At 36.9% G+C, this 144,179-nt stretch overlaps 1 long non-coding RNA gene and 1 pseudogene across 2 annotated transcripts; one reads left to right on the top strand and one right to left on the bottom strand.

Annotated features, from left to right (window-relative positions):
* Positions 1-35,834: 35,834 nt before the first annotated feature.
* On the top strand, positions 35,835-119,530 carry LOC129470258 (uncharacterized). 2 transcript variants are annotated; one of them, XR_008653194.2, is made up of 3 exons: positions 35,835-35,935; positions 36,898-36,989; positions 119,412-119,530. It is a non-coding gene; the product is annotated as an uncharacterized lncRNA (long non-coding RNA). The 2 variants fall into 2 exon arrangements; XR_010116084.1 differs by lacking the exon at positions 35,835-35,935 and adding an exon at positions 36,066-36,197.
* Positions 119,531-137,559: 18,029 nt separating this feature from the next.
* On the bottom strand, positions 137,560-138,409 carry LOC129462136 (ras-related protein Rab-1A-like; annotated as a pseudogene).
* Positions 138,410-144,179: the final 5,770 nt, after the last annotated feature.

Below are 144,179 nucleotides of genomic sequence, written 5' to 3' on the forward strand. Positions count from 1 at the left end.
ATCATACTGAATGGGCAAAAGCTGGAAACTTTCCCTTTGAAAATTGGCACAAGACAACGATGCCCTCTCTCACCACTCTTATTCAACATGGTATTGGAAGTTCTGGCCAGGGCAATCAGGCAAGAGAACGAAAGGTATTAAAATAGGAAGAGAGGAAGTCAAATTTTCTCTGTTTGCAGATGACTTGATTGTATATTTAGAAAACCCCATCATCTCAGCCCCAAATCTCCTTAAGCTGATAAAAAACTTCAAAAAAGTCTCAGAATACAAAATCAATTTGCAAATATAGCAAACATTTCTATATACCAATAATAGAGAGCCAAATCATGAGTGCACTCTCATTCACAACTGCAAAAAAGGTAATAAAATACCTAGGAATACAACTTAACAATGGATGTAAAGGACCTCTTCAAGGAGAATTACAAACCACTGCTCAAGAAAATAAGAGAGGACACAATCAAATGGAAAAACAACAACAACAACAAAAAGAAAATTTCAGGTCAATATACCTGAGGAACATCAATGCAAAAATCCTCAATAAAATACTGCCAATCAAAACCTGACAAAAACAAGCAATGGGGGAAAGATTCCCTACTTATTCCATGCTCATGGATAGGAAGAATCAATATCGTGAAAATGGCCATACTGCCCAAAGTAATTTATAGATTCAATGCTATCCCCATCAAGCTACCACTGACTTTCTTTACAGAATTAGAGAAAACTACTTTAAACTTCATATGGAACCAAAAAAGAACCAGTCTAGCCAAGACAATCCTAAGCAAAAAGAACAAAGCTAGGGGCATCACACTACCTGACTTCAAACTATACTACAAGGCTACAGTCACCAAAGTAGCCTGGTACCAAAACAGATATATAGACCAATGGAAAAGAACAGAGGCCTCAGAAATAATGGCACACATCTGCAACCATCTGATCTTTGACAAACCTGACAAAAACAAGCAATGGGGAAAGGATTCCCTACTTAATAAATGGTATTGGGAAAACTGGCTAGTCATATGCAGAAAACTGAAACCGGATCCCTCCCTTACAACTTATACAAAAATAAATTTAAGATGGATTAAAAACATAAACGTAAAACCTAAAGCCACAAAAACCCTAGAAGAAAACCTAGGCTGTACAATTTAGGACATAGGCATGGGCAGACTTTATGACTAAAACACCAAAAGCAATGTCAACAAAAGCCAAAATTGACAAATGAGATATAATTAAACTAAAGAGCTTCTGCATGGCAAAAGCAACTATCATCAGAGTGAACAGGCAACCTACAGAATGGGAGAAAATTTTTACAATCTATCCATCTGACAAAGGGCTAATATCCAGAATCTACAAGAGACTTAAACAAATTTACAAGAAAAAAAAACCATCAAAAAGTGGGCAAAGGACATGAACAGACACTTCTCAGAAGAAGACATTTATGTGGCCAAGAAATATGAAAAAAAGCTCATCATCACTGGTCATTAGAGAAATGCAAATCAAAACCACAATGAGATACCCTCTCATGCCAGTTAGAATGATGACCATTAAAAAGTTAGGAACAACAGATGCTGGAGAGTATGTGGAGAAATAGGAACACTTTTACACTGTTGGTGGGAGTGTAAATTAGTTCAACCATTGTTGATGACAGTGTGGTGATTCCTTCAGGATCTAGAATCAGAAATACCACTTGACCCAGAAACACCATTACTGAGTATGTACCCGAAGGATTATAAATCATTCTACTATAAAGTCACATGCACACATATGTTTACTGCAGTAATGTTCACAATAGCAAAGATTTGGAACCAACCCTAATGTCCATCAGTGATAGACTTCATGAAGAAAATGTGGCACATATATACCATGGAATACTATGCAACCATAAAAACGGATGGATTCATGTCCTTTGCAGGGACATGGATGAAGCTGCGTGCCATCATTCTCAGCAAACTAACACAGGAGTAGAAAACCAAACACTGCATGTTCTCACTCATAAGTGGGAGTTGAACAATGAGAACACATGGACACAGGGAGAGGAATGTCACACACCAGGGCCTGTCAGTGTGTGTGTGTGGGAGGGGGGGGATAACATTAGGAGAAACACCTAATGTAGTTGATGGGTTGATGGATGCAGCAAACCACCGTGGCACATGTATACCTGGGTAACAAAGCTGCACGTTTGGCACTGTATCCCAGAACTTAAAGTATATTAAAAAAAAGTTGTTCATGAAAGGTAATTCTGCTTCCATAACCATATGGTATAATTTTGATTGATGTTTCACCTTTTTTTTTGTTTTTGAGACAGGGTCTTGCTCTGTCACATAGGCTGAAGTGCAGTAGCATGATCATAGCTCACCGTCACTGTGAACTCCTGGGCTCAAGCGACCTTCCTGCCACAGCCTCCCAAGTAGCTAGGACTACAGGTTTGTGCCACCATGCCTGACTAATTATTGTCAATGTTTAAATTTTTTTCTTTTTTTGTAGAGACAGGATCCCAGGCAGGTCTCAAATTCCTGGCCTTAAGCAATCTTCCTGAGTGCAGTAGCTCATGCCTGTAATCCCTGTGCCTTGGCCTCCAAGTGAGGCCATAGTGAGCCACTGCTCTCAGCCCACTCCTTATTGTCTCTGTTTGACAGGTTTCAGTGACAAAAATGGTAATAGGGAAGTTATGCAATTAAAACAAAAAACTACAGTTATTGCTTACTTGGAGTTTGGATTGCTGTTTCTTTGGAACACAGATTTAATCCCAGGAATAAACAAAAGACATCTTTATTGACAACCTATCATATAGTAAAAAAAATTATACATGGCTGGGTGTGGTGGCTCACACCTGTAATCTTAGCACTTTTGGAGGCCGAGGTGAGTGGATCACCTGAGGTCAGGTGTTCGAGACCAGCCTGGCCAACATGATGAGACCCTGTCTCTAGTAAAAATACAAGAATTAGCTGGGCATGGTGGCACACAGCTGTGGCCCCAGCTTCTCCGGAGGCTGAGGCAGGAGAACTGCTTGAACCTGGGAGGTGGAGGTTGCAGTGAGCTGAGATCACACCAGTGCACTCCAGACTGTGCAACAGAGCGAGACTCCATCTCAAAATAAATAAATAATACACACACACACACACACACACTTTGCTCATTTTAAGTTTTCAATAGGCCTTCTTATGGTTCTTTCAGAATTCTATTCACAGTAATAAAAATAATTGAAAATAGAAAGGACAGAGATACAGCAGTAGACGCTGTCAGGGCTGGCAGTGGAATCAGAGGAAGTATAAAAACTACTCAGCTGAAGGCAGATGACTCACCACTCCCTAGTAGCTTTTGAAGTACTTCTATATCATGTGCTGCACATGCACAATTTTTTGTGCATCTCTCCTGACAGTAACTGAGGATCATAGTAAGAGTGTTCAAATCATGAAGAAAAGATGAAGAGCAGTGTTTTCTGTTTAATAAGGTGGGTATCAATGAAGGTATTAAAAGATTTCTAATAAGAATGACTCAAATAGCATCTTGCCTAAAGGAGTAAGCTTCAGTTAGCTGGATACTGCTTTGGTGCAGTACCACTTTCCCCCAGGGTTTTGGATCAATGAGGCATTGCTGTTACATATATTAACTCAGGTAACAGTGTTACCTTGAGAAAAATTACAACTAACTTCCTTTTTCTCAAAAATGTATTATTTATGATATCTAAGTTTTTGTTTTTCTATAATTTAGAAATGGCCACTAGTCAGCATCTTTGGCTCTGTCTGAGAAATCCTTCAGATCTGATGAACTCTGGATCACTAGTTCTGAGAACTCTTTCCTAGCAATATTTAGATTTGCCAAGAAAAAGTTTTCAGATGTTCTTCCTTTTTAATATGGAGATGTTGAGCTCAAACTAATACTGAAATTATGTCATTTCCTTTGCTTTTTCTTGGGGGCTTTCATTAATCCTTGATACCACCGAGACACTAAATAAACTCTAAGCCTTTCATCTTATATTTGGATAAATTAGATAATTACTTTTAGAAGTCTAGTAATTCACATTCATGAGCAAAAGCCTTGGGATAGGTTGAAAATGAATAGAAGATTGAAAATTTAATGATGAGTTATAAAGATATTCAATAGGAAACGTGCTTCAGAAGCAGACATTTTTTTTTTTCAGAGAATATACAACACTCTGAAGCTTATCCTCAAATTGACTAAAAAATAAAGACAATCAAATTCAAAGGACAGGTTGTTTCTGTTGTGCAGGTTCAGGGTTCTCATGTGAAAAGAAAAAGAAAGGATTTAAAATTTCCCAACTTCTTCTTTCCAAAGGATTTAAAATTTCCCAAAAATTTCTTTCTAAAATCTCTAAGCCTTAAAAATAAGGAACAGAATCTGAGATCCACTATGATTTATGATTTTATAATTCTACAAAAGCCATTCACTGGAAATTTAGAGTGATATGACTTCACTTTATAATGATATGTAAAGATGTCTTAGTTGAAGAGGGATGAAAAATGTTTCAATACATGTACAGTTGCCTATGCTTCTTTGTGGGTGGTTTATCCATAAATATTATCTCTTCTATTACTTTGATTACTCCTTTTCTATTTGCTTTAACAATATTATCTTGCTGTTCCCCAAATGGAAATATTCCACAAGGTTTGGCTCTAAATCATCTACTCTTTTCTTTCCACGTTGTACAGTGAAAGTCTTATTCAAGACAGCTTGCTGCAACTCTCCCCTCTATATGGACAACAACCACTCCCCCACTCCACACACAGGAACATTCTTGCCTGCATATGCATGCATGCACACACACACCCCTCTCTGAATTCTTGGTCAGGCATCCTCTTTTTAGTTTTCAGCCTCCTGTGAGAACATAGCCTGCTACAAATGGAGGAGAAAGATTAAAGGGTTCTTAGGGGTCATCTACTTGAAACTTCCACAAATCAAATTCTATAGGTTCTGCTTGAATTCCTCCAGTAACAGAGAATTTTAGTGTCAAATTGATATATGTGAGAATCCAAGCTCATCACTTAGAAACTGTCACTTAGAATAAATTACATACCTTTTCCCAGCCTTAGTATCCTCATCTGAAATGAGAATAGTAACAGTATCTACCATATGGGTTCATGACAAGCAACCGGAATGACTCAATACATAATAACTATGCCAATTATGCCTTTCTTTTTTGCAGTTTTTATTATGTGCAACTGCTGTGTCCATTTTAATTTTTTGTGCATTACCCTTATCTCTCTCCTAGATCCTAAATTTATTAAAGGCAGCTACTGTGTATTATTCATCTCTTCATTCCACAAACTCACAAACCAGGTTTTCCTAAGAACAGATCCATAGATAAACACTGAACTGTGATAAAATTTGTTCTAGGCTTCAGCCAAGAACAAATAAAACCAAAATAAAACCATTGTCTTCCATAAACCTGAAGATGCAGAATTTAATGGATTGTAACTTATTCTGAGACAATTTTTAACATTTTTTTGTTGTCAAAGTATCTTTATTTTAAACACGAAATGATTTTGAGATTAGATGGTTGTTGCTTTCAAATGTTTTAATTTAGAAAAATGAAAAGGTGGAAATCTCTTGCCATTATCAATCATTTAAAGATTGCTAAATTTATCAAATTCAAAATGGCCTAAGATAGTGCCTCGTGTGTAGATGGCTCTCACAGTTGTCAGTTGATGTCTAATCTCCTTGATGCTTACTTAGTGGTCATTTTTCTTCTCTTGTCTCTACTAGAGATCTGAGAGAAAAATATGGAAAATGAAGTAAAAATAGACTATTGAAAATATTTAATAGCTCCAATTAAAGACTTGATTGGAAAATTGAAGAGTGAGAAAAACCAGTGGTTAAAAAACATATTTTGGAATTAATTATTTCAGTTTCATACTAACCATTGCTTATTATTTGCCACATTACTTGATTTGCAGCTAATTACAAACTTAAGCAGTGGATAAAAATATTAGTTACCACTTTTCTGTGTGAAGACAAAAATATGTTTAAGGTAAATGCCAATGTATTATAAGATGATTTTAACAATTTGATTAAATTCTAAAAATACTTTCATAATTAGTATGTAAATTTTAAATAAATTAAAAATAGATTACAGAAATTATATAGAAAAATAGATTAGCCAGGTGTGGTGGCTTATACCTGTAATTCTAGCACTTTGGGAGGCTGAGGCGGGAGGATCACTTGAGCCCAGGAGTTTGAGACCAGCCTGGACAACATAAGGAGAACTTATCTCTATAAAAAATAAAATTAGCTGGGTGTGGTGATGCATGCCTATGGTCCTAGCTACTTGGGAGGATGAGGTGGGAGGATGCTTAAGCCAGGAGGTTAGAATGCAGTAAGCTGAGATTGTGCCACTATACTCCAGCCTGGGCAACAGAGTGAGACCCCGTCTCATAAAATAAATTAAAAAAAAAGATATATCAGTGGAACAGAATACAGAACCCAGAAATAATATAACACACAGCCATCTGATCTTTGATGAAGCTGACAAAAATAAGCAATGGGGAAACGACTCTCTATTCAATAAATGGTGCTGGGATAGCTGGCTAGCCAGATGCAGAATATGCAGACAGGACCCCTACCTTTCACCATAAACAAAAATTAACTCAAATTGGATTAAAGGTTTAAATGTAAGACCACACACTATAAGAATCCTAGAAGAAAACCTAGAAAATACCATTCTGTATATCAACCCAGGAAAGAAATTATGACTAACTCCTCAAAAGCAATTGCAACAAAAATAAAAATTGACAAATGAGGCCTAATGAAACAAAATAGCTTCTGAACGGTGAAAAAAAAAAAAAAAAAAAGAAAAAAACACAATAAACAGAGTAAACAGACAACCTACAGAATGGAAGAAACTACTTGAAAACTATGCCACCAACAAAATTCTAATATCCACAGTCTATAAGCAACAATTGAACAAGCCAAAAAAAACCTAATTAAAAGTGGGCAAAAGACATGAACAGACACTTCTCAAAAGAAGACATGCAAGCAGCCAACAAGCGTATGAAAAAATGCTCAACATCACTAATCAGAGAAATGCAAATCAAAACCACAATGACATATCATATCACACTAGTTAGAATGGCTATTACTAAAAAGTCAAAAAACAACATGCTAGCAAGGCTGCAGAGAAAAGGTAATTCTTATACACTGTTGGTGAAAATGTAAATGAGCTTATTCACTGTGGAAAGCAGTTTGGAGATTTCTCAAAGAACATAAAGCTGAACTACCATTAAAGTCAGCAATACCATTATTGTGCATATACTCAAAGGAAAATGAATTGTTCTACCAAAAGACACATGTACTCTTATGTTCATTGCATCACTATACACAATAGCAAAGACAGGGAATCAACCTTGGTTCTCATCAGTGGTGGACTGGGTAAAGAAAATGTGGTACATGTACACCACGAAATACTACACAGCCATAAAAAGAATAAAATTATATCCTTTGCAGCAACATGGATGCAACAGAAGGCCATTATCTTAAGCAAATTAACATAGGAACAGAAAAGCAAATACCACATGTTTTCACTTATAAGTAAATGCTGAATATTGGGTACACACGTGGACATAAAGATGGCAAAAACAGAACTGGAGACTAGTAGAATGGGGAGAGAGGAAGGGGGAAAGGGCTGAAATTCTACATATTAGGTACTATGCTTAGTACCTGGCTAATGGGGTCATTCATAACCCAAACCTCAGTATCATGCAATATACCCACCTAACAAACAAGCACATGTACCCCTTGAATCTGAAATAAAACATGAAATCATAAAATTATATATTGGAAGAATTTAGTCTCCTTGAGAAATGCTGTGAAGTTTCTGAGGTCTCTGATTATAATTTTTAAATTAAATAGAACTAAAAACCTGATCTAATCATGTGGCACTAAAAATTAATTATGGCACTGCCTTTTTTGACCTTGATTTAAAAGAAAATGTTAATGAGGTTTGTTTTCACTGATGATAAATAGAATAAGAAAAAATTTAAATGTATCTTTAAAATTCTTTATTATCTGTCAAATGTTTCATTGAGGGATTAATATTATTAAATATATTTTTATACATTTCTTTAAAGTTAAGAAAATGCATTTTTTTAAGGGTTTATTTTACCAAAAGTCACTAGATGGTCACTGCTTTTATATGGTCGCTATCCCAGGGTAAGTCCCACACACAACTAATTTCCACAGATCAGAGTTTAAAAAGTGATTATATAAATACTAACATAGATAAAATATTGACTTTTCTTTTTTTTTTTTTTTTTTGAGACGGAGTGCCGCTGTTGCCCAGGCTGGAGTGCAGTGGCGAGATCTCGGCTCATTGCAGGCTCCGCCCCCCGGGGTTCACGCCATTCTCCTGCCTCAGCCTCCCTAGTAGCTGGGACTGCAGGCACCCGCCACCTCGCCCGGCTAATTTTTTTTGTATTGTTAGTAGAGACGGGGTTTCACCGTGTTAGCCAGGATGGTCTCGATCTCCTGACCTCGCGATCCGCCTGCCTCGGCCTCCCACAGTGCTGGGATTACAGGCGTGAGCCACCGCGCCTGGCCAAAATATTGACTTTTCAAAGTCCTCAGTCACTCAGTCAATCAAGAAGTATATTTAATGAGTGTTTCCTACGGATCAAGCACTGTTAAGCTACCTAGGCTTTAGTGGTTGTCAATTTTAGTTTAAAAAACAAGCAGAAATTTTGAGTTGCATAGAAATTGTCATTTGTTCCCCAAGACTATGTCTGTCTCCAGTTTTTTCTTTTTTTTTTTTTAACTTTTATTTTCGGTTTGGGCATACACGTGAAGGTTTGTTAGATAGGTAAACACGTGTCATAGGGGTTTGCTGTACATATTATTTCATCACCCAGGTGATAAGCTTACTATAAAATAGTTATTTTGTCTGCTCTTCTCCCTCCTTCCACCCCTGCCTCAAGTAGACCCCAGTGCCTGTAATTTTCTTCTTTGTTTTCATAAGTTCTTACCTTGGAATGATGACTGTACTTTTATGGCAGTAACTGCCATATTTAAAAATCTAATCCCAAAGTCAAGTTTTCCTTCAAGAACATGAAGCTCATGTTTGCTTTTTTCTCTTTCTCCTTCTCTCTTTCCGTTCCTTAATTTTCTCTTCTTCCTTCTCATTCATCTTTAGTTCTTTTATTTTTGTCATGACAATGTGTAAAGCCACTTATAGAATGATAATCTTATTTTTATTTATTGTTTGTCAAGGGATGGAATGAAACCTTGAAGTATATAAGTCATGTCAATAGAAATACTAACAGTTACAGGTTTCTTTAAATCAAACTCAATGATTTTTTTAATGTGTAAATGAAAATAAAAGTCTACCTTCAATCCAGTGAAAATTCCCAGGCCCACATCTTTATGGCCCACAGAAATAGCCAAGGATTATTACTACATAAACAAGTTGCTGATTTCACAGTTAGTGGTTGCTTTCCTTTTTAAATAAAATTTGAACAAAAAGGATTCAGAAAAGATACTATTTTAAATTATTGTTTTAAGCAAATAACATAATGGATTTAGTCAGATTTTACTTAGTATTTTGACAAATAACTCTTTATACTTAATTAAGCTATAATACATCTCATTTTCACAATGTTTGTAAAAATGTTTTTTCTTTTGGCTGATAATTTACCATCAAATACTGGTTGTATATATAACAAAGCATGTTATAAGCTCAGTTTTTCTTCACATGCTTATTTTGTGTGATTAACTTTCCCTGAGAATTATCATTTTTGTTTTGTTTTGTTTCTGTTTTTGTGTGTGTATGAAGATTCACCATTCTAGGGTTTGACTGTTTATGGTGTAAATACTATGTCAAGTCTTGACTCAAAATCTTTTTGGTGTTAGATACTTAATTTCTTCTTGAATTAACGCTGCTGCTTTTTTAGTTTTTTTCTGTTCTGATAAGGAAACAATTTTTTAAAATCTGTAATCAAAAGTACACTATTTTACTGCATTCAACCAATGTTGAATTTTTTTTTATAACATTTCCTGACAGTTATATATGTTAGTGATATTATTCTCTGCTAAAAATATTTTCTCTTAAAGATAATATAATATCAAAAGTAAAGCCTGCAAAAATGAGAAAATCTCTAGTACCATTTTGGTATGTCTCATTAAACTTGTTTACTGAAAATCACAAGTAACCACAAGTGAAATCAGGTACCATACTTACTGGTAGATATGCTGACTCCTTTTATATAAATTTCCTAAAACTTATAAAATGTGTTTTACATTTTACATAATTTTAGAAGTTATAAAAATCAGTCAAAGTAAATATATTTCTTATTAGGATTTGCTTTGAGGTGAAAGATTAACAACATATTCTTTATGTGAAAAAATGAGGAGGAAATATCAGTAAGTTATATTCTGTTTATTCTGCCAGTTGCTATTTTCTTTTTACTTCTCTTCAAATAAAAATTTAAAAGTGATAATCAAGTCTTTTTTTTTTTTTTTTTTTTTGAGATGGAGTCTTGCTCTGTCACCCAGGCTAGAGTGCAGTGGCAAGATCTTGGCTCACTGCAAGATCTGCCTCCCAGGTTCAAGGGATTCTCTTGCCTCAGCCTCCTGAAAAACTGAGATTACAGGCATGGGTCATCATGCCTGGCTAATTTTTGTATTTTTAGTAGAGATGGGGTTTCACCATGTTGGCCAGGCTAGTCTCGAACTCCTAGGCTCAAGTCATCCACCGGTCTTAGCCTACCAAAGTGTTGGATTACAGGCGTGAGCCACTGTGCCCAGCCTCAATTCTACTCTTATTCTTATGTTTCCTTCTAAAGTGATAAATTATGGTTTTCTCAAAATCCATAGTTATATAGATGTCAGTCTTCATACCAGAAAGTTAGAGAATAAAGTAAAGATAGTTTTGCATGTATTTATTGATTGTTACTCAGTTCATGATTCTCTTTCAGAAAGTTCTGGGAAAGTGAATCATTGTAAATGTCTAAAGGCTATCAACCTTTTCCTGACCCTTGAAACTTCTTCCTTTCTCAGTATCACTGAATGTAAAGTGGAATTCATTAATACAGTTGTCTCCATACCAACGTTTTCTTCACGTTCTTCATTAAAACCCTTTCTCAGGCTTTTGCCATGTATTGGTGATTTTAAAAAAACTGTAAAAGAGAATTTACATGTTTAGATCTAGAAACCATCTTTGTCTGTTTTTAGGATTAGGACAGAGGAAGATTATAATGGCACTGATTTTCAGAAACTTAAGTTAGCTCCAGAAGACATTAAGTTAACCACCAATATTAATTGTAATCAGAAGAGATCATCAGATGTTCTGGCTGCTTTTCTGTTCCTCAGAGGTGAGACTTCTGTTGCTCTAGATTTGGCTGGAGTCAGATTTGCTTTGGTGATAAATCAGTTGTAGAAATGACATGCCAAAGTTAGAAGAGTGATGTGATTTCAGTGTCCCAGACTCAGTACTGTTAATGAAAGATCAAGGTCCAATTCCTATTGAATTTTCAAAATTCTAAATTGGGTAATTGCAGTTAAATGATTTTGAACTTGTTTTTTTTCTTCTCTTACTTCACTTTTCATTCTTGTACCCAAATAAACATCAAGATGTTTTCTGATGTTAAAAAAATGTTTTGCTAATGGATAGTGGTTCTGAAAATGTGTGATTTGTACCACTTATCTCAATTTCAAATACTATTTTAACACAATGATTAGATCAAACTGTGTATTTGCCTCAGTGTTGGCAATTTAGAGTAATTGGTCTTAAATTACCCAATGGTGCACTTATCATCAATGTGTAGTCAATATAATAGATTCCAGAGCCCCTTCATACATAACAATATGATATGTTATAATATCTTTTTATGCTATTAAATATAATAAATAAAAGTAATAGATGCTTTCTGTAGGAAACATGAAATGTACTAAAGAGGGTAAGAAGAAATTAAAAACTACTAAAACTACCACACCCAGAATTGATGTCTGTTAACCATTAAGACATTTTTTTTTGGTCTTTTTTGTTTGATATGTATCTGAAGAGTTTAAAAATACATAGTTATTTTTAGTGTAGTTTTTCATCCTGTTCTTTCATTAACATTATATCTTGAGAATTTGCCTTAAATATTCTTCAAAATTATGATTTGAATGACCACATTATATTCCATTTTATAGAGGTTCATAATGTATTTAACTATTCTCATATTCAGTTTATTTTCAAGTTTTTTTACCTTTATATATCCTATTTTCCACATTAAATTTTATTCTTTGATTATTTGCATAAGGTTTCAAGAAGTGGGATAGTTGGTTGAAAGGGTATGAACAATTTAAAGACTGAATAATGAATCCACTCTATCCTTCAAACAAGTATCAATTTATACTCATAATAGCAGACTTTGAAATTTCATCTCTCACAGCACCAGTGTTTTACCCACAGTACCATTTATTTTTATTTGATAGATGAAAAATGTCTCTCTCCCTTCCCTCCTTTGAGACAGGGTCTTGCTATGTCGCCCAGGCTGGCTGGAGTGCAGTAGCATGATCACAACTCACTATAGCCTTGAACTTCTGAGGTCAACCAATCCTACCACTTCAGCCTTTCAAAGTGTTGGGATTATAGGTGAGAGTCACAATTCCTAGCTTTAATTTCAATTTGTTTGAACATTTTAGAATGTATTTTTTAACCATTTGTGTTTCTGTTGGATGTGTGACTTGTATGCTCATGTCTTTTGCCAATTTTCTGTTAATTTTTTAAAATTCATTTTAAGAGTTTTTAATGCATTAAGGATGTTAACTTTTGTACCTTAAATTTGTTCTTCATGAGCCACTTTACTTTTTTGTTATTTTTAATTAATATATCATAGTTGTACATATTACTGGACATGTGATATTTTGATACATGTATATAATGTGTAACTATCAAATCAGCGTAATTGGGATATCCATCAACTCAAATGCTTATCTTTTCTTTGTGTTGAGAACACTAAAATTCTAGTCTTCTAGCTACTTTGAAATATACAATAAATTATTGTTAACTATAATTTTCCTACTGTACTATCAAATATTAGAACATTTTTTCTATTTAACTGTATTTTTGTACTCATTAAGCAACATCTCTACGTCCCCCACCTCTTTCCTTTCCTGGTATCTGGTAAGCACCATTCTGCTCTATACCTCCATGAGTTCCACTTTTTTAGCACATACATGTGAGTGAGAACATGCACTATTTGTCTTTCTGTGCTAGCTTATTTCACTTAACATAATGATCTCCAGTTCCATCCATGTTACTGCAAACGACATAATTTTATTATTTTTTATGCCTGTATAGTGTTCAATTTTGTATATATACCACATTTATTTTATCCATTCATCTGTTGGTGAGCATTTAGGTTGATTCTATATCTTGGCTATTGTGAATAAAGCTGTAGTAAACATGAGAGTGCAGATTCCTCTTTGATAAATAGATTTTCTTTCTTTTAGATATATATCCAGCGGTGGACTTGCTTGATCATATGGTAGTTCTATTTTTAGTGTTTTGATGAATGCCATACTGATTTCCCATAGTGGCTTTACAACTTTACACTCCCATCAATAGTGTATGCTTTCTCTGCATCCTTACTAGCACTTGTAATTTTTTGTCTTTTAAATGATATTTATTCTAACTTGAGTGAGATGATGTCTCATTATGGTTTTGATTGGCATTTACCTGACGTTGAGCATTTTTTTCATGTAACTGGTTGTTATTTGTATATCTTCATCTAAGAAATATCTACTCATTGTTTTTGCCCACTTAAAAATTGGATTACTATTATTATCTTCATTTATTTGCCTTGAAGTTCCTCATATATTGTAGTTATTAATTCCTTGTCAGATGAATAGTTTGTAAATATTTTTACCCTATCTGTAAACTGTTTCTTCACTTTGTTAATTATTTTCTTTGCCATACAGAAGCTTCTTAGCTTGATATAATCTAATTTATCTATTTTTCTTTTGATGCCTGTGCTTTTGAGGTCTTATTTAAAAACTCTTTGCCCAGACCAATGTCCTGTAGTATTTTCCCAATGTTTTCTTCTAGTAGTTTCATAGGTTCAGGTCTTACTTTTAAGTCTTCAAGCCATTTTGAGTTGAATTTTGTATATGTTATAATGTGGAGATCTAGTGTTATTCTTCTGCGTATGTATATCCAGTTTACCCAGCACCATTTACTAATGAGATTGTCCTTTCCTCAATGTCTGTTTGTGACAACTTTGTTGAAAATGAGTTGGCTGTGTGTGGATTTATTTCTGACTCTCTATTCTGTTCTTATAGTCTATGTGTCTGTTTTTATGCCACTATCAGGCTGATTTGGTTATTATAGCTTTATAGTACAATTTGAAATCAGGTGGTATGATACCGCAGCTTCATCTTTTTTGGTCAGAATTGATTAAACTATTTGGGGTCTTTTGTGGTTCCATATGAAATTTAAAATTTGTTGGGGGGGTGGAACCAAGATGGCTGAATAGGAACAGCACCGGTCTCCAGCTCCCAGCCCCAGCGACACAGAAGATGGGTGATTTCTGCATTTCTGCTTGAGGTACCTGTTTCATCTCACTAGGGAGTGCCTAACAGTGGGTTGAGGAAAGTCGGTGAAGCGCACTGTGCGCGAGCCAAAGAAGGGCGAGGCATTGCCTCACTCGGGAAGCGCAAGGGGTCAGGGAGTTCCCTTTCCTAGTCAAAGAAAGGGGAAACAGACGGCACCTGGAATATCGGGTCAGTCCCGTCCTAATTCTGCGCTTTTCCAACGGGCCTGGAAAACGGCACACTAGGAGATTGTGTCCCGCACCTGGCTCGGAGGGTCCTATGCCCACAGAGTCTTGCTGATTGCTAGCACAGCAGTCTGAGATCACGCTGCAAGGCAGCAACGAGGCTGGGGGAGGGGCGCCCGCCATTGCCCAGGCTTGCTTAGGTAAACAAAGCAGCCAGGAAGCTCGAACTGGGTGGAGCCCACCACAGCTCAAGGAGGCCTGCCTGCCTCTGTAGGCTCCACCTCTGGGGGCAGGGCACAGACAACCAAAAACTCAGCCAGAACCTCCACAGCCTTAAATGTCCCTGTCTGACTGACAGCTTTGAAGAGAGTAGTGGTTCTCCCAGCACGCAGCTGGAGATCTGAGAACGGACAGACTGCCTCCTAAAGTGGGTCCCTCACCCCTGAGCAGCCTAACTGGGAGGCACCCCCCCAGTAGGGCAGACTGACACCTCATTCAACCGGGTACTCCTCTGAGACAAAACTTTCAGAGGAACTATCAGACAGCTGAATTTGTGGTCTCACGAAAATCCGCTCTTCTGCAGCCACCGGTGCTGACACCCAGCCAAACAGGGTCTGGAGTGGACCTCTAGTAAACTCCAACAGACCTGCAGCTGAGGGTCTTGTCTGGTAGAAGGAAAATTAACCAACAGAAAGGACATCCACACCAAAAACCCATCTGTACATCACCATCATCGAAGACAAAAAGTAGACAAAACCACAAAGATGGGGAAAAAACAGACCAAAAAAACTGGAAACTCTAAAAAACAGAGCACCTCTCCTCCTCCAAAGGAACGCAGTTCCTCACCAGCAACGGAACAAAGCTGGATGGAGGATGACTTTGATGAGTTGAGAGAAGAAGGCTTCAGACGATCAAACTACTCTGAGCCACGAGAGGAAATTCAAAACAATAGCGAAGAAGTTAAAAACTTTGAAAAAAAATTAAAAGAATGGATAACTAGAATAACCAATGGAGAGAAGGGCTTAAAGGAGATGATGGAGCTGAAAGCCAAGTTTCGAGAACTACGCGAAGAATGCAGAAGCCTCAGTAGCAGATGCGATCAACTGGAAGAAAGGGTATCGCTGATAGAAGATGAAATGAATGAAATGAAGAGAGAAGGGAAGTTTAGAGAAAAAAGAATAAAAAGAAATGAACAAAGCCTCCAAGAAATTTGGGACTATGTGAAAAGACCAAACCTACGTCTGATTGGTGTACCTGAAAATGATGGGGAGAATGGAACCAAGTTGGAAAACACTCTGCAAGATATTATCCAGGAGAACTTCCCCAATCTAGCAAGGCAGGCCAGCATTCAGATTCAGGAAATACAGAGAACGCCACAAAGATACTCCTCGAGAAGGGCAACTCCAAGACACATAATTGTCAGATTCACCAAAGTTGAAATGAAGGAAAAAATGTTAAGGGCAGCCAGAGAGAAAGGTCGGGTTACCCACAGAGGGAAGCCCATCAGACTAACAGCTGATCTTTCAGCAGAAACTCTACAAGCCAGAAGAGAGTGGGGACCGATATTCAACATTCTTAAAGAAAAGAATTTTCAACCCAGAATTTCCTATCCCGCCAAACTAAGCTTCATAAGTGAAGGAGAAATAAAATACTTTACAGAAAAGCAAACTCTGAGTGATTTTGTCACCACCAGGCCTGCCCTAAAAGAGCTCCTGATGGAAGCACTAAACATGGAAAGGAACAACCGGTACCAGCCCCTGCAAAAATATGCCAAATTGTAAAGACCATCGAGGCTAGGAAGAAACTATAGCAACTAACGAGCAAAATAACCAACTAACATCATAATGACAGGATCAGATTCACACATAACAATATTCACGTTAAATGTAAATGGGCTAAATGCTCCAATCAAAAGACACAGACTGGCAAACTGGATAAGGAGTCAGGACCCATCAGTGTGCTGTATTCAGGAAACCCATCTCACGTGCAGAGACACACATAGACTCAAAATAAAGGGATGGAGGAAGATCTATCAAGCAACTGGGAAACAAAAAAAGGCAGGGGTTGCAATCCTAGTCTCTGATAAAATAGACTTTAAACCAACAAAGATCAAAAGAGACAAAGAAGGCCATTACATAATGGTAAAGGGATCAATTCAACAAGAAGAGCTAACTATCCTAAATATATATTCACCCAACACAGGAGCACCCAGATTCATAAAGCAAGTCCTCAGTGACCTACAAAGGGACTTAAACTCCCACACAATAATAATGGGAGATTTTAACACCCCACTGTCAGCATTAGACAGATCAACGAGACAGAAAGTTAACAAGGATATCCAGGAATTGAACTCAGCTCTACATAAAGTGGACCTAATAGACATCTACAGAACTCTCCACCCCAAATCAACAGAATATACATTTTTTTCAGCACCACACCACACCTATTCCAAAATTGACCACATAGTTGGAAGTAAAGCTCTTCTCAGCAAATGCAAAAGAACAGAGATTATAACAAACTGTCTCTCAGACCACAGTGCAATCAAACTAGAACTCAGGATTAAGAAATTCACGCAAAACCGCTCAACTACATGGAAACTGAACAACCTGCTCCTGAATGACTATTGGGTACATAATGAAATGAAGGCAGAAATAAAGATGTTCTTTGAAACCAACGAGAACAAAGACACAACATACCAGAATCTCTGTGACACGTTCAAAGCAGTGTGTAGAGGAAAATTTATAGCACTAAATGCCCACAAGAGAAAGCAGGAAAGATCCAAAATTGACACCCTAACATCACAATTAAAAGAACTAGCAAAGCAAGAGCAAACACGTTCAAAAGCTAGCAGAAGGCTAGAAATAACTAAAATCAGAGCAGAACTGAAGGAAATAGAGAAACAAAAAACCCTTCAAAAAATTAATGAATCCAGGAGCTGGTTTTTTGAAAAGATCAACAAAATTGATGGACCGCTAGCAAGACTAATAAAGAAGAAAAGAGAGAAGAATCAAATAGATGCAATAAAAAACGAAAAAGGGGATATCACCACCGATCCCACAGAAATACAATCTACCATCAGAGAATACTACAAACACCTCTATGCAAATAAACTAGAAAATCTAGAAGAAATGGATAAATTCCTCGACAAATACACCCTCCCAAGACTAAACCAGGAAGAAGTTGAATCTCTGAATAGACCAATAACAGGTTCTGAAATTGTGGCAATAATCAATAGCTTACCAACCAAAAAGAGTCCAGGACCTGATGGATTCACAGCCGAATTCTACCAGAGGTACAAGGAGGAACCGGTACCATTCCTTCTGAAACTATTCCAATCGATAGAAAAAGAGGGAATCCTCCCTAACACATTTTACGAAGCCAGCATCGTCCTGATACCAAAACCTGGCAGAGACATAACCAAAAAAGAGAATTTCAGACCAATATCCTTGATGAACATTGATGAAAAAATCCTCAATAAAATACTGGGAAACCGAATCCAGCAGCACATCAAAAAGCTTATCCACCATGATCAAGTGGGCTTCATCCCTGGGATGCAAGGCTGGTTCAACATACGCAAATCAATAAATGTAATCCAGCATATAAACAGAACCAAAGACAAAAACCAGATGATTGTCTCAATAGATGCAGAAAAGGCCTTTGACAAAATTCAACAACCTTCATGCTAAAAACTCTCAATAAATTAGGTATTGATGGGACGTATCTCAAAATAATAAGAGCTATCTACAACAAACCCACAGCCAATATCATACTGAATGGGCAAAAACTGGAAGCATTCCCTCTGAAAACTGGCACAAGACAGGGATGCCCTCTCTCACCGCTCCTATTCAACATAGTGTTGGAAGTTCTGGCCAGAGCAATCAGGCAGGAGAAGGAAATAAAGGGTATTCAATTAGGAAAAGAGGAAGTCAAATTGTCCCTGTTTGCAGATGACATGATTGTATATCTAGAAAACCCCATTGTCTCAGCTCAAAATCTCCTTAAGCTGATTAGCAACTTCAGCAAAGTCTCAGGATACAAAATTAATGTACAAAAATCACAAGCATTCTTGTACACCAATAACAGACAAACAGAGAGCCAAATCATGAGTGAACTCCCATTCACAATTGCTTCAAAGAGAATAAAATACCTAGGAATCCAACTTACAAGGAATGTGAAGGACCTCTTCAAGGAGAACTACAAACCACTGCTCAATGAAATAAAAGAGGATACAAACAAATGGAAGAACATTCCATGCTCATGGGTTGGAAAAATCAATATCGTGAAAATGGCCATACTGCCCTAGGTAATTTATAGATTCAATGCCATCCCCATGAAGCTACCAATGACTTTCTTCACAGAATTGGAAAAAAGTACTTTAAAGTTCATATGGAACCAAAAAAGAGCCCGCATCGCCAAGTCAATCCTAAGCCAAAAGAACAAAGCTGGAGGCATCACGCTACCTGACTTTAAACTATACTACAAGGCTACAGTAACCAAAACAGCATGGTACTGGTACCACAACAGAGACATAGATCAATGGAACAGAACAGAGCCCTCAGAAATGATGCCACATAGCTACAACTATCCGATCTTTGACAAACCTGACAAAAACAAGAAATGGGGAAAGGATTCCCTATTTAATAAATGGTGCTGGGAAAACTGGCTAGCCATATGTAGAAAGCTGCAACTGGATCCCTTCCTTACACCTTATACAAAAATTAATTCAAGATGGATTAAAGACTTATATGTTAGACCTAAAACCATTAAAATCCTACAAGAAAACCTAGGCAATACCATTCAGGACATAGGCGTGGGCAAGGACTTCATGTCTAAAACACCAAAAGCAATGGCAACAAAAGCCAAAATCGACAAATGGGATCTCATTAAACTAAAGAGCTTCTGCACAGCAAAAGAAACTATCATCAGAGTGAACAGGCAACCTACACAATGGGAGAAAATTTTTGCAACCTACTCATCTGACAAAGGGCTAATATCCAGAATCTACAATGAACTCAAACAAATTTACAAGAAAAAAACAAACAACCCCATCAAAAAGTGGGCAGAGGACATGAACAGACACTTCTCAAAAGAAGACATTTATGCAGCCAAAAAACACATGAAGAAATGCTCCTCATCACTGGCCATCAGAGAAATGCAAATCAAAACCACAGTGAGATACCATCTCACACCAGTTAGAATGGCCATCATTAAAAAATCAGGAAACAACAGGTGCTGGAGAGGATGTGGAGAAATAGGAACACTTTTACACTGTTGGTGGGACTGTAAACTAGTTCAACCATTGTGGAAGTCAGTGTGGCGATTCCTCAGGGATCTAGAACTAGAAATAGCATTTGACCCAGCCATCCCATTACTGGGTATATACCCAAAGGACTATAAATCATGCTGCTATAAAGACACATGCACACGTATGTTTATTGCGGCACTATTCACAATAGCAAAGAGTTGGAACCAACCCAAAGGTCCAACAACGATAGACTGGATTAAGAAAATGTGGCACATATACACCATGGAATACTATGCAGCCATAAAAAATGATGAGTTCGTGTCCTTTGTAGGGACATGGATGAAACTGGAAAACATCATTCTCAGTAAACTATCGCAAGGACAAAAAACCAAACACCGCATGTTCTCACTCATAGGTGGGAATTGAACAATGAGAACTCATGGACACAGGAAGGCGAACATCTCGCCCCGGGGACTGTTGTGGGGTGAGGGGAGGGGGGAGGGACAGCATTAGGAGATACACCTAATGCTAAATGACGAATTAATGGGTGCAGGAAATCAACATGGCACATGGATACATATGTAACAAACCTGCACATTGTGCACATGTACCCTAAAACCCTAAAGTATAATAAAAAAAAAAAAAAAAAAAATTACCTAGGGAAAAAAAAAAAAAATCCTAGTGGGTACTTTTTTTTTTTTTTAACTATTGTAAATAGTATGCGTTTAAATTTTTCTCTAGCTGTTGCTGCTATATGAAAATGCTACTGACTTTTAGTTATTAATCTTATAACTGGTAACTTTGCCAGAAACTTGACAAATTTATTGCATTACTTCCCCAAATGATGAATTATAATAATTTGGGCAGAATTCCTTCAGGTTTCCTATTTTGTAGAAAACCATGTTATTTCTGAATAATAATAATTTACTTTCCAATCCTTATAGCATTTCTTTTTTTTCTTATTGCACTATGATATTTAATCCAATATTGAATAGCAATAGTTATATTGTGAATGATTATAATGATTCACCGTTGATTATAATGTTTGCTATAAAATTTCCATGCATAACTCTTTCAGGTTAAAGAAATTCATTTTTAAAAAAAAAAAAAAAAAAAAGAAATTTAAAATTTGTTTTTCTATTTATGTGAAGAATGTCATTGGTGTTTTCATAGAGATTGCATTGAATCTGCCGAGCACTTGCAGTAGAGACATTTTCAAAATGTTGATTCTTCCAATCCATGAGCATATCTTTCCATTTTTTGGTTTCCTCTTCAATTCCTTTCATCAGTATGTTACAGTTTTTCTAATAGTGATCTTTCACTTTGGTTCAATTAAATCCTAGGTATTTTATTATTTTGTAGATTGAATTGATTTCTTTTTGTCTGTATAAATTTAGGTGGTAAAAATGCACTTTTGTTCTATGGATATACTGAGTAATGGTGAACTCTGGGCTTTTAGTGTATCCATCACCAGAATAGTGTACATTGTACCCATTAAGTGATTGCTTATTCTTCAACCCCCTCCCATCCTTCCACCCTCTGAGTCTCCAATGACTATTATTCCATACTCTAAGCCCATATGTACACTTTATTTAACTCCCGCTTTTAAGTGAGAACTTATGGTATTTGACTTTCTGATTCTGAGTTATTTCACTTAAAATAATGGCCTCCAGTTCCATCCATGTTGCTGAAAAAGACATGATTGCTTTCTTTTTATGGTTGAATAGTATTCTAGTGTGTGTGTGTGTGTGTGTATTGAATACTATTATATTTATTACAATTTCTTTTTTTAAATTTTCTTTTTAATTCTCAGCAACGCAAGTTACTTCTATAGAGAAGGGTGTGCCCTTACAGATGGAACAATGGCAAGTGCACATTTGGACAAGGGAGGGGAAGGAGTTCTTATCCCTGACACACGTGGCCCCTGCTGCTGTGTCGTTCCCCTATTGCCTAGGGTTAGACGGCACAGGCTAAACTAATTCCGATTAGCTAATTTAAAGAGAATGATGGGGTGAGTGCTTTGGCAAGAGTCAGGGCAGAGCAGGTAGCAGGTAATCAGAATGAGTTAGGGTGGAGCAGGTGATCAGAATGAGTTAGGGTGGAGTAGGTAATCGAAAAAGGTTGCTTTACGAGGAAGTTATGTTTAAAAGTAGAAGGCAAAGAATTGAATTACAATTTCTTTATCAGTCATCCACTGATGGATACTTAGGTTGTTTTCATATTTTTGCTAATGTGAATAGTGCTGCTATAAACACATGAGTGCAGATATCTTTATAATGTAATGATATAATGATTTTTTTCTCTTCGGGTGTATATTCAGTAGTGGGATTGCTGGATTGAATGGTAGTTCTAGTTTTAGTCCTTTGAAAAATCTTCATACTGTTTTTCATGGAAGTTGTACTAAGTTACATTTCTATCAACAGTGTATAAGCATTCTCCTTTCTCCACATCCTCACCAGCATGTATTATTTTTTCTGTTTAATAATAGCCATTATCACTGGGGTAAAATGATATCTCATTGCAGTTTTGATTGTATTTTTGTAATAATTACTGATATTGATAATTTTTATATATACTTGTTGGCCGTTTGTGTGACTTCCTTGAAAAATACCTATTAAAGTCCTTTGCCTACTTTTTAATTGGATTATTTAGGAGGTATTTTCTTGTTGACTTGTTTGAGTTTCCTGTATATTTGGAATATTACTCTGCTGTCAGAGGAATAGCTTGCAAATATTTTCTTTTATCCTGCAGGTTGTCTGTTAAATCTGTCAATTATTTCTTTTGCTGTGCAGAAGCTCTATAGTTTAATTAAATCCTATTTGTCTATTTTTGTTTTCGTTGCTTATGCTTAGTCATGGCTTCTTTATCGAGATCAATGTCCAGGAGAGTTTTCCTAGGTTTTCTGCTAGTATTGTTACAGTATCGGGTCTTACGGTTAAGCCTATAATTCATCTTGAGTTGATTTTGGCATATGGTAAGAGACAGGGATCCAATTTTTGTCTTTTGCAAATGGCAATCCAATTTTCCCAAGGCCACTTTATGTAAAGGGTGTTCTTTCACATTGTATATTTTTGTTGACAGCCAAAGACCAGTTGTCTGTAGATATGTAACTTTATTTCTGAATTTTTTGTTCCATTCCATTGATCTGTGTGTCTATTTTTATACTAGTACCATGCTATTTTGGTTACTGTAGCCTTGTAGTAACACTTGAAGTCAGGTAATATGATGCCTCCAGCTTTGGTCTTTTTACTTAGGATTGCTTTGCCATTCAAGTACATTTTTGGTTTCATATGATTTTTAGGATTTTTTTTTCTAATTTTTTGAAAAATGGCATTGGAATTTTGAAAGGGATTGCTTTGACTCTGTAGTTTGCTTTGGGCAATATGGTCATTTCAACCATACTAATTCTGATCCATGAACATGGAATGTTTCTCCATTCATTTGTGTCATCTATGATTTCTTCCGTCAGTGTTTTGTAGTTGTCCTTGTAGAGATCTTTCACCTACTTCTTTAAACATATTCCTAAATGGAATACTATGTAGCTATAAAAAGGATGAGTTCATGTACTTTGCAGCGACATGGGTGAAGCTGGAAACCATCATTCTCAGCAAACTAACACAGGAAAAGAAAACCAAACACTGCATTTTCTCACTCATAAGTAGGAGTTGAACAATGAGAACACATGGACACTGGGACAAGAACATCACACAGCAGGGCCTGTAGGGAGATGGGGGGCTAGGCAAGGAATAGAATTAAGAGAAATACCTAATGTAGATGACAGGTTTATGGGTGCAGCAAACCACCATGGCATGTGTATACTCATGTAACAAACCTTCATGTTCTGCACATGTATCCCAGAACATAAAGTATATATATATAAACAAAACAACAGCAAAAAAAGCATATTCCTAGGTGGGATTTTTGTAGCTATTGTAAATGAAATTGACTTCTTGATTTGGTTCTCAGCTTGATGTTGGTATTGAAATGCCTCTAAATTTTGCACATTGACTTTAGATCTTAAAACTTTATGAATTTGTTTATCAAATAGGAGTTTTTTGGAGTATTGTTAAGGATTTTCTACACACAAGATCATATCATCAGCAAGGAGAGATAATTTATCTTTCTCTTTTTCAAATTAAATGACTTTTATATATTTTCTCTTGTCTGATTGCTCTGGCTAGACCTTCCAGTATTATGTTTGAATAGGAGTGGTGAAAGTGGATGTTTTTATCTTGTTCCAGTTCATAGGGGAATTACTGTTGACTTTTTTCTGCTCAGTATTATGTTGGCTGTGGGTTTGTTATATACAGCTATTATTATTTTGAGATATGTTTCTTCTATGCCTATTTTTTGAGATTTTTTTTTTTTTTTTTGAGACGGAGTCTCACTCTGTCTCCCAGGCTGGAGTGCAGTGGCGCGATCTTGGCTCACTGAAAGCTCTGCCTCCCAGGTTCATGCCATTCTCCTGCCTCAGCCTCCCAAGTAGCTGGGACTACGGGTGCCCACCACCACGCCTGGCTAATTTTTTTGTATTTTTAGTAGAGACGGGGTTTCACTGTGTTAGCCAGGATGGTCTTGATCTCCTGACCTCGTGATCTACCCGCCTTGGCTTCCCAAAGTGTTGGGATTACAGGCGTGAGCCACTGCGCGTGGCCGAGATTTTTTATCCCGAAGAGATGCTGATATTTATTGAATGCTTGCTTATTCTGCCTCTATTGAACTTATCATATGGTTTTTGTCTTTAGTTCTGTTTACATGATGAATCACATCTATTGATTTGTGTATGTTGAATCATCCTTGCACTCCTGGAATAAAACACACTTGATCATGTTGTATTATCTTTTTCATGTGCTGTTGTATTTACTAGTATTTTCTTGAGTATTTACACATCAGGGATATTGGTGTAAAGTTTTATTATTTTATTTGTTGTGTTTCTGTCTAGCTTTGGTATCAGGGTTACACTGGCTTCACAGGCTGAATTAGGGAGAAATTTCTGTTCCTCAATTTTTCAGAAAAGTTTTGGGAGGATTTGTACCATTTCTTTTTTGTATGTCATGTGAATCCATCCAGTCCTGTGCTTTTCTTGTTGTTGTGAGGTGTTTCATTACTGATTCAATCTTATACTTTATCATTGATCTGTTTAGAATTTTTATTTCTTCCTTTTTCATTCTTGAGAGATTATATGTTTCTAGGAATTTATCAATTTTCTGTCAGTTTTCTAATTTGTGAGTATATAGTTCTTCCTAGTAGTCTCTGATCTTTTATATTTCTTTGTGATTATTTGCAATGTCTTCTTTTCATTTATGATTCAGATTACTTGGATCTTTTATCCTCTTTTCTTATTCTTTTTAACAGTCTATCAATTTTATTTATCTTTTCAAATAACCAAGTTTTTGTTACACTGATATTTTGTATTTCTTGGGGTCTCAATTTTATTTATTTATACTCTAATCTTCATTGTTTATTTTCTTCTGCTAGCTTTGTGTATGGTTTGTTCTTGTTTTTCTAGTTCCTTGAGGTGAGATGTTCGGTTGTTAATTTGTGATCTTTCTATTTTTTGATGTAGCTATTTAATACTATAAACTCGAATTTTAGCACTGCTTTTACTGTTTCCCAGAGGTTTCGGTATTTCCAATTTCACTTATTTCAAAAAATTTCTTTTAAAAGAAATTGATTCATCACTGACCCCAAAATTGTTGAGGAGTATGTTGTTTAGTTATTGCATATTTGCGTAGTTTTAAGAGGTTCTCTTGGAGTTGATTTCTAGTTTTGTTCTGTTGTGATCCAAGAAGCAACTTGGTATGATTTTAATTTGTAAAAATTTATTGAGTCTTGTTTTGTGGCCTAACAAATGTTTTAAATTAGAGAATGTTCTAATTCCTCTAATGAGAGGAATATATATTCTGTGGTTATTGAGTAAAGTGTTCTGTAAATGTCTGTTAGGTATTTGGTCTAAAGTCCAATTTATGTACAGTGTTTTTTGTTGATTTCTGTCTCAATAATCTATCTAGTGCTGTCAGTAAGGTGTTGGAGTCCTCCACCTTTTTTTTTTCAATATCTGTTCTAAGCTGTTTGGCTTATTTTGGAAGATGGGAATTGGCCACTTTTATTTTCCAGTGTCTGTTTAGAAGCTGGGTCATAAGAGGTTAACTTGTTAAAAAAATGAAAAACAAGTTGCCTTTTCCAGAAAAAAAAAAAAAAAAAATGTGACTTTCAGTGAGAATAAAGCAATGTTCCAGTAATACTGAGTAGTTCTTTAGCAATTCTTTAGTGATAAATCTTTTATCAGGAATGTAATTTGGTGGTTCTCCAATTTAAATATAATTTGAAATATCGGTATAAGTCAAAAATTGATTTTATAAGAATATGGAATTATTTGACTAAAAATTATAAAATGATTGAAGCAGAAATTATTTTAATAGAGATATGTGTGCAATTTTCAATGACTAATTGCATGAAGTATGTTAATTTCTTAAATTTTTTTAAATTAATTTTTAAAAATGTACTTTAAGTTCTGGGATACATGTGCAGAACATGCAGGTTTCTTACATAGGTATACATGTGCCATAGTGGTTTACTGCACCCATCAACCTATCATCTACCTTAGGTATTTCTCCTAATGCTATACCTCCCCTAGCCCACCACCCCATGACATGCTCTGGGGTGTGATGTTTCCCTCCCTGTGTCCATGTGTTCTCATTGTATAACTCTCACTTATGAGTAAGAACGTATGGTGTTTGGTTTTCTGTTACTGCGTTAGTTTGCTTAGAATTATGGTTTCCAGCTTCATCCATGTTCCTGTAAAGTACATGAACTCATCTGTTTTATGGCTGCATAGTATTCCATAGTATATATGTGCCACATTTTCTTTATCTACTCTATCATTGATGGGCATTTGGGTTGGTTCCAAGTCTTTGCTATTGTGAATAGTGTTGCAATAAATATATGTGTGCATGAGTCTTTATAGTAGAATGATTTATAATCCTTTGGGTATATACCCAGTAATGGGATGGCTGGGTCTAATGGTATTTCTGGTTCTAGATCCTTGAAAAATCACCACACTGTCTTCCACAATGGTTTAACTAATTTACACTCCCACCAACAGTGTAAAAGTGTTACTATTTCTCCACAGCCTCTCCAGCATCTGTTGTTTCCTGACTTTTAATGATCACCATTCTAACCGGCATGAGATGGTATCTCACTATGGTTTTTGATTTCCATTTCTCTAGTGACCAGTGATGATGAGCTTTTTTTCAAAAGCTTGTTGGTTGCATAAATGTCTTCCTTTGAGAAGTGTCTGTTCATATCATTTGCTCACTTTTTGATGGGGTTGTTTAATTTTTCTTGTAAATTTGTTTAAGTCCCTTGTAGATTCTGGATATACTAGCCATTTGTCAGATGGGCAGATTGCAAAAATTTTCTCCCAATTTGTAGGCTGCCTGTTCACTCTGATGATAGTTTCTTTTGCTCTGCAGAAGCTCTTTAGTTTAATTAGATTCAATTTGTCAATTTTGGCTTTTGTTGCCATTGCTTTTGTTGTTTTTGTCATAAAGTCTTTGCCCATACCTATGTCCTGAATGGTATTGCCTAATTTTTCTTCTGGGGTTTTTATGGTTTTAGGACTTACATTTAAGTCTTTACTTCATCTTGAGTTAATTTTTGCATAAGATCTAAAGAAGGGGTCCAGTTTCAGTTTTCTGCATATGGCTAGCCAGTTTTCCCATCATTTATTAAATAGGAAATCCTTTCCCGATTGCTTGTTTTTGTCAGGTTTGTCAAAGATCAGATGGTTGCAGATGTGTGACATTATTTCTGAGGCCTCTGTTCTGTTCCATTGGTCTATATATCTGTTTTGGTACCAGTAACATGCTGTTTTAATGACTGTAGCCTTCTAGTATAGTTTGAAGTCAGTTAGCATGATGCCTCCAGCTTTGTTCTTTTTGCTTAGGATTGTCTTGGCAATGCAGGCTCTTTTTTGGTTCCATATGAACTTTAGTTTCTTCCAATTCTGTGAAGAAAGTCATTGGTAGCTTGATGGGGATGGCATTGAATCTATAAATTACCTTGGGCAGTATGGCCATTTTCATGATATTCATTCTTCCTATCCATGAGCATGGAATGTTTTTCCATTTGATTGTGTAGTCTCTTATTTCCTGACCAGTGGTTTGTAGTTCTTCTTGAAGAGGTCCTTCACATCCTTTGTAAGTTGTATCCCTTGGTATTTTATTATCTTTGTTGCAGTTGTGAATGATAGTTCACTCATGATTTGGCTGTTTGTCTATTATTGGTGTGTAGGAATGCTTGTGATTTTTGCCCATTAATTTTGCACCCTGAGACTTTTCTGAAGTTGCTTATCACCTTAAGGAGATTTTGTGCTGAGATGATGGAATTTTCTAAATATACAATCATGTCATCTGCAAACAGCGACAATTTGACTTCCTCTCATTCTATTTGAATACACTTTATTTCTTTCTCTTGCCTGATTGACCTGGCCAGAAATTCCAATACTATGTTGAATGGGAGTGGTGAGAGAGGGTATCCTCATCTTGAGCCGATTTTCAAAGGGAATGCTTCCAGCTTTTGCCCATTCAGTATGAAATTGGCTGTGGGTTTGTCAAAAATATCTCTTATTATTTTGAGGTAGTTCCATAACTACCTAGCTTATTGAAGAGTTTTTAGCATGAAGGGGTGTTGAATTTTACCAAAGGCCTTTTCTGTATCTACTGAGATAATCATGTGGTTTTTTTGTCACTGGTTCTGTCTATGTGATGGATTATGTTTATTGATTTGCATATGTTGAACCAGCCTCGCATCCCAGGGATGAAGCCAGCTCGATCATGGTGGATAAGCTTTTTGATGTGCTGCTGGATTCGGTTTGCCAGTATTTTATTGAGGATTTTTGCTTCGATGTTCATCAGGGATATTGGCCAGAAATTTTCTTTTTTTGTTGTGTCCCTCCCAGGTTTTGGTATCAGGATGATGCTGGCCTCATAAAATGAGTTAGGGAGGAGTCCCTCTTTTTCTTTTGTTTCAAATAGTTTCAGAAGGAATGATATGAGCTCCTCTTTGTACCTGTGGTAGAATTCTGCTGTGAATCTGTCTGGTCCATGGTTTTTTTTGGTTGGCAGACTATTAAATACTGTTTCAATTTCATAACTTGTTATTGGTCTATTCAGAAATTCTACTTCTTCCTAGTTTAGCCTTGAGAGGGTGTATGTGTCCAGGAATTTATCCATTTCTTCTAGATTTTCTAGTTTATTTGCATAGAGGTGTTTATAGCAATCTCTGATGGTAGTTTTTATTTCTGTGGGATTGGTGGTGATATCCTCTATCATTTTTTATTGTGTCTATTTGATTCTTCTCTTTTTTCTTCTTTATTATTCTGGCTAGCGATCTATGTATTTTGTTAATCTTTTCAAAAAACCAGCTCCTGGATTCATTGATTTTTTGAAGGGTTTTTCGAGTCTCTATCTCCTTCACTTCTTCTCTGAGCTTAGTTATTTCTTGTCTTCTTCTAGTGTTTGAATTTGTTTGCTCTTGCTTCTCTAGTTCCTTTAATTGTGATGTTAGGGTGTCAATTTTAGATGTTTGCTGCTTTCTCCTGTGGGCATTTTGTGCTGTAAATTTCCCTCTAAACACTGCTTTAAATGTGTCCCAGAGATTCTGGTATGTTGTGCCCTTATTCTCAATGCTTTCAAAGAACTTACTTATTTCTGCCTTAATTTTGTTATTTACCCAGTAGTCATTCAGGAGCAGGTTGTTCAGTTTGCAGGTGGTTTTGCTGTTTTGAGTGAGTTTCTTAATCCTGAGGTCTAATTTGATTGTACTGTGGTCTGAGAGACTGTTTGTTATGATTTTTGTTCTTTTGCATTTGCTGAGGAGTGTTTTACTTCCAATTATGTGGTCAATTTTAGAATAATTGCAATGTGGTGCTGAGAAGAATGTATATTCTGTTGATTTGGGGTGGAGAGTTCTGTAGATGTCTATCAGGTCTGCTTGGTCCAGAGCTGAGTTCAAGTTCTGAATATCCCTGTTAATTTCCAGTCATGTTAGTCTGTCTTATATTGACAGTAGGGTGTTAAAGTCTCCTACTATTATTGTGTGAGAGTCTAAGTCTCTTTTTAGGTCTCTAAGAACTTGCTTTATGAATCTGGTTGCTCCTGTATTGGGTGCATTTATATTTAGCATAGTTAGCTCTTCTTGTTGCATTGATCCCTTTACCATTATGTAATGCCCCTTCTTTTTCTCTTTTGATCTTTGTTGGTTTAAAGTCTGTTTTATCAGAGACTAGGATTGCAACCCCAGCTTTTTTTTTCTTCACTTTTGCTTGGTAAATATTACTCCATCCCTTTATTTTGAATCTATGTATGTCTTTGCACAGGAGATGGGTCTCCTGAATACAGCACACTGATGGATCTAGACTATCTAGTTTGCCAGTCTGTGTCTTTTAACTGAGGCATTTAGCTCTTTTACATTTTAGTTTAATATTGGTATTTGGGAATTTGATCCTGTCATTATGATGCTATCTGGTTACTGGTTATTTTGCCCATTAGTTGATGCAGTTTCCTTATAGTGTTGATGGTCTTTACAATTTGGTATGTTTTTGTAGTGGCTGGTACCGTTGTTTTCCTTTCTATATTTACTGCTTCCTTCAGGAGCTTTTGTAAGGCAGGCCTGGTGGTTACAAAATCTCTCAGCATTTGCTTTCTGTAATGGATTTTATTTTTCCATCACTTGTGAAGCTTAGTGTGGCTGGATATTAAATTCTGGGCTGAAAATTCTTTTTGTTGAATGTTGGTCCCCACTCTCTTCTTGTAGGGTTTCTGCAGAGAGATCTGCTTTTAGTTTGATGGGCCTCCATTTGTGGATAACCTGACCTTTCTCTCTGGCTGTCCTTAATATTTTTTCCTTCATTTCAACCTTGGTGAATCTGACGATTATGTGTCTTGGAGTTGCTCTTCTCGAGGATTGTCTTTGTAGTGTTTTCTGTATTTCTTGAATTTCAATGTTGGCCTGTTTTGCTAGGCTAGGAAAGTTCTGGTGTGTAATATTTTGAAGAGTGTTTTCTAACTTGATTCCATTCTCCCCGTCATTTTCTGGTACAACAATCAAATGTAGGTTTGTTCTTTTCACATAGTACCATATTTCTTTGGGGCTTTGTTTGTTCGTTTTCATTCTTTTTTCTCTAATCTTGTCTTCACGCTTTATTTTGTTAAGTTGATCTTCAGTCTGTGATGTCCTTTCTTCTACTTGATCAATTCAGCTATTGATACTTGGGTATGCTTCACAAAGTTCTCATGCTGTGTTTTTCAGCTCCATTAGTTCATTTATGTTCTTCTCTAAAGTGGTTATTCTAGTTAGCAATTCTTCTAAACTTTGTTCAAGGTTCGTAGCTTCCTTGCATTCGGTTAGAACACGCTTCTTTATCTTGGAGGAGTTTGTTATTACCCACCTTCTGAAGGCTACTTTTTTCACTTTGTCAAACTCATTCTCCATCCAGTTTTATTCCCTTGCTGGCTAGGAGCTGTGATCCTTTGGAAGAGAAGAGGTGTTTTGGCTTTTGGAATTTTTATCCTTTTTGTGGTTTTTCCTCATCGTGGATTTATCTTCCTTTGGTCTTTGATATTGGTGACCTTTGGATGAGGTTTCTGTGTGGATGTCCTTTTTGTTGATGTTGATGCTCTTCTTTTCTGTTTATTAGTTTTCCTTCTAAAAGGCCCCTCTGCTGCAGGTCTGCTGGAGTTTGCTGGAGGTCTGCTCCAGACCCTGTTTTCCTGGGTATCACCAGTGGAGGCTGCAGAACAAAGATGGCTGCCTGTTCCTTCCTCTGGAAGCTTTGTCCCTGAGGGCACCCACCAGATGGCAGCCGGAGCTCTCCTGTATGAGGTGCCTGTCAATCTCTTCAGGGAGCTGTCTCCCAGTTAGTAGGCACAGGGGTCAGGGACCCACCTGAGGATGCAGTCTGTCCCTTAGCAGAGCTTGAGTGCTGTGCTGGGAGATCCACTGCTCTTTTCAGATCTGGTAGACAGGAACATTTAAGTCTGCTGAAGCTGCACCCACAGCCCCCATTTCCCCAGGTCCTCTGTCCCAGGGAGATGGGAGTTTTATCTATAAGTCTCTGATTGGGGTTTCTGCCTTATTTTTGGGATGCCCTGACCAGACAGGAGGAATCCAGAGAGGCAGTCTGGCTACAGTGGCTTTGCTGAGCTGAGTTGGGTTCTGCCCAGTTTGAAATTTCCAGAGGCTTTCTTTACACTGTGAGGGGAAAACCACCTACTCAAGCCTCAGCAATGATGGATGCCCCTGCCCCCCACCAAGCTCAACTGTCCCAGGTCAACTTCAGACTGCTCTGCTGGCAGCGAGAATTTCAAGCCTGTGGATCTTAGCTTGCTGGGCTCTGACAGGGTGGGATCTGCTTAGCTAGACCATTTGGTTCCCTGGCTTCAGCCCCCTTTCCAGGGGAGTGAACAGTTCTGTCTTGCTTGCGTTCCAGGTGCCACTGGTGTATGAAAAATAAATTCCTGCAGCTAGCTCGGTGTCTGCCCAAATGGTCACCAGGTTTTGTGCTTGAAACCCAGGGCCCTGGTGGTGTAAGCACCCGAGGGAATCTCCTGGTCTGTGGTTTGCAAAGACCATGGGAAAAGCATAGTATCTGAGCTGGAATGCACTGTTTCTCCTGGTAAAGTCCCTCATGGCTTCCCTTGGCTAGGGGAGGGAGTTCCCCAACCACTCGTGCTTCCTAGGTGAGGTGATGCCATACCCTGCTTCGGCTCACCCTCCCTGGCCTGCACCTACTGTATAACCAGTCCCAGTGAGATGAGCCCACTACCTCAGTTAGAAATGCAGAAATCACCCACCTTCTGCATTGATCTTGCTGGGAACTGCAGACCGGAGCTGTTTCTATTGGGCCATCTTGCCAGCCACCCCTTCTCCTCCACTATTATTGTATTGCTATCTTTTATTTTTTTAAAGTTCTGTTGATACTTGTTTTATAAATTGGGGTTCTTCAATGTTAGACACATATGTATTTAGGATTATTATATCTTATTAAAATTTTCAAAATCAGTTTTTAAAAAATTTATCTGTTTGTTATTATATAAAGACCTCTGTCTTTTATGATTGTTGGTTTAAAGTCTGTTTGCTTTTCATTCCTGTTTGCATATAATGTTTTTTCATTTCTTTACCTTTAGTCTATAAATGTCCATACCAATAAGATAAGTTTATTTTAAGCAATATGTAGTTGGTTCATGGTTTTTAAAATCCATTTTACTAATCTATATTTTTTAAGCAGAGAATTTAATGTATTTACATTCAAGGTTGATTGAGACGTGAAATTTTATTCTGGTCATAATATTAATTGTTATCTTGTTGCTTTGTAGATTCTTTTATGTTTTGTCTAAAGTCGGTTTGTAATTTTGGTTTGGTAGAGTTCTGTCATGTTGCCATTTGATTTCTCTCTTCCTCATTTGTGTAACTGTCTTACAAGTCTTGTGAGTTTTTCACTTTTATGTGTTTTAATGATGGCAAGTATTGACCTTTTGTTTCCATGTTTTTAACTCTGAGCATTTCTTGTAGTGTTGGTTTAGTGGTGATGAATTGCCTTAGCATTTGCACTTCTGGAAAGCTTTATTTATGAAGCTTATTCCAACAGAATATAAAATTCATGGTTGGCAGATTTTTTTCTTCAAACACTGTTAAAATAGAATCCCAATATATAATGGCATGTAACAGTGGACTGAGAAGTCTGCTGTTAGTCTGATGGCATTTCTTTTATACGTGACTAGACACTCTTCTCTTGCTGATTTTAGGATATTTTTTTCTCCAGGTTGACTTTAGATAGTCTGTTGACTACATGTCTTGGCAAAATTTGTCTTACAATGTATTTTTCTGGTGTTCACTTCACTTCTTGTCTCTGAATGTTTAAATCTCTTGCAATACTAGGGAAGTCTTGATTATTTTCTTAAATAGGTTTTCAAATCATTTGGTCTTTTTCTGTCCCTTGGTAAGAAGAATGATTCATAAAGTTGAACAGTTTGTCCCATACTTCTGAAAAGCTTCACTATTTTTTTTTTTTTTGAGACAGGTCTTGCTTTGCTGTCCAACCTGGAGTGCAGTAGTACCATCATAGCTCACTACAGCCTCAAACTTCTGGGCTCAAACAATCTTCTTGCCTTAGCCTCTCAAGCAGCTGGGAAAACAGGAACATGCCACTCCACTATGCCTAGCTAATTTTTTAAACTTTTAATTTTTTTGCAGAGATTGGGTCTCACTATATTTCTTAAGCTGCTCCCAAACTCTTGACCTCAAGTGATCCCCCCTGAAATTACAGGCATGAACCAATGTGCCAGGTATGTTTATTCTTTTTAAATATTTTTCTTTATTTTTGTTTAACCAAATTAATGAAAAAGACCTATATTCAAGTTCTGAGATTCCATCTTCTGCTTGGTCTGTTGTTGAAAATTTCAACTGTATTTTTAAGTTCCTTCAATACATTTTTTTATTTCTTTTTTTTTTAAATTAAGATATATATATCTACTTGGTCAATTTCTTGTTTATATCCCAAATTGATTTTCTGATTTCTTTGTGTTAATTTTCAGGTTTCTTTTGAATCTCCATTAGCTTCTTTAAAATCAATAGTTTGAATTCTGTTTCTGGAACATCAAAATTTTTATTTTGGTTAGGATCCAATGTTAGAAAGTTAGTGCAATCTTTTGAGGGTGCTGTAACACCCTGCTTTTTCATACTTTCATAATTGTTGCCTGGGAAATATTTTATTTCTCCCTCATTTCTGAAAGATAGCTTGGCTGTGTATAATGTTCATGGATCACAATTTTCTTCTTTCAATATTTTGAATATATCTTCATTTTCTCCCCTCCTATAAGGTTTCTGCTGCAAAAACTGTATTTATTTTATGGAAATTCCCTTATTGTAACTTGGGGCTATTCTCCTGTTGTTTTTAGAATTCACTCTTTGTCTTTCACTTATGACATTTTGACTATAAAATGCCTCGGGGAGGACTTTTAGGGTTGAATTTATTTGGGGACTTTTAATCTCCCAAGATTTGGATGTCTATATCTTTCCCTACATTTGGTAAGTTTTCAGCTATTATTTCAGCAAATTATTTTTTTCAAACTTTTTCCATTTCTTCTTTTGGAATTCTCATGATACAATTTACAGGCTTATGGTGTCCGGTAAGTTTTGTAAACTTTCTTTACTCTTTTTTGTTCTTATATCTTTTTTTCAAACTGGTTAATTTCAAATGCCTGTCTTCAAGTTTAGTGATTCTTTCTTCTGCTCAATCAAGTCTCCTGTTGCAGCTCTCTATTGTATTTTTTATTTCATTATTGAATTCTTCGGCTGCAACATTTCTTCTTTTTGTTGAATTTCCTGTTCATATATTAATTTGTTTTTCTTATTTTGTTGATTTATCTATCTGTATTTTTGTTTCTAATTGAGTTTCCTTTTCATTATTTTGAATTCCTTTTCCAGCAATTTGTTGATATCCCTTTCATTCATGTCAGTTACTAGAGTTATTAATGTCTTTTGGTGGTGTCATATTTCCTTGCTTTTTCATATTTTTTTGTGTGTCCCTGCGTTGATGTCTGTGTATCTGGTGGAACAATCACTTCTTTCAACATTTGGGTGGATTTCATAGAAAAAGATTTTTGCCTGCAGTGAGATCTTAGTGTGCTGGTTAGAAAGGGTATGGTTATTCTGTTTCTGCATAACTGCAGTGATATAGTCTACATGCAGCTTCTTCAGTTGTTTCCATTATCATCAATAACTGGAGGTCGTCAGTGTCCTAGGCTCTGGAATTTTGTAGTAGTCATGGTGGCAGTGTAGTCTATTAATATTCTCTGTCATGTGAGCTCCTGAGATCTTTCTATTCTCACTTTCCTCACAATGGAGAGACTTAATTGAAGAGATCCCTCTTCTCATTATGTCTTACAGTTTCCAAACAGCAGGATTCCAGCAGATACAGGTGCTTGGACAATGTGGAGCTGACGGTCCTAGGCTCAGAGTCTGACAAACCTATTGTGGCACTTGGGCCTTGGAATGCAGGTTCACCCTCTATTGCAGGGTTGGTTGGTTGCTCACAGCAACAGGATCTGTGGCTCTGAGAGACCCCCTGGCAGCTTGGGTCCAGGGGGTTCAGTTGTACTGTGATTCCACCCCCAATGGGGAGGGCACAGCCCTGGCCTGACTCTAGGGAGGAAGGGGTACTCTGAAGGTTCAATCCCAGGGTACAGGGTATAACTATAATTTAGAAACCTGAGCCACTAAGGCTCAGTGTCAACTTGGGTCCTTGGGGATGAGGCACCATGTAGAACCTAGACTCTAGACCCCAGGATGGTGGGTCTTGGCAATAATGCAGACTCTGTGAGGCCAGGTACAGCAGCAGCAAGAAGCAAGAATCCCAGAATGACTGAGCACGACTGTTGTTTGGGCCCTTGGAGGAATGGAGCAGTACGGTGATGACTCAGCTCCCTGGGGAGAGGGGTCTTTTGGTATGTCAGACTCTGGGAGGCTAGTCCAGTTCGAGGGAAGAAGGGTACTAGAGTTGTTTGTCCTGTATGGTGGCTCAGCTACTGCTCTTTTATATCTTAGCACATTTACCATTGGATAGAAAAAACACTGATTTATCTGAGCTTCCACTTATTTCCTTTAAGAGATCCAAGTTATCCTCCTAACCCTGAGTATATTTTCTTCTTAAGACTTTCTCAATATTTCACATCTAGGATCAGAGTTGACTGTAGATTTCCTATGACAATGGCTATTATCACTGATTCCAGTTTGCTCAAATATTAACCTATACCATTCTTATCAATTCTGAGCTGTCCTTAAAGATGAGGAAGGATTTATTTTGAACCAGAATATGTTATTATTTATTAAGCTTCTCAAATATACTTGGATATTTCAATGTTTATATGCTTTTCCTTGAAGAACTCAATTTGTGGGCAGATGGATAACTCAGCAGGAAACTCGTAACACTTTTCCTGGCCAACTATGAACAAGTGGTCCAAGATAAGGCCCAGGTAACTTGACTTTCTCCTAACTCATGGAAACTTATCAGTTACCCTCTTCCTTGAGAAATTGGGAAACACCATTTATCTTCTCTTTTTGTGTGTATTAACCTTGGTATCCTATAGCTGATTCTCAGTCTCAAAGTCTTTATTCTTCCTCTAAGGAGACCTGACATATTTCAGTATAAATAGTAGGCCTAGATGCTTGCAATAATGTCTTGGTGGTCCCAAATTGTCACCCCTATTAGATTACCCATCACTGTCTAAGCTAACTCTCTTCCACTTGCCAAATGACCTCTCACTCTATAAAGATGACAAGTCACTTAAGGATTAGAAAATATCTAACAGAGAGTATTTTTGCCACTTTCACTGGGGAGTAGAACAGTTAAGAAAAATACTGTGTGAACATTTATTCCAAACTTCTATTATGTTAGGGCATTTATTCTGTAAACTTTTCTTTTAATTCTTTTTCTTGAAGATTTCTCTTAGGAGCAAAATAGATTCTATCAGGTTTTGCTGATTACTGAAAAGTTAATTTTTTAATCCAGTGGCCACATTAAAAAAACCCAGCCCACATTATTTCTCATCAATTGATAAGTACTGTGGTAACGCAAACTATGGACAAAAAGTAAACAAGTAGTAATAGAAATCTGTTATCCTTGTAAAATTATAAGATGTATTTTACTATCAAACAGAAGTTCTTTTTATGTGATTCTCTTTACCTGTTTATTAGATTATTTAGACTAGTCTACACCAAATAAAATGAGCAATAAATTTCTTAAAATTCTCTTTGTGAGAAACTTTTTGGATGTCAAGAGAAAGAAAAGCCTAAGCAGTTCTGCCAGGATAATTCACTGAATGTTGACATAACTATGTCTCACTGGAAGAGAAGTAAAGTTTGTGTTTAGGGTAGAATATTGATTATGGATTATTCACTGAGACCTACCTGTAAAAACAAATTAATTTTAACTTATTATGTTTTGAATCCTGAAATAAAATAAAGAAATTGAGTCAGTTATAATCCTTATGTCTCTGACTAGTTCTTAGCCAGAAATAAGCCAAGAAGAGATTCTACCTTTTTTTCTGATAAAATAACCTGAATGTAGGGCTCTTCCCACAATGAATAGAAGAGGAGGGGCATTATAAAAGGGAGGCATTATAAAAAGAGGGGGTTATAAAAGGGATAATGACAGTCATAATGTAGACTTTTGTGGTATATAGTTTATTTATTTAACTGGGGTCTTGAGACTGATTTCTCATAGAAGAATGAGTCAAACAATAATGGCACCCAGTGGAGCCACTTCATGGTCCCAAGAAGGTGAGTTGTTATTATTGTTATCACATTTATCATCAGCTTCAATTATACTAGCAGAAAATACCTAAGAAATGAAAGCATCCTGTTTGCAATGAAGTAATAGAAAGGAAAACAAGGAAATAGATGTCCATTGCCATTTATTTTCTTTTGTAGTCCAATTCTAGATAAACCACACTGATCAGATAGAAAATATTTACATCAACTATTTCCTGATTCCTCAAACTTGTTCAGGAGCCATTCTGTAAATTATCTTTTTCTAGGCTTTTATGTTCAGTCTTCCTATAAGAACCACTAAGTACCACTGAATACAGACAATTCTTGATGAACTCTTCTAAATCTTAATTTGCTCTCCTACATAAGCTGAGTAAATGGACAATTGAATTACAGTGGTTTTATTTTAAGTGAAGTGAAATTCAAATTTGTAAAAAACTTAAAAATCGATGGAAAAACAAAAACATTAAAATGAAGCAAAGATATTTATATTAATGCAGTTTTATATAATAAATACAATAACAATAAATCAATATGTAGTTTGAAAGCTACAGTAATTAAATTGTAAGCAATTATAGCTATTTAACAGGATGGAGATACAATGTAAACAAAGTACATAAAGGAAAAAGCAGACAAAAAACCAACATCAACAAACCACAAAACATCCACTTATTATTATAGATAATCCATCTATACTAAACAAATAGATGTAATGTAGTTTTGGGGTTACTATTGATCTTATTTTTTTTAAAATTGGTAGATACTCATAAAGTTCTTTTTGTGATAGATTTTCCTTGGAGTTGGGATGAAATAGAGAAACCAGGTTTCGGCTTATGTTTGAGAACTTTTCTTTACAGACAATTTCCCAATTGTTCAAAAGCAAAAACAAGGTCATGCTAAAGTTAGGAGTTTAGAGTTTAAGTAAGCTCAAGTATCAAACTTTGTTCTGTTCCATAAGGCCCAAGAGGAAAACGTTCTGAATTATTAAAGTTGTTTTCCTTTATAGTTAGGGCAATAGTAAACAGAACTCCCATTTTTCTCTGCCTTATTTTACAAAGCAAATCAATGAGAATGACTCCTCTCTTCTCTTATCAGCATTCTCCATCATTTTCTTTAGGATCTTTTGAGTTTGAGGGTATGGCAAAAGCCAGTTCAGTTTTGATGAACAAAAGTTAGGAGGTCTACCCTAAAAGTTAGGAATCTTGACACAGACGGGGGCTGCTGTTGTAGTCACTATATACAACCTAATGGAACTATGTTCTGATACCCAGCCACACTTTTTAAATTCTTTCCAGGATGAGAAAAATGGAGAATTGTGCCATTTATCCTCGGCCCAGGAAGAAATATTAATATCATGTTCCAAGTGGAAACAAACCCACACCTGTGACATTTTTCCGCTAGAGGTGGAAAGAGTAGGATGGGGTGAGAACTATCTTTTTTTCCCCTTTGGCTCTGTACCCAATTAATGTGTTTTTCATATTTTTTAATGCCTGGGATTAAGAAGTGATTAGTTCAGTCAAGTCAAGTGAAAATGCTTATAGAATTGGAAAAAAAGCTATCAATTATTGGCATTACCCTATAGAAGTCATTTTACAAGAGTCATTGTCAGTATATTACTGTATACATACTCTTTGCAAAGGAAACCAAGTGGTAAATTAAAAAATCTACTGGGCTTAGAGTCATGGAAAATGACTAGTTTCCATAAATTTCCTGTGTGGTAGTAGTCAAATCACTTAGCCTTTTTAGTTATTTGACCAAAAGTGAGGAAGTAAAAACTAATCCAGGTTGCTGTATTTGTTAAGCCTGTAAATTTAATAGCTTTGGCAGAGGCTGGTAGTTGCAAACATACCTCCTGTTCCATATAAAATTTAGATGAACTACTGAAAATTATGGTCAAACACAGCTTAATCTCTGAGGTTAATCAGAGTCCAAAGGGAGTAAGTTCAATTTCTATGACAAAACTGAACAAGATCTCAGCAGTTCCCTACCGCCATTGCTCCTCAAGGAGGAGCCCTGTACAATCTGGCAGACATACCTATACTGCTATTATGATGCTGGGCTCATCAGTTCTCTACCTAGGCAGCAGTTCATCTTCATGGGAGATTGAACTGACCTCAAAATACAAGCTCAACTAGCGGAGAACAACATAGAATTCCACCATTGTCCCATCTTAGTGGTCAGTTTTTACTTCAAATACAAGTGACCATAAGAATACTGGATTAAAAGTAATGCTATCATTTCCTGCTTCACATATCCAACATATTAACAAGGCTGAGTATAGCAGTTGGTACTTTGCCATGGGGAAAGGTATTTTCTTTATAAAAAAGCCCCTTTACAAGACCTCTGAAATTTACTATTTCTTAACCGTAATAGCAATCTCAGACAATGAATTTAAAAATCTAGGTAAAATGGACAAATTCCTAGAAAATAAAAATTATTTAAAATGGCTCAAGAAGAAATAAAACATCTTAATGGTTCTATAGCTATTAACCTACAATCAATAGTTTAAAATCTTTCCCCAAATAAAACACCATGGCTGGATTATTTCACAGGCAATTGCTATAAAAACTGAAGGAACAGATAATTTTAACCTTACAAATTTCAGAGAATACTAAAAAATGAAGAAGCACTTTATATATTGGTTAAAATATAACTTTATCTGTATTCAACAGGAACCAAGACAACAATGACTTAAAATATGTAGAGTTTTATTTTCTGTCTCGTTTGATAGCCTGGAGACAGCTGGCCAGCACAGGTATAGCAGACTGCTTTTTAAGGTCATCTGTGGGAAATGTAGTGCTCTACAGGTTCAGCATCTCAGGTTTCTTTTGCTGTGTTTCCCCATCATACGTAAAGTGGTGCCTTTGAACACATAATCCAAGAAGGCTCACAACCGCATTCTCATTTCAGTGAATAACTGAGAGGATGGCTTGAAGAAGGGGACCTCTTTTTTTTGATACGTTATTGGGGAATTGGTGATGTTTGGTTACATGAGTAAATTCTTTTATTATTATTATTATTATTATTATTATTATTATTATACTTTAAGTTTTAGGGTACATGTGCACAATGTGCAGGTTTGTTACATATGTATCCATGTGCCATGTTGGTGTGCTGTACCCATTAACTCGTCATTTAGCATTAGGTATATCTCCTAATGCTATCCCTCCCCCCTCCCCCCACCCCACAACAGTCCCTGGAGTGTGATGTTCCCCTTCCTGTGTCCATGTGTTCTCACTGTTCAATTCCCACCTATGAGTGAGAACATGCGGTGTTTGTTTTTTTGTCCTTGCGATAGTTTACTGAGAATGATGGTTTCCAGTTTCATCCATGTCCCCATGAGCAAATTCTTTATTGGTGATTTGTGAGATTTTGGTGCACTCATCACCAAAGCAGTGTATACTGTACCCAATTTGTATTCTTTTATCCCTCCCCCTCTTCCCACCCTTTCCCCCTGAGTGCCCAAAGTCCACTGTGTCATTATTATGCTTTGGGTCCTCATAGCTTAGCTCCCAAATATCAGTGAGAACATACAATGTTTAGTTTTCCATTCCTGAGTTACTTCACTTAGGATAATAGTTTCCAGTCTCATCCAGGTCACTGCAAATGCCTTTAATTCATTCCTTTTTATGGCTGAGTAGTATTCCATCTATATGATGAGTCTGAGTTTGTTGTGTGTGTATATATATACACATTGCAGTTTCTTTATTCAGTCATTGATGGGTATTTTGGTTGGTTTCACATTTTTACAATTGTGAATTGTGCTGCTGTAAACATGTGTGCAAGTATGTTTTTCATATGACTTCTTTTTCTCTGGGTAGATACTCAGTAGTGGGATTGCTGGATCTAATGGTAGTTCTACTTTTAGCTGTTTAAGGAATCTCCACTGTTTTCCATGGTGGTTGTACTAGTTTACATTGCCACCAGCAGTGTGGAAGTGTTCCCTGTTAACCGCATCCATGCCAAATCTGTTATTCTTTGATTTTTTGATTATGGCCATTATTGAGGGACTAAGGTGGTGTCGCATTGTGGTTTTGATTTGCATTTCCCTGCTCATTAGTGATGTTGAGCATTTTTTCATGTTTGTTGGTCATTGTATATCTTCTTTTGAGAATTGTCTATTGATGTTTGTTTTTCTTGCTAATTTGTTTGAGTTTGTTGTAGATTCTGGATACTAGTCCTTTGATAGATGTATAGATTGTGAAGATATTCTCCCAATCTGTGGGTGGTTTGTTTACTCTGCTGACTCTTCCTTTTGTCATGTAAAATCTCTTTAGTTTAATTAAGTTCCATCTATTTATCTTTATTTTTATTACATTTACTTTTGGGTTCTTGGTCATGAATCCTTGCTGAAGCCAACGTCAGGAAGGGATTTTCCAATGTTATTTTCTGGAATTTTTATAGTTTCAGGTCTTAGATTTAAGTTCTTGATCCATCTTGAGTTGATTTTGGTATAAGGTGAAAGATGACAATCCAGTTTCATTCTCCTCCATGTGGCTTGCCCATTATGCCAGCATCATTTGTTGATGTCCTTTCCCCACTTTATGCTTTTGTTTGCTTTGTCAAAGATCAGTTGGGTGTAAGTATTTGGGCTTATTTCTGCATTTTCTATTCTATTCCATTTGTCTTTGTGCCTATTTTTATACCAATATCATGTTGTTTTGGTGAATATGGCCTTATAGTGTAGTTTGAAATCAGATGATGTGATGCCTCCAGGTTTGTTCTTTTTGCTTAGTCTTGCTTTGGTTATGTGGGCTATTTTGGTTCCATATGAATTTTAGGATTGTTTCTTCTAGTTCTGTAAAGAATGGTGGTGGTATTTTGAATGGGAATTGCATTGAATTTGTAGATTGCTTTTGGCAGTATGATCATTTTCACAATATTGATTCTACCCATTCATGAGCATGGGATGTGTTTCCATTTGTTTGTGTTGTCTATGATTTCTTTCAGCAGTGTTTTGTAGTTTTCTTTGGAAGAGGTATTTCACCTCCTTGGCTAGGTATATATTCCCAGGCTTTTTTTTTTTTTTTTTTTTTTTCAGCTATTGTAAAAGGGGTTGAGTTCTTGATTTGATTCTCTGCTTGGTCGCTGTTTGTTTATAGATGAGGTACTAATTTGTGTACACTAATTTTGTATCCAGAAACTGCTGAATTCTTTTATCAGTTCTAGGAGCTTTCTGGAGGATTCTTTAGGGTTTTCTAGGTAAACAATCATATCATCAGCAAACATTGACAGTTTAACTTCCTCTTTACCAATTTGGATGCCCTTTATTTGTTTATCTTGCCTGATTGCTGTGGCTAGGACTTGCAGTACTATGTTGAAGAGGAGTGGTGAGATTGGGCATCCTTGTCTTGTTCCAGTTCTCAGATGAAATGCTTTCAACTTTTTCACATTCAGTATTATATTGGCTGTGGGTTGTTCATAGATTGACTTTATTACATTGAGGTATGTCTCTTGTATGCTGATTTTGCTGAGAGTTTTACTCATAAAGGGATGCTGGATTTTGTTGAATGCTTTTTCCGCATCTACTGAGATGATAATGTGATTTTCATTTTTAATTATATTTATGTGGTGTGTCAAATTTATTGACTTGTGTATGTTAAATAATCCCTGCACCTCTGGTATAAAACCCACTTGGTCACGGTGGATTATCTTTTTGATATGTTTTTGGGTTCAGTTAACTAGTATTTTGTTGAGGTTTTTTTCCATCTATGTTCATCAGGGATATTGGTCTGCAGTTTTTTGTTATTGTTGCTATGTCCTTTTCCTAGTTTTGGTATTAGGGTGATATTGGCTTCATAGAATAATTTAGCAAAGATTTCCTCTTTCTCTGTCTTGGGGGAATAGTGTCAATGTAATTGGTACCAATTCTTCTTTCAGTGTCTGGTAGAATTCTGCTGTGAATCCATCTGGTCCTGGACTTCTTTTATTGGTAAAAATTTTTTTATTGCCATTTCAATCTCGCTGCTATTTAATGGTCTGTTCAAGGTATCTAATTCTTCCTGATTTAAGCTAGGAGGGCTGTATCTTCCCAGGAATTTATCCATCTCCTCTAGGTTTTCTAGCTTATGAGCATACAGGTGTTCATGGTAGCCTTGAAAGATCTTTTGTATTTCTGTGGTATTTCATTTCTAATTGAGTTTATTTAAATTTTTTTCTCTTTGTTTCTTCGTTAATCCGCTAATGGTCTATCAATTTTATTTATCTTTTCAAAAAACCAGCTTTTTGTTTAATTTATCTTTTGTATTTTTTTTCAATTTTGTTTATTTCTACTTTGATTTTTATTATTTCCTTTCTTCTGCTGGATTTGGGTTTGCTTTGTTCTTGCTTCTCTAGTTCCTTGAGGTGTGACTTTAGATTGTCTGTCTGTGCTCTTTCAGACTTTTTGATGTAAGTCTTTAGGGCTATGAACTTTCCTCTTAGCAGTGCCTTTGCTGTATCCAAGAGGTTTTGGTAGGTTGTGTCACCATTGTTGTTCAGTTTGAAGAATTTTTTAATTTCCACCTTAATTTCATTTGTGTCCTGATGATCATTCAGGGGCAAGTTATTTAATTTTCATGTATTTGTAGGGTTTTGAAGGTTTCTTTTGGAGTTGATTTCCAGTTTTATTCCACTGTGGTTTGAGAGAGTGCTTGATATAATTTCAATTTTCTTAAATTTATTGTGGCTTGTTTTGTGGCCTATCATGTGGTCTATCTGGTAGAAAGTTCCATGGACTGATGAATAGAATGTATATTCTGTGGTTGTTTGGTAGAATGTTCTTTAAATATCTGTTAAGTCCATTTTTTTTTCCAGAGTATAGTTTCAATTCATTGTTTTTTCATTGACTTTCTGTCTTGATGACCTGTGTAGTGGTGTCAGTGGAGTATTGAAGCCCCCCATTATTGTGTTGCTGTCTATCTCATTTCTTAGGTCTGTTAGTAATTGTTTTATACATTTGGAAGCTCCAGTGTTAGGTGCATATATATTTAGGATTGTGATTTTGTTGTTGTTGTTGGACAAGGCCTTTTATTATTATATAATGACCCTCTTTGTCTTTTTAAACTGCTATTGTTTTAAAGTTATTTTTTATCTGATATAAGAATAGCTACTCCTGCTTGTTTTTGGTGTCCATTTGCATGAGATGCCTTTTTTCACCCCTTTACCTTGAGTTTATATGAGTCCTTATGTGTTAGGTGAGTCCCTTGAAGACAGCAGATAGTTGGTTGATGAATTCTTGTTTATTCTGCAATTCTGTATCTTTAAGTAGAGCATTTAGACCATTTACATTCAATGTTAGTATTGAGATATGAAGTATGATTCTATTTATTGTGCTATTTGTTGCCTGTATTCCTTTGGGTTTTTTAAATTATATTTTTATTATATATGTCCTATGAGAGTTATGCTTTAAAGAGGTTCTGTTTTGATGCATTTCCAGTATTTGTTTTAAAATTTAGAGTTCCTTTTAGCAGTTCTTGTAGTGCTGGCTTGGTAGTCGCAAATTCTTTCAGCATTTGTTTGTCTGAGAAAGACTATATCTTTCCTTAACTTCTGAAGCTTAGTTTCACTGGATACAAAATTCTTGGCTGATAATTGCTTTGTTTGAGGAGGTTGAAGATAGGGCCCAAATCCCTTCTAGCTTGTTAGGGTTTCTGCTGAGAAATCTGCTGTTTATCTGATAGAGTTTTTTTTTTTTTTTTTAATATATATGTTACCTGGTGCTTTTGCCTCACAGCAATTAAGATTCTTTCCTTTGTCTTAACTTTAGATAACCTGATGACAATGTGCCCAGGTGATCTTTTTGTGATGAATTTCCCGGGTGTTCTTTGTGCTTCTTGTGTTTGGGTATTTGGATGTCTAGGTCTCTAGCAAACCCAGGAAAGTTTTCCTTAATTATTCCCCCAAATATATTTTCCAAACTTTCAGATTTCTCTTCTTCCTCAGGAATACCAATTATTCTTAGGTTTGGTCATTTAACATAATCTCAGACTTCCTGGAGGCTTTGTTTATATTTTATGCTTTTCTTTGTCCTTGTTAGATTGGGTTAATTCAAAAACCTTGTCTTTGAGCTCTGTAGTTCTTTCTTCTGCTTGTTTGATTCTATTGCTGAGACTTTCCAGAGAATTTTGCATTTCTATAAGTCTGCCCATTGTTTCCTGAAGTTTTGATTGTTTTTTATTTATGCTATCTATTTCATTGAAAATTTATCCTCCCATTTCTTGTATCTTTTTTGTACTTTCTTAAATTGAGCTTCACCTTTCTCTGGTGCCTCCCTGATTAGCATAATAACTAACCTTCTGAATTCTTTTTTAGGTAAATCAGGGATTTCTTCTTGTTTTGGATCCATTGGTGGTGAGCTAGTGTGATTTTAGGGGTGTGTTAAAAAACCTTGTTTTGTCATATTACCAGAGTTGGTTTTCTGGTTCCTTCTCATCTGGGTAGGCTATGTCAGAGGGAAGGTATAGGGCTCAAGGTTGCTTTTCATATTCTTTTGTCCCAGGGGTGTTTCTATGATGTAGTACTCTCCCGCTTTTCCTAGGGATATGGCTTCCTGAGAGCTGAGCTGTAGTGATTGTTATCTCTCTTCTGGATCTCGCCACCCAGCAAGCCTTCCAGGCTCTGGGCTTGTACTGGGAGTTGTCTGTACAACATTTTGTGATGTGAAACATCTGTGGATCTCTCAGCAGTGGATATCAGCACCTGCTCCAGTGGAAGTGGCAGGGGGGTGAAATGGACTCTGTAAGGTTCCTTAGCTTTGGTTGTTTAATGCAATATTTTTGTGCTGGTTGTCCTCCTGTTGGGAGGTGGTTCTTTCAAGAGAACATCAGTTGTGGTAGCATGGGGAGGAACAGGTGGTGGGCAGAGCCCTAGAACTCCCAAGATTATATACCCTTTGTCTTCAGCTACCAAGGTGGGTAGGGAATGACCATTAGGTGGGTTCAGGGCTAGGCATGTCTGAGCTTAGACTCATCCTTGGGGGATGGGGGTGTGGTTCCCAGGTCAATGGAGTTATTTTCCTAAGAGGATTATGGCTGTCTCTACTGTGTCATGCAGGTTGTCAGGAAAGTGGGGGAAAGCCAGCCATCATAGACGTCACCCAGTTCCCATGCAACCCAAAGGTCTGGTGTCACTCTCACCATGCCCCATCCAATGGCACTGAGTCTGTTTGAGGCAGTGGGTGAGTAGGGCTGAGAACTTGCCCCAGGATACCCGTCTCCCAACTGTGAAAGCAAGTAAGGCTTTCTTGCTCCCCCCGCTACCCACCCCCATGAAGTCGGCACACCAGATTCATACCCTTCCCCAAGTTCTGGCCAGTAAACATCTCGATCACTTCCAATTGTTACGAAGTTCAGCTAGAGGATTTTTCTTCCTGTGGCCTTTTTCTAGTGCCTCTGGCAGACCTCCCCAAGGACCCCTGTGAGGCAAGGGAGAAATAGCTTGCTAGGATACCCAGCAAGCCCACAGGACTTTTTCCATTGCTTTCTCCACCCATGTATTTTGTTCAGCTCTCTAAATTGACTCAACCCCAGGTAAGGTCAGACTCTTCTCCTGTGATCTAAACCTTTAGTTTCCCCAGTGAGGGTGTGTATTTGTGGGTGGACAATCCCCCTTTCTCACTTCTACAGTTTGCGCACTCACAGTATTGGGTTGTCTACTGAGTCCTGTAGAAGCAATCTGCTTCCTTCAGAGGGTCTCAGGGGACCTCTTTCTAAAAAACCACATCCCTAAAGTTACCTTATATCCCATAAATCAAAGCTTAGTTACATGGTCACACAAATTTGCAAGGGAGGCTGAAAAATACAGTCTTATTTTGGACATCCAGGTGTCTGGAGGCTTTATTATTCAGATGTCTAGGGATTTCTGTTACCTTAGAAGAGAGAGAGAACAAAAACTGTGCCACATGCTCCAACTCATTTTATATAGCTAATATTACCTTGATACCAAATCAAGGTAAAGACACTGAGAAATAAATATGTGTCAAAAATTATTAAAAATTTTACTAAATTAAATCAAGCCATGTATAAACGTAATCTATCCTCCTTTTCTCATCTCATATATATATATATAGGCAGTGCCTCTTCTTTCATGTATCTATACATATATATATAGGCAATGCCTCTTCTTTCATATATATACACATATATATGAAATAAAAATACTTGTCTCATATATATAAAATAAAAAAAGGAAGATCATTTTTTTACCCTGATAAAGGGTATCTACAAATGCCAAAATCAAACATGACACTTAACAGTTCAATATTAGAAGTATAATAGAATATTACAATTGAAGTTTTGATCAAGGCATTGTAACACAATAAGTGCTGCATAACAACTGAAGGTAATGGGCAAAAATGAAGAACATAGTTATGTGACTACAGTTAAATTCCTGAAGTACATCATACAATTTATTTGATTTGGTTAAATGCTTGGAGAGAAGGAATACCTTCTATTTCATCTAACTGCTCTGTGCAAAAGCATGAGCTTAGTAACACTTCTGTCAACCTGAGATAATCTGAAAAGAATTCCTTTCACAGTAGACCATAGCACTTAGTTTGAGCAATTATTTTATGTCTTTTCCAGGAATGATTTGTTTATGCTCTTCTTTTACCTTCCAACTTTTATTTGGGGTTCAGGGGTAAACATGCAGGTGCGTGACATGGGTAAATATGTGTTGTGGGGGTACACAGTGCAAGTGATTTTGTCACCTAGGTAGTGAGCATAATATACTATAGGTAGATTTTCAGTCCTCATCCTCCTCCCACTTTCCACCCTCAAGTAAGCTCTGGTGTTTATTTCTCTTTGTGTCCATGTGTACTCAATGTTTGGCCTCCACTTATAGATGACAGCATGAAATATTGGGTTTTTATTCCTACATTAATTTGCTTAGGATAGTGGCTTCCAGCTCTATCCATGTTGCTGCAAAGAACATGATTTCGTTCTTTTTTATGGTTGTGCAGTATTCCATGGTGTATATGTACCACAATTTCAATATCCAGTCCATAGTTGATGGGCACTGAGGTTGATTTTACGTCTTTGCTGTTGTGAATAGTGCTGTGATGAACATATACATGCAAATATATTTGTGGTAGAGCAATTAATATTCCTTTGGGTATATACTCAGCTCTGGGATTGCTGGGTTGAATGGTACTGGTTTTAAATTCTTTGAGAAATCACCAAAGTGCTTTTCACATGCATGAACAAATTTACATTCCTAGAAGCAGTGTATAAGCTTTCACTTGTGTCCATAGCCTCAGCAGCATCTGTAGATTTTTTGACTTTTTAATAATAACCATTCTGACTGGTGTGACATGGTATCTCATTGTGATTTTGATTTGCATTTCTTTAATGATCAGTGATGTTGATGATTTTCCCATATGATTGTTGGCTGCTGGTATGTCTTCTTTTGAGAAGTGTCTATTTGTGTTCTTTACATATTTAACATTTTTAAAAAACATCTTTTTTTTTCTCACCATCCACAGTAGATAGGTTGTTTTTTGCTTGTTGATATATGTTTCTTGTAGATTCTTAATATTAGACCTTTGTCAGATGCATAGTTTGCACACTTTCTCCCATTCTTTAGATTGTTTACTGATAGTTTATTTTGCTGTGCATAAGTTCTTTAATCAGGTTTTACTTGTTAATTTTTGTTTTTGTCACAATTGCTTTTGGAGTCTTTGTCATGAAATATTTGGCAAGGCTTATGTCCAGAATGGTATTTCCTAGGTTTTCTTCTAGGGGTTTTATAGTTTTAGGTTTCATGTTTAACTCTTTAATCTGTCTTGAGTTGATTTTTATATATGGTGAAAGGAAGTGGTCCAGTTTTAGTCTTCTGCATATGGCTAGCTAGTTATCCCAGCACCATTTATTTAATAGGAATTTCTTTCCCATTGCTTGTTATCGTTGATATTGTCAAAGATCAGATGGTTGTAGGTGTGTTGCTTTATTTTTGGGTTCTCTAACCTGTCCCATTGGTCTATGAGTCTGTTTTTGTATAAGCACCATGCTTTTTTTGTTACTTCCAGATTTTGCACATTCAGTATGATGTTGCCTGTGGGTTTGTCATAGAAGGCTCTTTTTAATTTAAATTATGTACCTTCAATGCCTAGTTTGTTGAAGGTTTTTAGCATGAAGAGATGTTCGATTTTATCAAAAGGCTTTTCTGCATTTATTGAGATGATCATGTGCTTTTTGGGTTTATTTCTGCTTATGTGATTCCTGGTTAACTATTTCTAGATATTTTATTCTTTTTGTGGCTATTGTGAATAGGATTGTGCTATTGATTTAGCTCTTAGCTTGGACATCTTGTTGTATATAAATGCCACTGATTTTTGTACATGTATTTTGTATACTGAAACTTTTCTAAAGCTATCATATGTAGAGTCACATTTATTGATTTGTGTATATTGAACCAAACTTGCATCATCGGCATAAATCCTACTTGATCATATTGGATTAGCTTTTTTATTTGCTGCTGCATTTGATTTGATAGTATTCTGTTCAAGATTTGTGTATCTAAGTTCATCAGGGATATTGGCGTGAAGTTTTCTTTTCCTGTATCTCTACCAGGTTTTGTATCAGAATGATGCTGCCTCATAGAATGAGGTAGGGAGGAGTCCTTTCTCCTTAATTCTTTGGAATAGTTTCAGTAGGATTAGAACAAACTCTTCATAACATATGTGGCAGAATTTAGCTGTGAATCTTTGTGGTCCAGGGTTTTTTCTGGTTGGTAGACTTTTTATTAGTGATTCAATTTTGGAATTCATTATTGGTCTGTTCAAGTATTCATTTTCTTCATATTCCAGTGCTGGAAAGTTGTCTGATTCTAGAAATTTATCAATTTCATCTAGCTTTTCTAGTTTGTGTGCATAGAGGTGTTGATAATAGTCTTTGAAGGATTTTTGTAGCTCTGTGGAACCAGTGGTAATGTCTCCTTTGTCATTTTAAATTATTTTTATTAGAATCTATTTAAATTTTTTCTTTATTAGTCTAGCTAGCAGTCTATCAATCCTATTTGTTCTTTCAAATAACCAACTTTTGGTTAGTTTATCTTTTGTATGGATTTTCGTGTCTCAATTTCACTCATTTCAACTTTGATTTTGGTTATTTCTTTCTTTCTGTTAGCTTTGAAATTTGTATCCTTTTGTTTTTCTAGTTCTTCTGGGCATGATGTTAGGTTTTTAACTTGAGATTCTCTTTTTTTCTTTTTTTTATTATTATTATACTTTAGGTTTTAGGGTACATGTGCACAATGTGCAGGTTTGTTACATATGTATCCATGTGCCATGTTGATTTCCTGCACCCATTAACTCGTCATTTAGCATTAGATATATCTCCTAATGCTGTCCCTCCCCCAAACCCACAACAGTCCCCAGAGTGTGATGTTCCCCTTCCTGTATCCATGAGTTCTCGTTGTTCAATTCCCACCTGTGAGTGAGAACATGCGGTGTTTGGTTTTTTGTCCTTGCGATAGTTTACTGAGAATGATGGTTCCCAGTTTCATCCATGTCCCTACAAAGGACACGAACTCATCCTTTTTTATGGCTGCATAGTATTCCATGGTGTAAATGTGCCACATTTTCTTAATCCAGTCTATCGTTGTTGGACATTTGGGTTGGTTCCAAGTCTTTGCTATTGTGAATAGTGCCGCAATAAACATACGTGTTCATGTGTCTTTATAGCAGCGTGATTTATAGTTCTTTGGGTATATACCCAGTAATGGGATGGCTGGGTCAAGTGGTATTTCTAGTTCTAGATCCCTGAAGAATCGCCACACTGACTTCCACAATGGTTGAACTAGTTTACCGTCCCACCAACAGTGTTAAAGTGTTCCTATTTCTCCACATCCTCTCCAGCACCTGTTGTTTCCTGATTTTTTAATGATGGCCATTCTAACTGGTGTGAGATGGTATCTCACTGTGGTTTTGATTTGCATTTCTCTGATGGCCAGTGATGAGGAGCATTTCTTCATGTGTTTTTTGGCTGCATAAATGTCTTCTTTTGAGAAGTATCTGTTCATGTCCTTTGCCCACTTTTTGATGGGGTTGTTTGTTTTTTTCTTGTAAATTTGTTTGAGTTCATTGTAGATTCTGGATATTAGCCCTTTGTCAGATGAGTAGGTTCCAAAAATTTTCTCCCATTCTGTAGGTTGCCTATTCACTCTGACGGTAGTTTCTTTTGCTGTGCAGAAGCTCTTTAGTTTAATTAGATCCCATTCGTCAATTTTGGCTCTTGTTGCCATTGCTTTTGGTGTTTTAGACATGAAGTCCTTGCCCACGCCTATGTCCTGAATGGTATTGCCTAGGTTTTCTTGTAGGATTTTAATGGTTTTAGGTCTAACATTTAAGACTTTAATCCGTCTTGAATTAATTTTTGTATAAGGTGTAAGGAAGGGATCCAGTTTCAGCTTTCTACATGTGGCTAGCCAGTTTTCCCAGCACCATTTATTAAATAGGGAATCCTTTCCCCATTTCTTGTTTTTGTCAGGTTTGTCAAAGATCAGATAGTTGTAGATATGCGGCATCACTTCTGAAGGCTCTGTTCTGTGCCATTGATCTATGTCTCTGTTTTGGTACCAGTACCATACTGTTTTGGTTACTGTAGCCTTGTAGTGTAGTTTGAAGTCAGGTAGCATGATGCCTCCAGCTTTGTTCTTTTGGCTTAGGATTGACTTGGTGATGCGGGCTCTTTCTTGGTTCCATATGAACTTTAAAATAGTTTTTTCCAATTCTGTGAAGAAAGTCATTGGTAGCTTGATGGGGATGGCATTGAATATATAAATTACCTAGGGCAGTATGGCCATTTTCACAATATTGATTCTTCCAACCCATGAGCATGTTATGTTCTTCCATTTGTTTGTAACCTCTTTTATTTCATTGAGCAGTGGCTTGTAGTTCTCCTTGAAGAGGTCCTTCACATCCCTTGTAAGTTGGATTCCTAGGTATTTTATTCTCTTCGAAGCAATTGTGAATGGGAGTTCACTCATGATTTGGCTCTCTGTTTGTCTGTGATTGGTGTACAAGAATGCTTGTGATTTTTGTACATTGATTTTGTATCTTGAGACTTTGCTGAAGTTGCTAATCAGCTTAAGGAGATTTTGGGCTGAGACAATGGGGTTTTCTAGATATACATTCATGTCATCTGCAAACAGGGACAATTTGACTTCCTCTTTTCCTAATTGAATACCCTTTATTTCCTTCTCCTGCCTGATTGCTCTGGCCAGAACTTCCAGCACTATGTTGAATAGGAGCGGTGAGAGAGGGCATCCCTGTCATGTGTCAGTTTTCAAAGGGAATGCTTCCAGTTTTTGCCCATTCAGTATGATATTGGCTGTGGGTTTGTCGTAGATAGCTCTTATTATTTTGAGATACATCACATCAATACCTAATTTATTGAGAGTTTTTATCATGAAGGGTTGTTGAATTTTGTCAAAGGCCTTTTCTGTATATATTGAGATAATCATGTGGTTTTTGTCTTTGGTTCTGTTTATATGCTGGATTACATTTATTGATTTGCGTATGTTGAACCAGCCATGCATCCCAGGGATGAAGCCCACTTGATTATGGTGGATAAGCTTTTTGATGTGCTGCTGGATTCAGTTTGCCAGTATTTTATTGAGGATTTTTGCGTCAATGTTCATCAAGGATATTGGTCTGAAATTCTCTTTTTTGGTTATGTCTCTGCCAGGCTTTGGTATCAGGACGATGCTGGCTTCATAAAATGTGTTAGGGAGGATTCCCTCTTTTTCTATCGATTGGAATAGTTTCAGAAGGAATGGTACCGGTTCCTCCTTGTACCTCTGGTGGAATTCGGCTGTGAATCCATCAGGTCCTGGACTCTTTTTGGTTGGTAAGCTATTGATTATTGCCACAATTTCAGAACCTGTTATTGGTCTATTCAGAGTTTCAACTTCTTCCTGGTTTAGTCTTGGGAGGGTGTATTTGTCGAGGAATTTATCCATTTCTTCTAGATTTTCTAGTTTATTTGCCTAGAGGTGTTTGTAGTATTCTCTGATGGAAAGCCACAAAGATACTCCTCGAGAAGAGCAACTCCAAGACACATAATTGTCAGATTCACCAAAGTTGAAATGAAGGAAAAAATATTAAGGGCAGCCAGAGAGAAAGGTCGGGTTACCCACAAAGGGAAGCCCATCAGACTAACAGCTGATCTCTCGGCAGAAACTTTACAAGCCAGAAGAGAGTGGGGGCTGATATTCAACATTCTTAAAGAAAAGAATTCTCAACCCAGAATTTCGTGTCCAGCCAAACTAAGCTTCATAAGTGAAGGAGAAATAAAATACTTTACAGACAAGCAAACGCTGAGTGATTTTGTCACCACCAGGCGTGCCCTAAAAGAGCTCCTGAAGGAAGCACTAAACATGGAAAGGAACAACCGGTACCAGCCACTGCAAAAACATGCCAAATTGTAAAGACCATCGAAGCTATGAAGAAACTGCAACAACTAACGAGCAAAATAACCAACTAACATCATAATGACAGGATAAGATTCACACATAACAATATTAACTTTAAATGTAAATGGGCTAAATTCTCCAATTAAAAGACATAGACCGGCCAACTGGATAAGGAGTCAGGACCCATCAGTGTGCTGTATTCAGGAAACCGATCTCACATGCAGAGACACACATAGACTCAAAATAAAGGGGTGGAGGAAGTTCTATCAAGGAAATGGAAAACAAAAAAAGGCAGGGGTTGCAATCCTAGTCTCTGATAAAATAGGCTTTAAACCAACGAAGATCAAAAGAGACAAAGAAGGCCATTACATAATGGTAAAGGGATCAATTCAACAAGAAGAGCTAACTATCCTAAATATATATGCACCCAACACAGGAGCACCCAGATTCATAAAGCAAGTCCTGAGTGACCTGCAAAGGGACTTAAACTCCCACACAATAATAATGGGAGACTTTAACACCCCACTGTCAACATTAGACAGATCAACGAGACAGAATGTTAACAAGGATATCCAGGAGTTGAACTCAGCTCTGCACAAAGTGGACCTAATAGACATCTACAGAACTCTCCACCCAAAATCAACGGAATATACATTGTTTTCAGCACCACACCACACGTATTCCAAAATTGACCACATAGTTGGAAGTAAAGCTCTCCTCAGCAAATGTAAAAGAACAGAAATTAAAACAAACTGTCCCTCAGACCACAGTGCAATCAAACTAGAACTCAGGATTAAGAAACTCACTCAAAACTGCTCAACTACATGGAAACTGAACAACCTGCTCCTGAATGACTACTGGGTACATAATGAAATGAAGGCAGAAATAAAGATGTTCTTTGAAACCAACGAGAACAAAGACACAACATACCAGAATCTCTGGGACACATTCAAAGCAGTGTGTAGAGGGAAATTTATAGCACTAAATGCCCACAAGAGAAAGCAGGAAAGATCCAAAATTGACACCCTAACATCACAATTAAAAGAACTAGAAAAGCAAGAGCAAACACATTCAAAAGCTAGCAGAAGGCTAGAAATAACTAAAATCCGAGCAGAACTGAAGGAAATAGAGACACAAAAAACCCTTCAAAAAATTAATGAATCCAGGAGCTGGTTTTGTGAAAAGATCAACAAAATTGATAGACCGCTAGCAAGACTATTAAAGGAGAAAAGAGAGAAGAATCAAATAGATGCAATAAAAAATTTGTTAAGGGTTTTAATCATAAAGGGTTACTGGATTTTGTCAAATGTTTTTCCTGTGTCTATTGAAATGATCATGTAATTTTAGTTTTTTATTATACTTTAAGTTTTAGGGTACATATGCGCAATGTGCAGGTTTGTTACATATGTATACATGTGCCATGTTGGTGTGCTGCACCCATTAACTCATCATTTAACATTAGGTATATCTCCTAATGCTATCCCTCCCCTCTTCCCCCACCCCACAACAGGCCCCGGTGTGTGATGATCCCCTTCCTGTGTCCACATGTTCTCATTGTTCAATTCCCACCTATGAGTGAGAACATGCGGTGTTTGTTTTTTTGTCTTTGCGATAGTTTACTGAGAATGATGGTTTCCAGCTTCATCCATGTCCTACAAAGGACATGAACTAATCCTTTTTTATGGCTGCATAGTATTGCATGGTGTATATGTGCCACATTTTCTTAATCCAGTCTATTATCGTTGGACATTTGGGTTGGTTCCAAGTCTTCGCTATTGTGAATAGTGCCTCAATAAACATATGTCTGCATGTTTCTTTATAGCAGTGTGATTTCTAATCCTTTTGGTATATACCCAGTAATGGGATGGCTGTGTCAAATGGTATTTCTAGTTCTAAATCCCTGAGGAATTGCCTCACTGACTTCTACAATCGTTGAACTAGTTTACAGTCCCACCAACAATGTAAAAGTGTTCCTATTTCTCTACATCCTCTCCAGCACGTGTTGTTTCCTGACTTTTTAATGATTGCCATTCTAACTGGTGTGAGATGGTATCTCATTGTGGTTTTGATTTGCATTTCTCTTAGTTTTTAATTCTGCTTATGTGATGTATCCTATTTGTTAACTTGCATATATTAAACCATCCCTGCATTCCTGGTATAAAACCCACTTGATCGTGGTGGATTATCGTTTTGATATGCTACTGGATTCAGTTACCTAGTATTTTGTTGAGGATTTTTGCATCTATATTCATCATAGATATTGATCTGCAGGTTTTTGTTGTTGTTATTGTTGTTGTTATGCCCTTTCCTGGTTTTGGTATAGGAATAATACTGACTTCATAGAATGATTTAGGGAGAATTCCCTCTCTTTCTCTATCTTTTGGAATAGTGTTAATAGGATTAGTACCACTTCTTTGAATGCTTAATAGAATTCAGCTGTGAATTCATCTGGTCTTGGACTTTTTTTATTGGCAATTCTTTTATTACCATTTTAATCTTCCTGCTAGTTCTTGGTCTATTCAGAGTTCATGTTTCTTCCTGGTTAATATAGGAGGGTTGTATATTTTCAGGAATTTGTCCAGCTTTTCTAGGTTTTCTAATTTGTGTGCATACAGGTTTTCGTAGTAGCCTTGAAGGATCTTTTGTATTTCTGTGGTATTGGTTGTAATATCTCCCATTTCATTTCTAATTGATCTTATTTGGATCTTCTATCTTCTTTTCTTGGATCATCTTGCTAATGGTCTATCAATTTTGTTTATCTTTTCAAATAACTAGCTTTTTGTTTCATTTATCTTTTGTATTTTTTTTTTGTTTCGATTTCATTTGGTTCTGCCTGATCTTTATTACTTCTTTTCTTCTGTTGCGTTTGGGGTTGGTTTGTTCTTGTTTCTCTAGTTCCTTCAGGTGTGACATTAGATTGTTTATTAGTGCTTTTTTAGACTTTTTGATCTAACCGTTTAATGCTATCAACTTTCCTTTTAGCCCTGCTTTTGACATATCCCAGAGGTTTTGATAGGCTGTCTCACTATTATTATTCAGTTCAAGGAAATCTTGATTTCATTTTTGACCCAATGATTATTTAGGAGCAGGTTATTTAATTTTAATGTACTTGCAGGTTTTTAAGGATTCCCTTTTGTAGTTGATTTCCAATTTTATTCCACTCTGGTCTGACAGAGTACTTGATATATTTTGATTTTCTTAAATTTGTTGAGACTTGTTTTGTGGCCTGTCATATGGTCTGTCTTGGAGAATGTTCCCCGTGCTGATGAATAGAATGCATATTCTGCAGTTGTTGGGTAGAATGTTCTGTAAATATCTGTTAAGTCCATTTGTTCTCTGGTATAGTTTAAGTCCATTGTTTCTTTGTTGAGTTTCTGTCCTGAAAACCTCTCTAGTGCTGTCAGTGGAGTATTGAAGTCTCTCACCATTATTGTGTTGCCCTCTATCTCATTTCTTATGTCTAATAGTAATTGTTTCATAAATTTGGGATCTCCAGTGTTGGGTGCATATATATTTAGGTTTGTGATATTTTCCTGTTGGACAAGCCCTTTTTTTTTTTTTTTTTTTTTTTTTTGAGACAGAGTCTCGCTCTGTCGTCCAGGCTGGAGTGCAGTGGCGCAATCTCGGCTCACTGCAAGCTCCGCCTCCCAGGTTCACGCCATTCTCCTGCCTCAGCCTCCTGAGTAGCTGGGACTACAGGCGCCCGCCACTGCGCCCGGCTAATTTTTTGTATTTTTAGTACAGACGGGGTTTCACCGTGGTCTCGATCTGCTGACCTCGTGATCCGCCCGCCTCGGCCTCCCAAAGTGCTTGGATTACAGGCTTGAGCCACCGCGCCCGGCCGGACAAGCCCTTTTATAATTATATAATGTTTTATTTTGTTTTTTTTGTTTTTTTTTTTTTAACTGCTGTTACTTTAAAGTCTGTTTCGTCTGAGACAAGAATAGCTACTCTGGCTCAATTTTGGTGCCTATTTATATGAAATATCTTTTTTCACCCCTTTATTTTAAGCTTATGTGAGTCCTTATGTGTTAGATGAGTTTCTTAAAAACAGCAGATACTTGGTTGGTGAATTTTTATTCATTCTTCCATTCTGTACCTTTTAAGTGGTGCATTTAGGCCATTTACATTAAATATTAATATTGAGATGTGAGGTACTATTCTGTTCAACATGCTAGTTGTTGCCTGAATACCTTTCTTTTTTTTCCATTGTGTTACTATTTTATAACCCTTGTGGGATTTATGCTTTTTGGAGGTTCTATTTTATTGTACTTCAAGGTTTTGTTTTAAGATTTAGAACTCCTTTTAGCAGTTCTTATAGTGCCAGCTTGGTGGTAGTAAATAATCTCACGATTTGTTTGTCTGAAAAAGACTGTATCTTTCCTTCATCTATAAAGCTCAGTTTCATGGGATACGAGATTCTTGGCTGACAATTGTTTAAGAAGGCTAAATATAGGGCCCCACTCCCTTCTAGCTTGTAGGGTTTCTGCTGAGAGATCTGCTGTTAATCTGATAGGTTTTTTATATATATATATATATATAGGTTATCTGATGTTTTTTCCTCACAGCTCTTCAGATTCTTTCCTTCATCTTGACTTTAGATAACCTGATGACTAGGTGTCTAGGTGATGATCTTTTTGAAGTGAATTCCCAGGTATTCTTTAAGTCTTTGCTATTTGGATGTCTAGATCTGTAGCAAAATCAGAGAAGTTTTACTTGATTATTCTCTCAAATAAGTTTTCCAAATATTTAGATTTCTCATCTTCCTTAGGAACACCAAACATTCTTAAGTTTCATTATTTAATATATCTCAAACTTCTTGTAAAAATTTATTTGTTTTTTCTTAGTTGAATTGGGTTCATTTCAAATAATTTTTCCAAATATTTAGATTTATCATCTTCCTTAGGAACACCAAATATTCTTAAGTTTCATTATTTAATATATCTCAAACTTCTTGTAGAACTTTATTTGTTTTTTCTTTTTCTTAGTTGAATTGGGTTCATTTGAAAGCCTTGTCTTTGGGGGGCATGGCCAAGATGGCTGACTAGAAACTGGCAGTTGGAGGCTCCCATCAAAAAGAACCATAATTACCATGTGAATACTTCACTGGCAACCAACGTATCCAGGTTCTTTCATCAGAACTAACTAGGTGGCTGGCATAATCCATGGAGAGGAAGGAAGAGCAGTGTGGTGTGGTGGCCCACCTGAGAGCCACACAGGGCATGAGAGCTCCCAACCCCCAGCCAAGGGAGGCAGAACTTCAACTCCAGCCAGAGGCTCAGGGACAGAATCTGGATTTTCCTGGGCCTAAGCCCCTGGGGGAGGGTTGGTCAGAGTCTCTGTGGACCAGCAAACTTAGCCTTTCATCCTGGTAGTTCTGAGGAATCTGTGCAGCCCAGATGAGTGGGTTACCCCCCAGCAAAGCACACCCCCTCCAACAAGGGAAAAAGTGCTTCATTAAATGGGTCCTGTTCCCCATGCCAGCCAACTGGGTGAGACCCTCCAACAAGGGTTGTCAGACACCTGATACAGGAGCAATCCTACTGGAATCAGGTTGGTGCCCCTCGAGTTTACAGATCCTAGAAGAAGGAGCAGGCAACCAGCTTTGCTGTTCTACAGCCTCCCTGAGTGACGTCTGTACGTATGGGTGTGAACCAGATGAATAGGACCTGAAGTGAACCCCCAGCAAACTGCAGCACCCCTACAGAAGAGAGACCTAACCATTGAAAGAAAAGCAAACAAACGGAAAGCAACAACAACAGCCTCAAAAACAACAAAAAAGTTCCCACAAAAACCCCATCCAAGGGTCAGCAGCCTCAAAGATAGAAATTAGACAAGCTCACAAAGATGAGAAAGAATCAATGAAAAAAAACGCTGAAAACCCAAAAGGCCGAAGTGCCTCTTCTCCTCCAAATGATTGCAATGCCTCTCCAGCAAAGGCACAAAACTGGACACAGGATTAGGTGGACAAATTGACAGAAGTGGGCTTCAGAAGATGGGTAATAAAAAATTACGCTGAGCTCAAGGAGCATGTTCTAACCCAATGCAAAGAAGTTAAGAACTTTGATAAAAGATTAGAGCTGCTAACTAGAATAACCAGCTTAGAGAAGAACATAAATGACTTGATGGAGCTGAAAAACACAGCATGAGAACTTCATGAAGCATACACATGTATTAATAGCCAAATCGACTAAGCAGAAGAAAGGATATCAGAGTTTGAAGACCACCCTGCTGAAATCAGGCATGCAGGCAAGATTAGAAAAAAGGATGAAAAGGAATGAACAAAGCCTCCAAGAAACAAGAGACTTTGTAAAATGATTGAACCTCCAATTGATTGGTGTACCTGAAGGAGATAGGGAGAATGGAAACAAGCTCACCCTCAAAGGGAACTCCATCAGACTAACAGTGGATCTCTCAGCAGAAACCCTACAAGACAGAAGAGATTGGGGGCCAATATTTAACATTATTAAAGAAAATAATTTTCAAACCAGAATTTCATATTCAACCAAACTAAGCTTCATAAGCCAAGGAGGAATAAAATCCTTTCCAGACAAGCAAATGCTGAGGCATTTTTGTCACCACCAGGCCTGCCTTACAGGAGCTCCTTAAAGAAGCACTAAATATAGAAAGGAAAAACTGGTACCAGCCACACAAAAACACAACAAAAGTTAAAGACCAATGAAGCTATGAAGAAACTGCATCAACTAGTGTACAAAATAACCAGATAGCATCATGATGACAGGATCAAATTTACACATAGCAATACAACCTTAAATATAAATGGGCTAAATGCCTCATTTAAAAAAGACAGACTACAAATTGGATAAAGAGTTAAGACCCTTCAGTGTCCTGTATTCAGGAGACCCATCTCATGTGCAAAGACACACATAGGCTAAAAGTAAAGGGATGGATGAAATTTACCAAGCTCCTAGTCTCTGAAAAAACATACTTTAATGAAGATCAAAAAAGACAAGGGCATTACATAAATGGTAAAATAAAAAAGCTCAATATTCTAAATATATATCTACCCAATACAGTAGCACCCAGATTCATAAAACAAATTCTTAGAGACTTACAAAGAGTCTTAGACTCCCGTACAATAATAGAGGGAGACTTTAACACCCCAATGTCACTATTAGATCAATGAGAGAGAAAATTAACAAGGATATTCAGGACTTGAACTTAGCTCTGGTTCAAGTGGACCTAAGAGACATCTACAGAACTCTCCACCCCAAATCAACAGAGTGTACATTCTTCTCAGTGCCATATGGCACTTAATCTAAAATCAACCACATAATTGAAAGTAAAACACTCCTCACAAATGAAAAAGGACTGAAATCATAACAATCATTCTCTCAGACCACAGTCGAATTAAATTAGAACTCAGGACTAAGAAACTCACTCAAAACCACACAATTATGTGGACATTGAACAGCTGCTCCTGAATGACTCTTGGCTAAATAATGAAATTAAGGCAGAAATAAATAAGTTCTTTGAAACCAATGAGAACAAAGAGACAACATACCAAAATCTCTGGGACATAGCTAAAGTAGTGTTAAGGCAGAAATTTATAGCACCAAATGCCCACATCAGAAAGCTAGAAAGATCTCAAATTGACCCCCTAACATAACAATTAAAAGAGCTAGAGAGGCAAGAGCAAACTAATCCAAAAGCTAGCAGAAGGCAAGAAATAACTAAGATCAGAGCAGAATAGAAGGAGATGGAGACACGAAAAATCCTCTAAAAAATCAATGAATCCAGGAGCTGTTTTTTTTTTTGAGAAAAATAACAAAATAGACAACTAGCTAGAGTAATAAAGAAAAAAGAATCAAGTAGACACAATTAAAAATGATAAAGGGGATATGACCACAGACTCCACAGAAATACAAACTACCATCACGGAATACCATAAACACCTCTACACAAATAACCTAGAAAATCTAGAAGAAATGGATAGATTCCTGGACACATACAGCCTCCTGAGACTAAAGGAGGAATAATTTGAATCCCTGAATAGACCAATAACAAGTTCCGAAGTTGAGGCAGCAATTAGTAGCCTATCAACCAAAAACTAAAATAAAAGCCCAGGACCAGACAGATTCACTGCTGAATTCTACCAGAGTACAAAGGAGCTGGTAAGATTCCTTCTGAAACTATTCCAAACAATTGAGAAGGAGGTAATCCTCCCTAACTCATTTTATGAAGCCAGCATCATCTTGATACCCAAACTGGGCAAAGACACAACCATAAAAGAAAACTTCAGGCCAATATCTCTGATGAACATTGATGGGAAAATCTTCAATAAAATACTGGCAAACAAAATCCAGCAGCACGTCAAAAAACTTATCCACCACAATCAAGTTGGCTGCAACTTGGGATGCAAGGCTGGCTCAACATATGCAAATCAATAAATGTAATCCATCGCATAAATAGCACCAAAGACAAAAACCACATGGTCATCACAATAGATGCAAAAAAGGCCTTTGATATAATTTAACATCCCTTCGTATTAAAAGCTCTCAATAAACTAGGAATTGACGGACCATATCTGAAAGTAATAAGAGCTATTTATGACAAACCCGTAGCTAATATCATACTGAATGGGCAAAAGCTGGAAGCATTCCCTTTGAAAACAGGCACAAGACAAGGATGCCCTCTCTCACCACTCCTATTCAACATAGTATTGGAAGTTCTGGCCAGGTCAATCAGGCAAGAGAAAGAAGTAAAGCATATTCAAATAGGAAGAGAGGAAGTCAAATTGTTTCTCTTTGCAGATGACATGATTTTGTATTTAGAAAACACCATCATCTCAGCCCAAAAACTCCTTTTTCAGCAAAGTCTCAGGATACAAAACCACTGTGCAAAAATCACAAGCATTCCTTTACACCAACAATAGATAAGCAAAGAACCAAATCATGATTGAAGTTCCATTCACACTCTGGGAATCACAGTTTTTCAGCTTTCTTGTGGAGTTTGCAGCAGCAGGCTACTTCTTTCAAAGGTCTGTGAATTCTTTCTTTCTTTTTTTTTTTTTTCTGGTATGTTCCTTTGGTGGTTCTTGGAGCAAAAGTTCACAAAGTGAGCCTCCACACAGTCTGTCCATCCAAGTGGGAACTGCTCATTAGTACTGTCTCCTATCTACCATTTTCTTCAAGTTATCTCCATTTTAAGTTTTTTAAACATGCATTTAAGCTATGCAAATTATAGTATTAGACACTGCTATAACACACTATATTGTGAGATATAGTTATTTCTTTTCTTAAAAATATATGGGTTCACATGCAGTTGCGTACCATGGATATATTACATAATGGCAAAGTCTGGACTTTTAGTGTATTGATCACTTGAACAGTGTACATTGTACCCAATAGGTAATATTTTGTTCTACACCCCTTTCCACATTTTCACCTATTGTAGTCTCTAATGCCTATTATTCCAGTCTGTATGTCCATGGGTGGCAGTTATTTAGCTTCCACTTATAAGTGGGAACATGTGGCTTTTGACTTTCCATTCCTGAGTCATTTCAGTTAGAATAGCCTCTAGTTCCAGTCATGTTGCTGCAAAAGCATTGAATTCTTTCTTTTTTTTTTTTACGGCGGAGTAGTTTTCCATGGTGTGTGTGTGTGTGTGTATCACATTTTTTATTCAGTCATCTGTTGATGAACACTTAGGTTGATTCCATGACTTTGCTAATGTGAATAGTGTTCTGATAAATATATGAGTGCAGGTGTATTTTTTATATAATAATTTCTTTTCCTTTGGGTAGACAAACAGTAGCAGGATTGCTGGATTAAATAGTAGTTTTATTTTTAGTTCCTTGAGATATCTTTATACAGTTTTTCATAGAGGTTGCACTGATTTACATTCCCACCAACAGTGTATATGTGTTCCCTTTTTTCCACATCCTCACCAACATCTGTTATTTTTAGACATTTTAATAACAGTAATTATGATTGGTATAAGATAGTATCTCACTGTGGTTTTATTTTGCATTTCTGTGATAATTCATGGTGTTGTGCATTCTTTTCATATGTTTTTTGGGTGCTTTTGTCTTCTTTTGAAAAATGTTTGTTCATGTACTTTACCCGCTTTTTGATGAGGTTGTTTGTATTTTTCTTATTGAGTTCCTTGTGGATTCTACATATTGGTTTTTTGTCAGATGCATTGTTTGCGGATATTTTTCCCATTCGAGGTTGTCTTTGCTCTGTTGATTATTTCTTTCACTGTTCAGAAGCTTTTTAGTTTAGCTACATCCCATTTGTGAATTTTTGTTTTTGTTTCATTTCCTTTTGAAGGGTTAAACACGATTTTCTTTTTTTTGCCTTGGCCAAAGTCCAGAAACATTTTTTCAAGGTTTTCTTCTAGGATGTTATAGTTTGAGGTCTTACATTTGAATCGTTAATTCATCTTGCATTAGTTTTTGCATATAGTGAGAGATAGAGGTCTAGTTTCATTCTTCTTCATATGACAATCCAATTTTCCCAGCACCATTTATTGAATAGGCTGTCGTTTTCCCAGTTTATATTTTTGTCAACCTTGTCACAGATAAATTGGTTGTAAATACATGGCTTTATTTCTGGGTCATTTATTCTGTCCCATTGGTTTTTATGCACATTTTTACACCAGTGCCATGCTGCTTTGGTTATTACAGCCATGTAATATAATTTGAATTCAGATAAGTGATGGCTCCAGTTTTGATTTTTTGCTTAGAATTACTTTGGTTATTCACATACACACTTGGTTTTATATAAATTCTAGCACTGTTTTCTTCTAATTCTGTGAAAAAACACATTGGTAATTTGATAATTGCATTGAATTTATAGATTGGTTTGTGTAGTACACTTATTTTAAAAATATTGGTTCTTTCGATCTATTGCATGGGACTCTTTTTTCCATGTGTTTGTGACATCTATGATTTCTTTCACCAGTATTTTGTAGTACTTCTTGTGGAGATCTTTCACCACTTTGGTTACGTGTATTCCTAGATATTTTGTAGCCATTAGAAGAGAGATTGAGTTGCTGATTTAGTTATCACTTTGATTGTTATTGCTGTATGAAAATACTACTTCTGATTTTCTCATGTTGATTTTGTTTCTTGAAATTTCACCAAAATTATTTATCAAATCTAGGAGACTTTTGGAAGAATCACTAGAGTTTTCTAGGTATATGATTATATAATCTATGAATAGAGAAAACTTAACTTTCTCTTTTCCAATTTGAATGCCTTTTATTTATTTCTATTGCGTGATTGCTTTAGCTAGCACTTTTAATGCTATGTTGAATAGAAGTGGTGAGACTGAGCATCCTTGTTTTGTTTCAGTTCCTAGGGGAATGGTTTCTATTTTTCCCTGTTTAGTATGATATTGGCTATGAGTTTATCATATATGGCTATTATTATTTTTAGAAATGTTCCTTCTATGTCTAGTTTGTTGCATGTTTTAATCATAAAGGAATAATGAACTTTATCAAAACACTTTTCTGCATTTATTGAAATGATCATATCATTTTTAAAAATTATGAGGTGTGTTACATTTATGAATTTTCATATGGTGAACCATCCCTGCATTCCTTGGATAAAATCCACTTGATTGTGGTATATTATCTTTTTGATATGCTGTTTATTTATTTTTTTTGGCAAGTATTTTGTTGAGGCTTCTTGCATTTATATTCCTCAGGGATATTGGCCTGTAGTATTCTTTTTTTATTGTTTCCTTGCTAGTCTTTGGTATCAGGGTGATGCTGGCTTCATAGAATGAGTTACGAAGAATTAGATTCCTTTATTTTTGGAACAGTCTCAATAGGATTCGTATCAGTCCTTCCTTGTACATCTGGTAGAATTTCACTGTCAATCTGCCTGAATTTTAACTTTTGTTGGGGATAGACTTTTTTATTACTGATTCAATCTTACTAGTCATCATTGATCTGTTCAAGATTTTTATTTCTTTCTTGTTCTGTCTTGGGAGATGTATATTTACAGGAATTTATTTTCTCTAGGTTTTCTAGTTTATGTGCATAGAGTTGCTGATAGGACTTGCTGGTGATCTTTTGTGTTTCTGTGATATCAGTTATAATGTCACCCTTATTATTTCTCATCATGCTTATTTGAATCTTTTCTCTTTTCTAGCTAGTGGTCTATCAGTTTTGTTTATCTTTTCAGAAACCAACTTTTTACTTCATTGATCCTTTTATTGTTTCTTTGGTCTCAATTTCTTTTATTTCTGCTCTGATCCTTGCTATTTCTTTTCTTCTGCTGGCCTTGGATGTGGTTTGTTGTTTTTCTGGTTCCTTGAGGAGCAACATAAGGTTGTTAATTTGTAATCTTTGTATATTTTTGATGTACACTTTTAATGCTGTAAAATTCCCTTTAGCATTGCTTCTGTGGTATCCCAGAAGTTTTGGTATTTAGTGTCTCTATTTTCATTTGTTTCCAAAATTTTTTAAATTTAAGCTTTAATTTCATTATTGACCCAATGGTCATTCAGGAGCAGGTTGTTTAATTTCCATTTATTTGTATAGGTTTAAGGGTTCCTCTAGATATTGATGTCTAGTTATATTCCACTGTGGTCTGAGAAGATACTTGATATGATTTTGATTTTTAAAAATTTATTGAGATTTGCTTTGTGGCCTAGCATATGGTCTCTTTTTGAGAATGCCCTATGTATACAAGAGAAGAGAATGTATGCTCTGCCACTGTTGAATAAATGTTCTGTTAATGTCTGTTGGGACCATTTGGTTTAGAGTTCAATTTAAATCCAGAATTTTTTTGTTGATTTCCTGCTTTGTCAGTGTAGTGTATTGTTTTGTTGTCTAACTTTTTTCTTAGGTCTAATCATATTTGTTTTATGAAGCTGGGTGCTCCGGTAATGGGTACATATATATTTCGAATTTTTTTTAACATGGTTGACTTAAAGTCTGTTTCATCTGATGTACATATAACTATTCCCACTTGATTGTGATTTTCATTTGAATCGAAAAATCCTATTCCACCTTTTAACTTAGAGCCTCTATATGTTTTTACCACTTGGGCAGGTTTCTTGTATAAATCACATAATTGGATTTTTTTTTAATCCATTCCTTCAGTCTATATCTTTTAAGTGGGCAGATAGTTCATTTTATGTTCAAGGTTAGTATTGATATGTTGGCTTTTTCCTGTCATAATGCTAATTATTACCTAGCTGCTTTACATTCTTGATTATGTAATTGCTTTATAAGATTTGCAAGTTTTATACTTCCATGTATTTTTATGATGATGAATATCGCCCTTTTATTTCATGTTTAGATCTCTGTTGAGCAGTTTTTGTAGAACTAGTCTAGTGGTGACATATTCCCTTTTTGTTTCCTTCTCTGTGAAAGACATAATTTTCTCTTCATTTATGAAGCTTAGTTTAGCAGGATACAACATTCTTGGCTGGTATTTTTTTTTTTTTAATTTAAGAAAACTGAAAACAGGACCTCAATCTCTTCCGGCTTATAAGTTTTTTTCTGAGAAGTCTGCTGTTAGTCTGATAACATTTCCTTTTCAGATTATGAGATGCTTCTCTCTCTGCTTTTAGAATTTTTCCTTCATGTTGACTTTGAATAGTCTGATAATTATATGCCATGGTGAGGTTTCTTGCAATGTGTCTTTCAGGAGTTCTCTGAGTTTCTTGTATTTAAATGTTTAAATCTCTAGCAAGACTAGGGAAGTTTTTCTGAATTATTCTCTCAAATAGGTTTTCCACACTTTTTCCTTTTTCTTTTTCTCTCTCTGGAATATGTACAACTTGTACGTTTGGATGCTTTATGTAATACCACATTTCTCAAAGGCTTTGTTTATTTCTAAAAATTCTTTTTCCTTTTTTTCTGACTCAGATAATTTGAAGGACCTTTCAGTTCTCAAATTCTTTCTTCTGCTTAGTCCAGCATATTGTGAAAGTTCTCAGTTGTATTTTGTAATTAAATAATTTTTTTTTATTTTCAGAAGTTGTTTAGTTTTGCTGTTTTCAAATAATAGCCATCTCTTTGTTCATTTTCTAATAGTTTTTCTGATATATTGTATTTTCAACTTTCTCTTGGATATCATTGAACTTCTTTAAAATTAATATTTTGAATTCTTTATCTGATATTTCAAAGATTTCATTTTGATTAGAATCCATTTCTAGAGAGTTAGTATTATCCTTTGGGTGTGTTGTAATACTCTGTTTTTCCAGAATTGTTTCTGTGATTTCTTCTCACCTGGGTATGCTATCTTTTCTTCTTCTTTTTAAAATGACTGTTGCTTAGATGGAATTTCCTTTCTCTCCTTGGGGAGGGAAAAGTGTATGTTGTACAGGGTCCTTTGGCTCTAGTTCTAGGTGTTTTCAGTGGCAAAGATTTTTTATAAATTCCTTGGTTATATATACCCTCTGTATTTTATCTTTCTCAAATGCTAGTTGTGATAGTGATGCACTGGAAATGTAAGCAGGCTTACTGGCTCTTGTGAGGATGGGTAAACATTTGAAATCTCAGGAAGCTTATATCATTTCCCCAATGCTGTTCACTTGTGTCAGCACATTTTCTATGGGCTTTTGCAGATCAATCCTCAGGCAAGTAGGTGATGTTTACAGATAAGTCTGCTTCAGCAGACTCAGATGGGTATACGCTTGATCTTTATTTACCAGGAGCAGCTCTCTGTTGCCTCAAGCAATGGGGTGATGTTTGGAATCCACTATCAGCTCTCTGCTCATCTCAGGATGTGGGGAACAAGCTGGGAGGGCCAGGTGGAATAGGCCTGCCCACAGGTTCCTTAATGGAAAGTGCAAGCATCAGCTCCAGTGGAAGTTTTAGTGGTAAGACACCAAGTACCCAGTGATGTGTCTGTGCATGGAGTGGAGAAACTTCTACTTCCACAATTCTCTGCACAGGAAGGGAGGGGCAGCCTATCCTCCTAATCTAGACCCATGGGTGTTCCAAATCCCTAAAAATATTTCTGGATATGAGTGGAGAGTGCATCACTGCACCAAGTTATCTATGTGAAAAGGAAGGAGTAGCTCAGGCTTCTAATCCAGGTGAGCAGGTGCGTTGAATGACTGGAAATGTGTCTAGGCATGGAACAAAAGAAGCACCACTGAACCAAGTTCTTTGCAAGGGAAGGAAGGTGTGGCCCAAAGTCCCAATCCAGGTGAGCAAGAGTGATATCTGTCACCCTATTGCTCCTCAGAGCCAGTTCATCTCACTCCCCTGACTTACCAAAGTAGCATGTGGGGCCACTCAACAATGACACATGTAAACTGGTCCCAGGTTGCCAAGCTAGACCTGGCTGCAAATCTCACCACCCAAGAGAAACCATGGCTCCAGCAGCTCTCTTCCCACTCCAGTCCTGTGATGAGAGAGGACCCAATTCCAGCCCAATCCCAGCATGTTCCATACTCTCCACTCAATTCTGGCTGAGAGAGTCTCTTTTCTAGAGCAACTTCTCCAACTCTGGCCCAAGACTAAAATGCCTAAGGTGGCCACCACTTCCAGGTTCCCAAACAGTGACTTACTTTGTATGAGCCTGGATGGAAAGTGTCATTCTCTTTTTCATCCCTGACCTGTGAAAATGCCTGTATCATATATAACAAACCTGCATGTTGTGCACATGTACTCTAGAACTTAAAGTATATATATATATATAAAATGCCTGTATCTTTTCCCAGTGTGTTTCACTCTCACTATATTTCTGCCCCTCCCTAAGGTAGTTCTAAGGCTTTGGAGAAGCAAGGTGCTCTCCTATGGCTTGGGTTGTATAAATCCATAGTGGAAAGGTGAATCAGAGAGGGAGACTCTCTGCCTCTCTCATATCCTGGGGTCTCACTCACTTCCCTTTGCAAATTAATAAATTATTTTTGGTTAGTTGAGATTATCCTGGATTCTTACCCTCAGTATCCAATGGCTCAGCAAGGCATTTCTTCTGAACACATAAGGTCTTATCCTAAGAGGAATTATGATGAGTCCATGTTTCTGTCTTGTTACACAGTGGTGTCCTCTTCTCTCTTTTCATCTTTGCTTTTCCAGATTATTGTGGACCTTACTTTTATTTTATTTTACTGTCATTCTTATATATATCAATGGTCCATAACTTTTTCTAAACAACAAGGCAGTTTTCGCTCTTTACAAGAGGTTTGTAAATATATATTCTTGGTGCTTTGTTTTTTGTGAGTCAGTAGATTGATTTTGGTGAATTATCACAGAGCCATAGATTAATCGAAGGTCCCTATTAACCCTAGGTCATGCTATTATATGACCTAACAATGTGAAATAGAAATAAGTAGACTTTATTTCATTCTTGTCCATGTAGCTATTAAATACCAGGCCACAAAATAGTATGTTCTTCAATGACTATTGTTGACACCAGAGAGCAACTCTACGATCTTATCTTTCTTCTTCTTTTTAGTTTGTTCTGGTCTATGGTCATTTCAATGGATACTAATTATTCCATCTTTACCTGTAATAAAAAGACAGACTGAATGGAACTGTACATCCAGTGCAATGATAAAAACTCTTTGCTTTGGCTACTAATGCCTAGTACTATAGAGACAATAGTAGTAATGAGGTATATGAGAGCAAGGGTTGTACTCCCCAGGACTTATGTTAATTGTCCCTATATTTTCTCACAGTTAGTCAAGGTATTTATTAATCACCATAAAGTTAGTGTTCTGTCTACTCTGGTAAAAAAAAAATAAATGCACAATGTGGCCTCTAGTTGCTTTGTTTTCCTTTCCTTATATTTTTAGAAAGGAGTAGCTCATTCAGGCAACTGAAGTTCTCTTGATCTTTATATAGTGACTAGATGCAGTAAAGGGTAATGCAAGGATGCAGAATTCATTTTGTTATTTCTAGACCTATTTGGGCTTCAAAAACAGTATAAAAAACTGCTTTAAATTACTGTGCATATTGAAGATTAAGACCATTTACACGTTGATCACCTAAGACATAAATGGAGGTTTTTTGGTCATCTAATAGCTAAGCTAACAGTTATTGTATGATTACCATATACTGGTGCACAACATACATTTTAAATCTCAGTTAACCTTTATAATAATCTTTGAAGTAAGTCATTTTATTATCCTTAATTTATAGGTGAGAAATAGGCTGAGTGATTACATAAAGAGTTCAAAGTGAAATGTCTCATAAGTAGCAAGAAGAGCTGGAATTCAAGTCCAGGCAGCTCTACTCCAGAGCCTACATAGTAGAATAGAATGGACAAATCAGTTTAGCTTCTGCACTGAACCTAGTGGCAGATTGAATAAATGGGTATGATTAGTTGGTTTCTAGGTGCCTACTTTTTATTTATTATAATTATACTTTAAGTTCTGCAGTACATGTGCAGAACATGCAGGTTTGTTACATAGGTATACACGTGCCATGGTGGTTTGCTGCACCCATCAACCCATCATCTACATTAGGTATTTCTCCTAATGCTATACCTTCCCTAACCCCCCCCTCCCACCCCACCCACTGACAGGCCCTGGTGTGTGATATTCCCCTTCCTGTGTTCATGTGTTCTCATTGTTCAACTCCCACTTATGAGTGAGAACATGTGCTGTTTGGTTTTCTGTTCATGTTAGTTTGTTGAGAATGATGGTTACTTCTAACCAAAGGCAGTAGCATCTAGGACTTTCTGGGCCTGTATCCAATAAATGCTTTTTCCATATCCAGAAGTCTTCACTGTCTCAGATTGCTTTCAAAGTTTATCTAGACTGCTCTCTACTTTCTTTCTAGTGCTATGCTTCTTGAAATAGACATCTCATGTTCGGGAGTATTTTATCAGTTGCCATGGGTCCTTTCTCCCCAATATGTGAAGCATTTGAGGCATTGGGGGAAATGAATAATGTATTAGATATTAGATATAGAAGCAGGGTTTTTTTTTTTGTTTTGTTTTTGTTTTTGTTTTTGACAGACTCTCACTCACCCAGGCTGGAGTGCAATGGCACGGTCTTGGCTCACTGCAACCTCTGCCTCCCGGGTTCAAGCAATTCTCCTGCCTCAGCCTCCCAAGTAGCTGGGATTACAAGTCTGAGCCATGATGCACAGCTAATTTTTGTATTTTTGTAGAGATGGGGTTTCACCATGTTGGCTAGGCTGGTCTCGAACTCCTGACCTCAGGTGATCCACCCTCATCAGCCTACCAAAATGTTGGGATTACAGGTGTGAGCCACCACACGCGGCCTAGAAGCAGGTTTTAATGAAAAGTAGCTGCGTTTTATAAACCTCAGGAAGAGTCTGAAAGAAAACTGTGGGGTAAGCAGTCAGCAGCCCCCTGGAACCAGAGCCCTGTACTTAGAAAGACCTGTGATTTCCCAATGGCTAGAAATATTTTAATTGGAGGGCTTATTCAGTGCAGATGGCTTACAGCACCCAGCTGTGCCTGAATAGCTTTGATAGACACTTGAGTTGTCAGTTAATGCACTGCTTTATGTGCAAATAATTAGCTTTACTCACTATTCCTTTTGATGGCTTACATTGCCAGAAATTGTCATGTTCTATTGGATTATTTTGTTTTTAATCATATTTTGATTTAGCTTGGTTATGAAAGCCAAAAATGTGCCATTATGCTATTCTTGATTCAAATTTAATACATCCATATTATTTGGTGGCCCTTGTTATGTTTTTGTCTGTAGACTGCAGGTTAGAGTCCTTGGATATTAACTTTCCTACTGAAATTCAAGACTTTTTTAAATCTGGAAAACATAAAAATGAGTTGAGGAAATAATTAGAAATGTCTTTTTTTTTTGGTCATAAGAGAAATCAACAGCAATTGATGTTTTTACCGTGATGTTAATGCAGGATTAATTGTTACTCCATCAGGAATACAGATGTACCTCTAAACAAATGATTACTTTAATTCAATCCATTTTGCTGTTTCTCTTAAATGAGAGCAGAAGGAGTGGTGCTGGATGTGCAAATCACTGTGATTTTGATCTGCACCAGGTAGAAAGTGGGAGAACAGAGTGGTTAGGCACACTCATGCCTAGCCATGCTGCCTCTGTTTGAATAGCAGCTCTGATATACACTAACAGTAAGCCCAGTGCAAATTATTTAACTGCTGTTTTCAGTTTCCTATTCTGTAAAATGAGGGTGGTAAAATGAATACCCAAATAAGGTGGTTATAATAATTACATTAGATAATACACAAGTAATTTTCTTTGAAGAGTGCCCAGCATATTGTAGGCATGCAATAGCTTTTAAGCATATAATAGTAGTACAGCAACTGTATACAGGAACTGAATTCTTGTATGTACCTTACAAGTGCAATTCTATACCATACCAGTACCATTGCGCCATAACAGTACACCATACCAGTGCAATTCTAGGTGGATGGGTGCGGAAGAAAATAGGGATAATAATTGTTAAATTTTTATTTTTATTTTTAGTTTTTGTGGGTACATAGTAGGTATATATATTTATGGGTTACATGAGATATTTTGATACAGGCATGCAATGTGTAATAATCAGATTATGTAAAATCAGATATTCATCACCTCAAGCATTTATCCTTTGTGTTATAAGCAATCCAATTGTACTCTCTTATTTATTCTAAAATGCATAATTAAATTATTTTTGACTATAGTCACCCTGTTGTGCTAGCAAATACTAGGTCTCATTCTTTCTCACTATTTTCTTTGTACCCATTAATCCTTCCCACGGCTCCCACCCCCTCTTACCTGTTACATTTCCTAGCCTCTGGTTACAATCCTACTCGTTATCTCCAGGAGTTCAATTGTTTTAATATTTAGCTCCCACAAATACGTGAGAACATGAGATGATTGTCTTTCTGTGCCTGGCTTATTTCACTTAAAATAATGACCTCCAATTCCATCCATGTTGTTGCAAATGATAAGATCTCATTCTTTTTTTGTGGTTGAATAGTACTCCCTTGTGTATATGTAGCACATTTTTAAAATTCATTCATCTGTTGATAATGCACATGTAGATTGTTTTCAAATCTTGGCTATTGTGAATAGTGCTGCAATAAATACAGGTGTGCAGATAATTTCTTTGATGTACTGATTTCCTTTCTTTGGGGTATGTACCTGGTAGTGGGATTGCTGGATCATATGGTAGCTCTATTTTTTGCTTTTGAGGAACGTCCAAACTGTTCTTTATAGTGGTTGCACTAATTTATATTCCCCAAAACAGTATACAGGGGTTCCCTTTTTTCTGCATCCTCACCAGCATTTATTATTGCCTGACTTTTTGATAACAGCCATTTTAACTGGAGTGAGATGATATCTCATTGTAGTTTTGATTTGCATTTCTTTGATGATCAATGATGTTGAGCTCCTTTTCCTATACCTATTTGCCATTTGTACATCTTCTGTTGAGATATGTCTATTCAGATGTTTTGCCCATTTTAAAATCAAACTGTTAGATTTTTTCCTATTGAGTTGTTTGTGTCCCTTATAAATTCTGCTTATTAATCCCTTGTCAGATGCATAGTTTGCAAACATTTTCTCCCATTTTGTGGCTTCTCCCTACTTTGTTGTTTCTTTTGCTGTGCTGAAGCTTTTTAATTTGATGTGATTTTATTTGTCCATTTTTGCTTTGGTTACTTTTGCTTTTGGGGCATTACTCAAGAAGTCTTTGCCCACGCCAATGTCCTGGAGATTTTCACCAATATTTTCTTTGAGAAGTTTCATAACTTGAGGCCTTATATTTAAGTCTTTAATACATTTTGATTTGACTTTGTATATAGTGAGAGGTAGGAGTCTAGTTTCATTCTTCTGCGTATGGATATCCAGTTTTCCCAGCACTGTTTATTGAAGAAATTGTCCTTTCCCCAATATGTGTTCTTGGAATCGTTGTCAAAAATAAGTTCACCATAGATGTATGGATTTATCTCTGGGTTATCTATTCTATTCCACTGATCTATATGTCTGTTTTTATGCCAGTACCATGCTGTTTTGGTTACTATAGCTCTGTAGTATAATTTGGAGTCAGCGAATGTGATTCTTCCATTTTTGTTGTTTTTGCATAGGATAGCTTTAGCTATTCTGGGTCTTTTGTGGTTCCACATAAATTTTAGAGTTTTCTATTTTTGTGAAGAATGTAATTGGTATTTTTATAGGGATTACATTACATCTGCAGATTGCTTTAGGTTGTATGGACATTTTTTTAAAATTATACTTTAAGTTTTAGGGTACATGTGCACAACATGCAGGTTAGTTACATATGTATCCATGTGCCATGTTGCTGTCCTGCACCCAGTAACTCATCATTTAACATTAGGTATATCTCCAAATGCTATCCCTCCCCCCTCCCCCCACCCCACAACAGGCCCCGGTGTGTGATGTTCCCCTTCCTGTGTCCATGTGTTCTCATTGTTCAATTCCCACCTATGAGTGAGGACATGTGGTGTTTGGGTTTTTGTCCTTGCGATAGTTTGCTGAGAATGATGGTTTCCAGCGATATTGATTTTTCTATTTGATGAACATGGACTACTTTTCTATCTTTATCTGTCTTCTTCAATTTCTTATATCAATGTTTTACAGTTTTCATTGTGGAGAATTTTCACTTCTTTGTTAATTTTCAGGTATTTAAATATTTTATAGCTATTGTAAATAGCATTATTTTCTTCATTTCTCTTTCAGATGGTTGACTGTTGGCATATAAAAATGCTCCTGAGTTTTGTATGTTTACTTTGTATCCTGCAACTTTACTGAATTTTTAAATATTTTAACAGGTTTTTTTTTTTCTTGGCAAATCCTTTAGGTTTCACCAAATATAGTATCATATCATGTGCAAACAAGGATAATTTGACATCCTCCTTTCCAATTTGGATAACTTTTATTTCTTTCTCTTCTCTGATAGCCCTAGCTAGGACTTCCAGTACTATGTTAAATAACAGTGGTGGAAGTGGGCATCCTTGTTGTTTCTGATCTTACAGGAAAGGCTTTCAAGTTTTTTCCATTCAGTATGATATTAATTTTGTGTCTGTCATATAAGTCTTTTATTACATTGTGGTATGTTCCATCTATATTTAGGGTTTTTTTGAGGACTTTTATTATGAAAGAATGTTGAATTTTATCAAATACATTGTTACTATCAATTGAAATTATCACATGGCTTTGCTCTTCATTCTGTTGATATAATGTATAATGTTAATTGATTTGTGTATGTCAAACCATCCTTTCATCCCTGGAATAAATCTTACTTGGTTATGATGAATTATCTTTTTAATGTGTTGTTGAATTCAGTTTGCTAGTGTTTTGTTGAGAATTTTTGCATCAATATTTATTGGCCTGTAGATATTGTGGGGTTTTTTGATGTGTATTTGTCTGGTTTTATCATCAGGATGGTGCTGGATTTGTGAAATGAGTTTGGAAGCATTTCCTCCTATTCTATTTTTTGGAATAGTTTGAGTAGTATTGGTATTAATTCCTTAAATGTTTGGTAGAATTCAGCAGTGAAGCCATTGGGTTCCAAGCTTTTCTTTACTGGGAGACTTCTTATTATGGCTTCAATTTCATTACTTGTTACTGGTCTATTCAGATTTTCTAGTTTTTCATGGTTCAATCCTGGTAGGTTTTATATTTCTGGGAATGTATCTATTTCTATTCAATTTTCCAATTTATTGGCATATGGTTGCTCATAGTAGCCACTAATGATCCTTTGAATTTCTGCAGGGTATCAATTATAAGGTCTTCTTTTTAATATCTGATTTTATTTATTAGTCTTCTCTCTTCTTTTCTTAGCCTAGCTAAATGTTTGTCATTTTACCTTTTCAGAAAGCCAAATTTTGTTTCATTGATCTTTTGTATTGCTTTCTTCACTTCAAATTTATTTATTTCTGCTCCGAATTATTATTACTTATTTTCTTCTACTAATTTTGGGTTTGATTTGCTCTTGCTTTACTAGGTCTTTAAAATACATTCTCAGGTTGTTATTTTAATTATTTTTCAATGTAGGCACTTGCAGCTATAAATTTTCTTCTTAGTACTGCTTTTGCTGTATCCCATTGATTTTGGCATGTTGTATTTTCATTATAATTTGCTTCAAGAAAATTTTCAATTTTCTTTTTAATTTCTTCATTGACCTACTTGTCATTCAGGAACATATTAACTTCCATGTGTTTGCATAGTTTCCAAAATTTCTCTTGTTAGTTATTTCTAATTTTATTCCATTGTGGTCAGAGAAGATACTTGATATTATTTCAATGCTTTAAATTTTTAAAGATTTGCTTTGTGTCCTAATATATGATCTATCCTTGAGAATGATCCATGTGCTGAGGAAAGGAATGTGTATTCTGCAGTCACTGGATAAAATCTTCTGTAAATATCTATTAGGTCCATTTGGCCTGTAATGAAGATTACATTGAATGTTTCCTTTTTGATTTTCTCTCTGGAATATCTGTCCAATGCTGAAACTGGGATGCTGAAATTTTTTTTTTTTTTTTTTTTTTTTTTTTTGAGATGGAGTCTTGCTGTGTCACCCAGGCTGGAGTGCAGTGGTGTGATCTTGGCTCACTGCAAGCTCCACCTCCCGGATTCATGCCATTCTCCTGCCTCAGCCTCCCGAGTAGCTGGGACTACAGGCACCCGCCACCACACCCATCTAATTTTTTGTATTTTTAGTACAGATGGGGTTTCACCGTGTTTACCAGGATGGTCTCAATCTCCTGACCTCGTGATCCACCAGCATCAGCCTCCCAAAGTGCTGGGATTACAGGTGTGAGCTACCCTGCCCGGCCTCTAACTTTTTAAAATATCTCTTTAGCTTTAATACTATTTTCTTTATATATACATATATATATATATATATATATATATATATATATATATATATATGGGTGCTACAGTGTTGAGTTCATATATATTTAAAATTGTTAGAGCCTCTAGTTGAATTGGCCCCTTTATCATTATATACTGACCTGCTTTTTCTCTGCTTATAGTTTTTGTCTTGAAATCTATTTTTTCTGATAGAGGTATAGCTACTCCTGCTTTTTTTTGGTTTCCATTGATATGGATTACCTTTTTCTATCTCTTTATTTTCAGTCTGTGTATGTCTTTATAGGTGAAGTATACTTCTTGTAGGCAACAGGTCATTGAGTCTTGTTTTTGTATTCATATAGCCACTCTGTCTTTTGATTGAATAGTATTGTTCAATTTAATTCAATGTTCCTATTGATAAGTAAGAATTTACTTCTGTCATTTGTTATTTGTTTTCTGGTTGTTTTGTGGTCTTCTCTTCCTTCTTGCCTTTGTTCTTGTATTCCTTTGAGTGAAGGTGATTTTCTCTGGTGATATGCTTTAATTTATTGCTTTTTAAAAATATCTGTTGTACTTTTTTGATTTGAGGTTACCAGGAGGTTTGCAAATACTATCTTACATCACATTAGTTTAAGCTGATTACAGCTTAACACTGTTTGTGTAAACAAACAAGCAAAAAGAAAGCTAATAAAAGTGTACACGTTAACTTTGTTCTCTCACTTTTAAAATTTTTGCTGTTTCTATTTATATATGATTGTACATGTCTTGAAAAGTTGTGGTTATTATTTTTGATTTGTTTGGTGCTAAGTGATTGTAATTAAGATAAGAGTAGTTTACACACCATAGTTATGGTATTATACTATTTGGTGTTTTTCTATGTACTATTACCAATTACCAGTGAGTTTTGTACTTTTTGGTAATATTTTATTGCACATAATATTCAGTTCTTTCTGATTGAATTACTCCCTTTAGCATTTCTTGCAGGACAGGTCTGATGTTGATGAAATCCCTAAGCTTTTGTTTGCCTGTGAAGGTCTTTATTCCTCCTTTGTTTGAAGGGTATTTTTGCTGGATATACTATTCTAGGGTAAATGTGTTTTTTGTTCAGCACCTTAAATATGTCATACCACTCTCTCCTGGCCTGTAATGTTTCCACTGAAAAGTCTGCTGCCAGATGTATAGGAACTCCATTGTACGTTATTCATTTCTTTTTTCTTGCTGCTTCTAGCTTCCTTTGTTTAACCTTGACCTTTGAGAGTTTCATTATTAAATGCCTTGAGATAGTCTTCTTTGAGTTAAATATGCTTGGTGTTCTATAACTTTATTGTATTGGAAATTGATATCCTTCTCTAGGTTGTGGAAGTTTTCTGTTGTTATCCCTTTGAATAAACTTTCTACTCCTTTCTCCTCTCTACCTCTGCTTTAAGGCAAATAACTCTTAGATTTTCCCTTTGTGGCTATTTTCTAGATCCTGTAGGGATGCTTAATTATTTTTTATTCCTTTTTCTTTTGCCTCCTCTGGCTATATATTTTCAAATAGCCTTTCTTCAAGCTCACTATTTCTTTTTTCTGCTTGATCAATTCTGCTATAAAGACTCGAATGCATTCTCAGTATGTTAGTTGCATTTTTTCAGCTCCAGAATTTCTGCTTGATCTTTTTAAATTATCTCAATATATTTGTTAAATTCATCTGTAGAATTATGAATTCCTTCTCTGTGTTATCTCGAATTTCTTTGACTTTTCTCAAAACAGCTATTTTGAATTCTATGTCTGAAAGGTCACACATACCTGTTTCTCCAGGATTGGTCCATGGTGACTTACTTATTTGGTGAGGTCATGTTTTCCTGGATGGGTCAGATGCTTGTGGATGTTTGTCTGTGTCTGAGCATGAAGACTTCATTATTTATTGTAGTGTTGGCAGTCTAGGCTTGTTTGTACCCCTCCTCCTCGGGAAGGCTCTCCAGGTATTTGAAAGGACTTAAGTGTTCTGATATGTGTCTTATCTGCATTATAGGGCACTCCAAGCCCAGTAATGATGTGGTTATTGCAGATTTGTAGAGATACTGCCTTGATGGTCTTGGACAAGATCTGGGAGAATTCTCTGGATTACCAGAAAAAGACCGTTCATTTCCCTTCTTTCACCCAAGCAAATGAAGTCTCAGTGTTCTGAGTCACCTGGAGCTGGGAGTGGGGTGATACTAGCACCCCTGTGGCTACCACCACTGGGAGTGTGCTGGGTCAGACCTGAAGCTAACACAGCACTGAGTCTTACCCAAGGCCCACTGTAACCACTGCCTGTCTACTGCCTATGTTCTCTCAAGGTCCTGGTGCTCTACCATCAGCAGACAGCAAAGCCAGCCAGGCTTGTGTCCTTCCCTTCAGAAAGATGAGTTCCCTCAGGCCCTGGGCAGATTCAGAGGTGCCATCCAGGAGCCAGAGACTACAGTCAAATACCTTAGAAATTTACCTGGTATTCTCTTATACTTCAGCTGAACTGTCACTCAAACTATGAGATGCAATACTTCCCACTCTTTCCTCCCCTTTCCACAGGCAGAGGAGCCTCTCCCCATGGCCCCCACTAGCAGAGTCTCATGTGGAATACTGTTAGGCTACCACTGATGTTCCTTTAAAGCACAAAGACTCTTCAGTCATTCTGTGGCAAATGATGCCTGGCCTGGAGCTCACCCTTCAGGGCAGTGTGCTCCCCTCTGGACCAGAACAGGTCCAGAAATGCTGTTCAAGAGCCAAGGCCTGGAATCAGGGACCCCAAGAGCTCACTTGGTGCTCTACCCTCCTGTAGCTGAGCTAGTACCTAAGATGCAAGACAAATTCCCCTTTTCTTTTCTCTCTGCTTTTCTCAAGCAGAAGGAATCTCTCCCTATAGCTACCGTAGCTGGGAATGTGCTGAGGCTCACCTAAAGTCAGCAAGTCTCAGCGTTTCACTGAAGAGCCACAGTATACTACCTGGGTATTATACATAAGTGCTCTTTAGTCAGCAGGTGATGGGTCCTGCCAGGACTGGGTTCTTCCTTTTAAGAAATTGGGTTCCCTTCAATGCAAGGTGTATCTGGAAATATCATCTGGGAACTAGGGCTTGGAAAGGCAGTCTCATTACTCTGACTGTTGCCCTATCCTGTTGTGGTGGAGCTGGTATCCAAGGTGCAAGAAAAAATCCTCCTTATGTTTCCCTCTCCTCTCAAGTGAAAGGAAGAGGTCTCTTATGGATCCATGAGCTGTGCAGTCTGTGGTTGGGGGAGGGGTGGTGCAAGCAGTCCCTTGGACACCCAGCCAGCAACTCGGCAGGCTGAATGCCCCCGAAGTCTACTGGCTCTTAGCCCAGTTTGGCAGTAGGACTCACCTAGGAGTTACAGTCCTTTTGGCCTAGACTGCCGTTCAAGTTTATTTAGGGCCCCAGGGCACCTTGGCCCATGGTGGTGAGGCTTGCCAAAACTCAAGTTCTGACCACTGGGATGGGCAATTCTCTACTGGTTAGGGCTGGTTTAAATACTTCTTCTGTAGGCAGACATCGGCTGAGTTCATCCTGGTTCTGCTTTCTGCTGTGATAGGCCAGCACTAAGTTCTCACAATCCTGGTGCTGTTCCTTTCCCCAAGCACACAGATTCTCTCTGTACGACATGGTCACTGCCAGTGGATGATGGAGAGGTGATGTCCATGATTCAAGACTGTCTTTCCTACCCTCTTCCATTGTATCTTTCAGCAATATGAAGTTAAAACCAGGTACTGTGAGTGCTCACCTGATTTTTTATTCTTTTGAACTGCTTTGTGTGTGTGTGTGTGTGTGTCTGTAGAAAGTTGTTAAGTTGACATTTATGTAGGGAAGATGATTGGTGGAGCCTTCTATTTGGCCATCTTGCTCTGCCTCTCTCTCTCAAGGCTAATACATTTGGCACACTCCCTTTATTGTGATAATGTGTGTTCTAACAAATAAATATTTAGCAAACTTCCTGAAGAAAGTCCAGCTAATAGGATTATCCTCAGCAGTACTCGATTAACACGTGATGCAATTCTTGTTCATTTTTTCCCTAGATCACTGCTAAAGACAATCATATAAATGTAGTTTAAAAAAAAAAAACTTCTCTTGAAAATAATCATGTACTTATTTGTTCTGAACCCTGGCTGCCCATTGGAATTACATGGACAACTTTCAAATCTAGTCTCAGTGTGGTTTCATTGTAATGGGAGTGATTTTAAATTGTGTCTGGTGTTGCAAATCAGTAATGTGATATATCACAAAGCCAAACCTATGTAAGTCTGGATTATCTCCAGCTTCTGTACCTCGGTGAAAACAGCTGAGGGCTTTATCATAAGAGTTTCTCTTAGGCTGTCACTTTGGAAAGTTTTCTTGAAGTTGGTACAGACATCATTATTAGTACATGGAAAAGATGTTTTGATTTTCATAATTTTGTTTATTTATGTATTTGTTTATTTTGGTTTGTGTTAGAAAAACTACCACCAGCTTTTCAAGAATGTTATTTAATGGATAGTATTGCCTAGGAATTGATTTAAAAGTGAGTTGGTTTAAAGAAAGTATTAAGTGACAAATACTAGGTTGGTACAAAAGTAATTGAGGTTTTTGCCATTACTTTTAATTAAATTACTGTTAATGGCAAAAAACACAATTACTTTTGCACCAACCTAATAATATAAATGGTTGTATTGGATAATTTCCTTCCCCCAAATTCATGTCCTCCCCAAAATTTCAGGATGTGACCCTATTTAGAAACAACCCATATGTAATTGGCTAAGATGAGATCTTACTGGACGAGGGTGAGCCTTTAATCCAACAAAGACTTAAAATTCAGTATGTTCTTATGAGAAGAGGAGAAGAAACACAGAGACAGAGACACAAGGGGAATGCCACGTGATTGATAAAAAGCAGAGACTGGAGTGACGCCTCTAAAAATGTAGGAAAGCCATTTCCAGCAGCCAATAGAATCTAAGAAGAGGCAAGGAAGTATCCTCCTGGCTAACACTTTTATTTTAGATTTCTAGCCTCTGGAGGTAAGAAAGAATAAAGGTTTGTTGTTTCAAGCCATCCAGTTATGGTACTTTGTTAAGGCAATTTGAGGAAACTAATGTAGGGACAAGGCCACATGATAAATTGGGAATGTGAATGATTAGAATTGAGGAAACGCTGCCTTGGGGTAAAGCTTAAAGTTTTCAGTGTGGTTTAAAAGTATCGCCATCAAGGGACCAATGATGACTTTTCCATTTACCCCTCTTGCCATTGTTCCCTTTGCACTTTATGCTCAGCCTTACTGAGCTTCTCTCAGGTTCTGAGTTCCTCTGCTTTGAGGAGCTGACAGGTAGTGTTTTCTCTCCTTTCATTACTGACCAGCTGTTGTCATCTTTCTACATCCTCCTTACCCTGAATCTCAACTAAACATGATTTTCTCTTCAGAGGTCTTCCCCAAAGCCTATACTAGGTGAATTCTTCTATTTTCTATAGTTCTCTTGTCATTATATTCATTGCCTTTTATTGTTAATCATTAGTGAATTGTCTATTTTCTTTGCTAGACATATTTCATGACTTTTTTGGTCATCACTACTTCTCCAATATAGTATACAGTATCTAATGTTTAGGAGACAATAAATATGCCAAATGAATATTTCGTGTTCCATGTAAATCTTAGGAAGAGATACTTACCATTGCCCTTATCATGTATTATTTATCTATATATATAGTATATATGGCCAAATCAGATGTTGAAATAATATTGTCATACTCTTTACTACTTATTTCTTGAGGGAGCCCTGGAGTGATAAAAAGAGGACTGGACTAAGAATCAGACAATAGGATTTATCTTTTTTGTTCTGCTACTAATTAGTTCTGTGTTATTAAGCAAACTAATATGCATCTATTGTTTTTAGTTTGTAAACTGAAAGAGATACACTGGTGATTATTTAAATCCTGTTCACATCTGTGGCTATGTTTCAAAGTGGGTCCTTGTGTTCACCTTGGCTTAGAATTCTAGCAACAGTTTAGCCAAAATAGCAGCTTTGTGAATATCAACAATTGGAGCTTAATAGACATTCCACCTCCTGAACTGCAGAGGCTGGAAAGCCAGAAGTTGCATTATGCAAAGTCCCTTGCAGCTATCATAAGGAATGTGGTTTGGGTTTGGCTGGTTACATGAGATTTGGAAGGCAGAAGAGGGGTCGAAGCTCAGAGGTGAAGCTGAATCACTGATGCTTCTAGTATTTCTACTGACAAACCAAGTTGTGAAGGTTTTTGTTTTTCTGAGGTTGTGTTAGCAGAAGTTCCAGTGGCCAGTCACCAGCTTTCTTCAAAATGGAGGGCATGGGCATCCATTGTGCTTCCATGGATCATGATGAGCACAGCTCATTCAGGAGCTGGCAACAGTGGCAGTGGCTCTTTTGACAACAATGGTTTGTGATCATGGCAGCTGGATGTGGTTCTGGAGCTGGAGCTTCCTGACTCTAGAAGAGGCAGAAGCTCTTTGGTGGATACTGCTCTGTGATATGGCTTTAGGGGTGAATGTTCAATCTTGAGTTTGTTTCTTCAGCCTTCTCAGAAATTTGTAAGGCATGAATTCTTACTGATATAAACATTAATATTTATGAAACATAATCAAAAACAAAGTAATTTCAATAAGGCCTTATAATTTAATATGATTATTTTCCTATCTACCCCAAGCCCACCATAAAGTTCAAGATAGAACCTTTGTCTATAAATGGTTTGTGTTAGAGTCATGAGATAATTTCCAATATTTAGGTCCCTCAGAGTGTTGTGCCTTATCAGTATGGCACTGATACTCTCAGACAATGAGATGTCATTCCTTTTGTTCTGTTTATAATATGTTATAGCTTGCTTGACACATTCAAATATTAACAAATCAAGGTCTGTTACTTGTGCTGAGAGAGACCTTGGGAAATTCTATCAATGTGAATTATAAAATAAGCAAAAGGTCATTTTTAATCCTCTTCATGAGTTTCCAAAGAAATCAAAGCTATAAACTCCACTTTAAATTACTCAGCTCTATAGCACACATCATTGCTATGTAGTTACTGGCCTGAAAAAATATTTAGTAGCTCAGCTTGAGAATTTGACACACAGATAAAAAGTCCAAATTCTGCATTTGGGTCAATTCTGTGTGATTTCTCATGTAAATGAGGAAACTTGTTAAGAGGTTCAGTGGGTCAGGAAAAAAGCTCTTTGAAAATGCAGAGAACATCTTATTCTTCTTACTGACAGTATGTTTGTGGTCAGAAATTAGGTTTTATCAGGGCTCTGCATGGTGGCTCATGCCTGTAATCCCAGCACTTTGGGAGGCTGAGGCGGGTGGATCACCTGAGGTCAGGAGTTCAAGACCAGCCTGACCAACATGGAGAAACCCCGTCTCTACTAAAAATACAAAAAAATTAGCCGGGCATGGTGGTGGGCACCTGTAATTCCAGCTACTTGGGAGGCTGAAGCAGAAGAATTGCTTGAACTTGGGAGGCAGAGGTTGCGGTGAGCTGAGATAGTGCCATTGCGCTCTGGCCTTGGCAACAAGAGTGAAACTTCATCTCAAAAGAGGAAGAAAAAATTAGGTTTTATCATCATACACTCAATAGTTATTATAAAATAAAAAAATAGATTTTACAGTTTAACTGTTCCTGACCTAGCCAATATCTTCCATGGCTATGTTTTTGCTTTTGTTTGTTTTTTCAGAACAAGTTTCTGGCTCTGAGAGTAAAACAAAGAAACAAACAAAAAACCCCAAAACTAACAAACAATTCTTTATTCAATATAAATATGAGATCGGATCAGTGGAATTTGGAAACACTAGGTTTTATAGCCCTGGGTATTTCCTGATAAAGACAGGTGCTTTAAACTATATTTGAAGTATCTGGCTCCTCTTTTATATTGATTCATATATAATGGTGATATAGTTTAGATATTTGTCCCCTCCAAATCTCATCTTAAAATTTGATCCCAGTGTTGGAGGTGCGGTCTAATAGGAGGTGTTTGTGTCATAGGGGCAGATACCACATAAATGGCTTGGTGCTGGCCTTATGATGATGAATGGGTTGTCATTCCATTAGTTCCCCTGACATGTCATTATTGAATAGAGCCTGGTACCTTCCTCTCCTCTCTCTTTTGCTCTGTCTCTAAACATGTGACTCATCTGCTTCCTCATTGCCTTCTGCCATAATTGGAAACTTCCTGAGGTCCTTACCAGAAGCAGATGCCAGTGCCATGCTTCTTGTACAGCCTGCAGAACTGTGAGCCAAATAAACAAACCTCTTTTCTTTATAAATGACCTAGCCTCAGGTATTCCTTTATAGCAACACAAAATGGACTAAGACATATAGTATTTGTCTCCAGGACAAAAAAAAAAAAATTCAGAATTAAGAGGAAGATTTTATGTGCCTAGGTGAAGGACAAACTATAATATGTTCCTTTGTTTTGACAACTAATTGGTTTAACCAGGGTCTAGCTATTGTACCATGTACTATGATATTAACTTTTGGCTAGTAATATGGTATGGATCTGTGTTCCTGCCCAAATCTCATGTCAAATCGTAATCCCCAATGTTGCAGATGGGGCCTGGTGTGATGTGATTGGATCATGGGGATGGTTTCTCATGAATGGTATAGTGCCATCCCCTTGATGGTGTCCTCATGATAGTGAGTTCTTGAGAGACCTGGTTGTTTAAAAGTGTATAGCACCCCCTCCCTCTCTCTCTCTCCTCTTACTCTAGCCATGTGATGTGTGTGCTCCCCTTCACCTTCCACCATGATTGTAAGATTCCTGAGGCCTCCTCAGAAGCCAAGTAGATGCCAGTATTGTGCTTCCTATAAAACCTGCAGAATCAGAATCATGAGGCAATTAAACCTCTTTTCTTTATGAATTACCTAGTCTCAGTATTTCTTTATAGCAATGTGAGAATGGACCAATACAGCAAGTGACCTGGATACTGTTTTTTTCTTTGTTTTTTTTTGTTTGTTTGTTTTGTTTTGTTTGTTTTTTGCTTTACTGATGATGAAGGTAAGGAAGGAGATGTTAACAGATGTTGTTAAGGCCCCATAACTGACAGATAGGTCTTCCGACTGATCTAAAGCTCTTTCTGCTACATCTTGTCATTTTCAAACCACATTCCACTGAGGTGCCTTGGGCTGTCACAACAGGCAGTGTGTTGTGTGGTAATGGGGAAATGAAAAGGGAGAGTGTCTGAAAGGAAGGCTGAGCTTGATGAATCCTCCACCACCTTAGATCAGACTGACATTGCTTTCATTCACCCTAGGCACTAGAATTCCATAAAAATTTTATTTAAAAAAATGATTTCAGATAAAATTTAGATTAGACAGCACTTTTTAAATATTTCTGTTTTATCCCTTCTTATCTTCTCTCTCCTCTTGCTGTAAAGTTATTTTTTTTTCTCTTTATAGAAAAATAGGCAAAGGTTGCCTTGTTGTATGTGAGTGGCCACAGGCATGTGGTGTGGATTCAGTTCAGTTTGATAAACATTGGTTCAATATTCTTTTATTCAATACATATTTATGGAGTTCCTCTCATGTGCCAGGCTTTGTGCTTTGTGCTAGGGACACAAACATAAATGACATGCGGTGCCTGTCCCTACCCTTTATGTGTGAGTTTGGGGTAAGAGTAAGGGGAGGGAACTTTGAGAATAATGGATTAGATATTTAGATTGAGCACTTTTGTTGCCTACACTAATCCTATGGTGATGCAAATGAGGTAAAGTTTGGCTTTATTGTCTGTCCATTCCTACACTTGATCTTAGCCAAAAGGCCGAGAAGCGATTGTCTGTCCATTCCTATGGCAGCAGCCTTACTTCTCAGATAGGTTAGGCTGAAGGACAATCTTCTTCATTTAGGACAGAGCTAAAGATAAAACCAGAAAGCGAGTAAGAAGGCAGTGCCTTCCTAAGCTCACCTGAGTGTTGCCAAGAGAACAGGGTTAAATCTGTAAGTTGGATGAAAGATTCCAGTTTTAAATGTTTTCTAGCCTGATGTTTCCTCAGCAAGCTGGATTGGAGTCAAACATTTTCTGGGGACAGTGCAGGAAAATTTGTATGTGAGCACTTAGAAACTATCAACATCCAATCTGGATTCAATTTGAATGATAAGTGGCCCATTATATTCAGACAGTCTGGGGAGATGCTGCATAGCCACTGGAAAAAACACATGGAATTCATGATACATCAGAATGCTCAATGCATAGATTTTCTTCAAGGTGCTATTATTTTAGTATTATTAGATAGTTTCCTTCATTTTAGAGAAAAGATAACCTGTAACAAATGCCTGCTTTATGTTCTAAAGATGATTAAATTTATTCTACAATGTCACTCTTAACAGACATGAATTCTCATCCTTCAAAATATAGGAGCAGTGTTAGCTGGGCTTCTATTAACGTAGAAGAGCCCTTCCTTGAAATTACTAATTTTTGACAGTTCTTCAATTTTTGATGAGAATCATATTAGTAATGAGCAGGGAACTTCTCATCAGCATATTGGAACTACTCAAAAATCAAGTCTTTGAGTCAAGATTTTGTCTTGGGTGTGCTATTTAGGCTTCCTAATGCCTAAGTCATAACTTGTACCTACTTGCAGTTGCATCCTATCATGCATATATTAATTTGTTAAGGCTTCCATAACAAAGTATCACAGACTGGGTTGTTTGAACAACAGAAATTTATCTTCTCACAGTTCTGGAGGTTAGAAGTCCAAGATCATTGTGTTAGCAGGGTTGGTTTCTTATGAGGGCTTTGAGGGAAGGATTCATTGCAGGCTTTTCTCCTTGGCTTGTTAATGCCATCTTCTCCTTATGTCTTTTCTTGCTCTTTCCTCCATGTGTGTCTGTGTCCTAATCTCTTCTTCTAACAATACTAGTCATATTGGACTAGGGCTCACCCCAATGACCTTATTTTACCTCAATTACCTCTTTAAAATCCTATTTCTAAATGCAGTCACAATCTGAGTTACTGTACCTCAATATGAATTTTGAGAGGACACAATTCAGGCCATAACAGTGTGATGAGGCATCTGGATTAAAATATTTCATGTAGATGTGAACTGGTGTACTTCTTTGAACTTTGGCTTCATTAATAGCATAGGGAAAATATGAAATAAGATTGTATTTTGGTGTATTTTGAGACTAAACACAGGTAACAGATTTATACACATGTAAATGTATCAAGAGTCATAAAATATTATAAATAGAAAAAGGAAGGTAAACTTTTGGTAACAGAACCTTGATAAAGTATCTTGCAGAACAAGATACTTAAGAGTATTTTACTATGTAGTATGAATAAAGAAGTAACAGACACAGTGTCCATTTTAAGCCTCAGAAATGAGGCCACAGTGGGATTATTATTATAAGACATTTAAAATTGCCTCATGCCAGTTGATTTTCAGGAATTAAATATTATTATGGTAAAATCAGTTTGTAAGACATATAGGATTTGTGGAAGCCCAGGAGCTGCTTTACATTAAGTGGTTTGAAATTCTAAACCAATTAATACTTATATTACTACAACACATGCCCTGGGCAGAGCTAATTTCATCCACCAAAATGCCAGCCTGTTCTCTAAACTAGTTTCAATGTTGCACACTACCTGAAATTCTAGTAAAATAAATAATTTTCCTGTAATGTATAAATTTATTTATTTTACCAATAGTCATATGGCACTTGTTATGTGCCATGTGCTATTGTAACCGCTTGATATCTGTTAACTGATTTAATCTCTATAATTAAACTCTGTGGATGACACTATTATATAATTATTAACTCTATTTTATAAATGAAAAGTGAAAGGCACTGACAGGTTAAGTTACTTTCCTATAGCCACACAGCTAGTAAGTATTAGAACTAAGATTCTGGCTCAATGGTCTGGGTTTCTGATGACTATGCTGTGCTACTAGAAAAGTAGCAGAAATGATGGGAGATTGTGGTATCACATAGACAAGAAGAGTGTGGTCTTAAGGAAAGTCCACTCAAGTAAGTGGAGCAAAAGAGGATAAACCAAGACATTAGAACCTATGCCCTTCTGCCCTGGGTCAGAAGCTGTTTGCTCTCTCTGTTCTCATACCATAACCCTCTTCAGCTACTGGCCCATTTCTCTGTTCTCCTTTGCAGTAAACCAATTGGATAGATCTGTTTATATTCACAGTTCCCATGTCCTCTCCTGCTGCTGTCTTCAACTCACTCTAATCTGATTTCCATTCCTTCTGCCGATGAAAGGGATCTTGCCCTTTCACCCCTATCTTGTGACATTCAGTGTCTATTTGTTTCTTATCTTAACAAATGTTCAGAAGCATTCCATACAGTAAGCCCTTCTTTTTTTTTTCTTGAAACACTTTGTTCTCTTTGTATCTGTATCATGACACTCTCCAGAGTTTAGTACAGTGCCCAGCACATAATAGGCAGTCAATAAATCACTGTTGAATAGATAATAGAGCTGTTCTTTATTTACCTTTTTAAATTCATTTCATACTATTCTCAATTAATGAACCTGTAGCCATACTTGCCTTTCATCCCCTCGCCCCCAGAACATATGAAATACTTCTGCCTCAGGGCCTTTGCACTTGCTGTTATTTCTAAAAGGAACTCAGTTCCCAATATATTTGCATGACTGACTCTTTCTTACCATTCAGTTCTCATCTCAAGTGCTGCCTTCTCAGATTGCCTACCCTGACCTCCCTCCATTGCTTTCACTCTCTATTATATTATCTCTGTATTTAGGTATGACAAAAAAATTAGAGATGCCGCCTCTTTCCTGGAATAGACTGTAATGACATAGAAATTGCATGGTACTCAGAGACAGAAAATAATTAAAGGGTTTCATTCACCATTTGCTGTCAAGGTTGGATTTTTTGATATTCTGAATAATCAGTCCTGGACTAGGATTATTTCTAGGTGGTTCACTTAGTGACAGGTTAGGATACCAGGCACAGCTCATATTCAAGCCTCTGTGAGAAAACTCAGCAACTATTCAAAGAAAAAAGGTAGATGCTCTGAACCTGTAGTAGATGCTGGAGGGTGCCACACAGATCTACTCTTCAGTATCTAACCATCATTCTCTCAGCTGCTAGAAGGTCTACTGCCAACAGTCAAAGCAGACTCTTTCCCAAAAACTGTCCTCCACCAAAGGCAACTGCTTTGCTCAAATATACTCACCCTAACCATGGGAGCCCTAATTCAAAGATTGATTGTTAGAGCTTGGGAGTTACAAAGATCTTATTTCATTGTCTCAATTTGGGACTTTTCTAAAAGACCATCAGCTTCACCACTCTTTGTGGGCTAGGCAACTACATTGCAGTTAAACTCCCTCTGCCCACTTCTACTTCCTTCACTCCCTCATAGATGCTATATCCAAGAGCATGTCAAATAATTTGTGCATACAAATCTCCATATCAGTGTTTATTTCTGGGCCATCTTACCTATACAAACCATTTCATATATCCCAGAATAGAAGTCATGAGCCTATGGGAACATGTAGTCTCCATTTTTCTTTCCTTAGTAGGGTTACAAAGAGAAATGTTTTTTTCATAATTATTAATAGACATATATATCAATGAAGAATGCTCTTGAAACAAAAAAGCTATAAGCTAGGGCTTTCTTTGGGGTAGATGGATAGCCTATTTTAACCTTTGCTTAGGAACAATAAAAAATGATTGCAGTTTGTTAAGCCCACCAATTTTCTAGGATATATAAAGAGACTATTACATGCATGGTATTAGGGATTCTAGATGATTTTCCTGAGGATCTGCCATAATCCCCTCTTTTATTTTTTCATAGTACTTATCATTGTATGAAAGCATCTTTAGTTTTTGATTTCATTTATTTATTGTCTTTCTCTCTTTCTCTAGAATATAAGCTCTCTGAAGGCAGAGAGTTTGTCTTATTTCCTGCCATAGCCTGACCTTTTAGAATCTTTCTCAGCATGCAAAAAGTGCTCAATACCTAACTGTTAAATAAATGCTGCTCTGTGTACTTTTTAAAAATTTTGTGATGTGTAGATGGATGGCCAAGGATTTTCAGTCTGGTATTTAGAGCCAGTGAGAACTCTGAGTCTTGCAGGTGCTGGGAAATACTGATTAAGGCAGATATAGGAGATAGACCTCCTGTAAAGTTCTTATAAGCTGCCAAGAACAGAGCCATAGCAGATAAGATCTATAGTTTATCTCCATGGGAAGTTGCTGGTCATTTGCTAGCCAGAATGAACTGAAGTTGAGAAGTCAAGACAAAATGTGGATCATGCAGAAAACAGGAGAATCCAGAAGCTAGAGAGCAGGTCAATACAGATTATAGTGCTTCTGAGCTGGAACTGAATCCCGGCTTCATCCTGTATGTGTCACCTTGGTCAAGTCATTCAATGGGCATAAGTAGTCTTTGTTTGCATATCTATCAAATAAGGTTAATAATAGCACAGAAAAAGTCTTACTAAAAAGACTGAACAAGTTAAGTCTTGCACATTAAACATATAATAAATATTAAGTTCTTTTTAACAAGCAAGCCAGTTGGCCAACAGAGAAAGATAGGGCAGGACTAGTTAGAGAAGCAAGTCTTGGGATTTGTACACTCTGAGAATGAGTAACTGAGGCAGTTAGATTTCTTCCCCTTGCTGGCTGCTGGACTTTGCATTTTACTCTTGGCATAGGACCTGAAACGGTGACCCTTGTAGCTGTAGTAGAATCCTGTGACCCTTACCCATGAGCTCAAGGAAAGTTAAGAAGTCCTGTACAAGTGAAATGTTGTACTTCTTATCCTCATAATGCAGAGTAATTGGATGTTCAGGAGCATAAAGGCAATAACTTTGTGAAACAGCCTGCTCTGAGATCTCTTTGATTACAAGAAAGGAAGAAGAAAGCCCTCCAGGGTGTAGAGCCTAGGCTGTCCTAGTCTGAGACATGCTTTTTTGAATTGCGAACACTAAGTACAAAAAAGGATGTAATATGTCTAATAATTTTTTATATTGACTACACATTGAAATAATACTTTGAATATACTGTGTTGAATAAAATACATTATTAGAACTATTTCACTGTTTCTTGTTTTTAAACAAAGCTACTAGAAATTTTAATGTTACATATGTGACTCAAATTTGTGGCTTGCATTATGTTCCCATTGGACAGTGTTGGTCTGACATTTGCTTTACAGAGTCAGCTCAGCAGTCAGTATGTTTGAGAGATAAAAGGGTTCTCACTGCACCATTCAGTCTTCAGTGTTGCCTCTTCAGCTATAAGGGACCTCTTGACTAAATAGATGAAGTTTGTACATTGATAGTTGTAGGTTTCTGATTTGTGAGCCAACAACAACGTACAAGCTGTTGGGTTCAGTCTCTGAGAGTTTTAGAGTACATTTAGGTCAATGTTAGCTTTTCTTTTATATATTGCAATCAAAAACTGATCCTGTTAAATTTAATGTCAATGCATTAAATTAGTGAGTCATCATCCCTCTGAGGTGAACTAAGTGTAATGTGCCACTAGACCTTTCTAGCAGCCTGTATTCAGAATTGTGATCTGATCTCTAATGGCTAAAATGCCTGCATACTCTATGCCTGTGAATTAAGGAGGTGGAATGGATTGAGCACTATCTTAAGGGAGCTTGAGATTAGAGGGAACACAATACTTTTATTCATGTTCCTCGCCTTTAAGTAAAGTTGTAAATTTATCTAAAATTTTAAAACTCTTCCTGGAAGTTACATCATTAAAAGTAAATTAGTATTAGCAAAACTTCCTGAAAGGAGCCAGACATACTCAGAGAATAAAAGAGTAGGAATTGGTATGAAGTATAAAATTATCTGGAGAGTCAGCTTGATTAAAAAAAGGAGGTTTAGAGTCTCAGAGATGCCATTCAGATGACTGACTAGTGGTGCCCAGCATTTACCTCCTCCACGAAGAAAGACAAAAACAGTGAGTAAATAACCACATGTCAAATAGAGCATATAAACGAGTGCAGTAGAATTCAGCAGAACAGAGACAGGGATCCTCTGAGTCATAGAAACTTGAGATGGCAGAATAGAGAGAAGTGAAATAGCCAGATGGGGTTGGTTTGGAGCCAGGAGGGACTCCTCATTGTAGGGAAAGGGAAAGACAGAGATCTCCAGCAGTCCTCATTCCCACCACAGATGCCTGCAATCCTAGCAAGAGGAGAACCCCTCTGCCCTTACAGGCCCTGAGCCTAGTACAGAAAGCTGCCTGGAGTCCACGTGACTACATTGTCCCAGAAAGGGATTTTATGGTGAATCTCATCCGCTTCCTAGGACCTAAGCTGCTGCAGGACAGTACCATTTTGAGAACAGAACCAACAGCAGGTTGCATCCCTTCCGGGGGCTGAAAAACCCCTGCATCCGCACATACCTAATGTGCTGACATCCCCCAAATCCACCCCAAAGGCTGCAGCATTGATACACCAGTTGAATTCAGAAGATGGGCACATCCCTGGCACCTGAGAGCCCTACAACTCAGAAAACAGGCAGTCCAGCACATTAGGGAGTTGCCCTAAGGCATAGGAAACTGAAGCATACACTCCCTAAAGCCTGAGAGCTTTCTGCCTTGGTCCACCACCACATACAGACATCTTGCCCTCTTTAGTAATGGGGCCACTGCACACTGAAGCATGACACCTGAAGACCTGCCCAGGCTGCTGCTGCCACCACAGGTGTCTGCACAAGCTGCTTGGGAATCCAGGGATTGGTTCTGTTAGGCCCCACTGCCACCATCATGAAGGCCTCTGTATGCCTGCGACTGCCATTGACACTACCAGGCCCTGTGTGTGTTGTCTGGGGACCCAAATACCAGCCTTCCCAGCCTTCCACTGCCACTTCTGGTGCCTGCACATGGCATCTGGGCACCCAAAGACTTGTCCACCCAGAGCTGTGACTGCTACCATTGGCACCACGTGCACCACCTGGGGCACCAAGAACCAGTCCACTTTAGGCCAACTGTCACCACAGCTGGTACCCATGCACACCACCCAGTGGCTTCAGGACCAACACACCCAGCACCACAATCCCCAGCAAAGCCTCACCACAGCCTCCATAGAAAAACACAGTTGAAGCCACTGAACAACACATAGGCACTGCCAATGTTGATTAGAGCTAAAGACGCCATACAGAGATTACACTATGATACCCACTCAGAACCAAGACCGAAGTACCCTACCCAGCCAACACTAAGTATACATCTACAGGAAATAGTCTTTCCCTATGAAAGCTACTACATACATACGGAAGAAGTGCCTGTTAGACCAGATATGCAGATATCAATGTGAGGATATAAGAAACATGAAAAAGCAAGGAAACATGACACCCCCAAAGGCGCATAATAATTCTCCAATAACAGACCTCCCTCACAAAAGAAAATCTATGAAAAACCTGAAAAGGAATTCAATATAATCATCTTTTTTTACTTTTAAGTTTACGAGTACATGTGCAGGTTCGTTACATAGGTAAACTTGTGTCATGTAGGTTTGTTGTACAGATTATTTCATCACCCAGGTATTAAGTCTAGTATCCATTAGTTATTTTTCCTCATCCTCTCTCTCCTTCCACCCTCTACACTCTGTTAGGGCTCAATGTATAATTTTCCTCTCTATGTGTCCATGTGTTTTTTTCATTTATCTCCCACTTATAAATGAAAACACAGTATTTTTTCTTCTGTTCCTGCATTAATTTGCTAATGAGAACAACCTCCAGCTCCATCCATGTCCCTGCAAAGGACATGATCTTGTTCTTTTTTATGGCTGCATAGTATTCCATGGTGTATATGTAACCACATTTTCTTTATTCAGTCTATCATTAATTGACATTTAGATTGATTTCTTTGTTATTGTGAATAGGGATGCAATGAATATCTGCATGTATGCGTCTTTATAATAGAATGATTTATATTCCTTTGGGTATATACCCAGTAATGGGTTTGCTGGGTCAAACAGTATTTCTGTTTTTAGCTATTTGAGGAATCACCACACTGTCTTCCATAAAGGTTGAATTAATTTACACTCCTACCAACTGTGTATAAGCATTTCCTTTACTTTGCAAGCTTGCCAGCATCTGTTATTTTTTGACTTTTTAGTAATAGCCATTATGACTGATGTAAGATGGTATCTCATTGTTCTTTTGATTTGTATTTATCTAATGATCAGTGATGTTGAGCTTTTTGTTTTTTGTATGATCATTTGCTATATGCATGTCTTCTTTTGAAAATTGTCTATTCATGTCCTTTGCCCACATTTTAATGGGGTTGTTTTTTCTTGTAATTTTTTAAAGTTCCTTATAGATGTTGAATATTAGACCTTTGTCAGATGCATAGTTTGTTAAAAATTTCTCCCCTTCTGTAGGTTGTCTGTTTACTCTGTTGATAGTTTCTTTTGCTGTGTAGAAGCTCTTTAGTCTAATTACATCCCATTTGCCAATTTTTGGTTTTGTTGCAATTGCTTTTGGCATTTTTATCTTGAAATCTTTGCTTATGCCTGTGTTCTGAATGATATGGCCTAGGTTTTCTTCCAGGGTTTTTACAGTTTCTGGTTTTTGCATATAAGTCTGTAATCCATCTTGCATTAATTTTTGTATATGGTGTAAGGAAGGGGTCCAGTTTTAATCTTTTGCATATGGCTAGCCAGTTATCCCAGCACCATTTATTCAGTAGAAAATTCTTTCCCCATTGCTTGTTTTTGTCATGTTTGCCAAAGATCAAATAGTTGTAGGTGTGTGGTCTTATTTCTGAGTTCTTTATTCCATTCCATTGGTCTATGCATCTGTTTTTGTATGAGTACCATGCTGTTTTGGTTACTGTAGTGCTGTACTATAGTTTGAAGCTGGGTAGTGTGATGCCTCCAGCTTTGTTCTTTTTGCTCAGGAGTACCTTGGCTATTTGGACTCATTTTTGGTTCCATAAGAATTTTAAAATAGTTTCTTCTAGTTCTGTGAAGAGTATCAATGGTAGTTTAATAGGAATAGCATTTAATTTATATATTCATTGGCCAGTATGACCATTTTAATGATACTGATTCTTCTATCCATGAACATGGAATGCTTTTCTGTTTGTTTGTGCCATCTCTGATTTCTCTGAGCAGTGGTTTGTAGTTCTCTTTGCAGGGATCTTTTGCCTCCATAATTGGCTATATTCCTAGGCATTTTATTCTTTTTGTAACTATTGTAAATGGGAGTTTGTTCATGATTTGGCTCTCAACTTGACTGTTGTTGGTGTATAGGAATCCTAGTGATTTTTGCACATTGATTTTGTATACTGAGATTTTGCTGAAGTTGTTTATCAGCTTAAGAAGCTTTTGGGCTGAGACTATGGGGTTTTCCAGAAACAGGATCATGTCATCTGCAAACAGGAATAGTTTTACTTCCTCTCTTCCTATTTGAATGTCCTTTATGTCTTTCTCTTGCCTGATTGGTCTTGTCAGAACTTCCAATACTATGTTGAATGAAAGTGGTGAGAGTGGGCATCCTTGTTTGTGTGGGTTTTCAAGGGGAAAGAGTTCAGCTTTTGCCCATTTAGTATGATGTTGGCTGTGGATTTTTCATATATGGCTCTTTTTATTTTGAGGTATGTTCCTTCAATACCTACTTTAATGAAAGTTTTTAACATAAATGGATGCTGAATTTTATCAAAAGCCTTTTCTACATCTATTGAGATAATCATGTGGTTTTTGCCTTTAGTTCTGTTTATGTGATGAATCACATTGATTGATTTCCCTATGATGAACCAACCTTGCATCCCAGAGATAAAACTTACTTGATCATGGTAGATAAAATATTTGATGTGCTGCAGGATTTGGTTTTCTAGTATCTTGTTGAGGATTTTTACATTGGTGTTCACCAAGGATATTGGCCCGAAGTTTTCTTTTTTTGTAATTCTGCCAGATTTTGGTATCAGAATGATGCTGGCTTCATAGAATGAGTTAGGAAGAAGTCACTCCTCCTCAATTTTTTGGAGTAGTTTCAGTAGAAATGGTACAAACTCTTTTTTGTACATTTGGTAGAATTCAGCTGTCAATCTGCATGGTCATTTTTTTGGTTGGAAGGCTATTTATTACTTCCTCAATTTCAGAGCTTGTTATTGGTCTACTCAGGGATTTAATTTTGTTGTGGTTTAGTCTTTGGATGGTGTATATATCCAGGAATTTATGAATTTCTTCTAAATTTTCTAGTTTATATGCATAGAGATGTTCACAATACTCTCTGATAGTTGGTTGTGCTTCTGCAGGGTCAGTAATAATATCCCTGTTGTCATTTCTGATTGTGTTAAATAATGATCTTAAGGAAACCAGAAAATACAAAAGAACACATGTAGACAATACAAAGAAATCAAGAAAATAATTTATGATCTAAATGAGAAATTCAACAAAGATATAGATATAAAAAAAGGACCAAATAAAAAAATCCTGGAAATAAAGAATTCAATGAATGAATACCATTGAGAGCTTTAACAGTAGACTATACCCAACAGAAGAAAGAATTTCTGAACTTAAAGAGAGATCTTTTGAATAACCAAGTCAGATTTAAAAAAGAAAGAAAGAAAGAAGAAGAAGAAAGAAGAATGAAGAAAACCAGTGAGACATGGGGTACCATTAGTGAAGAAATATTGATATATTGAGAGTTCCAGAAGGAGAAAAGATGGAAAAAGGCATATGTATTAGTCAGGGTTCTTTAGAGCGACAGAACTGATAGGATATATGTATATATGAAAGGGAGTTTATTAAGGAGAATTGACTCACATGATCACAAGGTGAAGTCCCATAATAGGTCATCTGAAAGCTGAGGAGCAAGGAAGCCAGTAGTGGCTCAGTTTGAGTCCCAAAGCCTCAAAAGTAGGGAAGCTGACAGTTCAGCCATCAGTCTGTGGCCAAAGGCCTGAGAGTGCCTAGCAAACCACTGGTGTAAGTCCAAGAGTACAAAGGCTGAAAAATCTGGAATCTGATGTTCAAAGGCAGGAAGCATCCACCATGGGAGAAAGATGAAAGCCAGAAAACTCAGCAAGCCAGTTTATTCCACTTCTTCCATCTGCTTTTTCTAGCCATGCTAGGAGCTAATTGGATGGTTCCCACTCACATTGAGGGTGGGTCTTTCTTTTCTAGTCAACTGACTCAAATGTCAGTTTTCTCTGGCAACACCCTCACAGACACACCCAGAAACAATACATCATATCCTTCAATCCAATCAAGTTAACACTTAATATTAACCATCACAGCATAGAAAACATAATAATAAATAATAGCTGAGAGCTCCCCAAGTCTTTAAAGAAATAGAGTCAGCCAGACTCAGGAAGCTCAAAGAGCCCTAAATAGATTCAACCCAAAAAGATCCTCTTTGAGGCACATTATAGTTGAACTGCTGGAAGTCAAAGACAAACTAATATAATTATAAATATAGCAGGAGAATTCTAAATATAGCAGGAGAAAGGCATCAAGTCACATATAAAGGAATTCCTATCAGTCTAACAGCAGATTTCTGAGCAGAAACCTTACAGGCCAGAAGAGAATGAGATAATATAGTCAAAGTGCTGAAAGAAAAATAAACTTTTCACTCAAGAATACTACACCCAGCAAAGCTATCCTTTGGGAATGAAGGAGAAATTAAGTCTTTCCCAGACAAGCGAAAATGGAAAAACTTCACCTACTACGTGGACTCTACAAACATGCTTAAGGGAATTCTACATCTGGAAGCAAAAGGATAATATGTACCATTATGAAAACACATGTAAGTATAAAACTCACTGGTAGAGCAGATACACAAATGAGAAAGAGAAAGGAATCAAATGTTATTATTATAGAAAATCAGCAAGCCACAAAGATAACCAAAAAGAGAAAAAGAAAGTAACAAAGGATATTCAAAACAATCATAAACCAGTTAAGAAAATGACAGGAGTAAGTCCTTACAGTAGCAATTTTGAATGTAAACAGTTTAAATCCCCCATTGTAACAAGATAATAGCTGGATGTGGTGGTGTACACCTGTGGTCACACAAGTTATACCACTTGTGCCTAGGAGTGCTGGCCTGTAGTACTTTATGATTGTGCCTGAGAATAGCCACTGCACTATATAGCCTGGGCAATATGGTGAGACCCCATCTCTAAAATACACACACAGACACACACACACACACACAACACACAACACTGGCTACATGGATAAAAAATAAGACCCAACTCTAAACTGCGTACAAGAAACTCACTTTGCCTGTAATGACACACATTGACTGAAAGTGAAGGAATGGAAAAAGTTATTCCACACAAATGAAAACCTAAAGCATGTAGGTGTTGCTATACTTACCTCAGATAAGATAGATTTTAAGGGCAAAAACATAAAAATTGGCAAAAAAGTTATATAATGATAAAGGAATTGATTCAGCAAGAGGATTTAATAATTGCCAATATATATGCACCCAACACTGGAGCACTTAGATATATAAAGCAAATATTATCAGAGCTAATGAGAGAGATAGACTTCAATATAAAAAGAGTTGGCGACTGTCTTCATTTATTTCCTTTTTTTTCCAGAATACATAAAACTGAATAATTTGTAAATAAAAATTCCTTCCTTCCTTCCTTCCTTCCTTCCTTCCTTCCTTCCTTCCTTCCTTCCTTCCTTCCTCCTTTCCTCTTTTCTTTTCTTTTCTTTTCTTTTCTTTTCTTTTCTTTTCTTTTCTTTTCTTTTCTTTCTTTTCTCTTCTCTTCTCTTCTCTTCTCTTCTCTTCTCTTCTCTTCTCTTCTCTTTTTTCTTTTCTTTCTTTTTTTTTTTTTTTGATGGAGTCTTGCCCTGTTGCCCAGGCTGGAGTGCAGTGGCACGATCTTGGCTCACTGCAACGTCTGCCTCCCAGAGGATCACTCCTCAATCGATCCTCCTGCCTCAGCCCTACTAGTAGCTGGGATTACAGGCATGTGCCACCACACCTGGTAATTTTTGTACTTTTAGTAGAGACAGGGTTTTGCTGTGTTGGCCAGGCTGGTCTCGAACTCCCAACCTCAGATGGGATCACCTCGGCCTCACAAAGTGCTGGAATCCCACTTTGGGGTGGCGTGAGCCACTGCACCTGGCCAGAAATCTTATTTCTGGAGGTGGGGGCATCCAAGGTTGAGGGCAGAATCTAGTGGCGGCCTTCTTGCTGGTGGGGACTCTCTGCAGGGTCCCATAGGGATGCAGGGTATCATATGGTGTAGAGACTGAGCCTGCTACTCAGGTTTTTCTTCCTCTTGTTGTAAAGCCAATAGTCCCATGTCAGTTAAAATCCATTAATCCATTAGCCATTAATCCAAGAACGGATGAATTCATAATGACAACGGAACCTCCATGACTCAATCACTTTATAAAGGCTGCACCTTTCAATACTGCCATATTAAGAATTAAGTAGCAACATGAGTTTTGGAGAGGACAAACATTCAAATTACAGCAGGGACTTCAACATCCCACTTTCAGCATTGAATAAATAATTGAGGCAGAAAATCAACACAGAAACATCAGACTGAAACTGCACTATAGACCAAGTAGACCTAACAGATATTTACAGAACATTTCAGCCAACAGCTCCAAAATACAATTTTTCTCATCAGCACATGGAACATTCTCCAAGATGAACAACATATTAGGACACAAAACAAATCTCAACAATTATAAAAAAATTCAAATCAACTTATGTATCTTCTTAGACCACAATTGAATAAAATTAAAAATTTATAACAAAGGGAACTCTAGAAACTGTACAAATGCATGAAAAATTAAATAACATGTCCCTTAACAACCACTGGATCAATGAAGAAATTAAGAGAGAAATAAAAAATATTTCTGGAAATGAATGGAATTGTAAACACAACATTCCAAAACCTGTGGGTTACAGCAAAAGCAGTACTAGGAGGAAAGTTTATAGCAATAAATGACTATATCCTAATAGTAGAAAGATTTCAAATAAATGACTTAACAATTCACCTCAAGGAGCTAGAAAGCAAGAACAAACTAACCCCTACATTAGTAGAAAGAAAGAAATAACAAAGATCAGGGCAGGCATAAACAAAATAGACTAAAAAATACAAAAGATAATGAAATAAAAAGTGATTTTCTAAAATGATAAACAAAATAAAAAACCCTTTACCTAGTATAAGAAAAAATAGAGAAGATTCAAATAAATAAAATCAGAAATGAATAAGGAGACGATACAACTGATACCACAGAAATAGGAAGAATCATTTGAGACTATTATGAGCAACTATATGCCAGCAAATTGAAAAATCTAGAGGAAATGAATGTTTCTGGACACAAATGATCTACCAAGATTTAACCAAGAAGAAATACAAAACCTAAACAAACCCGTAATGATTAATGAGATTGAATCAGTAATAAAAATTATCTCATCAACGAAGAGCCCAGGATTAGATGGCTATACTGCTAAATTTTATCAAAGAACTTTTAAAGAACTGATACCAATTCTTCTTAAACTATTCCAAAAATTGAAGAGGAGAGAATTCTAACTCATTGTACCCAGGCTAGCATTACCAAGATACCAAGATTAGACAAAGATACACACAAACACACACACACACACACAACTACAGGCCAATATTCCTGATGAAAATAAATGCAAAAATCCTCAACAAAATACTAGCAATATGACTCCAACAACATATCAAAAAGATAATACACCATGAAAAAGTGAGATTTATCCCAGGAATGCATGATGGTTCAACACATGCAAATCAATGAATGTGATAAATCACCTTAACAGAATGAGGACGAATGCCCTATAATCATTTCAATATATGCAGGAAAAGTATTTGATAAAATCCAACATCTCTTTGTGGTAAAAAATCTGAACAAATTAGGTATAGAAGAAATGTACCTCAACACAACAAGGCCATAAATAAAAAGCCCACAGCTAACATCATACTTAATGGGAAAAAGTGGAAAGTATTTCCTGTAAAAACTGGAAAAAGACCAGACTGCCAACTTGTATCACTCTTATTTAACACAGTACCTGATATCCTAGCCAAAACAATTAGGCAAGAGAAAAAAAGCAAAGGACATACAAATTTCAAAAGAGAATCTCAAATTGTTCCTCTTTTCAGATGACATGATCTTATATAGAGAAAAACCTAGAGTCTATCAAAAACGATAAGCAAATTCAGTAAATTTGAAGGATACAAAATTAATATATAAAAATCAGTAGTATTTCTGCACACCAAGCTGAAAAAGAAATCAAGAAAGTGACTCCATTTACAATAGCTATTAAAAAAACCCATCCAAAAAAGAAAAAAACCCACCCAGGAATAAATTTAACAAAGGAGGTGAAAGATATCTACGATGAAAACTACAAAACACTGATGAAACAAATTGAGGAACATACAAAAAAATAGATATTTTGTGCTCATAGATTGGAAGAATTAATATGGTAAAAATGACTAATAAGCTTTGGATCTGTATCCCCACTGAAATCTCATATCAAATTCTGATCTCCAGTGTTGGAGGCAGGAGCCTGGTGGGAGGTGATTGGATTATGAAGGTGTTTCTCATGAATGGTTTAGCACCATCCTCTTGGTGCTGTTCCAATGACAGTGAGAGAGCTCTCACGAGATTTGTCTGTTTAAAAGTATATAGCACCCCCTCCTCTATCTTGCTCCTGCTTCTGCCGTGTGAGACACTGTGCTCACCTTTGCCTTCTGCCATGATTGGAAGTAGGGAAAGGAAACCCTTTTCAACTAATGGTGCTGGGATAAGTGGCTAGCAACATGTAGGAGAATGAAACTGGATTTTCATCTCTCGCCTTATACAAAAACCAACTCAAGATGGATCAAAGACTTAAGTCTAAGACTGAAACTATACAAATGCTAGAAGATAACACTAAAAAAGTTTCTTCTAGACATTGGCTTAGGCAAGAATGTCATGACCAAGAACCCAAAAGCAAATGCAATATAAACAAAGATAAATAGCTGGGACTCAACTAAACAAAAGAACTTTTGCACAGCAAAAGTAACAGTCAACAGAGTAAACAGACGACCCACAGAGTGGGATAAAATGTTCACAATCTACACATATGACAAGGGACTAATATCCAGAATCTATAATAAACTCAAACAAATTAGTAAGAAAAAAACAAACAATCCCATCCAAAAGTGTGCTAAGAACACGAATAGACAATTCTCAACAGAAGATATAGAAATGACCAACGAACATATGAAAAAATGCTGAACATCACTAATTATCAGGGAAATGCAAATCAAAACCACAATGTGATACCACCTTACTCCCACAAGAATGGCCATAACCAAAAAATCAAAAAGTAATTGATGTTGGCACAGATGCGGTGAAAAGGGAACACTTTTACACTGCTGGTGGGAACGTAAAGTAGTACAACCAGTATGGGAAACAGTGTGGAGATTCCTTAAAGAACTACAAGTAGAACTACCATTTGATCCAGCAATCCCACTACTTGGTGTTTACCCAGAGGAAAAGAAGTCATTATATGAAAAAGATACTCACACATGCGTGTTTACAGCAGCACAATTCACAATTGCAAAATTGTGTAGCCAACCCAAATGCCTATTAATCAATGAGTGGATAAAGAAACTGTGAGATATATATATGTAATGGAATACTACTCAGTCATAAAAAGGAATAAATTAATGGCATTTGCAGCAACCTGAATGAGATTGGAGACTATTATTCTAAGTGAAGTAACTCAGGAATGGAAAACCAAACACCGTATGTTCTCACTTATAAGTGGGAGCTAAGCTATGAGGATGCAATGGCATAAGAATGACACAATGGACTTCGGGGAATCAGGGGGAATGTGTGGGAAGAGAGTGAGGGATAAAAGACTACAAATTGGGTTCAGTGTATACTGCTCAGGTGATAGGTACATGAAAATCTCACAAATCACCACTAAAGAAGTTACGCATGTAATCAAACATCACCTGTTCCCCAAAAACCTATGGAAATAAAAATTTATTAAAAACCCTGGAAAATACTGACCTAGTATAATCTCTTTCAAAGTTCCAATATTTAAAAATACAAGACAATCAAACTAGTTTTATTTGGAAGTTACTGAGCTAAAACTCGCTTTTTTCCTCTAATTTTTAATTTTTATGTGTTCATAGTAGTGTATATATTTATGGGGTACATAAGATATTTTAATACAGGCATACAATATGTAACAATCACATCAGGGTAAATTGGGTATCCATCACCTGAAGCATTCATCATTTCTTTGTGGTAGGAACATTACAATTATACTTCCTCAGTTATTCTAAAAGGTACAACAACTTATTGCTGACTGTAGTCCCTGTTGAAAGTATGCATATTTTCATTTGATTATATCCAGTCACTTATTGTTTACCCTTTGTTTCTTGTTTCTACATATAGATTATATTTGCTTAGTGTATCAGTTTGCTAGGTCTGCCATAACAAAGTACTACAGATTGTGTGGTTTAAACAACAGAAATTTATTTTCTCACAGTTCTACAAACTGGAAGTCTGAGATCAAGGTGTCAGCAGGCTTGGTTGCTCCACTCCTGGTTTCCCGAGTTCTCTCTCCTTGGCTTGTGGATGGTTGCATTTTCATTGTATCCTCATATAGCCCTTTATATGTGTGTGCCCAATCCTGGTGTCACTTCTTCCCATATGGACCAGTTCTATTGGATTAAGGACAAGTTCTATTGGATTAAGGCTTCACTCTTATAACCTTGTTTTACTTTCTAAAAGGCCCCATCTCCAAATGCAGTCATATTGGGGATTAGGGCTTCAATATATGTGTTTTTTTGGGGGGAACCAATTCAGTCCATAATACTTTGTAAGATTATAAGCTGCACCAAGAATATATATTTCCTTTGCAGCCAGACTGGGAATGCTGGTAGAATCTATAATAAAGGATAGTCACTGAACATAAACAAATGAACTGTTGGGATAGTAGTGGGGTTGGAAGATAGCATAGTTTCTTTAGGATAAATCATTATCTAATATATGGACATCCTTTGAAGAAATGAATACCTAGATAAAGAATGTACATAAATAACAGAGTTGCATGGAGCCTTGAAGATCATCTAGTTCATCCTCTTGTCTTTTCCAGTGAGTGCATTGGGTGCTAGGAGGCCATGGGCTTTGCATGGGGCCACACTGCTGGTTACAGGCAGAGTTGAGAAGAGGTTGTAACCACTTACCCTTCCATAATATGCTACCTCTAAACACACTGATGGATAAGGAGGACTGGTGGATGTAATCTATTCAGACTTCTAAAAAGTGATTGTCAACTTTTAATCCTAAAGTTACTAAAACATAGAACTTCAGGGGGTTAGTTTTATTGTACTAAATAACTAAAAAATACAGGAGTTAAAAGAGAGAGAGATGGACATTTATCATGGTAAATATTTACATTATTTTGTAGATATCTATTAAATGTCCAGTAGGCCGTGTCGTAGCTGGGCTTTTTAAATAGAAACATTTTTTTAAATTTATTTTTTTAACTTCCATTTTATATTTAAGGGTACACGTAAACTCGTGTCATGGGGGTTTGTTATACAGATTATTTCATTACCCATGTATTAAGCCCAGTATCCAATTGTTATCTTTTCTGCTCCTCTCCCTCCTCTCACCCTCCACTCTCGAGTAGACCCCAGTGTCTATTGTTCCCTTTGTGTTCCTGAGTTCTTATCATTTAGCTCCCACTTGTAAGTGAGAACATGCAGTATTTGGTTTTCTGTTTCTGCCTTTAATAAGTGGTCTAAATAAAAAGGTGATCATTGCAATAAATCAGCATTTGATAAAGAGGGATAGTAGTAAGAATTATGAGGAAAATGGCTATAGGCAAAATAAGTTTGGAAACACTGAGTTAAAGTAAAAATAATTTATTTGGTGTCAAACTTCTCTGAGCCATTGCTGCATAATAAAAAATGAGGTGTTAGTATATTCCTAAGCTTCTTTGACCAGAAAAGCTCCCTTTTATAGAGTTTCTTATGAGGATTCTGTAAAGCAATTCTGTGAGGAAATGATACCAAATCAGTGAGGATAAAATGTAGGAAGAATCTGGGCGGCTGAAAAACTTATTTATAAAATATACTTTAGTGTGATACGTACTCTTGTTATCTTCTTTTTCCCACAAGTAGGTCTAATCTATGGATTTTGTACAAATTTCTACCTAAGGAGAGGGGCCTGTTTTCTATTTCTTCCATATTACTTGCAGTTTCTAGTACAGTGCTCTATACATAATAGGTGCTTAGTGAATACTTGTTAATTGTCCATGTGACTTTGGTAGAGCAGTTTCAATGGTGATGACTCAGGGGTAATGCATTTAGGAAAGCAAAACAAAGCTATATGTTATAGGCACAAAAATTACTCCACACAAAAGAAATGTCAAATTAAATTTTTTTTCTTTTTTTTCCCTTTCATACCTGGTCTTGCAAAAAATGTCATATTTTAAATTTTTCTTAATATCAAGATAATTTGGACTATGAGTTCAGTTCTTAGCTATTAATGTGGCTTCCTTCCTCTTTTGGTGCTACATAAGAATCCCTTGACTTACTAGATGTATGGAGATTGGAGGAAGGATCTCGAATCTCCAGTTCGTCAGTATAACCCCTGATGCCCTCATTTGCAAGACTGGATTGTCCAGATGAGTGAAATGTTATCAGAAGCTTCCTTATAAGAGAGGTAAGAAGGTTGGAGTTACAGGGGGAGATGTGACAAGGGAAGCAGAGGTTGGAGAAAGAGGGAGCATTGAGAATGCTATACTGCTAGCTTTGAATATGGAGGAAGGGGCCATGAACCAAGGGATAAAGATGACATTTAATAGCTGGAAAGGGCAAGGAAATAGATTTCTCTTCTAGAGCCTCCAGAAAAAAATGCATTCCTTTCCTGAAAGCTCCTTGATTTGAGGCAAGTAAAACCCGTTTTGAATTTCTAATCTCCAGAACTGTAAGATAATATGTGTGTGTGTGTGTGTGCATGCACACATGTGTATGTTTTGAGAAAGAGTCTCACTCTGTCACCCAGGCTGGGGCACAGTGGCGTGATCTTGGCTCACTGCAACCTCCACCTCCCGATGCTAAGCAATTCTTCCACCTCAGCCTCCCAAGTAGCTGAGATTACAAGTGCATGTCATTACGCCCAGGTAATTTTTGGATTTTACATAGAGACAGGGTTTCACCATGTTGGGCAGGCTAGTTTCAAACTCCTGACCTCAAGAGATCTGTCCTCCTCAGCTTCGGAAAGTGCTGGGATTACAGGCATGAGACACTGTTCCTGGCTGATATTTGTCTTTTAAACTACCAAGTTTGTGGTAATTTGTTATAGCAGCAATAGGGAAACTAATATAGGCTTTCAGTATCTTGAAGCTTTTTGTTCTGGTATTTTCTTTCTAAACAGGGACATAGGGTGGGCCTGGGATTGTCCTATGGGGCCATTCCCCTTTGCCTCATCTCTCAGGTATTGCTTGGAACAGGCACTGCTCTATGAACCTACAGTGATGCTTTTCCATTTTCCCCTCTCCAATTCTACCTCTTCCCACTGTTGTCATTTCAGGATAAGATCTCTTTATTCATCTCAAACTTATAAGGAGAGGCCTACTTGGAATGGAGGAGGGAAAATTCTGTTTGAACAAATCACACATTAATAGCTCAATAAATCATCCTATCAAATGTACTTGCAGAATAATAATTTCTAAGCTGTGTGTTTTGATCCAGAAAAGAATCTTAGAGACTCTCAACTGTTGGATTGATCAGCTTTTGTTGATTTACTTCTTGCCTTTCTCTTGCTCTTCAGTGAACTAAAAACTCCTTATCTGCTACCCTTTATATGTGTACGTGTGTGTGTATGTATGTATATGTCAAATTACTATATATTACTGTATACAAAATTTATAAAATTATGCATCACATTAATAAAAAGGAATAAAGATTTAGAATTTTTAATTTAGAATTTTCTAGAAAATATTAGATATTTTTTGGTTGCTCTGGGAAAAGAGGGATAGAGTTAACATTTAGTAAAAAGATGTCTGGCTTTTATTCTAAGGGATTATTCTTAGAAATAGGTGCATTTGTATATTCTAACTCATATGACAAAAGAAAATCTGTGCTTAGTTTTGACCGTAATGAGATTCTTGGTTCTTTTCAAAGCCATTAATGATATGATTCTATTTTTCTCTCATGCTACCTAATATATATATTTATATATTTATAAAATTAAAAAATATATATTTTTCTTTTTCTTTGAGCCATGACTGATACAATGACCAGTTAGAGACCTGAATCAAACTTTAAACTGGAATTAACCATACTAATTTTCTGAATCTTGAACTGAACTCAAATATTAATCTTGCATCAAATTAAAAATACCAGTTTGCTTCCTGAAAAAAAAAGAACCAGTTTGAGCCAGAACTGAGCCTGTTTATATTTTTTCCCTCAAATCATTGAATTGGAAGACTGCTGAAATGTCAGAATATACCCTGAACAAAAGTTGTGCAAAATTGTATCATTTTGGTCTGAATCCTTGATGAAATGGGAATTCTATCTCAATAGGCTTGTTTTTTTCTGTCTTTCCTTTATCTTGTAGGTGTAACAAGTATGATCTCGTGTTATTTTCTAGAAGCTTTGGCAATAATTGTCATACTAAAAATGTCATTCAGAGTTCCAAGTAATATTACCAAAAGGAATTAGCAAATGGCTCACTAGTAGGCACACAAAGAGGCTAGTGAATGGACAACTGGAGGCCCACCAATGATTGGGGAACTAGGTGGAAATATTCATAATGCTAATTGGTCCTTCACCACTTTTATTTTTTAAGAAAAATGCATTCATATGTTAGTATTCCGATTGCATTGAGGCCCTAAGTTTTTAAAGACCTTGAAAATTATTTTGAGTTGTAGCTATCTACTATTTCTCTGAAATAAAAATAAGCAGCCTGACTTCAGGAGCCACAGTTCAGGAGGGTGTCTCCACAGGTCACCAGCATTACCACGGCCGATCTTTCTGCGGAAACTTAGGCCTATATCTGTGCATATATCAGGGTGCTGGATTCTTCCAGGTTAGAAGTCTAGAAACTCAGAAAACTCTCTAGGTTTTGGATTACAGGAAGGAAGGAAGGAATGGAGGTGCAGATGGAGGTTGCCTTACTGGAGAACAAGTAGGAGACTTGCCAATATTAGGTTTCTTCTTAGCCCTTCTGAGTCAGTCTGTAGATGGAAACCATTTCTACATAATAAATTACGCTTTATTATAAAATCTGCAATAGAAGATAAAGACCTTTAAAACTATGTAAAATGTGCCTCCAATAATGAAAGTCAGTTCTTCAGAATACTCTTTAGCATTTTCTATGATCTACTGAAAAGAAGAAACCCAATCCATACAGACATGTAGAGTAATTCTCTAGAGGGGTTATTTTCTGCACCCACACAATTCCCAATAAAAGAAATTGCTATTATCTTAGTTTACTTTCATTGATTCTACCCATTATTGTATTTGACCCTTTATGCGAGGTTATCACCTCCCCTCTCCTACTCTTGGACATTTATCATCAAATATTTCTTTCCTCAGTATTTGACTTACAAAGACCTCATTCTTAAATAATCTTTCTCATTATCAGTTTATTAGTATTTAACCTTGTTAGTTGTTAAAAGAAACTTATAACAGCTCACTAAATTTTGGATTTTGTAAATGCCTTTCTGAAACTATGTTTTGTATTTTTAATTTCTGATGATGTTTTCCACATAGTTGCATAAATGAAAAAAGCATTGGAAATTTAGTGTAGGTACAGTTTTACAGCAAAAAATAATTATGAAACAGAGTAACAACTAATGTAGTAAATTACTTATATTCATATTGCTCTATGAAGACTGCATAGGCCACAATAGATTTTAACAGCTATTTACAGGATAAAGTAGATTTATTGCTGATTATTTGAAGATGGTAACAATATTCTCCTTGATAGTGATTTCTAACTTGCAAGTTGCTTTTGTATACATGATCTCATTTTGTCTTGACTACAACCTCAGAAATGAGGCAGAGAAGAAACCATTATTTCTAGATCTGAAGAGGATAATCACCTATCCCAAGGACAAAAACTCATAGTGGAAAAGTATAACCCGTTTCTGTTTCTTTCAGCAATTAATTTGTGTCCTACTCATCACCCATTGTTGCTTTCTGAACTTTTTGCAAACATTTCTCTATTTCATTTTTGTTTAGTTTTACAAGTGATAGTTTTTCTCTGCTTTGATCTGATTAATCCTCCAGGTTCAAGCAGTTTGAAAAGGTCTGAGAAACAACATTCAGTTGAAATTTATCCCATATTTGGAGGAAAAAATTAGATCTCCTTTAGGATCACATAAACCATATAACTTATTACCACTGCAATTCTGACCAAAGATTTGTATTTGTCTTCTAATTGGATGCTGTTTTGTTTCCTGTATTCACTAAAAGTTACATGTAAATTTTTTAAAATTCTTTTTGGGTTTATCAGCATACAGCAACTTTACAGATTCAGGAAGAATTAAGGCCAGGGAGGCATATAGCAAACCCCCCTGACCTAGGTGAGAGGAGACCAGTATTCCAGTTCCATGTCTACCACTGATTCCTTATGCCCATCTGAGCCTCAGTTTATTAGTCTGTAACATGAGACAGTAAGACTGGCTGATCTTTGAGGTTCCCCTTGCTACTTTTAATATTATAAGGTCCTAAACATCAAATTGCTGATTTCTGATTATGCCAGAATCTCCCAATCTGTCTTCTCCTAATGTTGGGGAAAAGCTGAGTGTTTGGAAAAAAGCTGAGGCAGGGCTTGCATGTCTGACATAATGTAAAAGAATCTTGGAACATGTCCGGAGTCCAGGGTCTAAAACCCCTCATGGCCTTTGGAACACCAAACTCTGTGCCAAAGTGTGGAAGGCTTTCCGGCCCCACCAGAATCTAAGCCCAGGGCATAAAACCCCTCATGGCTTGGATGGAATCCAGGGCTCAGGGTATAAAACCCCTCGTGGCTTCTGGAATGTGTCTAGACTTGCTGGCTCCTTGCTTCTAGCACTCCCAGGCTCATAGATCGATTGTATCTTAAACTAGAAGAACATGTTTCCCATTATCTCAAGTAGCAGAACATGTTCCATATGCTTCAAAGGAAATGCTGAACTGTCACAGCTATAGCTCATGCACTTGATACACCGCTTTCTTTCAACCCCCACATCCTCACCACCTGCTTCTGTGTTTGATCACCAATAGATAGTGTGGGCTTCCAGGGCTCGGAGCCTTTGCAGCCTCCATACTAGCATTGACCCCCTGGTCCCACTTTACGCACTCTTGTCTTGTCTCATTCCTTTGACTCTGCTGGACATCTTAGACCCCATGGCCTGGTGCTGGGTCTGATCACCCCAATATCCTAATAAGCTCATTGATGTTTTTTTTAATAGGATAACAGAATTTATATTCTTCTAATTACATAACGGGAGCAATGTGAGTGTTGTGTATGACAGGCTGCTATGTGTTTACCAAAACTCATTTCCTTTATCTCCTGGTACATAGCAGGTACCGGCAGGTGACTGAGTTCAGGCCTCTGGAATGTGGGCAGAATGTGGGAACTTTAAAGTCTGATTTAAAACCACTTCCACATAACCATATCTTTCTCTTTTCCTGACTTTTGGCTAGAAGCTAGGGACTTCCTGGTCCTAGGTAATAGAGGAGACACAAGGTAGAAGGAAAGAATCTCTGTATGGAATTTCACCTGTTAAACATATGATTAGACTACATGTAAGTGTAGAAATAAACCTCTATAAGTCCACTGAGATTATCTTTTACTGCAGCTGGTACCAGAGTGGAGTGCTGTCATAATACAGAAAGTAAACATATGCATCATTGTCTTGGTGATCAGGTGGTAGAAAACAAACAAAATATCCACCTAGCTATATAGAAGACTGAAGAGCTCTGTTGTACCATGCCAAAATATTTGGTGAAAATATCATCTGTGACAACTTATAAAACATACATGTATAAGCCTAGGACCCTGTAGCTCTGAAAGGGGAAAGGTTCCCTCATCCACCTCCCAGAGCATGTGATGGGGGTGTAGCTGGCTTCTTCAGTGTCTCGCTGCTCAAAACCTCTCGGGGAGCATAGAGATGGGCAGGCTATGGGGCTCTAACCCCATGGCAGTGTCTAGGAGTGAATGTTTACAGCTCCTGAAGCCCCAGTGGGTGTGTGTTACAAGGTGTTCTTTCTTTCATTTTTTTTTTTGAGACAGAGTTTCACTCTTGTTGCACAGGCTGGAGTGTAATGGCATGATCTTGGCTCATCACAACCTCTGCATCCTGGGTTTAAGTGATTCTCCTGCCTCAGTCTCCCAAGTAGGTGAGATTACACGCATGCACCACCACGCCTGGCTAATTTTGTATTTTTAGTAGAGACAGGGTTTCACCATGTTGGTCAGGCTGGTCTCAAACTCCTGACCTCAGGTGATCCACTGGCCTCAGCCTCCCAAAGTGCTGGGATTACAGGCATGAGCCACCATGCCCGGCCACAAGGTGTTCTTTTAGTTTGCCTATAGGGGGCTTGTGTTAATCAGCTCTATTAGACCCCCTTCCTTATCACAAAGACAGAGGGATTTCTGTAGCCTGGGTTCTTGCCTTGGTGTACTGGAAAGATTGGATCATATGTGGCCTTGGGGAATGAGTGCAAAGTTTTATTGAGTGGAAGTAGCTCTCAGCCAATGAGGGAGCCAGAAGGGAGGTGGCTTTTCCCTGGAGTTGGGCCACTCAGTGGCCCTGGCTCTCTTCCAACTGTCCCAGCCAAACACCACCTTATCTCACAGGTCCATGGCTTGCTGGCGTGCCATCTCTGTTGGTGTGCTCTTTTGCTGGAGTGCTCCTCTCGACGTCCTCTCTATGACCAACCACTTACATCTTCTTCTGCTGATGTGTTCCTCATGACATCCAGCTGCTTGTGTGTCTGCCCGCTAGGGTCTCAGGTTTTTATAGGCCCAGGATAGGGGCATGGCAGGCCATGGTGTTTTTGGGAAATGCAGCATTTGGGCAGGAAATTCCTGTCCACACCTAGGTCTATGGGGGTGGAGCCCTAGCCAGAGACCATGCCCTCCTCTACCCAGAACTTCCCTTCTGCAATTCTGTATCATTTAAAGTGAACACACTCTTCTCAGCACTCTCGTATCATTTTTCCCCTTTGAAGAGGTACATCTAACTGCCTTTAAAATATGGATGATCACCGGTCTTAGCTGTTTCCTGCTGATAGGGGGCATTGTTTTGGGGAAAACAGCAGTCAGATTCCTCCCAGAGGTCTCTCTAAGGGTTCCTGGAAAAGGGGAGTCATTATCTGAGGCTCCGGTTGTCTGACCATTTGGAGTTTGATGGCTTCTAGGTGTGAGAGAAACAACAAGTTTTTTGAGGTTAAGTATGCATATTTCCTTGTATATTATACAAACATGCATTTGTATAATTATACATTTCCTTGTATAATATACAAACATGTATATTATACAAGGAAAGAATTTAGTGTCAAAGATTACAGAGATAAGAAGTGAAATACACTAACAATAACATTGTACCCCAAGCTATTTCACCCTGGTGAAAGAAATTAAACCTTGTGTTGGAGCAAATGAACTTTTGGAAGAGAGATAGCTGTTCTTGCCACATCTTTAGCAGTTAACAGGTGCACTTGGTAATTCTGGGGTTTGTGGACTTGCCTGGTTGCCATTAAACTTCTGTTTCTTTCCTGTATTTCCTCTTTCTTTCTTGGGCCTCCCTGTCTCTATTATAAAAGACCAAGGTAGCCACTTTCAGGATGTCCCCTAATGTACTTTCTGGTCCCAGGGCCTGTTTTTGTAGTTCCCTTCTTATGTCAGGAGCTGTCTGGGTAATAAATTTATCCTTTAGGATTAGCTGTTCTTCAGCTAAATCAGGAGATAGAGTAGAGAGGTATGCTTTTACCAAGGCCTCTCTTAGACTTTCCAGGAAGGCAGTGGGATTTTCATGAAATCCCTTGTGGATCATGGACAACTTAGTATAATTGAGAGGCTTGGTCCTAGTTCTACGTAAGCTTTCCATTAAGCACACCTGAAAGCGTGTTCTCCTTCAGTCTTCCACTAAACCATTGAGATCCCATTTAGGGTCATCCATTGATACTGCTTCTCTTCTTGTTGGATAATGTTCACCCCCTTCCCTGGCACTATATGTGATACAAAGCTCATCCCCAAATCTCTCTGCTGCTTGCAGAGCAGCCTGCTTCTCAGTGTCCATCAGGGTCTGATTCAAAGGTAACATAGCATCTTTCCAGGAGAGTTCAAATATCTGGGTGAAATTCTCGAAAGCCTCTATATGTCTATCAGGGTCATCCGAAAGCTTGCCAAGATCCCCCATAATTTGCTTTAAATCCGGTGGGGAGAAGAGGACCTGGACCTCACTGGACCCAATTTCACTGGGTATTTGTTGGAGGGGCAGGAGTGAGACTGGGACTTGCTTAGATGGAGGATTTTTAGAAGGGAGCAAGTGAGAGGCTGAAGCTGTATAGGGAGGTTGGGGTGGACCTCGAGGAGAAGGGCTTGAGGGAGCTGGCTCCTCTGTTAGAAGTGCCTCTTGGACTCATATGTTTACTTTCCTGGGCTTGTCCCTTGCCTGAGATGGCAAACGGGGGGCTGGATCAATCTTATATTGTCACCAAAGGTCTGGAATATCTTGCAAAGTAGAGAAAGCCTGCACATATGGGGCCCCAGACCATCTGTCCTCCTGTCTACAGAAAAGTTCCAATTGCCAGATGGTATTGAAATAAATGGTTTCTTCCTGAGGCCAAGCCAGTCCTTCATAATTTGACCAAACCTTTGTGCAGAGAGCTATGTGGTGTTTTTCCTCCAGATTCTGAAGGTCAAAGCAGTCCCAATGGTACAAGATACACTCCAAAGGAGCATAGGCTGGGGGTGGTGAAGAGAACTGGCTGCCCATTCTGAAAGACAGGGTATAGAGGTGTCCCTTATTCTCTTCCTTCTTCAGTGAAAACTCAGGGTGTGATGGAGAAAGAAAGCAAGTGTTCTTCTTTCACTTTCCACCCTTTATCTCCGGCCATAGGTACTACTGTGGTATGCACCCACGAAGCAGGGAAAACCTGGAGAATAGGAATTCACCACCCTCACCCAAGCCTCCATTTCTTTCTGCTGTCAGCAAAGTTCCTGGGCCTGTTTATGCCGTGGAGCATGGTCTCCTTCCATGGGGTGGAGGGTTTAGTCAGCAGGAATAGGTCCTGCCCATTTACATAGTGCCTGTTGCCTGGTTTTGGATCCCTCAGACCTGGTTTTTCTTTCTAAGGCATTTGCCTGAAGTTTGGAATTGAGTTTGGGACTGAAAAGGCATTTAAGAGGCTGTTTATACCCATGTACAGTGTCTCAAATGTGCTCTGTTGAATTTGCAGTTCTCAGCCAGAAGGGTCCATTCCTTCATTAACTTCCCTATCAGAAAAAGAGTTGGGAGGGGGGCCCTCCCACTAAGAAAAGGAAAAAAAAAGAGAAAAACAGTATAAGGGGCAAAGAGGGGAAGATTCCAGGGGAAGAACAACTTGCTTAGTGCAAGTGGGCCGCCCCAATCCTTATATCCTTCCCCCATTTCAGACCAGGCTTAATTCCTTGGCCAGGGAAAGAAAGCTTCCATTGGGGTAGTGGGCAAGAAGTGCCCATCCGTTAGCCCTGTGGAATCTAGGCTACCACTGTGGATTTCTCCCACCTCTCTTCATGTCTGTTGGGTGCAGCCTTTGCCTGCTGCAGGCATGCCTGAGTGCCTGAGCTGGGAGGGGAAAGGGTAAGGAGAGGTGCCCTGAGCCATGCATGCCTGCAGTTGTTGAGATGGAGGCATACATGCCACCTCTAGGAAAAATTGGTCTGATTTGTACCTTTGGTGACTGAGGCAAATGTTCATTTTACTTAGTAACATTCCTGTAGTCTGTAGCAAAACTGTTAACATTATAAAGAAAGAGGTAAGAGCCATTTCAAACCCCGTGAGAGAAGAGACAAAGTCTGGGGGTTTTGTCAGGCCCAGTTATGGAGGTTTAAAACTCTGTGAAGTGAAACAGAGACTCTTACTCACAGGAAAGAGAGAGATGGCAGGGATTTGGAAGAGAGGCAGACCCGACAGTTTTGCATTCATTCACACTCACATTCCCAGATCTCGGGTGAGGCCCAGTTGAAAGGTTCCCTTGTCCCCCTCCCAGGACATGCGATGGAGGTGTGGCTTGCTTCTTCAGTGCCCCACTGCTCAAACCTGTAGGGGACCATACAGATGCACAGGCTGTGGGGCTTCAACCCACCCATGGCAGTGTCTAGGGGTGAATGTTTACAGGCCCTGAAGCCCCAGTCGTCGTGGGTTACAGGATGCTCTTTTAGTTTGCCTGTAGGTGGATTGTGTTAACCAGCTCAATTAAACCCCTTCCTTATCACAAGGACAGAGGGATTTCTGTAGCCCAGGTTTTTGCCTTGTAGTAGAAAAATCAGATAATACCTGGATTTGGAGAATGAGTGCCAAGTTTTATTGAGTGGAAGTAGCTCTCAGCCAATGGGGAACCAAATGGCAGATGGTTTTCCCCTGCAGTTGGGCCACTCAGCGGCCCTAGGTCTCCCCCAGCTGCCCCAGCCAAACTCTGCCTCATCTAGCAGGTCGATGGCCTGCTGGCATGCCCATCCCTGTGGGTGTGCTCTTTTGCTGGCATGCTCCTCTCAACGTCCTCTCAATGACCAACCGCTTATGTCTTATTCCACTCATGTGTTCCTCAGAATGTCCAGCTGCTTGTGTGTCTGCCTGCTAGGTTCTCGGGTTTCTATAGGCCCAGGATGGGGGTGTGGCACACCAGGGTGGTCTTGGGAAATGCAGCATTTGGGCAGGAAATGCCTATCCTCACCTGGGTACATGGGGACCATGCTCTTCTCTATCCCACACTTTCCTTTCCCGATTCCATATCATTTAAAGGGACCATGCTCTTCTTTCCCCAGCATTCCTGTATCAGCTCTACCAGAATGACAGTCATTGTGATTATGTTGACTTTTATTGCTGTTTTGAGAAAAGTATTAAATAAAGAGATAAAGATTTGGCCAGTTTTTGAGCAGAGGATAAAGGGAACAAAGAATTTCTCGATTTCAAGGGCCTTACAAGTTGGAAAAAGTCAACCACTTCTGGACTCTGAATAGTGAGATTTAAGACTTAAAAGCCTGGATTGGAAAAGATGACTAAAATCTCTTAGCAAAACACAATAACTCAGATTAACAGTGTTACCATTCCATCAAATTCTCTTGTTTCAGACAGCATCAAAGCAGCCACAGTAAAATTGAGAGGAAGGGGCGGGGGTGGGGAGAGAGAGAGAGAGACAGATACACAGACAGGGGCATGGAGTAAAGACGTTAAGAAGGAAAACAAACTTAGAAACTATGTCTGATAAAGAATTTTGGATGTGGTTATTGGCACTTGCAACTGAATGGGAGTGGCTTTTGGCCTGAAAAATATTGAGGGAAATCTATTGCCAGGGTAAGTACGAAACTGCTATAAGTTTGGGACCATTTAGAGATCTTAAAAGAAGCTTTGGCAGGGAATGTGCTGTAAGAAGCCTGCAAATGTCCATTTTGGATATGACCTTGGAGGTTAATGAACAAGGAAGAAACTCTCAGAAAGTAGTATCTGTGGCCATGGAGACTGATGGACAAACAAGTACCTTCTAGATAGCAAAATCAATATGTAAGCAAAGTACTTCACAACTCCCCAGGGTGGAGCCTTCACAGAGGCTACCCTACAGGACTGCATTGTTTCCATTGACCAGGGGCTGCTTATGTGCCTTATGGTCTTTCCTGTTTTGAATAGAATATTTTATTATAATTATCCTGTTCCTACATCCCCATTATATATTGGATATTTGTGAAAGATAACTTGATATTTCATTCTAAAATCACTAGTTGTTTTATATCCTAGCTACCATATCCTGTTTTGAATAGAATATTTTATTATAATTATCCTGTTCCTACATCCCCATTATATATTGGATATTTGTGAAAGATAACTTGATATTTCATTCTAAAATCACTAGTTGTTTTATATCCTAGCTACCAGGCTATAAGGAGCCACCTTTGGACCTGACAGACTGCATCAAGTGGAGAGTTTGCTTTTGAAACTGGATGTGGTGACTTCATGGGGCTTTGGATGTACCTTTCAGCTGGGGGAATAGGGTGCTGGTAAATGTGTTCTATAGATAAGAGAAAGTATAAAATAGACATTTGGTGACCAGAAGGGTGGACCATGAATAATTGTTATGTGTTAACAGTGTCATTACTTGTATATATCTCTTGGCAAGCAGCGAGTCTACATTTTCCACTGCTGCTTTGTGTGGCTGTGTGACTGAAGTCTGGCCACATTATGTCTGCCTCCTCCAGGCTGGGTCCAGGTCCACCTGGTACACACACACACACACACACACATCTATGCTGTCTCTTTCCTTTCCAGTTAGTTAGAAGCAAAGCACTCTGAGGTTCTGTGGTGGTGGTTGGCAAACTGTAGCCTGTGGATGAAATCCAATCTACCACCTGCTTTCATAAATAAACTTACCTTGAAACATAGTTCTGCTTGTTAATTTAGGTATTATCTATGACTATTTTCAAATGACAACAGCTAACTTGAATAGTTTCAACAGGCATGGACTGGCTCATTAAGCCTAAAATATTTCTAGCTCTTCTTCACAGCAGAAGTTTGATGATGCATATTAAAGGGGATGGTGAATGGAAGGATCTTGGATTGCTGTATCACTTTGCGAAAAACTATCCACTGCATGCCCTATTAGATTTTACTAGAGTAAATTTGATTGTGCTAGGGATTGAGATTTTGGGGATTTACCTTTATAGCGGCTAGAACTGCCTTAACTAATCTGCTGTAATTTAGATGTGGAAGGACTTGCCCTGTCTTATGACCAAGGTCTCAATGTGAGATTTGTGTCTATAAACAGTAAAAATGAACCAAACCTTTCAAAAGGAAGTTGTGCTCTAATCAGAAAAACTAATGCATTCTTCTAATAGAATTCTACTTACACCTGTATTTTTAAGGATTAACTTTTAAAGGTGGAGAATTGTCTTATGGTTTACCTTGATTTCATTTGTGGTCACGAGAAAATTAAAACATGAAACACATGCTCTAGTTGTCTTTTAAATATTTGTTCTTACAGAGTGCTTAGTCCCAGACTCTCAAGCTAAGAGCAAAAGCACTGTTTTGCTATTAAATGGCCTCCAGAAGAGCATCTGTCTCTCTGATAACTGAGTTATCCTTGCTTTTTTCAAGAAATGAGCATTTATAAAAAACATTCAAAAATATAACCACGATTCTTAAGAAATTAACTCTATATTAATTGTTAGCTTTAGAAAAAATCTTATAAAAGTTAAATATCTAAAGCTTCTCTTTAGAAAGATTTACAATTCAAAAATGGCACCTGATGCACTTTAACCTCTCTAATAAACCCAGAAGTTAGTAGATTATATGGTATAATCAACAAAGGTTTGTCGGGGAATGCTGTAATATAAAGGGACAAGCCTTAGATGGGGAATCCAAGGAGTGGAAGGTCAGGCTTTCCCTAATTAACAGTGTGATATGCCTCAGAAAGTCATATGCCTTTCTGAGCCTCAGTTTCTCACTGATACATATTCTCCAAGGTTCCTTTTACCCCTCTGTTGAGTGGAATCACTTGGATAAGGTGTCATTTTCATTGCTTATTGTTCCTTACTGTCCAAGCCTTAATTAAAAGTGAAATTCTCTAAGAACCTTGCTGAAAGTGTACTTTGTGGATTAAACATTTGTTCCTTTAAACATGCTGTTTCTGCCACATCTGGAGATGAAAATACCTGACTTCCACTGGTTTTCTCACTTCCTTTAGTAGCTAAATAGAAAACTTGAGAAGCTAGCCAATTTTATGTCTCTTCATCTTGTTTTCTTGTACAATCAGGAAAGTTTTTTGGGCTCTATCCATTTTAGTTGATAAACATTATTCCTTAAGACATGCCTGGGTTTATTCAGAAGCTGTATGACAAGTTTCAGTTATTATTTACCAGCCCTGCCCTGGAAAAAATAGGTTGGTGTTATATAAATGAGATAAAGATGGCCTCTGTGTGTTAAACCCCTAAGTTGTTTATTTCTTCACTGAAGGTTGACTCATTAGCTCAAAAGCCTGCTGTCACCAAACTCAGATTGGTCTCAAACGAGCATATTTTTTAGCCATTTAGAAATTGCCTGCTTTGTATACCATGCAAAACCTCACCCCATAGCTGTTATTTATTACAGCATAGGGCCTAGCAGTTATAAGGCCCAAGCTGATCCAGTGAGTTGCTGTCATGCTGCTGAGTGACATTACCTTGACACATATACCTCTCTGATCCCCCCGTCTCCTGGGAGTTCCTGAGCCATCCTCCTGTTTTCTTTATGGTGCAGGGGTACGACCCAGGTGTAGGATCCCTATATAAGAACTTCTGGAAAAATCCTGCTGTGAGAGACATTCTTCCTCCTGCAACCCCGTCCAAATGCCACCCAGCAAGGCTTGTTGTGGTTACTGCCTCTTGTGGTCATGTGTTTTGTCCTTAATCAGCCACAGATTTCTCTGCTGTGGACTGAATATGTTCCCTAAAAATTCATACATTGAAACCCTAATCCTCAGTGAGATAGTATTTGCAGGTGCGGCCTTTAGGAATTAATTAGGGTTAGATTAGGTCATGAGAGTGGAGCTCCATGATGGGGTTAATGCCTTTGTAGGAAGAGAAAGAGACTCAAGACCTCTTTCTCTTGTGCATGCACCAAGGGAAAATCTTTGTGAAGACATAACCAGGAAGAGAGCCCTTATCAAGAATCCAATCATGTTCGTACCCTGGTATTAGACTTCCAGCCTCCAGAACCAGGAGAAATAAACACTTGTTGTTTAAGCCACCCACTGTATGATAATTTGTTATGGTAGTATAAGCTGAGACATCCTTTGACCCTCAACAACTGAGTTTATTGATAATTATTCTTCTGGATATCCCTTTGTATTGATAACAGCCCACTGGATTTTTATCCTTCTACGTCTCAGCCTCCCCAACTACCTTATTTAAAGATATCACTATCGTTACTCTTACACGTCATTCTTTTTTCTTCTCGGTATTAATATTCACGTTCATTTTCTCTCTGCCCCACTAGAATGTAAGCTTCATGAAGGAGAGGAATTTATCTGACTGTGCACAGCTCTTTCCAGTACCTACCATAGCTCCTTTACCTAGGGTACACCAGATAAATCTTTGCTGAATGAATGAATTAGCAAATAATTACCTCTATTGAATCCTGTTTAAGTTATTCCCTACATTTCATGGTAGATATCTAGGTTCAGCTAACACTTTCGTATGTGTCAATTTATAACACAAAGTTTATCTAAACCAGTAAGTGATTATCACCATCGATTTAGTTGTTCTTTTTGGGAAATTTATATTAGATTTTAAAGTAAACATATACAAATAAGAAGAGGCATACTATATTAGTAATATACTCTCAGCTGCCACTAGTGGAATGCACCAGTTTAAGGTTAAACAATTGGTGTTTGTCTTTCCTCTGTAAACAAGGAACTAAGAGGCAGCCTATTCCATGGCTGGCTCAGTGTTCAATGATGATGTCAAAACATTTGAATAAGTCTTTTGCCTTATTGTCATAAAGATTGTGGCATCAACTCGAAATCTCATGTCCTCAATGGCAGCAGCTTACACAGGAAAAAGGAAGAGGACACAGATTTTTGATAGATGAAAATCCTTCCCAGAAGCCCCCAGAAAACTTTACCTCAGATCCTGTTAGCTATCATGGGACCACATGCCCATCCTTAGAACAGTTACTGACAAGAGGATATGAGAGTTCTGTCTGGCTTAATCTGATTTATCCCCTGCAGTAGGACCACCATCTTCCTGGAAATCAAATGATCTCTACTGAATCCTGAATTAAATTAGAATTTCCTAGTCAGGAAAAAGGAAGGATACCTTTGGTGGGCAGTTGGTAATAACTGCTGCATATAATACATTGAATCTTAACTGATTTTTACTTCTCCCTATTTTTGCTGCTTTTTATTGAAAACGTTTTTGGGGAACAAATAATAAAAAGGTCTTATGGAATCAGTGAGGTGACCATCACCAGTGTATTGGATAAAGAAAATTGGTACATATACATAATGGGAGACTCTGTAGCCATAAAAATGAAATCATGTCTTTTGTACAACATGGATTCAGCTAGAGGCTACTATCCTAAGAGAATTAATGCAGGAACAGAAAATGAAATACTGCATTTTCTCCCTTGTAAGTAGGAGTTAAACATTGGGTACTCATGGACATGAAGATGGTAACAATAGATACTGGACACTATTAGAGGAAGGAGAGAGGGGGGCAAGGATTAAAAAGTAAAGTTTGGGTATTAGGCTCACTACTTGGGTGACAGGTTCAGTCATATCCCAAACCCCAGTGAGACACAATATACCTATGTAACAAACCTTTACATGTATCCCCTGAATATAAATAAAAGTTGAACATATAAAATAAAAATAAGTCTTAAGAAATTTTAACATGAATATCAATAAATAATTTCATCAATTTTTATTTATTAAGCACTTAATGGGCTCAGTGTTATGCTTGATTCTCTTTGCTAGTTTGATAAAGCAAGGCATAGAAACCACAAAACAAATAATAGAGAATATAAATATAAATATTCTCTCCCCTTATTCTGGTTGAGAATGGCTTTCAATTTTTCCTGAGGCTCTGATTAGGGCTCACTCAATTGTTCAAGTAATGCATTAACTTTGCATGCAAGGAGTTTCTTCCATAGAAAAATACCTGGAAGGGAACTGTTTTCACTGTGCAATGTTTATAATGTGGGATTTGTAAAGGAGCTGGAAGATCCAGATGAGACACAATGCTTAGAATGCTTGTATTGCTTCTGTAACTTATTTAAAATAGCTGCACATTTACTTAGAGTAACAACAAACAGTGGTGGAGCTCATGGAGTTGGGACAAATCATGTGGTTGTGACCCAAAGGGATGGCAGGTCTTCCTCACCTTATGAACAAGCATACACCTCTGTGACCTGGGATTTTGGGGCAAAGTTACTCAAGGGCCTGAGGGTGTGTGTGTGTGTGTGTATGTGTGTGTGTTGCACATAGGCCATCTCACTTTGCTTGGCTCATGGCTTGCATGAGTCATTGCCCAATGATAACCTGGCTGTCTCTATTGGCTTTAGTGTTGTTTTCAGGAGACACTATTCCTGCTTATTTACCTCTTCAGGTGCTAGATCTTTAAGTAGTTTCAGAATAGACTCTGTTCTCCTCAAATAGCCAGGTTAAAAAGTATAGTGCCTTGCTACTGAAAATGTGATTTATTGATCAGCAACATTGATATCACTTGGAAACTTGCTAGGAATGTAAGACTCAGGCCCCATCCCAGACCCACTGCATCAGAATCTGCATTTCAATAAGATTCCCATGCACATTCAAGTTTCAGGAGACTGGTCTAGTAGACTTTCTCCGTGGTTATTGTTATTGCCTTTGTTGTCATCATCATTAAATGTGCAATGTGGCCAGTCACAGATGGTTAGATAAAAACAGACAAGTAGCCACAACTCAAACACGGAGACTCTTTGTATCTTTCCCAATTCCCTATGTGAGATAATCCTCTGCTAGCTTACAGGAAGGCTCTTTAATGAAGAGGCAGCATGAGAAGGTACCTCAATGGTTCTGAACTGGCCTCTGCACCCAAGAACTTTGTAAGGCAATCCTAAGCAAAAAGAACAAAGCTAGAGGCATTATGCTACCCAACTTCAAATTATACATCAGGGCTAAAGTAACCAAAACAGCATGGCACTGGTATAAGAACAGACACACAGACCAATGGAACAGAATAGAGAACCCAGAAATTAGACTGCACACATACAACCATCTAATCTTCAACAAACCGACAAAAACAAGCAATGGGGAAAGGATTCCCTATTCAATAAATGGTACTAGGAGAACTGTCTAGCCATATGCAGGAAACTGAAACCAGACCCCTTCCTTGCATCATATACAAAAATCAATTCAAGATGGATTAAAGACTTCAATGTAAAACCCAAAGCTATAAAAACTGTAGAAGAAAACTTAGTCAATACCATTTAGAACATAGGCACAGGCAAAGATTTCATGACCAAGACACCAAAAGCAGAAAGAAAAAGCAGACAGGAAAAGCAGAAATTGACAATTGTTATCTAAGTAAACTTAAGAGCTTCTGTACAGCAAAAGAAACTACCAATAGAGTAAACAGACAACCTGCAGAATGAGAGAAAGTTTTTGCAAACTATGCAACTGACAAAACACAAATTTTTGAGCCCCATTCTAAATCTCCTGTATCAGAATCTCCTCTGTGGGGCCTTGGGATAGTATAAGGAGTTCTTATACAGTCATCCTGGCATGCTCACATAATAACACTTGGGAATAGTAATTTTGGGCTCACTTGTTTGATTTGATGCTGGAATTCTCACTTCTACACTTGTGACTCATTGTCACTGACATCAGATTAAACACTTCTATTATTAGGGAAATCACTAGAAATATAAACATAACTTGAATTCTCACATGACTCCCCGAGCTCTTACTTTCCTGGTAGGTCTCACATTCTTCTACTTTTGTGTCCTGTGTAGAATGGTAGAAAGAACTCCAGACCAGGTTCTAGTTCCAGCTGTCCCATGGTTTGAATTCATTTTTGGCCAGAATTGTTACTATTTGACAGACAAGGTCTAAGGAGCAGAAACGTGCTGGTGATCATGGGCAAGCTGCTAAGCCCTTCTGGTTTCCTTAACTGTAGAACGACAGGGTTGAACTGAAGTTCCTTTTCCTAAAATCTACTTTGGGATTCTAGGAAGACCTAGATCTACCTTCTCATCTCTAAATCTTTCAATTTAATTGATTTCTAAGTTCAGCACTAACATTACTGTGGTAAGAAAAATCACATTGCACCAAGCTGAAATAGACCTCTATTGCCTCTGAGGAGACTCCTGTGCATTAATATTTACTTGGCAAGGATGACATTTAGAATGCATTTTTATTAATGTTCCTGAAAATAACACATTCCTTATACCAGTCCAAGTCCTGTGCCTTGCATTTGTTTTGGATGGAGAAAGGCAGGACACCTCACTTTCCAGTTTTATCACTGAGAAATAGTTTTTTATTTTTTAAGGCTTTTCAGCAGAATCTCTTTTTATTTAGAAATTCCTTTAGTATTCAGGAAACATCACTGATCTGATGATTATGGGGCATATTTTAGGAATCAAAAGGGTGTTACTTCAGTTGTTCATATTTTTTTAAAAAGGCCTCCTGTGAGGTGAGAACATATCTTTTCAAGGAGAAACTTCAATCATCAAGAAAGTTCAAATTCTTTGTCGTATGGACTCTACAGCTTGGCTCATAGAAATGCCAAGTACAATCTAGAGAGTCTTTGGCTAACATTAGATCTAAATGTTAACTAAACATGAAGTCACAGCAGAGGGAGAAGGAAGGTTGGGGTGGGCATTCATTGCTAATATACCTTGGCTAGTGGAAACTGGCCTGAACAACCTGTGCCAGGCACTAACCACCCACACCCATCTCAGTCTGACTGTTCACTGCCTTCCCTTCCCATTCCTTGAATTTCACACACTTTTTTTGGGCTCAGGAATTTTATATTCCACAGAAGAACCAAAGCATGACAGAGCCACAATGTGAGGTCAGGGTGTAGAGATATGAATTCCTTTTCACAGTACAATATTCACAGAGCAAATATCTCTATGGCTTACCACTGTGCTGTATTTCTTTAAAGCCCAAGAATAAATTTTTCAACACTTTGTTTTCCAAATATATATATATATATTTTTTTTAAGTAACAAAATCCTCCTTTTGTTTTTCAAATAGAACTTTTAAAATGATGGAATTTTGGCATGTATAACCAAACTGCTCTCTGGATAAATTCCATCTTTTTGGTCATCCCCTCACTTCTTCCTTAAATCTTTTACAATCTGTGTAGTTATCACAACACAAATACAGCTTATAAACTCCTGCTCTATTATATTATTGTAATATTTACTTTTCTTATTTGATGTCCGACCCCTCACTAACATCTTTCAGCAGTCTTGGAAGCTTTTTACACTTCAATTATTATTTTTTGGTCTCATACCCTTCTAATGAAAGCACATTCCCATTTCTCAAAACTCAGCTCAAGATTCTTCTCTTGGTACATACTTAGCTGATCCTTTATTTAAATACTTCCCCCTGTGCCCTCTTAGAGGGTTTTTTATGAGGCTGCCTGTATCTCCAAGCAACCACCCAGATATCAAAAATTACATGATTAGCAGTAAGGCACCAAACACCTATTTCCAAAGAGAGGCTTAGGGTATGCAATAAAAGTTTATTTTCAGAGCAGACTCCAGTCAGAAAGTGCCTTTTCCCAAGAAAAAACAAGTTTATGCCCTTTATCTTATCAATGCAGGAAAGGGAAAGATTTTTTTTTTTTTGGCTGAGGCTCATCAGCCAATAGATGGGAAGTCATACCAAAAAAGCAGAGAGCTGCAGCATCATACAGCCAATCCTCAGTTGCCAAGTAGAGACGGAGCTTACTGTAGGGGAAGATAACTAAAACCAAAGGAGTTGCTTGATAAGAATTCAGTACTTAAATATTATACTTTAGGAAAATTCATTAGCAAAGAGTTTTCCTACATTACTTCTACATCTACATTAGAGATGTTTTGGACCAGTAAGAAGGAGGAAGAGGAAGAAAGTAGGCATCTCTGTGTAGGAGTCAGGGAGGGGTGGCAAGAGAGGCATGGCTCACATAGATGGGGACCAGAACTATTGCCTTACCATACCAGTTAGGGCTAGTTATTAAGCTAATCAGAGAGGGACCAGAGAAAGGTGAAGCCCAGTGCAAGGAAATTAAAAAAATGATACAAGAAGTGAGGGGAGAAATATTCAAGGAAATAGCTAGCTTAAAGAAAAAACAAAACATTGGGAAACTTTGGACACACTTTTAAAAATGTGAAATGCTCTGGAAAGTCTCAGCAACAGAATTGAAAAAGTAGAAGCAAGAAATTCAGAGCTCAAAGACAAGGTCTTTGAATTAACCCAATAAAACAAAGACAAAAAATAATAAGAAAATACAAACAAAGCGTCCAAGAAGTTGGGAATTATATTAAATGATGAAATCTAAGAATAATCGATGTTCTTGAGGAAAAAGAGAATTCTAAAAGCTTGGAAAACATATTTGGGGGAATAATTTAAGAAAACTTGCCCGACTTTTCTGGAGACATAGACATCCAAATACAAGAAGCACAAAGAACACCTGGGAAATTCACAGAAAGATCTTCATCTAGGCACATTGTCATCAGATTCTCCAAAGTTCAGACAAAGGAAAGAATCTTAAGGGTTTTGAGACAGAAGCACCAGGTAACTTATAAAGGAAAACTCATAAGATTAACAGATTTCTCAGCAGAAACCTTACAAGCTAGAAGGGATTGGGGCTATCTTTAGCCTCCTCAAACAAAACAATTATCAGCCAAGAATTTTGTATCCAGCAAGACTAAACATCATATATGAAGGACAGATATGATCTTTTCCAGACAAAAAAATACTGAGAAAGTTCTCCATTACAAGTTAAAAGAAAAGACAAAAACAAAAACACCAAAGTACACAGGCAACAAAGAGCATGATGAATGCAACAGGACCTCACATTTCAATACTAACAATAAATGTAAATGTCCTATATGCTCCACTTAAAAGATACAGAACTGCACAATGGACAAGAACTTATCAACGAACTATCTTCTGCCTTCAGGAGACTCTCCTAACACATAAGAACTCACATAAACTTAAAGTATAGGGGTGGGGAAAGGCATTTCATGCAAATGGACACCAAAAGTGAGCAGGGATAGCTATTCTTATATTAGAGAAAACAAACTTTAAAGCAACAGCAATTAAAAGGGACAAAGACAGATATTATATAATGGTAAAAGGCTTTGTCCAATAGGAAAATATTATACTCCTAACATATACGCACCTAACACTGGAGCTCCCAAATTTATAAAACAATTACTAATAGGCCTAAGAAATGAGATAGACAGCAACACAATAATAGTGTGAGACTTCAAAACACTGGCAGCACTACACAGGTCATCAAGACAAAGTCAACAAACAAACAATAGATCTAAACTATACCTTGGAACAAATGAACTTAACAGATATATACAGAACACTTCATCCAACAACTGCAGAATACACATTCTATTCCACACACATGGAACTTTCTCAAGGTAGACCATGTGATAGACCATAAAACAAGCCTTAATAAATTTAAGAAAATTGAAGTGGTATCAAGCACTCTCTCAGACCACAGTGGAATAAAACTGAAAATCAACTCCAAAAGGAACTTTCAAAACCATGAAAATACATGGAAATTAAATAACCTGCTCCTGAATGAGCATTTCATCAAAAATGGAATCAAGGTGAAAATTAAAAAGTTCTTTGAATTGAACAACAATCATGACACAACCAACCCAAACCTCTGGGATACAGCAAAGGCAACACTAAGAGGAAAGTTCATAACCCTAAAGGCCTACATGAAAAAGACAAAGAGCACAAACTGACACTCTAAGGTCACACCTCAAGGAACTAAAGAAAAAAGAACAAACCAAACCCCAAAACCCAGCAGAAGAAAGGAAACAACCAACATCAGAGCAGAACTAAATGAAGCTGAAACAAACAAAAAACCACAAAAGATAAACAAAAAGGTGGTTCTTTGAAAAGATAAATAAAATTGATAGACCACTGGCAATATGAACCAAGAAAAGAAGAAAATTCAAATAACCTCGCTAAGAAATGCAACAGGAAATATTACAACTGACACCACTGAAATGTAAAAGATCATTCAAGGCTATTATGAACACCTTTATGCACATAAACTAGAAAACCTAGAGGAGATGGATACATTCCTTGAAAAATACAACCCTCCTAGCTTAAATAAGGAAGAATTAGATGCCTTATACAGACCAATAACAAGCAGTGAGATTGAAATAGTAATAAAAATTACCAACAAAATAAGTCCAGGACCAGATGGATTCACAGCAGAATTCTACCAGACATTCAAAGAAGAATTAATACCAATCCTTTTGACACTATTCCAAATGATAGAGAAAGAAGGAATCCTCCCTAATTCATTCTATGAAACAAGCATCACCCTAATACCAAAACCAGTAAAGGACATAGCCAAAATTGAAAACTACAGACTGATATCCTTGATGAACATAGATGCTAAAATCCTTAACAATCTACTAGCTAACCAAATCCAGCAATATGTCAAAAAGACAGTCCACCATGATCAACTGGGTTTCATACCAGGAATGCAGGGATGGTTTAACATAGGCAAGTCAATAGATGTGATATGCCATGTAAACAGAATTAAAAACAAAAATCACATGATCATTTCAACAGATATAGAAAAAGCTTCCGACAAACTCCAGCATTCCTTTATGATTAAAACTCTCAGCAAAATTGGCATACAAGGAACATTCCTCAGTTTCATAAAAGCCATCTATGCAAATTCACAGCCAATATAATACTGAATGGGGAAAAGTTGAATGCATTCTCTCTGAGAACTGGAATAAGACAAGGATGCCTACTCTCACCACACCTCTTCAACACAGTATTGGATGTTCTAGCCAGAGCAATCAGACAAGAGAAAGAAAGAAAAGGCATCCAAATCAGTAAAGAGGAAGTCAAACTGTCACTGTTTGCTGACAATATGATTGTTTACCTTGAACAAGAATTCAGCAAAGTTTCCTGATACAAGATTAATGTACACAAATCAGTAGCTCTTCTATACACCACCAGTGACCAAGTGGAGAATCAAATAAAAAACCCAACCACTTTTACAATAACTACAAAAAAAGTAAAAAATAAAATACGTATTAAAAACCTCACCAAGGAATAGCAAGAACTCTACAAGGAAAACTACAAAACACTGCTGAAAGAAATCATAGGCAACATAAACTAATGGAAACACATCCCATTCTCATGGATGTGTAGAGACAATATTGTGAAAATGACCATACTGTCAAAAGCAAGATACAAATTCAATGCAATCCCCATCAAAATACCACCAGCATTTTTCATAGAATTAGAAAAAATTCTAAAATTCATACGGAACCAAAAAAGAGCCTGCATAGCCAAAGCAAGACTAAGCAAAAAGAACAAATCTGGTGGCATCACATTACCTGATTTCAAACTATAGAATAAGGTCATAGTCACCAAAACAGCATGGTACTGGTATAGAAATAGGCACATTGACCAATGGAACGGAATAGAGAACCCAGAAATAAACCCAAATACTAACAACCAACTGATCTTCAATAAAGCAAACAAAACATAAAGTGGGGAAAAGACACCCTTTTCCACAAACAGTGCTGGGATAATTGGCTAGCCACATGTAGGAGAATGAAACTGGATCCTCATCTCTCACCTTACAAAAATCAACTCAATATGGATTAAGGACTTAAATCTAATACCTGAATCTATAAAAATTCTATAAGACAACATTAGGAAAACCCTTCTAGACATTGGCTTAGGCAGGGATTTCATGACCAAGAACCCAAAAGTAAATGTAATAAAAACAGAGATAAATAGCTGGGACCTAATAAAACAAGAGAGCTTTTGCACAGTAAAAGGGACAGTCAGCAGAGTAAACAGACAACCCACAGAGTAGGAGAAAACCTTCACAAAATCTATACATCTGACAAAGGACCAATATCCAGAACCTATATCAAACTCAAACAAATCAGTAAAAAAAAAAAAAAAAAGAAAGAAAAGAAAAAATACATCAAAAAGTGGGCTAAAGACATGAATAGACAATTCTCAACCAAAGATATACAAATGGCCAACAAACATATGAAAAATGCTCAGCATCACTAATGAACAGGGAAATGGAAATCAAAACCACAAAGGGATACCCCCTTACTCCTACAAGAATGGCTATTACCAAAAAATAAAAAAAGAGTAGGTGTTGGCATGAATGCAGTGAACAGGGAGCACTTCTACATTGCTGGTGGGAATGTAAACTACTGCAGCCACTATGGAAAACAGTATGGAGATTCCTTAAAGAACTACAAGTAGAACTACCATTTGATCCACCAATCCCACCACTGGGTATCTACCCAGAGGAAAAGAAGTCATTATTCGAAAAAGACACTTACACACGCATATTTACAGCAGCACAATTCACAATTGCAAAATTGTAGAGCCAACCAAATGGCCATCAATCAATGGGTGGATTAAGAAACTATGATATACATATATAATATAATATAATATATAATATTTAATATAATATATGTTATATAACATATATAAACTATGATATATATTATATATCATAGTTTCTTAATATATAACTATATATAAACTATGATACATATTTATATATCAGGTTCTTTATATATAATATATAATATATAATATATAATATATAATATATAATATATATAAATTATATATTTTACATATAAAGAAACTGATATATAAATATATATATATTTTATATTATATAATTTATATCATATATAATATATATATTTTATATTATATAATTTATATCATATATAATATATATATTTTATATAATATATATTTTATATAATATATAATTTATATTATATATTATATATATATTATATATTATATTATATATTATATATATATAATATATATTATATTATATATAATATATAATTTATATTATGTAAAATATAAATTATATATAATATAAATTATATAATTTATATCATGTAAAATATAAATTATATATAATATAAATTATATAATTTATATTATATATAATATATAAATTATATATAATATAAATTATATAATTTATATCACATATAATTTATATATTATATAATTTATATTATATATAAAATATATAATTTATTATATATAATATAAAATTTATATAATATATAATTTATTATATATAATATAAAATTTATATAATATATAATTTATTATATATAATATAAAATTTATTATAATTTATATATAATATAAAATTATTATATATAATATTTTAATTTATATTATATATAATATATTATATATAATTTATAATATATATAATATAGTATATATTATATATAATTTATATTATATATAATATATACTATATTATATATAATTTATATTATATATAATATATACTATATTATATATATTATATAATATATACTATATTATATATATAATATATAATATATAATATATATAATATACAGTATATAATATATAATATATAATATTTAATTTATTATATATACAATTTATTATATATTATATATAATACATTATATATTATATATAATAAATATATATATTAAATATATTATATATATTTATTATATATAATATATAATGTATCATATATAATATAAATTATATATAATATAATTTATTATATATAATATAAATTATATATAATATATTACATATAATATATAATATAAATTATATATAATAAATTATATATAATATATAATAAATTGTATATATAATAAATTATATATTATATATTATATTATATACTATATATTATATATTATATAATATATATAATATATAGTATATTATATATTATATATAATGTAAATTATATATAATAAATTATATATTATATATAATATAAATTATATATAATAAATTATATCTTATATATAATATAAATTATATATAATAAATTATATATTATATATAATATAAATTATATATAATATAAATTTTATATTATATATAATAAATTATATATTATGTATAATAAATTATATATAATATAAATTATATAATATATAAATTATATTATATAATATATATTATATATAATTTGTATATTATATATAATATAAATTATATATTATGTAAAATTATAAAATATAAAATTATATTATATATTATATAAATGATATATTATATAAAATATATATTATATATAATATAAATTATATATTATATAAAATATATATTATATATAATATAAATTATATATAATATATTATAATATATAATTTATATTATATGTAATATAATTTATAAATAATATATAATTTATATTATATGTAATATAATATATAAATAATATATAATTTATATTATATGTAATATAATATATAAATAATATATAATTTATATTATATGTAATATAATATATAAATAATATATAATTTATATTATATGTAATATAATATATAAATAATATATAATATAATATAATAATGATGTATGTATTATATATACACGATGGAATACAGTGCAGCCATAAAAAGGAATGAATTAATGGCATTTGCAGTGACCTGGATGAGATTGGAGATTATTATTCTTTGTGAGGTAACTCAGAAATGGAAAACCAAACATCGTAAATTCTTACTGATATGTGGCAGAAAAGCTATGAGGATGCAAAGGCATAAGAATTATACAATAGACTTTAGGGACTTGAGGGGAAGAGTGAGAGCAGGGTGAGGGTAAAAGACTACAAATATGGTGCAGTGTACACTGCTTGAGTGATGGGTGCACCAAAATCTCATAAATCAGCACTGAAGAACTTACTTATGTAACCAAATACCACCTGTACCCCAATAACTTATGAAAAAATAAAAATAAATAAATTAATATGTATATGATGAACCCCAGAAGTATAGATTCTTGGCCTTTGAGATGGTGATGACTTAAATTCCAAAGAGCTGACAAGCATGCTGATATTCTCCTGGCATTTCCATTGACAGTTTTCTACTTCCTGTGTATATTCTTCCACCAAATATTTTTTTCTGTTTTTCCTTTTAGTTTTTCCTTTTACAAAGTAAACTACAATTTTGTTGTGAAATTCTTATAGATGGAAAATTAAGGCCAGGCAAGGTCGCTCACACCTGTAATCCCAGCACTTAGGGAAGCCAAGGCGGGTGGGTCACTTGAGGCCAGGAGTTCAAGACCAGTCTGGTGAAAACCCATCTCTACTAAAAATGCAAAAATTAGCCATGCATGGTTGTGGGTGCCTATAATCCCTTCTACTCAGAAGGCTGAGGCAGGAGAATCACTTTAACCCAGGAGGTGGATGTTGCAGTGAGCAGAGATCATGGCACTGCACTCCAGCCTGGGCAACAGAGTAAGACCCTGCCTCAAAAAAAAAAAAAAATTTAGTGTTTATTTTGTACATTTTATTTTACAGCAATCTTACCACTTATTTTTGTACCATGTATTTCAGTTGTCTCTTAGTGAAAAATGTAAAAGCCTATTAATTTTTGGCTTGTTTTTAGCTTAAAATTTTTTAAATTAAATTAAGGACCCTACAATAAATTGTGTTGCCAGCAGCTGTATCTCAACCTTTTGTGTGAAGAATGTTTTGGCTGCCACTTCAACCTCAGGAAACAACTTTGACCTCAGTCACTTTAAAATGCTGGTATTAACAGAATATTACTTTTTCCACACACAAAACCCCTAGGATCTTGAAGGTCCTATTTAACAAAATCTTTATGCATGCAAAATTTCACTGAAATAAATACATCTTCTTCATTTATCATTACCACCCAGTATTTATGTTTTCAGTTAATTTTTAGGGGTATAATTTCTAAATTTAGGGCAATCAAATTTCCTACTTTTTACCTCAGTGCTTAAACTCTCCTCCAATGTAAGTAATTCAATTGTGAAGGATAAAATAATTGAATTTTACAGACAGCATGAAAGAAAAACATTAGCACACAAGTTAGTCTATTTGCTAATTAGGAAAAGTGTGCTGCTTTCCACCTCTACCACAGATGCATTGATGAACTGTTGATTAATGAATGGTGTTCAGAAAGATCAGAAATAATAGGCTGGATAGCACACATCCTAAATTTGTGTTCCATACAATTTGAGCTCCCAGAACTACTAAGCTTGGTTAAATCCCTACACAGCATCAAAGCCTCTTTAGGTCATTTATTGGGTATTTTATCTAGAAAGCAAATATTGAATTCTGCCCTTTATATGTGAATAGAGCTGCAGTGGACATTCATATACATGTGTCTTTATGATACCATGATTTATATTTCTTTGGGTATATACCCAGTAATGGGATTACTGAGTTGAATGGTAGTTCTGTCTTTAGGTCCTTGAGGATTGTCATACTGCTTTCCATAATGGCTGAACTAATTTATACTCCCACCAACAGTGTATAAGCATTCCTTCTTCTTTCCAAACTTGTCAGCATCAGTTATTTTTTGACTTTTTAGTAATAGCCATACTGACTGGTGTGAGATGGTGTCTCATTGTGGTTTTGATTTGTGTTTCTCTAATGATTAGTGATGTTAAGCTTTTTTTCATATGCTTATTGGCATCATGCATATCCTCTTTTGAAAAATGTCTGGTTATGTCCTTTGCCCACTTTTTAATGTGTTTTTTTGTAAATTTGTTTAAGCTCCTTATAGATGCTGGATATTAGACCTTGGTCAGATGCGTAGTTTGCAAAAGTTTTCTCCCATTTCGTTGGTTGTCTATTCACTCTTGATAGTTTATTTTCCTGAGCAGAAGCTCTTTGGTTTAATTAGATCCCATTGTAAGTACATTATTTGTTAAACATGTCTTTAGTTGTTTTGTATGTAGTATGCAAAAAATCACAACATCCTGCAGCCACAAATTACATGCAGAGTGTGAAGAAACCATTAATTAAATGGTATAATCTTTCCATTTATAACTGTAAAGGAAGAACTAGCAAATCAGATCTTACATGTAACATCTGTATACATGGAAGTGACAGACTGCTTTTGTTGTTTGATACAAAATGGCTGAACTTCATCTTCAGAAGATTAAACCTGACATCTAAACATGCCAATGTAAACATCAAAAATATATATTCTAACTTTACAAAAGAAATCATGGGATGAAATCTGGTACCAGGAAAGTGGCAAGGATTACATGCAGTATTTTGTAAAGCAGCACACAAGAGTTTCAAAGTTTTCTGAAACTGAAATTAGCTATCTTAAGTCAAGGTAGTAAAAAAAATGTCAGTATTGACTATTTACAACCTCTGACATTTGTGGAGATGGTAAGAATCTGTTATAGTGCAGCTACATACAATAAAATTCAGGCAATTTTGTTTTTTCATTTGGGTTAGATTGCAAATTTATTGTGTGAGAAAAGGACAGAAGCAAATTTTAGCATCAACCTTCACCTGACTGCTCGACCAAAGTGGTCTAAATTTTAAAATTAGACTTCTCTGTATCACCAGCTGTTGCTCTAGTCCCATTTGCTTTTTAATCTCAGATGCCATTGTCATGAAAGTCTGTTCTACATTTGCTGTGTTCTTAGCACCAGTTTCCAAAAATGGAATTCCAAGGGAATCAGCAAATTCCTTTGTTGTTGTGTAGTCTACTTTCTTTGTGGGCTGATCACATTTGTTTCCTACCAACAATTTGTTGACATTTTCACTGGCCTAGTGATCAATTTCCTGCAACCACTATTTAACATTATTGAAGGACTCCTGATCTGTCATATCATACAGCCTTGGGCTCCTGTGTAATAACTGGAGGTGATCAAAATCTTTCCTGGCCTGTTGTGTCCCCTAGTTGAAGCTTGATTATTTTGCCATATAATATTACAGTTCTTATTTTGAAATTCCCACTTATTGTGCTGATGTAGTTTTCTGTATATGTATTACACGTTTCACCTGCAAACCTAAGAAGGAAGCAAGGCTTTCTAGCCCCAGAATTGCCAGTCAGAAGTAACTTGAGTAATTAAACATATTAGAGATTTCTGCTGGTAATGTCATTGCAGCTGCTGCCTGCACCACCATGACTCTAGGCTATGGGTAACCGAAGGAAAGGAATGAGATAGGCTGTTCTGGGAGGGCAAACATCTTTCTCCACTCTGTTCCCTACAACACAATCACTTGGCAGCTGTCACCACTCAGCTACTGCTTCCGCCCAAAAATCCAAAATCTTAACTGACTTTCCAATTCCGTATAGATTTCTTCCTCACTTTAGGAGCAAAATTTGCACTAGATAGATGCATGTTGAAAGAGTTTCATGAAAAAACAATTTTTTTAGTCTCCATTTACAGCATAAAGAGAGCGTATTCCTGTCACAGATCTGAGTCCCTGAGAAATGTGATATTCCACACTTTAGTGGTGAAAATATAGCACTTTTCTATTTTGGTTAGAACTGCCTAACTGCCTCTTTCTTAAATCTCTTCTCTTTCTATTCACCCCTATAAGCAGCACTAGGTGTCCCTGGAAAGGGAAAAATTAAGCTGTCAGTGCACCTTACCCCATGCTGTCTTCATGAGACAAGGTTCTGTGTGTGCACGCTCCATTTTATTCCCTGACATTTACATGGCTGTTTCTTAGTGTTACCTGTCTTCCTTTTCTACCAGCCTGTGTGTCCTAGGCAGTAGGGATTAAGCTCCCATCTTAGCTGTCTCTTCACACTTAGCAAATTTCTTGGCTCATGGAAAGTGCTCAGTAAATGGTCGTTGAACAAGTGCTTAGTCTGAAACAAGTAGGATTGGAGCGTCTGATGATTAATTTTGAGTGTTAACTTGATTGGATTGAAGGATGCAAAGTATTGTTCCTGGGTATATCTGTGACTGTGTTGCCAAAAGAGATTAACATCTGAGTCAGTGGACTGGGAGAAGCAGACCCACCCTCAATCTGGGTGGGCACCATCTAATCAGCTGCCAGCATGGCTAGAATAAAGCAGGCAGAGGAATGTGGAAGGACTAGACTTGCTGAGTCTTCCGGCCTTCATCGTTCTCCCATGCTGGATGCTTCCTGCCCTTGAACATCGGACACCAAGTTCTTCAGCTTTTGGACTCTTGGACTTACACCAGTGGTTTGCCAGGGGCTCTCAGTCCTTTAGCCACAGACTGAAGGCTATACTGTTGGCTTCTCTACTTTTGAGGTTTTGGGATTCAGACTGGCTCCCTTGCTCCTCAGCTTGCAGATGGCTTATTGTGGAACTTCACCTTGTTATCGTGTGAGTCAATACTCCTTAATAAACTCCCTTTTATATATCCATCTATCCTATTAGTCCTGTCCTTTTAGAGATCTAATACAGAGAGTGTTGAAAAATGTTAATTGAGTCTTTTGTTATTGATATAGATTTCTAACCTGTGGATCTTACCTTTCTCTACTTAGCCAGATGTTCTGCATTTATTGTCTTCACTTATTTGGAGATGGGGTAACACAGGGAAATAGGGGGAAAAAATCCTGAGTCAATATTTTGCCTTCTGAGTTTCACAAAACCTGTACCTGAAGAAGGAGGAAGAGGAGAGATCTTGATGCATAGAAGAAAAGCCTCATGAGAAACAGCCAGCTTCTTCCCCACTGCTGAGATTAGGAGAGATTCTCTGGGCTGGTGAGACCAGTGACCAGGTTCCTGGAGGAACAGGCTGGATAGGAGCAGCACCAGAGTCCAGACACCTAGCTGGTCTTGTGCAACCTCCAGTCATGTCTTGTCTACACACGACCTGTATTTTTTGTACTTCCTGTCTGTTCAGGTTAGGCTATCCTTCCACATCAGCCCCAGTGGGTCACTGCTGATTATGCAGAGGTATCTGGACCCATTTGTGCCATAAGACCTGGAGGGATGCTGTCTGAGTCACAAGTCCATTCCAGTGGCCTACAGAGTCCTGAAGGTTCAGCCTTTACTACTTCTCTGACCTCATTGCCTACAGCTTCCTCCTTGCTCACTATACTGCAGTCACACTGGCTTCTTGCTCTTCCTTGGGAATCCCAGGCACATTGCCTTTGCACTGGCTGTTTCTCATGCCAAGAGGGGCTCTTCCCCCAGAAATGCACCTGTCTTTTCTCAAATGTGACTTCTCAAAGAGATCTTCACTAACTATCCTGCCTGAAATTGCAGCCCAGCCCCAACCCATGCATGACACGCCTGACCCCTCCTACCCTGCTCACCTTGTTCTGTTTCCCATAACACTTCCCATACTCTAACGAATCATGTGCTTTACTCATGTATTAGGTCTGTTGTTTATTGTTTCTCTCCCTCTAATAGATTACAAGCTCCACAGGGGAAGGGATTTCTGCTTTATTCACAAATGTATCCAAACATCTGGAGTAGTGTCTAACATACAGTGAATGCTCAATAAATACTTTGGAATGGATGAATACTTAAGAGAATATTTATTACTCTTTAATATCTCAGGACTTTCCAAACCACCTGAGATAAACAGTGGAGTCTAGGTTGTGTGTGTGTGAGACAAAGCCCCCTACCTCCATCTATGCTTGGATGGGACTCAAGAGGGCAAGAATGAGATTTGCCTTCTAACTGGCTCCCTATCAGGCTGGCACAGTGTTATCTCTGTTATACAAAGAATCCTGATTTCATTAACAAAAGCTGTAATAGTTTTTAAATGTCCAATACTATTTTTGTAAGGGCATCTATTAGTCTGAAGTTTATAAATGAAAGCACATTTTCTTTTAAACTCACTGTTATGAAAGGAGATTTCATTCTTAGCCTAGCCATTCTAAATGGGTATAACTTATAAGTGTATCTATAGCATTATTTTCTTCCTGTCCTCTTCTGCCTATCCATTGTTTTCTGATGAATGGTCACATGTAAACCTATTGGCTCAGGGAAGCCTGACTTCTAGGCCTCTGGGTGGCTGGTTACTGGCTTCAATGCAGAACAGGTCATTGCAGAACAGGTAGAAAGTCCGTTTATATGAAGAGCACTAATAAAAATGATTTATTGAATAAGTCTGGAAGCATGACAAAGAAGCTATGAGACTTATTTTGAAGATGAGGAAATGGAAATTTTTTTTTTTTTTTTTTGGAGACGGAGTCTCGCTCTGTCACCCAGGCTGGAGTGCAGTGGCGCAGTCTCGGCTCACTGCAAGCTCCGCCTCCCGGGTTCACGCCATTCTCCTGTCTCAGCCTCTCCGAGTAGCTGGGACTACAGGCGCCCGCCACCACGCCCGGCTAATTTTTTTTTTGTATTTTTAGTAGAGACGGGGTTTCACCGTGGTCTCGATCTCCTGACCTTGTGATCCGCCCGCCTCGGCCTCCCAAAGTGCTGGGATTACAAGCGTGAGCCACCGCGCCCGGCCAGGAAATGGAAATTTTAAGGAACCCAGGTTCACACATTTAGTAAGAGGCTGAGGTGAAATTTGAGCCTCATTCTGTGCACTGTAAATCTTTTATTTTTACCATCTGCCTGGTGGACTGATTGTTGACATTTCTTTAGCACTTTTAACTTTTCCAAACAATGGCCCATCAATGATCTCATTAAGTGCTCAAAAAATGCTTTTGAGGATCCATGAGTTGCATGAGGAAGGACAACCAGAAAATGTTTTCTACTATGTGAAGGGTTGAGTCAATGAGATTGCTCCTTTCAGAGCTGTGGCACCATGCTTGGGAAAAGCATTTTGTTGGAGAATCTCTCAGGGCATCCGGGTACTGTTGTGCTGTTATCCTGTACCAAGAAAAAGAATGTCTGGCCATGGGCTTGCCTCTGACATAACCTCAAAACCTTTATTATCCACACTTGGAGAAACCTGAAATATGTAGTTGATCTACAAGATGAGTACATTTTTCTGGGATGAAGTGCCTGTGTCACATTGATCATAAGCATGTCTTTCTGTTGTTTTTTTAAAAATGGTCTTTCTCATTGAGCAGAATTACACTTTGCAAACCTTGAAACCACAAATTAGGCCACACATTGCAGTGGTTATTGACATTTGTGGAATATTAATTTTTTTGAGAGTGTAATTAACTTTATACTTTCTCCCTAGGAAATATGTAGTTATAAACATGTCAAATCTTCCTATATTTAGAAAGTGTTCTTAGAAAGTTCAGAACCTTGCAGCAAGGGATAGGACACTTGAATTTTAAATGTGTATCCTTTCTCCACTCACTATCTCATGTCCACCCCAAAATATCCTAAAATAAAAATGCTTTACAAAGCAATGTTGTGGCAGGAGTTTCCTTTGTAAAATTTTGCTCACAACCTTTATTCTTTAAAGTTATTGATTCTATGTAATTATTTCCTAGAGAAGTTAGTTGAACTAAAAAAAAACTATCAGCATTCTAAAAGGCTGTTTCTCATCTGAGGCTGAGACTGCATCCTTCTAGTGGTCATCTGCCACATGCAGCTGACACTGTAGTCTACAACAGAGTGTTCCATGAGCTCCCGGTGACATGGTGTCCAATTGCTCCAGAGAGGTTGGCTTCATTCAAGGCAGAAAGTGCTTATCTGTTTAAAATTCCATCATATGCCTGGCACAAGGTTAAACTTTAGTGGTGTGAAACTTTTAAAAGGTGACTCTCAATCTTTCTCAAATTGTGAAATTTTCTTGCAAGTGTCAGACTTAAAAAAACTCTAAGAGATGTGTATCTTTACAAAATAAATTGCTTTAAAATAACTTTCATTCTGAAAACCTCTGAGGTTTTCAGAGCATCTTGGTAGGTAATTGGAGAGAACTGATATATCATGAAATATGTTTCAGGCTTTCAGGATCAGTAAGAGCACTGTTATATGTGGAAGTATAACTGAGCACCATTATGCAGAACCCCGGTTAAGTTCTACATCTATCCTATTAGGCAAATGTGTTAATGAATTAGAAATATGCATTGTTTGTAAACAGAGTTTTTTCAGTGTTCCAGGGTCCATTAGAAACCATTAACTATTGAACACTGTGATTGAATAAGTTGTTGATTTCTCTTTTTTAAACAAGTGTCAAGATCATGTACTAACTCACCCAGAAATGCCATTTTAAAAATAGTATCTTCTAAAGTCATGGTCTGAAATGTTCTTTACTGGAGTTTTCAAAAGTGTGATTGCTACTTTACTAAATGTATTCTAACTTGTGCCTTGAGTCAGAAACAGACATTTTGGGAAGCATTTTTTTTTTTTTCCAATTCTATCCTTTGTTTTACTTTGTTTTTTTGTTTTGTTTTTCCCCCTGTATATTGACCAGAATCTCAATCTACGCAATTTGGATAGTTGTCTACCAAGCTTCCTATAATGATAATTTAGCATTTTGAAAATAAAAGATTTGTGGAGAATGACCACAACTGCAATAAGGACCAGAAGTTTAACATGTTTTGCTAAAGCATTTGCTTCAGCAGACTACATTTATCAATCGCACGTTGGAGTTCTGATATTAACTTCCAGTTTATTCCCGCTGAAAAAATCAGTGGAAATGCTCAACCAGGTTACCTCTGCCATATCCCAGGATGACTTTCTTTGCTGTATTGTCCAGACTTTGCCAGCTTTCTTCTTTTACTCCATATCATTCTTGTCATGGGTTTTCAGGCAGAAGTATTGCTTTCATAATTCATGCTCTTTCTACTATTTACTGATTTTTAAAATATAATCTGCAAATGTTTAAAGTTCACATTAGAATAGTTCTAATGCATTGCATTGCTAATGAGTGTTATTTTCTCCCATATTCTCCCATGTATAAAATATCTACTAATTCTCTATGAACATAAGGATATCTTTTCTTGCTGCAGGTCCTCTAAATGGGGTTCTCTGTATCATGCTAGCTCCTGGCTGCAGCATCTCCATCCTCTCTCCGTTTGTGGGCATGGAAAGGGAGTAGTGAGAAAAGAGACTGGGTTTCCCAAGGTTTATAAAAAGCTTTTCATATTAGGAACTTTAGCATTCTACTGATCCCAGTTCTATCTTCTGAAATTATTACTAGTCTCAGTTCTCATTGAATCACACACATTACGTCTAACCCTTTTTATAGATTAGAGCCTTTTTTAAGCTTTTTAGCAATAATTATTTATTTATTTATTTATTTTTATTTATTTTTATTTTTT

The sequence above is a fragment of the Symphalangus syndactylus genome, chromosome 2, assembly GCF_028878055.3.
Source record: "Symphalangus syndactylus isolate Jambi chromosome 2, NHGRI_mSymSyn1-v2.1_pri, whole genome shotgun sequence".
Classification (NCBI taxonomy): Eukaryota; Metazoa; Chordata; class Mammalia; order Primates; family Hylobatidae; genus Symphalangus; species Symphalangus syndactylus.